We start from the raw sequence: 133,513 nt of genomic DNA on the forward strand, positions 1-133,513 counted from the left end.
GGGTCCCCTCTAAGGACTTGCGCACCAGCTTGGACCATTAGAAATGACTCAGTGCCGACCAGCCACAGGCCCAGGCCTGCATCTACACCTGCCTACCCTTGACCTCCGGGGCCCACCCCTTGGACCCCTGGCCCTTCTGCCTGCTGTCACTGCCGGCTCTGCGGGGAGAAGCCCAGATGTGGCATCCAGGGGACACGGCCTGCCCTGCAGGTGGCTGGCCAAACTGTCGCCTGGCGGTCACTTAGTCCATAACAGAGCGCGCCACGGAGGTCTGGGGACGCGCCACACCCCACCACCGACTGCCCCACAGCTGTGTCCTGATGTGCCGCCCAAGGCTGCCAAATCTGGCGCAGGACGGAGCTGCCAAGGTGAACGCCAGGTCCTGCCCTGCCGGAGCCCAGTGTCCACTCGCTCCACCTCCCCACGGGACTGGCCCCTCCTGCAGAGGCCTCTGGCTGGTGTGGGGCGGGCTGACCACGTGGCCTCCGTCTGGCTTCTTCTCCGGTCCTGCCCTGCAGTGGCTGTGGCCAGGGCGGGAGACGGCTGAGGTTCGCCGCCGCCCGCCGTGGCATGGAGGCGAATCGACAGAGGAAGCGCGGGGCCTCCCGTCCTCCCTAATGGACGGGGCAGAGGCTCGTGGGGGACACGGGCTTGGGCTGGCGCAGAGAGGTCAGGTGCCCGCGACCCGGGTGAAGGGAAAAGCAGGAGTCTGCGATCCATCCCTGGGTGCGAATCTTGCCCGCTCTTCTCCCACAGAAGAGGACAAAGAAACAATGTACCAGATCAAGAGCCTCGCGGCTCTGGAGAAGATCATTGACAGTCTCCGCAGAGCTCTGGGTGAGCGGGCGGCGCAGTCCTTGCGCAGTCCTGGTGCAGCGGGGTACAGCTCCCCCAGGAGCTGGTCCCCGAGCGAGGGCGGCCCCTCGGGCAGGTGGCGCCCCGGGAGGCTGGCCAGGCGCCCCTCGCAGCGTCCTGGCGCTCGTCAGGTCAGGGACACCGAGTCCCGCGACCAAGCTCAAGGCGCCATCGGCCTAGACCCGGGGCCCAAGTGGCCGCAGGCGACCTCGGGCAAGGGGTGGCACCTCCTGGCCCTGGCTTCTTTGTCCTCAAAGTGGGGTGCCCGGAGCGCCTCCCCCGGGCACGGGGCTGAGTGGAGCCTGCTGGGGGGCCGGAGCCCGCACCTGCACACACGCTGGGCCGGGAGGGCCTCGGGCGGCCGGGGACGGCAGCTGGGGGCACGTCTGGCTGCCACGGCCGTCGGTGCCCAAGGGGCTGGGACACGGACTCATAGAATTTCTCAAGAAAATCTCCTTCCAAACAGGAAACAACCTCAAGCAAAAATCAATGAAGTATGAGAGTTGGTTTAAAGGAGCCAAACATCACAGCCTCCCCTAGGAGTCCAGAGGGCCGCGCCACCGCTCGCCCGCCGTGAGGGGAGCAGCAGAGACCTGCCCGCGCCGTGGAGACCGGCCGCTGTGGTCAAGGACTGGCAAATAAAATGAATTTACTTAAATATTAAGTTAGAGGCCATGTGGTTTTTTTCTGCAAACAAAAAGGAACGAAAACTTGGCGAAGCCCGAGTCATGTCTGCCCGAAGGCTGCCGCAGACGGGAAGGGACGCCCGCAGCCCGGGCAGCCAGCGGCGCTCCGCGGAGCCGGCGAGAGGGCGGGTGGGTGGCGCAGGGAAAGCCGTGGTATCAGGCTTCGGCGCAGCAGATGGTGGCGTCCACACGCCCCGAGGCCTGTGGTCAGCAGCCGGGAGCCCCGCGCAGACAGGCCCGCGCCGTGGGTGACGGGAGATGGAGTTCCCGCTTCCTCTCTCTAAGCAGTGGTCATTTTTGTTAGAAACACACAACTTGTGTTTAAGAACTGTGACATGACAGTAATATGGCCAGAGAAATAGCGAAGCAAGTGCTCTCAACTTTAAATCTTTTATTAAATTTTAAACTTTTCCTACATCATTTTTTTTTTAAAGATTTTCTTTATACAAGCACTGGGGTACAGGCCAGAGGCGCGGGAGGGTAAGAGAATCCACCAGACACAGAGCAGGGAGCAGAACAGGCAGAAGGACTGAAATCCACTGCTGAGGGGAGCAGCGGGTGAGACAGCAGAGGTCTGCCGTGCCATGTGGGAATCTCCCTGGCCAGCCGGGAATCAAACCCGTGCTGCAGAGGCTGCGGACAGCCAGCAATTGTGTCCACAAAAAGCCAGCACCAGGAAGTCCTGGCAGCGGCCCTCCGCCCTCTTCCCATGCAGCAGCCCTCATGCAGAAGCACGGGCCTCGTGAGGCACGGAGGACGCACCCTGGGCCGTGGGTGCGGGGCTGGCACAGGGACCTTCCTGCCTGAAGGCGTGATTAGTATTTTGACCATAAACATGTTTCCAATTGGCATCCAAACAGCCTTGCCAACATGCAGCCCCGCAGCTGGACCCCACAGCTGACCCCCCGCAGCTGGCCGAACCTGCTCCTCCAGAGACCCACCAGTTCCCTCAGATGGGGCTGATTTCCCGGCCAGGGAACCACAGGGAGGTGCTTGAAGCCCAGGGCTCCCAGGGACCCTAGAGAGTCGAGGGGCCCGTTTTGCCTGCTCACAGGGGCAGCCACCCACGTGAGCAAGGAGAGGAATCACTCTGGGGGCTCAGAGAATGCTAATCAGTGCAACCTCTCCTGTCTCCCCGCTGCTCCCCTCAGCAGTGGATTTCAGTGGATCCGCCTGTTCTGCTCCCCACTCTGTCTCTGGGGAGTCCTCTCACCCCCTGTCACCCACTGCACCTCTGGCCTGTACCCCAGTTCTATGCAATAAATAAAAATTAAAAAAAGTTCTAAGAGTGTTGTGCAGATCGTCATAAGGCTGGAAATGGATGAAAAAATCCTCGAATCGCACACTTAAAATACCTGTGTTGTGTGGTATGTGAAGTATCTCAGCGACACAGCTCCGACACATCGACAGCTAACACCACACAGAATGGCAGAAGACGCCATCTGTCCTTCCTAACGCGGGGGAAAGTCAATAGTGTCCTCTCTCGTCACTCCAATCTAGCCCCAGACTGGGACGGCCTAGCTGGCGAGGCAGGTCAGGAAGGGACTTGAGGGCATGCGGGTGGGAAGGGGTAAGCAAAGCATCTGTCCATGCAGGAGATCCTGAGGGGTCTTCAAGAAACCCCCCCACTGATAAAGCACACCCAGAGAGGGTCAGGCACTCGGGGCGCAGACCAGCGAGCAGACCAGCTGTTTCCATGCACCGGCAACAAACACACAGAAAGTGAAAATAAACCTAAGAAACCACACTCATAATTTGTAAGCTGGGAATTACAAATTGTTAATGAAAGACGCCAGAGACCAAAATAAATGGAGAGCGAGGGGAAGACCCGGCTTGGTGAGGACGCCAACTCCTCCTCAGTTCATCTACAGGTGGGACGCAGCTCCTGTCGACGTCTACAGGAGTTCCTGTCGACACAGAAGAGAATATTTTAAAATGGATGTGGGAAGGGAGAGGAAGTAGAATTGCTGTGAAAATTGGGGGAAATGGAAGAATTGGTCCACCTGACTTCACGGGCTGCTGCGTCGCTTCCGTCGTCAAGACGCTGGTGTCAGCCCCGGAGAAGCGAACAGGAGCCAGAGACTCCAGAGCAGGGACCCGCGGCGCGAGCTCACAGACCTTTTTGACAAATATGCAAAATCAACTCACGGAGGCAGAGCGTGAGCACCAGGGTGCGGCCCAGCTGGACATTCTAAAGCAAAACTGAAACGAATGAAACCTCACGGGATGGAAACCAGCGTTCACGGCAGGGCACGGGGGTCACTGCGAAACGGGAAGCGACAGACCTTTTAGAAGAAAACAGACTCAGAGCGCAGACCTGAGAGCAGGGCAGAAGCTCTCAAGCATGGCCTCAAAAGCAAAAAAAAAAGAAATCATACTCTTCGAAACTGTGAAAATCAGTGTGATGATGTCAATGTCCAGGAAGAGGACAAGAAAATCCGCAGGCTCGGAGAGAAGACGTGGCAGCGTCACACCTGCCCGACGCGTGCGTGTGCGACGCGAGATACTCTGACACTCGACGACAAAACCCCAAACCAGTGACAAAGTCGGGGAAAGACACGAGCGACGTTTTGTTCAAGAGACACAGAAGCGGACACGAGGCCTTCCAGCGTGACTTCCTGGGGAATGAAAAGGGAATCCCGGGGAAGCGGACTGGGCAGAGCAGCGTACAGCGGGACGCCGCGCTGCCAAGCAGCCCCAGCGACAGCTCGCTCGACGTGGAGGGGGGCAAGTCGGGGCCCCTCTCGGACCAGGCGCCCCCGCAGCATGCGGCGCCCCGAGGCCCTCTCCAGGACACCCTCAGGGGAGCCCCGTCCAGGCCGGGCAGGAAGAGGGCAGCGGTGTGGGAGCCCGTGGGGACTTCCCAGCGGCACAGGGCAGCCGGCTCCAGAGCAGGAAGAAGCTGGTTCTCCAACGCGCCCGAGAGCAGAGAACGGGGACCTCGACGTCAGCAGGACTCCCCCTCCTGTGCCTGGTGGACTTGGCCTGAAGTTCAAGGGCAGCCTCGCTGCAGGTCTGGAGCCAGCGAGATGGGTAGGTTTGTGCCCCTAAAGGCCCCCAGGCCCTAGGGAGCCAGTGTTAGTTGTGATGCAGGCCCCAGGCGGACCACGGGGTTCTCAGATAGTGGGGGTGGGGGTGGGGGTCAAAGCCCGGAGCAGCCCTGCTCTGGCTTAAGCATGCCTCGATGGAATTACTCTGGGGCTTCTGGCCCTGCGGACTCCCCCTGAGGCTGTGTGGTGGAGCAGAGGAAGGCCGCGGGCTGGCTTTAGTCACTTCCCTGACTTCTGAGGAAATGCTCGAGATGAGAAGCCTGGTCCTCCCGCGTCCTCCCTCCTTGTCCCACGTGCTCCTGCGTCCTCCTTGTTTCAATCTTCTGTGGCTCGGAGACCACCAGTGGGTTGAAGAGCTGGCTCGGGCCACAGCAAGGCCCTGCAAGGCCGGGGAGGGCGGTTCCGGAACACTTTACGGTAAGTGCACAGAAGCCTGGTTGGCCGAGCAAGGGGGGTGGGGAGGGGAGGGAGAGGACCCCTGAGCGCCAGGCTGGAGAGGGGTGGTGTCGGCGCCGTTGCCCTGGGGGCTCACCCCAGCCACTGACCCACTGACCGGTCAGGGTCCCTCAGAGACAGAACACCGTGAGGGTAACGGCTGCGGGGCGGCCTGGGAGCGCCCTCTGGGGCCCAGCAGGGGTCCCAATGGAGAGGCCCACTCAGCCTTGCGGTCCTGAGAGGGAGAGGTCAGCAGAGACGTGTGTCCAGGCTGGAGGTCATCACAGAAGTCTCAGGGCTCGTCGAGATGGTTCACATGGGAAGCTTGTCTGCAGGAGAAAGATCTGCCACCCACCCTGGGCCTGGAGACCGGGCAGTTGGGCAGGACGGCCGGAGGGCCCAGGAGTCAGGAGAACCTCATGTCGAAGAAGAGCCACTGCCGCAGGTGCGCCCCTGAAGGTGAGGTGAGTGCAGGCCCTGCGTGGGCAATGAGACAGGGCAAGCTAGGGTTATTAGGCAGTTTTAGGGACAGTGCAGGAGGGACCTCTGAAGAATTTAGGGAGGCTTCAGAGATAAGGACAACCAAAGAAATATAACCCATTCCATTAGGAAAAACAAACATGCCAGGACCAAGGACAACATTGTTAACGCTGGTCCCGGGTTCCTTCAGGTGGTAAAGGGAGGCGGAGATTGGAGAAATGGAGAGTGGTTTCATTTATGGTCCCATTAGAAGGGCAGCTGTTTAGCTTCAATGCAGGGATGCCCATCCGGAGGACTGGGCCATAAATTTAAAGATGCAACAAATGGGGAAAGAGAAAGCTGTTAGATAAGGAACGTGAAGATCCCCACTCAGTAGCAAATGAAGTGAGACAGCCGAGAACTGACCCATCACAGAGAGACGGGTGGAGCTGTAGAATAATGAGGGAAAAAAGGTCTATATTCCCTGAAACACGACTCCACTTTGGCTTCCTTGCCCCTCCCAGGCCTGGTTCCCTGGCCTGGGAGTCCCACTTTATTTCTGCCCTTTTTCTCCTCAATAAACTTTTTCTTCTAAACAAACCTGCCTCTGCTCGCTTGCTGGCCTGAGCGTCTGCGAAGTTCCTGCTGCGGCTTCGTGAGACACCCGCCCATGGGGGTCTAGCGGCTGGGGCTCAGCGCTGCCCCTGCAGCCTGAGATCCGTTCCTGGCTGGGAGACTAGGCCTGACAATTCCGGTATCAGCATGACACCGTGACCTCTGTGGTGACTTCAGCCTCAGCTTCCATGGGTCCCCAAGGGGCTGGGCTGAGGGCTGGGAGTTTGGGGAAGGTGCCCCCTGCTGTGCTCTGGGGGAGTCAGGCAGGCTCCATGCCACATTTGGGATGGCCTGGCCTTCAGGGAGGGCGGGTGCCCAGGGGCCAGCACCTGCCCAGGGCTACACCCAGAGTCTCCCCAGTGCCCACCACCCAGCCGGCGACCCCGCAGCTGGGCTTGTACCTGCTGACCAGGCGCTGAAGTGTGCCCACATTCCTGCTGGCGAGGCCAGCCAGGACCTGACAGGCAGGTCAGGCGCTGCATCTTCACAGCCCACGCGTCGTTCCCACGCCCACCGTGGCATCTCGCCTGCCAGACCCCACGGCCAAGTCAGGGTAACGTTTGTCTTCCTTGCATGAATGGGGAGGCTGCGCCAGAGCAGGGGAGACTCAGCTCCGCCCGCGAGGGACACGCATTGCGGCGCTCCCCAGGCCCCCCCGGGCGCAGACAGAAAGGAGAGGCTGGCACTTGGAGACAGAAGCACCCAGCGAGGGTGCCCTGGCGGCCGCTGCAAAGCAGCATACTCCCCGACTTCTAACTCCCTCCGACTGGCCCCCAAGATCTCCCCGGGGCACCGCAGATGCCGCCCACATCTGAGAGGAGTGGGGAGATCTTCAGTTGGCGCCCTTGCTGGACCCAAGTGACCACACCCCCGCCGCGTGGCCTTGGCGCCCGTCCCACCGCGGCCTCATTCTCAGCTCTCCTGTCCTGTCTCGGTGACGCGAGCCCGGCTTTCCTGGAGGGCAGCTGCTGCCAGTCACCAGAGGGCGAGGGTCCTATCATCCTGGTGACAGAGACTCCTGCCAGGTTACCCACGCCTGTTTCTAGAAACTTCTTAAGGGATAGATTCAGCAGTGGGAATTTCAGGAAGGGTGGGGAGGCGGGGCAAACGTCAGTCATCCGGGCCTGGCCCACACAGCGGTCAGCCGCCTCTCTGGAGGGAAGCCACGCTGAGGTCATCTCCCCACCCGGGACGGCTGGGCATCTGAATAAAGCCGTGACTCACCGGACTTCTTTGTCCAGTAGGGACAGTGAGTAATGAAGGGGCTAGAACTCTTCAAAAAACGGCTGCCTGGCTGCCACATCAAAGGCCAAGGAGTCAGGAGACACCCCAAGGTCGTCCCGCTGGGCTGGGTCCCTGGGAGCAGCAGTGCCGGCTGCCTCTAGTCGGGCCTGCCTGGGACAGGGCTGTCACCCTGGCCCCCAGCGCTCCGCCCTACACGGCTGCTCCTCAGGGGACATGGTCCTTCTGTTCTTTTATTTTAAGGGCATGCGTGCTAATCACTTTTCTTTTTTTTTAAGAAGTGGGGTCCAGGCCAGAGTCATGGGGGGTGAGAAGATTCACCAGAGTGGGGAGCAGAACAGGCGGATCCACTGAAATCCACTGCTGAGGGGAGCAGCGGGGAGACAGGAGAGTCTGCTGCGCCCTGTGGGTAGCTCCCTGGCAGGTCGGGGATCAAACTCGCGCCGCAAAGGCTGAGGACAGCCTCACAGCTCTGCGCTCAGCCCCCTGCGTCACCAGGGAGGCCCCTCATCACTTTTCTGACAAGACAAGAGTAAGGCTTGGGACAGTCAGTAAGACTCCAGAATCCCCCGCTTCCGGGTGACGCAGCCCTGGCCCGGGCCCTGAGTCTCCCCTTCTGCAGAGGAGCTGGCAGCCAGTGGGGGCCTCAGAGGCAGCCGAGGCCACTGTTTGAGCCCAGGCAGCATCTAGGTGCCATGGATCCAGTCATGCCTGGAGGGGGAGGGAGGGGGACGGAGACAGGGATGCGGGCAGGGGAGGGAGAGAAATACGGAGGAGTGGAGCGGAGGAGTGGAGCAAGGAGGTGGAGAGAAAAACGGAGAGAGGAGACAGAGGGAGACAGCAGGGAGGGGTGACCTCACGCAGCAGCAGCACCCCCCCCCCCCAGCAGGGTGACCTCCAGAGGGGCCGGAGCTGCCTGGGGCTGTCTGGAGCAGACACAATGGTCAGCTCACAGGCTGGGGAGGACAGAAGAGGCTTCTGGAGCTTCTAATTGTCAAGAGGCCTACAAAGGCGGGGAGGCAGTCCCGGGACACACCTCTCCACAATCAAGATATTGCGAAAAATTTCTTCTTTCACCATTAAAAATGAGTCTCACTTGCTCATCAGGCTTTCACGAGAGTGCGTTTGGAGGTGATGGAAACGGAACGCCGGGCCTCCTCCCGGGCCTGCCAGGGGAGGGCGGGCTTTGTCAGGAGGACGAGGCCTGGAAGGGAGAGGAGGCGCCATCGGGGATGTAAGGTTTCCAGGGAGGGGAGGAAGAGGAGCCCCAGCCGGGGTGCCCAAGAGCCACCCGGGGGCGGGCAGGAAAGTCCTTTGTGTGCGGGTGCTCTCACCAGGGACTGGTCCCTGCTCCCGGGCTTCTGAGCTGCAGGTGGTGCTGCTTGGTGTCCTTGCTTGTGAAGGGTACCCCCCTGCCCCCCACCATGGCCTCCCGTGCCCCCCACCCTCCCAGACCCTCCTATCAGCACAACCGCCCCAGACCCTCCTATCAGCACAACCGCCCCACGGGCAGGAGCCCCGGCCCGCCCGGGGCAGTCACATCTGCAGGGGACCCACTCTGAGGCCTGGGGGTCAGGACTTCAACCTGTGGACACTGGGGGCAGAGTTCAGCCCACAGGGCAGGGTGTTTTGGGGAGGGGTGTGGAGCCCTCCCACAGGGGTAACTTCAGGGCCCGCAACAGCCCTTGAGGGCGGGAAGTCGGTGCCCCTTTCCTGGGAAGCGGGTCACGAGCCTTAGAGAGATAAGAAAAGAGCTTAAAGCTGCCGGGGGTCGCCGGCCTCGGTGGTGGCGCAGTGTGGCCCCCGGGGAGGCCTGACCTTGCACCCCGGCCCCAGTCAGGGCCACCTCAATTGCAAATACATCTACCTGTAGGAACAAACCCTTTTCTGGAATGTATTTTTAATACGTTTACATATAAAATAATTAAAATCACACGGCGGACGGGCAGCAAACTGCCGGGTGCTGCGCGGGGGTCCACGCGCGGGTCTGCTCTCCCGGCTGACCGCGCCGCCCGACCGGCTGCCCCGCGCCTCTCGCCTCGGGAACAGCTCCCGGTCCTGGGGCAAGACAGACGCCGCGCCCCGCCCGCGCCTCCCGTCCCGCCGCCCGCCCCCGAGCCCCGCGGCGCCCTCCCTCCCCCGCCAGGGCCGCGCGGCCCCCGGGGCGGCGCCGCGGGCTCCCCGGTCCCGCGGGTTCCGGCGAGTTTCGGCCACGAGGCCGCCGCGGCCCTGCCCCCGCCCCCGCCCCTGCCGCCTTCGGCCCCGGGAGAGCCGCGCGCCGGGAGAGCGCGGGACGCGCGGGACACGACGGCCGGGACACGCCCCGCGCCCCGGGGTGCCGGCGCCGGCGACGGGGCGGACGGCCACCTGCGGCCCGAGACAGAAACATCGCCTCCCAACACCGTCCCCGCGGCGCGGCGCCTCCGGGCCCCGGGGCCGAGCCCGGAGCATCCCGGCCCGCCCGCCGCCCGCCGCCGGAGCCGGAGCCGGACTCGGCGCACCTGGAGCCCCACCTGAGCCCCCCCCGCCCACCGCGCAGGCCCCGCCCCCGGCCCCGCCCGACCAATCCGGCCCCGGCCCCGAGGCCCCGCCCCCGGCCCGCCGCGCAGGCCCCGCCCCCAGCCCCGCCCGGCCAATCCGGCCCCGGTCCCGCGGCCCCGCCCCCGGCCCCGCCCCGCCGGCCCCGCCCCGGCCCCGCCCCCGCGCGCCTCGCTCGGCGGCCGGCGGGACGCGGTGGCGGCGCGGCGCTCGCTCCTTTGTGCTCGGGCGGCGGCGGCCTGGCGGGTCTTCCCGGCGCGTCCTCCCGGCTCGCCTGCGCGCGCTCCCGGGGACTGGCCATGTCGGCGGCGGGAGCGGGCGCGAGCGTGGAGGCGGGCTTCTCCAGCGAGGAGCTGCTGTCGCTGCGCTTCCCGCTGCACCGCGCCTGCCGCGACGGGGACCTGGCGGCGCTGTGCTCGCTGCTGCAGCAGGCGCCGCGCGCGCACCTGGCCGCCGAGGACTCCTTCTACGGCTGGACGCCCGTGCACTGGGCCGCGCACTTCGGCAAGGTGGGCGCGGGCGCTTTAAGGCGCCATTTTCCGCGGCCGGGGGGGCAGGTCGGGCGGCGGGGGCGCGGGGCGTGCCGGGAGCGCGGGGCGGAAGCGGGGTCGCCGGCGCCCCGAGGGTCCGCGGCGCATGCGCGGCGGCGGGGGGCGCGGGGCGTGCCGGGAGCGCGGGCGGAAGCGGGGCGGGCGGCGGCGCCGCCACTTTCAAACGGGGGCGGCGGCCCTGAGGGAGCCGCGCGCTCGCGCCCGCCCGCGGGGAGGAGGCGCCGGCGGCGGCCCTGAGGGAGCCGCGAGCGGGGCGGGCGGACCGGAGCGCGGACACCGGCCCGAGTCCCGCGGCGCCGCCCCGGGCGCCGCGTCTGGCCCGCGCTGCCCGGCTGGCGAGCTGGGGCGCCCCGGCCTCGCGCCCGCCCCCCGCTGCCCCCCGCGGGTCCGGGGCCGGGCTCCTGCGGGGCTCCTGCGGGGGCGCGGCCCCCCTCCCCGCGCGCCCCTCAGGCGAGCCGGCCGGCGGGGCTCCCCGGCGCCCGGGTCCTTCCCGGGCCGGGACCTGCGCCCCTTCCCGGAGCGTCGGGCGCGAGCGCGCGGGGGCCCCGGCCGGCCCGGGCCCGCGTCCTGCGTCCGGCCGGGGTCGCGCCCACGGCCTCCCCCGCGGGAGCGGGCGCGCGGGACCTGCCGCGCCGGGGGCGGGGGCGGGGGCGCTGGCCCGCGGGGGGGGGGGTGCGGGGCGTTGCTGGACTGGGCGGCGGGACCGGACCCCTGGGCTGGAAGCCCGGCCCGCGCCCCCGGCCACCGCTCCCCGTGCCGGTGGGGCCCCTCCCGGCCCGCGGCGCCTCCCCGCCGTCCTCGAGATGGAGGCCCGCCCTGGCTCGAGGTGTTTGGGCGCGTCTCCAGCTCTCCCACGTGCACTTTCTGTTGCGGGAACGCAGCGTGAGCGTGTGCTGCGGCTCGGGACGCCTGGGCCTGGGCCGTGCCGGGACGGCGGCGGCGCCCCGGGAGCTGCGCGCTTTGCAGAAGGCCGTGAAGGGGCGCGGGATGGACGCGGCCCCTGCAGGCTCGCTGGTAGCGCTAAGACCCCAGCGGGTCCTGTCAAAACTTTCACCCTATGTAGCCATTGAAATTTCTTTTTTTATCTTATTTATATGTGGTTTCTTTTTAAGATTAATATATTTACACAAGCACTGGGCACAGTCAGCAGCGCGGGAGGGTGAGAGAATCCACCAGAGCCAGAGCGGGGAGCAGAGCAGGCAGAAGGACCGAAGGACACTGCTGAGGGGAGCAGCGGGCGGCAGGAGGGGTCTGCGCGCCTTGTGGGACCCTCCTCTGGTGGCCGGGGAGCAGCCGGGGATCGAACCGGTGCCGCGGAGGCTGCGGGCAGCTTCACAGCCCAGCGCTCAACCACTGTGCCACCAGGGCAGGCCTTTTTTTCATACAAAGTTATTGAAATTTCTTATGGTGAGAACTTTTAAGATCTGTTTGGTCACTTTCCAGTTGACGATGAAATCGGTGCGGCAGGGCGGGAATGACTTTTCCCTCCCACAGAAAACTCGTGGTGGCTGTACAGCGCCACTGCCCTGTCTCCACTGCGGAACGTCCATTACTGAGTGATGTTTACTCCTCTGCTGACCTTCTGCGTGTTTTGTCCCCTGCTGCTGTTTTCAAAGCTGGAGTGCCTGGTCCAGCTGGTGCGAGCCGGAGCCACTCTGGACCTGTCCACCACGCGCTACGCCCAGACCCCAGCCCACATCGCTGCTTTCGGGGGCCACCCCCAGTGTCTCCTCTGGCTGATTCAGGCAGGAGCCAGCATTGACAAACCGGTAAGGGGCCTTCTCTTTTCCCAGTTACACATTCATCGCGCGCCGTTGAAACAGGTGCGGGTGGAGTTTGGTGTCCTTACCTGTGGCTAAGTGGACTTGGGCGTCCCGGGACTGACAGGTTTGCAGAGCGCCCCGCCTGCACTGCGCATGCGTCCCCGTGGCCCCAGGTGACTTGCCCGGGGTTGCAGCTGAGAGGGAGGCGTCCAGCCCGGATCCCCTGCTCAGCTGCCTTAGTTAGCTTCTGTCCACGGAAAACAGGCCCGTGCCCCAGAGGAATGGCCCTTACGTCTTCCCAGGCCGCACTCTGCGGGGATTTACGCCGGCCCTCCGCCGGCCCTCGGTTTATGCGCTTTCTCGGGTGCCAGTGGGGCGGCCGCGCTCGGCTCTCACGGGATTTTGCGTGGAAGGGGTTGGCGCCCGGCATAGGGATTTTCACTTTGCTGTGATGCGCAAGTGACTCACGCAGTAGGAAACGGACCTCCATTTTGAATTTGGGTCTTTTCCCTGCTGGTACGCGCGGCAGCGTCTCCCTGCTCTGGTCGCGCTGGGCGGCGGAGACGGCGGCGTGGGGACGGCTGTGCTCTGCGCCGAGGACCCTCAGCACGCTTTTGGTCAGCCGGCGAGGTCGCCCGCACCGGGGCAGAAGACAGGCATTGTGCCGGGCGGTCTGGCCCAGCTGCAGGCTGAGGGGGGGTTCTGGCACTCTCGCCCTGGTGGCGCAGGCTTTTTTTGCTGAGTGAAGGAACACTTACTCCTCCTTTCTGTCCGGCCTAAGCATCTGTCCTTGACGATGACTCTCTCGGAGATAACGCATCCCCCAGCTGACAGCCTGACGAGCCGCGAGCGCGGCCGGTATCTCTAGAGTGGCTAAAACAAGGGTCTGGGGGAGAGCGCGGGGTGCAGGGTAGCCTGGAGGCTACACGCAGGCCTGTGTGACTGGCGCTCCTCCGGTGCCCTCCAGCCAGCCTCTCGGCTGCTCTGCACCCAACTGCGTCGTCTGCTGCTGCCTTAGGCCTGGTCGAGCCTCCGTGTGGCCTGCGGCTCAGTCTGCCTAGCAGTAAATTACGACTCATCCTCAAATGACTATAGTTACTATTATTATGGGTTTAATTATAGGAAATTTTGTGTGTGACGCGTGTCATGCAAGTGATTGACTCCGTGTACGGCGGCGCGTGTCACTGCTGCTTGTGTGCATTGCTGCATCGCCTCCAGCGGAGGGGTCGCAAGTCATCTAGCGTTGATTTTCAGACCCTTCAAAATGGAGAAACCCCTTCTGAATGGTTTTACAGCAGCTCAGGGGGACGGACAGTCCTCACAGCCTGCCCTCCTCAGCGGGCCCCGGGCCTGTGGCGCAGTGCCACCTGGCTCGGTGCCCGCGTCTTCCCCGCTGCCAGGGTGACCTTGGGATCCCCGGAGGTCGTGGCCCCTCGTGCCGAGCCGAGCTCTAACTAGCAGCCGATGTTTGGCTGTTTGGTCTCCAGGGGACAGCATGGGCACCCAGTGACCCTGCGGTCACGTCGCCCTGTCGGCTCCCAGCAGCAGCTGGTGGTGCAACCGCTCCCCCATCGGCCCTAGAAAACCCACCAAGGGCTGTGGTGCGCATGATTTTTTTTGATCCCATTTTCCTGTCTTTCGGTGTGTTAACTCCTGACTGTTGCAGTGGTTTTCCTCAGGCCCAGAGGGCCTTTCGCATCCGCACTGCCCGAGGGGCTTGAAGCTCAGCTGGGCTGTGGTGACCGGCAGGAGAGGCCAGCTTGCCCGCCCCTGCCCCGCCCTGCTGGCTCGCACTGTGGCTCTGCTTCCTTGGCACCGGACGGCAAGTGAGATTTCTCTGTATTCAAGTTCAAGGTGACTGTGGACTCCTGGCACCTTCCCCACTTTCTCAATGGCCGGCGGTGGTGGAGCCCGCCCGCCGCTGCCCACGCTGGCTGGCTCGAGAGGTGCCCTGGCCATGGCTCCAGGTTTCTGCTGTGGTTTCTTCGGGGTGCAGACGTGGCTGCCCGGCCCAGGGGTCTCTGTTCCCCGGACGGCAGCGGCCGGGGGCTTCTCCCCCAAGTCTGTTACTGTCCACCAGGCTCTTGACGCGCGCAAGCCCCGGCGTGCCCCCTGGTCGCACAGGGCGCCACGGGCACTTGTTCTCGTGACTCTCGCGCCCTGCGGCCTCCTGACTCAGCCCTGCTCTTCCTGGCGCACGCGCGTCCGTCCGCCATCGGGGCCTCGCCGCCCCGCTTTGGGAATAGGAGCCCCCGTGTACACGTGGGTCTGCTTTTCTTCCAGAGCGGGGTGATTCCGTTCAGGGCCCAGTCACTCTCGAGCTCGCGTTACAGTAAGTGTCCGCGCGGCCTCCTCCCAGTTCTTTCGCTGTTTTTTGTAAACGAACCTCTGTTGCTGCCCCTCGGCGAAGCCGCGCCATGCCAGCTGACTTGGGGGACAGGCGCCCGGCCTGCCCGGGAAGCGTGCCGGCCTCAGAGCCTTTGCCGCTCAGCCTTTGGGGTTCCCAGACAACAACATCTGAAATCAGTTTTTCTACAAAAAACGGTCCCTCTTGATCTTGTACCTGCCTCTGCCTCTCCTTTACCCGAGGGTGTGAGTGACGCGGCGTCTTGGGCTCCATGCGGAAGCGGGGCTGGTCGGTCCGGGGCGCGGGCCCTGAGGTGGCGTCTCTGCCTCTTCAGCATCGTTTTCTGCGTGACAGAGATCTGCGCAGCCGCGGCCTTAACACAACCCTGGAACTGAGTTTGCCGTGCCGTCGCAGGCGGCTGCTGGGGTCTGGTGCACGCTCAGCGGCTCTGAGCAGTGGTCCCGGCTGCTGCCCTGGCGAGCGGGCTGGTTCTGGGCCTTGACGGGACCCCACGGGCTGGTGCACAACATGCTTGCACTGAGATGCACGAAATGACTCCAGAACCATCCAGAGAGTGCGTGTGCGTCCCTCAGGGAAGCCCCTGCTTTTGTTTTGTTTGTTTTTTCAAGACTTATTTATTTATGCATACAAGAGCTGGGGTGTAGGCCAGAGGTGGGGGTGGTAAGAGGGTTCCCCAGAGACAGAGTGGGGAGCAGAACGGGCGGATCCACTGAAATCCACTGCTGAGGGGAGCAGCGGGGAGACAGGAGGGGTCTGCTGCGCGATGTGGGTCAGCTCCCTGGCCGGGGATCAAACTCAGCCTGCAGTGGCTGCCAGTAGCTTCATAGTGCTGAGACTTAACCCCTGCACCCCCAGGGAGGCCCGAAACCTCCAATTTTTTGAGCTAAGACTTTCAGAGAACCTGCCCCTTCCCAGGCCTGCTTTTCATTTTCTCTTCCGTCTGCATTTTGTTCTGCTTCGGATTGCACCTCCCGCGCTTCATTTCAGAGAGGGGTGGGGCGCCCCGTCCCAGGCCCGGTCGCAGCTGAACTTTGTCTCTGCTTGTGGTTTCAGGACTGTGAGGGCGAGACCCCCATCCACAAGGCGGCTCGCTCCGGGAGCCTCGACTGCATCAGCGCCCTGGTGGCCAGCGGGGCTCGAGTCGAGTAAGTGTCCTCCTTCGTTCCCCCCGCCGGGCGTGATCGCGGGCTGTGCTTAGGGCCGGCTCTAGAGGAGGCGAGAGTCCTGGAACTGCCCTTTGGGCCGGTGGCTGGCGGGCACAGTGTGTGGGGTGAGGGGAGCGCCAGAGGGGCTTCATGCCCGCAGCGCCGGGCCCCCCCAAGAAGGGCCACGCGCTCTGTAAGTCGGGGGCTCCGTACTCGGGAGCCTGGTCTGTGGCTCTGCCACTCCCGACCCGTGCCACCGCGCGCACGTCTGCAGACTTCTTTGCCACGTTTTAATTTCTAGAGGAGGGCCTTGGATCGGATTTAACTATCCTTGCAGGCTTCTCTGGCTCATTTTATTGCAGACGATTCTTTTTTGAGTTTTGACTTCCTCGTCTGCCAGCAGGCGCCGAGGACGTGGCTCTAGAGCTGCCTGGGCGCCCGCGGTGTCCCGCTCCCTCCGGGCGTCTGGCGCGCGTCTGGCCGCGGTGCTGAGCTTGGGTGCTGCTGGCGTTATTTTTCGATGTTTTTGTTTTAGTCTAGCGTACATTTCCTAGTCTGCTCACGATTTGACGGAGCCCCGTTAGCATTAAATTAACTTTGAAGTGTGCTCTGGTAGGCACCTCGGTAGTTAGCAGTGGCGTTAGACGTTTACTGTAGGTGTGAGATGCCCTGTGTCACGTCCTCTGAAGATTCACGCTATAACTTTCTCTCTGCAGTTCGCAGGCCGCAGCGGAGCGCCCGGGTGTTGGGTGTGCGCGGCAGAGCTGTCGTGGCCCACACGACTGGTTCTGCCAGCTGCTTTGTTTTACCCGGTGTCTCGAATATTTCATAAAAATGAACAACAGACCACTTGATTCTAATTGGAAATGTGAAAATTTAGACTTTGGGAGAGATAAACCCACGGAACTTACTTTAACCCTTTGGTTTCCACCACTGTTTTGACTCTGCTTTATGTTCAATATTGAAACTAGATCCTGGGCAGCAAAACCAGATGGGCTGGCAGAGGCCTGAGGCCAGGCTGCCCCGCGCTGGCGGCGTCTTGGCTTGGCTTCCGTCTCGTTTCCCCGAGCGTCACTGTTAAGACCAGTCCTCCTTTGGGCTTGGGGCCTGCAGCGGTTTAGTTTATAACCATGACCTGTATTAACTGTTACGTTGCAGGGAACCTGAGACTCCACATGTAGTTATGACTCCAGGTAACGTAAAGCGACTGTTCCGCGAACATGGAGTGTGTGGTTTTTAAACATTGAGTTGATTCTCAATGGGTTGCTTTAAAGCAAAGATACAGATGCGATTTTCTCGGCTGTTTTAGATTAAAAAGTCAAATCTTTAATTTTAATAACAAGCTTTGATGATAGAATGCAGTCATAATTAATTGAATTGCTTGATTGTTTTTATTGAAATAATGAATAATTAGAAGTTGATCTTACCGGCTTATCTTTCTAAACAATACTCTAATTGGTCCTGAACATTTTATTGCTAGGATGTTAGCTTTATTCATTTTAATGGATAGCTTAATCTTTTGAGCCAATAAATATCTATCACTATGTCCTTTTTTTTAATAGGTGTAATAGGTGTATTTTGAAGTGAGAGCCTTTGTTCACAACTCTGCCCTTGGTTACAGGACCCTCGAGTGTCTTTTCCACCAAGTGTGACTGAGCATGGCCCCCGTGCCAGTCTGTTTTCCTCCTCAGTATCCCAGCCACCCCCTCGAGACCCTGCTCGGAGACACTCGCTCGGCCGGGCCGCCTGGCACACGCCGTCCTCAGTCTGAGGCCTTGGCCTGGAGGTCGGCACTGCGGCCCCCATTTCTGCAGTCTACATGTGCTTGCTTGGCTATAGCACGTAGGTTGGGTGTCAGCATGCCCGAAGCCCACTGGGCCTCGCCCTTTGATATTTATCCTGCACATTTTGCAGCTCACCCCGCCAGCACGCAGCAGTGCGGCCCCCAGATGCTGGCGCCTCGCGCGCTCGTCCTGCGCGGCGTTCGCGCAGGCACACGTGGAGCTTGGCAGGGAACAGACTTTTCTGTGAGGGACACCAAGGGGCACAGAATTAACATAAAGTCTTTTTCCAGTTCAGAATGGGCGAGCAGACTGGAGTTTAGGAAACGATACCTCTCTCCCGTGCTGTGCGCAGAGCCAGCCCTTCTCCTGTCAGTATGTGGTCACGCTTGGTGGTGATTAATCACTTGTCCTTCATCCCTACTTTGCCTTTTACACCCGCTACGTAAAGTGGCCGGAGTCTGAGGTTGCTGCCCCTGGGCCCCGGGTGGTGGTGGTGAGGCGGGCGGTCCGTGCAGACTCGGGCCAGTGCGGGCCGCTTGTCCGCTGCCGCCGGCCTCACGTCTAGCGCACACGTGAGTATGTTGACGGCGTTTCTCTTTATGTTCTTCTTTCACATTTTGAGTTTTGGTGCCAAGTTTCCTTTTTCACGTGCGGCCTGTCTCTGGCTCACGTGACCATCACTGCGATCGCCTTAGTTTTACCGTCAGAAAATTAAAGTCCACATGATTAAATGTCAGTTCCGCGGCCAAGCTAAGTGTTTGTGTACTTTAAAGGGTCGGCACCTCCAGAGACACAGCCCGGCCCGTCTCCTCCTCAGCCGAGTCCCCGGCGGGGCTTTCTGTCGGACAGTGTGATGTGGATGGCTTTGCTCCCGCGGCGGCCTGGGCCTCGGTGGGCGAGGGCGGTGCTGGCGCAGAGACGCTTCCTCGGGATGGGACGTTAGTAGGGTCGCGGGAGCCCCTGTAAGCTTGCCGCTGCCCCCAACCCCTGCCCCGCCTTCCCACCAGTGTGGGTAGGTGCGGGCTGCGAGCTTGGGCTGCGGGATTATTTTAGTCCTGAGAAGCCCATCGATGGGAGTTACTTTGCCTCTATTTTCTTGAGAGGTAAAGGGGAGAATGTGTTGGGGCCAGCCAGATAGTAGATGGCTTTGCTTGCTGCCTCTGAGGAGAAATAAAGGGATTTGTGACCGCTGCTCAGCGGATTCCCCAGTCCACTGTCCCCCACACACATGGTGCTGGTGTCCCCCGGTCGTGGCGGAGACTCGGCTGTCCACAGCGGGCAGGGCTGCGCGAGCCACTGCTTCCGGGGAAGCCGATCCCCAGCGGCCGCGGGTGGCCCCTGCCCGGTTTCCATCCCAGGGACCTGGCGAGCGTCGCAGGCCGGCCGAGCCCCGCTGCGCCGCGTGGGCAGGTTCGTGACGCACTCGGACGCGGTCTCCTGGCCCGGCTGGCAACACCGTGGCTGTAACGACGGGCATCTCAAGTGGCATCTTACAGACTTAGGCGTTGTGGGAAAGCTCGCTGCGGAGGCCTTGGTGTGGTTCGCTGTCAGCGGCGCCTGTGACCCACCGGGCTGGAAGCCAGGCTCGCCGGGGTAGCCCCCGGGCCAGCGTGCTGCCCGTGCTGAGTCTGCCTCCTTCCATCCTTGGCCTGCTTGTGTCTGCGAACACGGCCCGGCCCAGCCTGTCAGGGCGGAGGCTGCATTTTCTGTTTCCGGCTGTGGCTCCTCGTGGGCCGCCCGTGATTTTTACCCCAGCTAACCTGTGTCACGGCCGCAGCTTCCCAGCCCTGCCAGGGCAGTGTGCGGGAGCAGAGGAGGGGCTGGCAGTCATCTAGAGTCCTGGACCGGTTTTGTTTGGGATTTTGCTTTTTTTGCATGATGGCTTCAATAATGTGTAGGTTTTAACATTTGCTTATTAACTACTGCATTTATTAATAATGCTTTCAAGTAAAACTGGTGATTTCTAAATCCAAGTACCTTTTCCCCTGCTGAATTGCGTTGGGAGCCTGGTAATATCTCATCACACTCATTGAATGAGGCGCTTTTAAAGTATGCAAACTCCGCTGGGGCCGGCGGTGACCTAAACCGTCCTCAGGAATGTTGAACCTGAAATGAAAACTTGGCACCAAATTTTTTCAGGTAGAGACTTTAAAAAATAGTTTCTTCCTGCTTCCTGTTGTTACCTGAAGAATATACTAAGAAAGTCTTAGTGATTATTTAAGAACTTGGATACCAAAGGGTTAAAAATACACGATTTTACTGAAGAAATTTTAGATGTTTGCTAATGTTTTCTCTGTACAAATGGACATTTAGTAATGTTTTTTCTTTCTTTTTTTTTTTTTTTTTTTTTAATGATTCCATGTATTTGCTTATTTCCATCTAGGACTAGTTACTAATGTATTTGAGATACAGCATACCAAATTTTAAAGTAACCAGAATCGTGAGTTAATGGTTTTTAGTCCATACTGTTAAAACTTTTGTTGAAATCCCAAGATACTAAATTGGCCTCGTGCTGGAGCGACGGAGGTGACTGACAAGGCAGTGTCTCCGAGCGGCAGCTCTCGGTCCAGGTGGCCCCGTGCGAGGGCTGTCGCTCAGTAACCGCTTCTGCACCTCGTGTGTGTCTGTTCACTCCAGATGTTGCCTGCGAGTATGTGATCCCTTATTATTTGAGTTTCCTGTTTTATGAACCATTGCCCGCTTGAAATCACACAGAAGATTCTGAATCTGTAAAAACTACACGTGTCAATGTTTTACAGCTACGTAATTCGAATTGACTTGATTTTTTCAAGTAACCCTAGCAAGGGGAGCATTCCATATAGAAACCGCTGAGACTGCCACAGGTGCCTCTCCGAAACCTTACGGTTGTGGCATTGAATGCTCAGTGTGGCTTCCTTTCTCCGCGAGGCATACTGTTGAGGTATTTGTTGCGGTGATTGGTTTTAATGCTAATCTAGGAATTCAGATATAGATTCTTTAGATTTGCATGCTTTGCTTACCCTAATTTATGATATCTACCTTTGTACTTGTAAACTAACAGTAGTTAAGTCGAGATCAGAATTTTAACAGAAATAGCATTTATATAAGAATTATTGTGGTTCTCGTGATTGTCACATGGCATTAACCAAAAGAAAGCCCCCGGCGGACGACGCAGGTGCTCACGTCCGTCCGTTACCTCCTGATCCGTGGTTTCCCAAATTCAGCTGCCCCCATTGGCGTGGCTTGTGCCGCGCCCTGAGCTGGTGACACTCTAAGTGGACAGATTTGGCGGCTAAGCGGGGCGGGGTGTGAAGGCCTGGGCGGGGCACTCTTACCGGTGATGAACTTCAGCATTTCAGAATTCCACAGCAGGAGATAGAGTAGAAGCCTTTTTGGGATTAAAAAAAAATCAGTCCCCAGTAGAACACGGTGAGGGTCTTCCTATGTTTCCCCTGCAGCTTGCGAGAGCAGTGGGAAGGGCCGGGTGAAGATGCACCCAGCGGACAGATGTCTACCCGGGCCTCCCGTCCATGGTAGACGGCAGCAGAGGGCTGTGCCTACAAGGCACCTGTGTCCGTTTCTTGGGAAGGAAATCAGTTCTGAACCAGAGAGTGGGTCAGACCCAAGCACCAGGGGGATACCTGCCCGGCACTTCAGGCCCTAGGCCCAGGCACGAGCTTCTTGGACACGCGAGTCCACTCACGGCCGTGCCACCCCGGGCCTGTGGCCTTCACTGTGGCCCCGTGTCCAGGCGGCAGTTTGAGGTGGTTTCAGGCTCTTCCAGATGCTGCGTCTCCCGGCGTCCACCTGGTCAGCAGCACGTGGTTTGGGCCTCATGCGGCCAGTTGGGATGTGATGTGATCTCCCAGCCTGCCGTGGCCTGCTCCCCCCGACCTTCAGGCAGGTGACAGGATGGTTCGGGTTTAGAGCTGCATGAGCGGGGCTCCCTGGGGCGGGGGTCTGGGCTCGCGACGGTGCTGAAGCAGGATTGTTGTCCCGAATCCTGAAGCCCCACACTTGAGACAGGCTTGACCCGGGAAGCGGAAGAACCAGAGGGAGCGGCCCCTAGCGATTGCTGCTTGGCGCGAGTAACCCCACAACTAGGCTGTTAAAAAGCACTTTGAGGGGTTCAGTTCCCTCCCTACTCATCAAGCGCGCCAGCCTGCCGGAGCCAGAAACTCCCAGAGTGGGGCTGTGCTGCTTCCAGGCGCTCTCCAGGGCTGTTTAACATTCTGATCAAATTGGCTTTTGAGGTATTTTTCTTGGCTATTTAACCTTTTATGATTTGGCAGCTACATTAGCTTTTTAAATTATCTTTTGTTTGAATTGCCTGGCACAGGAAGGTATTAGAAAGATCTTTTCAGGATTCCTGTTGCGAGAGGACTGGCTGCCCCAGCACCCTCTGCTGGTGTCAGTCAGCAGGCCGGGCCGCTGTGGCCTGTTTGGTGCAGCCCATGAACTAAGACTTTCCCTTGAGGTCTGATCTGGAACGTAAGCAGGGTGGTTCTGGGCACCAGCGTCGCCAGGACACAGCTGCGCGTGGCAGCGAGTGGTCCAGGGCCGCTTCTGAGCTCCCCGGCCGGCGTGAGCAAAGGTGCCTGCGCTGCGGAGAGCCGGACTCTGCCCGGCTGCCTGTCGTGCGTGGCCACGCGCAGCCTTTTCGAATGTTGCGCAGAGCAGAATTGGGGGCTCAGCATTCCCCAGAGGCAAGGGGGAGGGCGGGTGCCCGTGAGCGAGCAGGCGTGGCCGGGAAGCAGAGTCGGTGGCGCAGGCCGGTGGGCTGGCTCTGCCCGCACCTGTCAGGCCGTGGCAGGTGCTGCTTTCTGCCCGAGCGGAGCATGAGTGCCACGGTCCCGACTCTGGGCGACGCCTGCAAGTGGCTCAGGGCAGCCGCCGCCCACTCCTGCTCGTCCTGTAGGGACGGCGCCCCAGTCCCCACCTCCCGGCTCTGCCTGGCCCTGCCGCCTGTCGTGTCTCCAAGAACGTCTCCATCTGCGCTCCGGCAGCTCACGGCTCGGGCGGGGGGCAGTAGATGTTTGGTTGGACAGGGGTGGTGCTTCCTCCCAGCTTGCCCCGCGCGGGGATGGTCATGCACGAGTTGGCCACGACCCTTCCGGGTGGGGGTGACACCCACCAGGCTGCCGTGGGTGTCTGAGCACCAAGGCCTTCCCTGGCCCCCCGGCTGGGCCGGGGCAACACCCACTGCCCTGGTCTCCGGGGTGGTCTGGGGGGCTCTGGCTTCTTGCTTGTCTTTCCTTGGGTTATATTTCGTGTAAAATCAGTGAATGTGCTCTTCAGGGAGGGAGCTGACCACGCCTGGGTGTGCTTCCCGACCCGACGCACCCCTCCCCGCCATGGCCCGTGAGTGCCCCCCAGGGCCTGGGTGCTCATCCCGGCCTCCCTCCTCCAGGCGGTGCGCGCCACCGCCAGCTCTGTTCTCCTTTTAAGCAGCACCTTCTCCTCTGTAGCCTCTGAGCCGGGAGGGCACGTCCATGTCCATCTGCGCACGTGGCTGGCGTGCACGCGCGGCTTCTGCTCGGGGCCTTCGTCCTTCCCAGTCTTGAAGACCTCATAGGACTCTTCTCGTGGTGGCTTATTTTTCTGTTCATGTTCTCGGGAAGGTAGACCTCTTTGGACCATCTCGAGGAAGCGAAGTACAGCGCTTCTCACGGCCTTTCAGGGACGTGCCTACTTGAAAGCCATGGGACATGTCAGTAACATGTCCGTGTCGTGTTAAAAGACACCTGCATGATTAGCGTCATTAGCGCAACCTAAACTTCACCGTTGGCTTGCTATGGAACCCACCCAGCAAAGTAAACGCGCAGCTCCAGGGCAGTCCTAGAGCAGGATTCTGCAGCACAAAGGCAAGTAAAGGTACCGGGTTAAAGCCCAGGCGGCGCACCTGCCAAATTTCTTAAGAAAGCCCTCTTGGTTTCGGGCGTCTTGGGTCTAGTCTCTCTTCTGTCTGACTGGATTGAGTTTGGGGCTTTGCCTCTGACGTGTGGGCCCGTCTCTTCACCTCCTGCCTCAGAGCGGAGGTGCTTCCTTCTGTGGTGGACACTGCGGCTCTGGTGGCGGGAGACACGGGCCCAAGACTTCCCACCTTTCCAGCAAGCGCCCTGCTGCCCTGATTCTGTAGTGTCCACTCTGAAAACCGTCTGCCCTTACCGCAGCCTAGGAGACAGCCGGGCCCTGGCTGGTGGTTTCTGCGACAGCTGCCCCATGGGACCCTTCCACTCCTGGCCTGCATGGCCGTGGACATACCCATCCCGCGGAGCAGCGTGTTTTTCCTGCACTCCGGGAACGCCAGCATGGAACTGCTTCTGTCCCGGTTTCACTTGCTTCCTAGTTGGGGTCCGCAGGCTCCGCTGGGTCTTTTTTTAAAAAAAAATTTATGCATACAAGAGCTGGGGTGTGGGCCAGAGGTGTGTGTGAGGCGTAAGAGGATTCACCAGAGACAGTGGGCAGCAGAACAGGCGGATGCACTGAAACCCACTGCTGAGGGGAGCAGCAGGGAGACAAGAGGTCTGCTGCACCCTGCGGGTCGAACTCAGGTGGCAGTGGCTGCAGACAGCTTTACAGTGCTGGGACTTGACCCCTGCGCCACCGGGGAGGCCCTCAGCTGATTCTGTATGCCCCCTCACTCAGACCTTTTGCTTACATTCTGCCATGCCTCCTGCTTGCGCCTGGTCTGGGCCTCGGGGAGACTGACCTTCACTTGCAGTGCGATTAGCCAGGTGGCATGATGTGCTTCTCGGCGCTGAGCTCTGCGGGGCCGCGCTCCTAGGGCCTGTTGAACCTTCGCAGGAGACGCTCACTCGAGAGGCCAAAGCGTCACGCGCCTGCACGTTTCCCCAAGAAGACCCCAAACTCGGCTGCTCAGCTCGTGGTCTGGTGGAGGTGCTCTCCGCCGGGGCCGCCTCTGAACTCCACTTAGAGTGTCACGCTAGCCTGCAGCCTGGCGGCTTGGTAAGCCCGTCCCGCCCGTCCCCGAAGCCGGTTGCTAAGAATGCCATGGACAATTCCAGTATATGTTCGTTATGATTCTGTTGGAGCTAAAGGGATGGATTTTACAGCTCAGTGCAGAGGGCAGCGCAGCCTCAGGTCCAGTCTGAAGTTGGTGTAAATTCAGGCTCTTCAGACTGGCATGACGATGATTTTGACGAGTTAAATAGGAAAATGCCTTTTTTAAAAGTTTAGAATATTGATTTTTAAATTACTGTGTCCCAAACTTTGCCTAGTAATCCAGTAAATGTGCATAAGAGAGCAGTTAGCTGTAGAGCCAGGCTGAGTTAACTCCTCCTTTAGCGAAGACTTGCTGTAAATCTGTTATCTCTTCCTGTCACCTTCAGATAGTTAGTCAGTGCAGCGGGAGCAGCCAGGGAGCGCCTCCCGGCAGGTAATTCAGTGTCTTTGTGTTGTGCAGCCTGAGAAATGCCAGCGGCCTGACAGCAGCAGACATTGCTCAAACCCAGGGTTTCCGGGACTGTACCCAGTTTCTCTTGAATCTCCAGAATTGTCATCTGAACCGTTTCTATAGCAACGGCACCTTGAATGGGGGCCCTCCGAGTATATTTCCCGATCATGTAAGTGTGGGAACACATCGCAAGAGATGCTTGGAAGACGCGGAACCCTTTGGAGTCAAGAAGGCGAGAACCGAAGGTGAGCCGGCCTCGCGGGTGGCGGGCGGGGCTCCCGGGTAGACGCCTGTGGCCGCTGGAGGTGGGTCCTTCACCCCGGGGGGTGTGCGAGGCTGGGATGCAGCCCCTGCGAGCGTTCGCCTGCTGCAGTCAGGTGTTAGATGTCCCGTGTGGGGCCTGTGGGAGCAGGACTGCTCCCGAGCGTGAGCCCGCGCCTGAGCAGGGCGGTGGCGCTGTCCAAGGTGCTGTCGGCCCCGGCCGCTGTCCCAGGAGACGAGGAGGCGTCCGCGCTCAGGAGGCCAATTTTTGGTCCTTGGGTCTTAAGACTTGTTTTGAGGCCGTAAGTGGCAGCTCTGACCTGGCTGCCACTTCCTCTGGGGCGCCCAGCAGCGCACACGGGATGGCGGAGCTGTCTGCGCCCCCAAGGCCTCTTCACGCGCCGTGGCACCGCCCCAAGCCCAGCTGGGTCAGTGACCTGGTGCGGCAGGCACTGCAGAAGGGTCCAGCCGGGCCCCGGGACGGCTCTGAGGAGGGCATGTCTACACCCACACTCCTTTTTCCTACCATGCCCTGTTTGCCACGGACTTGGTGAAGGCGCCTTGCCGGGAGGGATGGGAGAGCCCGGCCCTCGCCGCTCCAGAGCCCGTGGAGGGCTCAGTTGCCCTGACTGGGAGGCGGGGCCTGGGGTGTCACCCAGCTCTGTGGTGCGCCTGGGGCCTCAGGCCTGTGCAGACCTGCCGTTGCCCCTCAGAATGTGGTTTCTGTGGCGCGGCGGGGTGTCTTCTTGGTGTCAGCAGCTCAAGGAATGGTTGGCGAGGGGGTTGCTCGTCCTGTGTGGGCAACTTGGGCCCCACGTCTCTAGCACAAGTTCGCGCAGTGAGAGCTGCAGCTTGGCACGGGGCCAAGAGTTTATTTGGTGCTGAGAGTGGTGCTTATTTTGCCGGATATCCTGGATCAGGGTGTTACCAGGGGCTCCAGGTGCCAGAGGAGGCGGCCCAGACTCCAGTGGGTACAGTGGCTCATTACCCACTTTAAAGGTTGCAGATTTAGTTGGGGTGCCCTCAGCTGTGGATGATGGAAGGTCTCCTGAGAGTGACTCCTGGGGTCAACTTTTATAAAAATACACCAGTAACACACCCACCCACCCCCGTCCCCGGGAGGCGGCTTTCTGCAGAGAGTATGGCCCTGGGGGACTTCAGGGGGACCATGAGCTTTTCTCTGGATGTGGGGGGGAGGGGGAAGTGTGGGTGGTCACTTGACCTCTCTCGAGCCAGTGTTAAGTCTCCCCGCAGGCGCCCCCGCCAGCACTGACCTTAATTTGAGGGTAGTTTTATGGGTTTTTATGTTACTCAGGAGTCCTTTATGAAGACAGCCAGATGCTGATGGGGGAAGGGACCCCTCCAGCGGGCAGGACCGAGCGTGCAGGCCACGGTCTGCAGCCCCCTGGCATCTGTGGGAATCTAAAGGCGCCTTTGTTTTCCCCACAGCGCCCCGCTCAGCCGGCGCCCTGCCCCCCGCCCCCGGTGCTGCGGACGACGACTCGGACGGCATGGACGGCATGCACGTGGACAGGGAGCTCGCCAGCCTAACAGGTGGGCGCCGGCTGTTCCCCGTTAGCCTCGAGGGCGGTGCCCTGGTCGAAGACACCGCGCGGCAGGAGGGGGGCTCGGTCCGCCCGGCGGAGATAGAGATCTATACGGTGTCGGCCATGCAGACCCCCTGCCGCTGCCAGAACCAGTACGCCTGCTACTTCTGACCGCGCGTTCGTAGACTGTTCACTTGGCGTCCCTGGGCGTTGGCAGAGGGGGCGGAGTGGTGCGTTCCCCGCACTTCAGTGCAGTCTCCCCAGGTTTCATTTGGAGCTTTCGCGTAATACGTGCCTTGCTTAGTTTTAATGAGGTTTGGCATTTTTAATTTTCGGACATGGGAGCTGTGGGGGAACATCTATTGCTAGGAATGTCAAAGCAATAAATGTTGTGGTTCTGAGTTGTAACCAGCCCTCCAGAGTGGGGTGTTAATCGACACTCGGGGGGCTTCGCGCTCTGCGGCGCTCACGCAGTGTAGTTTAGACCGCTGGCCACGCCCAAGGCTACGTCAGCAGCGGACAGTCATATTTTCAGTTTTAAGAGGCAAACCTCAGTTAGCATGAGCGCTTGGGCTTACTGGTGGTCGCTTTCCACCAGCACCTTGGCTCTGCTCTTAACGTTTAAATATATTTACACAGGGGTTACTAATTTTTAAAAAGTTTGTAACTTTATGCTAAATTCTTTCTGGGGGATAAAAGATTCCGTATCTCCTGAACTCCGTTTACTAAAATGAAAGGCAAATGCGTTCATCTTTCTGGAAGCTGCAGAATTGGTATGTTTGGACTCACCTTCTGCCAAGTAATGAAACAGGTAGACGCTCCAAGGGGGATTCTGATTGGCTGAGCCATTTAAAGACCCCGGCAGAGAAAGACTAAACTCAAAGCCAGTGTTTTAAAACCACACGTTGCTACGTGGTTTTCAAAAGGCAGAAATAATCACGCTTTATTCTTCGAACATTAATCCCCTGGGTTTTCATATTTAAAGTCCATCTTATCCCATATTTTCCGTCATTATAACATTGACTAAACACCAGATTGCTGGCAGCACCCTGGAGGGGCAGGCCGCGGCGGCTGCGGCTCTCCTGCTGCTGCACCCCGTCGCCCTGTGGCCTGCTGGCCTGGCCCGGCCCTGCAGGGGGGCCGTGTGCCCCCGCGATGACAGAGGCATCTGAGTCAACCAGATTTCTGATCAGTGTTGATTTTTTAGGCCTAACCACCTGAAAATATGACTTCCTTGTCTGTCGTGGTCGCCATGACACCCAGCTGCCAGGATGGCCACGCTCGCGGGTCGCTCCGCCCAGGGAAATTGTTCATTCTTAAAACACACATAAAAATATCCTGAGTCTAATTTATATTTATTTTATTTTTGGTTTTTGAAATACTTGTTCTTTAGCCTTGAGTTTTAATTTGAAGGGGGTAAACCATTACCCTGAGTTTATAGCAGCCGCTGAACACGGACAATCCCTGTCACTGCCAGGAGGCTGACGACAGATGGGATGTCTAGAAGACGTTTCTGCTCGCTGGAGCAGCGTGGGTTGGTGGGCAGGAGAGCCGCGGGTGGCCGAGCCCGGGGCGGGTGCCGTGGCGGAGGGAGGCTGGCGTGGCCGGCACCCCGACCGTGTTCGGAGGACCGTCGTGCAGAGGCGCCTTTAGAGCGTGCTCTGCGCCCTGCTCCGAATTCTGCGAACGTGACGCCTCTGTGTTGGGCTCCAGCACATTGGGCAGCCTGGAGTGCTTTTTCCTGTAGGATAGCCGCCTCTGGTGCCACCCACATGTGCAGATTAGACGGTCGACATTTTTCAAGCCAAGTGGTTTTGGCAAGCAGCGGCCGCAAGCGGGCCCTGGTCGGCACGGTGTTCCTCCCGCGCCCGGAGGAGGCGTCGCGCCCGCTGCCGCCCGCCGGGGTCCTGTGTCCTGTTCCTCTTGACAATCTCGCCCTCCGCCGAGTGCCTGGAGCCGGCCCTGGCCTGGGAGGGCAGCTTCTCAGAAGCAGCGTCTGATGCTGGCGCCGCCGGCCAGAGGAGCCGCCTCGTCCACCTGCTGCGCCGCCGCCCTTGTCCTTGAGGGCTGGCGACTCGGCCCGTAGCCTCTGCGGGCAGCCGGCGTTCAGTTCTGACGGACCTTTCCGGGTGCTGCTGCAGCTGCTCTCCGAACGTAGTCTTAACAGGAAAGCAGCTCTTTGCCGCCTTTCAGAGCTGTTGGTATTTTTCACGCAGCCAGTTTTACGCGTGGCTGCCCCGGGCTCCTGGGACTCACACGTTTCCTCTTTCCAGGCCAGGCTGCTGTCTGTCTTTCACAGCTGCCGACACAGCTCTTTACTTTGTGAAAGGAACTGGTTCGTTTGAAAGAAAGCTAACAAGGTGTGGTAGCAGTGAAGCGTTTTGCAGTTTCTCCTCCCTCTGGTTCGGGATTTTGGTGACAGGTGTATTTCTTAATGCAGATGTGACAGACAGTAGCTCCGCGGCGAGTCCACTGACAAACGGATGTCCCATCAGTGGACACGTGGCCTGCCCCTCCACGACCCAGCCCGGTGGGATGGCGAGCAGGAGCGCCCCGTGCCCAGCGGGGCCTGGCGCCGGCAGCGGTGGGCTGGCCCCGGGCCGGCCGACGGTCAACGGCCAGGGCCCGCTCTGTGCGGTCGGGGGCGAGGAGCCGGACAGGGCGCCGGGCGTCAACCCCGAGATGTGCGGCTCGCTGCACCTCAACGGCAGCCCCAGCAGCTGCGTGGCCAGCAGGCCCTCCTGGGCGGAGGACGCCGGGGAGCACCTGCACTACGGTCACTACCACGGCTTTGGGGACACGGCCGAGAGCATCCCTGAGCTGAGCAGCGTCCTGGAGCACTCGCGCTCCGTGAAGGTGGAGGAGCGCTACGCCAGCGCCGTCCTGGGCACCATGCACCTCTACCACGGCTCCTGAGGCTGCCCGCCCAGGCGCACCTGGGCCTCAGCGCCCGACTTTCACAAGGCGGCCCTGGCGCCAGGGTCCTGCCCCCGCAGGGCTTGTCGCCTCCGGGCCTCGTGCCCCCACCACCGCGCACCAGTCCTGACGTCCCTTCAGAGCGGTCCCGTGCGTCGCCGCCCGCCCCTGCCTGGTCACTGCCGGGGTGGGGCCGGCGCGGGGCTCTTTCTCAACGCCCGGCGGTGAGGCTTTGCCCGGGACACCGGGGCCAGGCCCAAGGGGCTCCTTAGCCGGCACAGCCTCGGTTTCGGGAACAGCTTAGCCTGGGGCCTGCCTGGCCCTAGTCCCAGTGCCACCGCCCTCCTGACCGTCACCGCGGCAGTTGCTGTCTGTAGGACCGTCACGTCCAAATACCGGACTCTTTGGACTTCTGTTTCCTTAGTCCTTCCTTTTTGGGGTTTCCTGCTTTACAGCATATACCACTTAGGACTCTCCAGTTAGCCGAGGGCGCTTGGACTCTTCCTAAAGCCGCGTTGAGCTCGTGGTTTTCTAGAACCCGGCTTTGTAGGCGACGGGTGGCTCCACTGTGCGGGTGTTGTGATGACTTTTTACTTTTCTGACTTTTGTAATAAAAATTGGTGTAGAGAAACGTCAGGTGACAAACAGTGCTCTCCAGGTGTCGCTCGTCCTGTTTCTAAACTCTCCTTTACACGTTGAATAAAAAGCTCACAGGCTGCCGGCTCTGGGGTGTGCTTTCTTGGGGGTGCGGCAGGGGCTCACCTGGGGTGCGGCAGGCGGGGTACGGGCGGGGTTGTCGGTGCTAACCCCGCGGGTTTTCTCTGCTGCTCCCCCACCTTCGGCTTGGCGCCTGTGCGCGGGCGGGTGGTGCCAGGCGCGCGCTCCCCGCGGCCCCCTGGGGCGGGCAGCGAGCGGGCGGGGCTCCAGGCAGCAGAGGTTGAGGATTCTCAGCCCTTTAAAGACTCTCAGTGGTAGTGATGGAAGAACCCCCGGTGGCCAGCACGCGGGCGCCAGGGCTGCCCTTGCACTGTGAGGCGAGGCCCGCCGGGCACTGGGCACGGCGCGCATGCTGTCACCCTGTGGGCGGCGGCAAGACACGCTGCTCTGCACGTGCTCCCTGTGCTCCGAGCAGGGCCCACTCGGGGCTCCCCTGCGCACAGGGTTTTGGGTCCCGACCCTTCAGCTTTGGTTTTCAGCTGTCTAAGCTCATGTGGGGCCAGGCTGGGGAGAGAGGGTGCCCCTGTGGAAGACACGGCGAGAGCTACAACGGTCCCCGGCAGCCCAGGGAAGCTGGCCTGGACCAGAGTCTGCGCTTCCATGAGGACCGCAGGGCCCTGCCTGCAGCAGGTGTCCTCCAGGCAGGGCCAGGCCGCGGCACCCACGGTCCGGACACCAGAACTGCCACCCGGGGAGGCTCTTCTCCAACACTGCGCCCATCGAGAGCAGAGACGGGCGGGGGCCAGGGCGACGGCTTTGTCTCCACCTGCCGGCCTGAGCGCAGCACAGACGCACCTGTCAGCCGCCTGGACTGGCCCACGGGTGATGAGGGGGCACCGGGACAGGCAGAGCCCCGCTGCGCGATGCCCAGTCCCTGGAGGAGCACGAGACCACCCTGAGGGCTGCAGGCCGGGACCAGGCACAGGCGGGGGGAGCCATGAATTTGGGGGTGTTCAGGCTTTCTTATGCCTTGACCATGTGTATCAAACAGAACTGTGTTCTCCCCGAGTTCTCCGGACCCCAGGCTCATTTCTGTGAGGTGCCATATCCATTGCCTTTAAGGGACTGAAAGCGACAGGTGTCACCAGAAGCTGGCTGCCATGCACCCCAGCACAGGGGAGATGGGGGCGGCACCTCAGTGGGCAAACTGCTGCAGAAATTGAGGTGAAGGGCCAGAGCGGAGTCCAGTGGGGGTGCAGGAACACGGGGCAGACGGGGTTCAGGCCTCCTGCCCCCTGGAGCGCCATCAGAACCCCGCTTGCATCAGAAGTGACTCGCAAGTGTCCTCTGGTGGCACAGCCACTCCCAGCCCTGCCGCATTCAGAGGCCACCCCTCGCTGGCCCCAGGACGTGGGCCTCCTGCGCTGTAAGGACGCGCAGGCGTGGCCCAGGGCCTGCTCTCGCTCAGACCCCAGCCCTGGGCCCAGGTGCACCCAGGTTCCCGCTCCTGTGGGAAGGGTGGCCCTGGGGCTGGGCCTGCGCCTTCAAGTCCAGCTGTCCAGGGCGGAGGGCCGAGGCCCCTGCTCCCAGCTTTTCTGCGGGAAAATGCCTAGCTGACCATGAATAATGACTCCGGAAGGTCCCAGAGCTACACAGATCTAGGGCTGTCCGGTTCTCGCAACGCGGGTGGGTGGGGTGGGTGGGAGCACAGCAGGGCGGGCGGGAGGCCGGTGCCACGTGGAGTTGGGGTGCGCATTGGGTGGCGCAGCAGGGAGGGCAGGCTGGGGAGCAGGCAGGAGAGGTCGCGAGGTTAGGCAGCTTCCAGAGGTCTGAAGGGAACACGGACTGGGGCCAGAAAGGATCACGTGGCAGTGGGTGAGGGGCAACACAGGCGGGGGTGTGCTTCGAGGGGGGGCACAGTGGGGGAAGGAACTGCCTCCTTCATTTCTAGGACAAAAGTGTAATTCCACTTCCATGAATTACAGGGTTATGGATAATTTAAACTTTCTAAGTTCATTTGGAAAATCTACACCGAGATTTTCAGTGTTTTTTTGTTTTAAGATTTATTTATACAAGCACTGGGTACAGTCAGAAACGCGGGAGGGTGAGAGAATTCACCAGAGCCAGAACGGGGAGCAGAGCAGGCAGAAGGACCGAAGGACACTGCTGAGGGGAGCAGCGGGCGGCAGGAGGGGTCTGCGCGCCATGCGGGACCCTCCTCTGGTGGCCGGGGAGCAGCCGGGGATCGAACCGGTGCCGCGGAGGCTGCGGGCAGCTTCACAGCCCAGCGCTCAACCGCTGCACCACCGGGGAGGCCCTTCAATGTTTTCTTAAAGACAGCTAGCAAAGTAACAAAAGATTACCTTTTTTAAAAAAAAAAAAAATCCTGGCGGGCACAGCAATCTACAGACAGACCACGTGCCCACACCGCTGCTCCAGGGCACACGCAGAGTGCGGGTGTCCAGGGCTGCCGGGCAAAGCTGGGGCCCCGGGCCTCTTAACCAGCCCCGCTCCACAGTGTGAGCTGTAGTCACAAAGGACTTCATCCTCACGTGTGGGCACAAAATGAGACAGCCCTGGTGCATTCCCGTTCCGGTGGCCCCAAAACCTCAATTCTGCAGACGCTTGATAGCAGAACTCTGGCTTGCCTGTGCGCACAGGCACCTGGCGGGAGTCGGCAGGAGTCTTCTCTGGACAAAATGTCACATGGGATGCCACATCCTAGTGCTGCTGGACACAGGATGTTACTAGGCCCAGAGAGTCTGGTAACTGTGTGCCTGGCACGTTGGCAGAGCTGCCCGGGCCTGCATGGAGACAAGGCAACGGGGACCAACAAAAATAAGAATAGACAAAGCCCACAGAAACTCTGCAGTTAAATAACTTCCTGCATTCAAGATGATAGAAGACAGGGCTTAAATCATAACCAGAAAATCAAAGTATAGGGCCTCCCCAGCGGGGCAGCGGGTTGAGCCCAGCGCTCTGAAGCGGTCCGCGGCCTCTGCAGCGGCAGTTTGATCCCGGCCGGCCGGCGAGGGTCCCCCATGGCGCGGCAGACCTCTCCTGCCGCCCGCTGCTCCCCTCAGCAGTGGACTTCATCAGTCTGCCTGTTCTGCTCCCCGCTCTGTCTCTGGTGAATCCTCTCAACCCCCCTACCACTCCCCCCCACACACACACATCTCTGGTCCACACCCAGCTCTTGTATGCATAAATAAATAAATCTTTTAAAGAAATAACCCTTTAGGCAACAAAAACAAGGAAAAAGTTAATAGAATTAGAAATGAGAGCAGAGAAACCATTGCAGATACCGTAGAATCACAAAGGGTCAAGGGAGATGACTGTGAACAGCCACATGCCCACACACTGGACAGTCTTGAAGAAGTGGATACATTTTTAGAACAACAGTTTAACCAGGGAAGAAACAAAACTTGAACAAACAGTAATCAAACCTCCCAAACACAAAAGCCCAAACCACATGGCTTTTCCCGTGGATTTCATCAAATCTTTAAAGAACTTACGTACGTTTTTCTCAGCATATTCCCAAAAGCCCAAGAGGAGAGGATCCTTCTAATCCATTCTGCGGTGCCACCGTTACCCAGACGAGGCCGTCACACAACACTACAGACCAGCATCGCTGATAAACACGCAAACATTCTGAACAAAATCCTAACCAGTTGGGTTCAACGCCGCAATGCAGGGACCAGCCGCGGCAGCGGGTGGGTCTACTCAGAGGTGCCGGGGTGGCTGGACGGACACACTGGAGCCCAGCGTCTCAGTGGGCGGGCCAGTGGGGCAGCAGATGCAGAGAGAGCGGTTGACAGGAAGCGACCATCGCAGCAGAGTGGCGGGAGCTCGGGGGGGTGTCCAGAGAGAAGTAAAGCAGAGAGAGAGCCAGGCGGGCCGAGGTCACCCAGGAGTAACGAGAGGGAACGAGGCAGAGGAACTGACGAAGCAAAATAACTAGCGGACACTGAGGCTCGGGGGAGGGAGCAGGGGCAAAGGGCATGAGGGGTGGTTGTGGGGAACCAGCAGTGACCGCGGGGTGGACACGGCGGGACTGGGCAGGGCGCGTCTGGCAGCACGACTGCGCGCGGGCCCTCGAGGTGCCGTGCAGAGATGTTGCCGCCTGAGCCGTGAGAGCAGGTGCAAGGCAAAGCACGTTTGGGCCCAGGAAAAAGGTGAGATGAATTAAAATGTGTGGATAAAATGATGGATAAAAATTAACCCAGCCAAGCCAGCTGGTGGGTCAACGGGAAAAGGTGATTGTATTTCTGTGTATGACCAACAAACAATTTTTAAAGATGCTATTTTTTTTAAAGATTGATTTATTTATACAAGAATCAGGGTACAGGCCAGAGGCGCGGGAGGGTGAGAGGATTCACCAGAGACAGAGTGGGGAGCAGAACAGGCACTGATGAAACACACTGCTGAGGGGAGCAGCGGGGAGACAGGAGAGGTCCGATGTGCCCTGTGGGCTGCTCCCTGGCCGGCCGGGATCGAACCCACGCTCCAGAGGCTGCGGACAGCTTCACAATGCGGCGCTCAACCACCTCCGCCACCAGGGAGGCCCTGAAGATGCTATTTTTAATAGCTTCAAAAACATGCAATAAACCCACCAAAAGGTACAAGGCCTCTCTAGACTAAAAGCTACACCCTTCGTGAAGGTAAATGAAAGACTTAAATGCGTGGGGAGCTGTGACATATATATGATTAGAGGAATCTAATCCAACAGGGTCATAATCCACAACTTCAATATTGAAATAAAACACTCAATTCTCCCCAAAATTGATTTAAAAAAAAATCAGTGCCCTCCTTATCAAAAGCACAGCATGTCTCTAGCTTTGTAGAGATGGAGGAACTGATTCTGAAACTAGTTTAAAAGTGCAGGGTTACAACACTAATGATAAAGGACTGATCACAAAAATCTGCAAAGAGCTGATGAGACTCAACAACAAAGAAAATAACCCAGTGAAAAAACGGGCAGAAGAGCTAAAAAGAAACTTCTCTGAAGAGGAAATGCGAATGGCCAACAGGCATATGAAAAAATGTTCAACATCACTTGTCATCAGGGAAATGCAAATCAAAACTACCATGAGATACCATCTCACACCAGTGAGAATGGCACATATTAAAAAAACTAGCAACAACAAATGTTGGCGAGGGTGTGGAGAAAAAGGAACTCTTCTGCACTGTTGGTGGGAGTGCAAACTGGTCCAACCACTGTGGAGAGCTGTGTGGAGATTTCTGGACCTACTAAACATAGAGCTTCCATAGGATCCAGCAATTCCACTCCTAGGTATTTACCCAAAGGACACAGAAACATCCATTCCAAAGAACACCTGCACCCCTATGTTTATAGCAGCACTGTTTACAATAGCTAAGCTTTGGAAACAGCCCAAATGCCCAAAAATAGATGACTGGATCAAGGAGATGTGGTCCATAGACACCATGGAATATTACTCAGAATTCAAAAAAGATAAACACATGCATTTTGCAGCAACATGGATGGCGCTGGAAGGGATCATGCTCAGTGAAATAAGCCAAAAAGAAAAAGAAAAATACCGGATGGTCTCACTCATAGCAGGAATCTAGAAAACTTGAATAAGCGACCAGGAAAATGAATAACTATAAGAAAGTGAAAATCAAAATCAACAAACAACTATGAACCAGAGACACTCTATGGGGGGTGGGGGGAGGGGAAAGGAGGGATTGGGGTCAAAATAAGGGGGTTGCAATTGTATGGGGAATACAAAAATAAAAATTAAATAAAAAAAAAAAAGCGCAGTGTTAAACTAGAGCCGTCTGAAGGGCGACAAAGTCCTAAACCTTCGGGTGTTGAGCAGCCCAGCGTAAGCTCCAGTAGCTCCCACTGGAAGTGCCCCCCGATGAGCAGAACAGCCCGGCCCGGCCGCAGGTCTGAGCACGGCTGGAGCACGGAGTGGGGCGCGGACATCTGGCTGTCTCTCTGGGGAAAATACGTTTTGATCCCACTTCACACCTTGATTGTGCAGGAACCAGGGGTTTTGTAGATTGAGAGAAAAAGGTCAAGCAAAGTGTCTGGCACGTGGGGAGTGTAGCCACGGCCTGGCCTTGAGGCAGGTAACTATTTGTTAAGTGGCGCCAAACACAGCGCCCCACAGGCTGCCGACGCCCCGTTACCAACTAAGGCGTTGCTCAGGTGACCCCCTTAAAGAAGAAGATCCTCTCCACAAGGAATGAAAACCTGGCAAAAATGGCCACATGGACTGTGTCAGAGCTCCGGCTGCCGCGGCCTGGGGAGGGCCCCTGCGAAGAGCAGCTGGATTTACTAAGAAGGGCGCGCCCGGCGCCGCATGCCCAGCACCGCGTGCCCAGCGCAGGCGTCCTGGCTCCGGCTCTGCTGCGGCCACGGCGGGGACAGGGACGCCACAGTGAGTCCCTCACAGTGTGTCTCACAGTGTGTCTGAACGAGTGTCTCACAGTGTGTCCCTCACAGTGTCCCTCACAGTGTGTCCCTCACAGTGTCCCTCACAGTGTGTCCCTCACAGTGTCCCTCACAGTGTGTCCCTCACAGTGTCCCTCACAGTGTGTCCCTCACAGTGTCCCTCACAGTGTGTCCCTCACAGTGTGTTCACAGTGTGTCCCTCACAGTGTGTCTCACAGTGTGTCTGAACGAGTGTCTCACAGTGAGTCCCTCACAGTGTCCCTCACAGTGTGTCCCTCACAGTGTGTCTCACAGTGTGTCCCTCACAGTGTGTCTCACAGTGTGTCCCTCACAGTGTGTCTCACAGTGTGTCCCTCACAGTGTGTCTCACAGTGTGTCTGAACGAGTGTGTGCATGTGCCTGTACGTGTGAACATGTGTGCGCGCGTGTCTGAGAACATGTTTGCAGTTGTGTGTGCGTGTGTCTGTGCGCGTGTCTGTGAACATGTGCGCGTGCACATGCACACGGGTATATGAGGGGACACGTCTGAGAAAGGGTGGCAGGGACGGGCGTGGCACCCCGTGAGCCGCTGCAGCGGACCCAAGGATCGGGGCTCGCAGGGCCCTGCGGCCCAGCGCGCCCGTGGGAGGGGCTGAGGGGGACACGGCGGGGCGCCGGGGCAGCTCCAGGCGGAGAGGGCCGCCTCTTTGGCCGGTGGTGCCAGATGACTCGGCTCCCACGTGCCAAAGGGTGGCCTCGGTGCCCAGCACACGCCACGCGACAGGAACCGGCCGGGGCTGCAGCGTCACACCCAGAACAGGCGCGCGGGGGGAGCGCAGGCGTCCTCCGGCCAGCGGGCCCGCAGCCGGGCGTCAGGGGCTTCAGGCCGCCGCCCTGCAGACGCCGCGCTCGCCGGCGCCGGGTCTCCAGCCCGGGCTTCTGGAGACGACCCCGGCCCGGCAGACGCGCGGCCAGTGGGTGGTGACGTTTGGCCAAAGGCGCTGAGTCCAACGAGCGATGTCGCCAGGACGCCTTGACAACGCGGGAGGGGGACCCCACCCGCAGAAGGGGGGGCGGCCCCGAGTGTGACCCCGGGACCCGCAGAAGCGGGGGCGGCCCCGAGTGTGACCCCGGGACCCGCGAGAGGCGGGCAGGGCGGAGCCGGGGCGGGGCGGCCGCGGTGACCCGGGCAAGAGCGCGGGGAGCCTAACGCCGCTCTCGACGCTTCAAGTCCAAAACGACGCCGACATCTAAACGGAATCACCGGCGCCCTCGCCCGCCCCGCCCTCCGCCCTCCCGGGCGCCCTCGTGACGCGGCTCCCGTCTCGCAAAAGAACGTCGAAGTCATCACCTTGGAAGACGGTGACGTCATACACACGTCATACAGCTGTCACGTCACACGGTGCCTAGTGCCGGGGGCGCGCGCCGACAGGCTCCGTCCAATCCGGCCCCGCCGGCGCCCGCAGCGCCCCTGCCCGTGGCCCCGCGAGGTCCCTCCCGGCCCGACGCCAGCGCGGCCCCGCCGGAGCCTGCCAGGCCCGCGGGTGCCCGTGGCCGCCCCGAGGGGCTCGCTCGCTCGGGGGGCCGCGCCGTCCGGGGCTGGCGCGGGGATCTCTCCGCCGAAGCCAGCGGGGTTCCAGGACTCGCGGCGGCACGAGCCCCGCGCCCTGCCCTGCCGCTGGCCCCGGGCTCCCCGCGCGAGCCTGGGCTGGTCGCCCTGGTCTCCAGGGAAGGGCGGGAGCCGGAACACCAGCGCAGACCCCGCGGGCAGATCTGGGGGGCACCTCCAGAGAGAGGGGGAGCAGCGGGGGGTGCTGTCGGGTAGGCCCCCAGGTTTGCCACACCCGGGCGCCCCGGCTCGCATCGGGCACCCCCCCCCCCCCCCCCCGCCCGCCGGAGGGTCGGGCGGGCGGGCGAAGCGGCGGGGCCGGCGCAGCGCGGGGCGGCCAGCAGGGGGCGCCCGCCGGGGAGGCCGCGCTCTTGGCCCGCGGCGCCCCCGCCCCCCCCGGCCCCCCCAGCCGCGCGCGGTGCTGCGAGGGCCCCGCCCCCGCCGGCGCGCCCGGGAGCCCCGTTTCGGGACGGGAGCCGGGCCGACGCCGCCTGGCCCCAGGACACACGGGGGGCGCGGAGCCGGGCCGGGCCTCCCCGGGTCCCTCGTCCGCGCGCCTCGGCCGGCTCTGCGCCTCCGCCGGGCCCCGCACGCGCCCCCGGACGGCGCCGGGCACCCCGCCCCGACAGGCCCGGCGCCCCCACACACTGGGGCGGCGCCCGGAGCCCCGCGCCCGCCGCCCCCGCGGCCGGTCAGCCGAGCGCGCCCGCCCGCCACAGACGGCCCTCAGGGCCACGCGGGGTGCGCACAGGCCCCCCGGCGCGTGACGAGCGCGTGTCCGGCGCAGCCCCCCACCACCCCCCGCCCCGCCCCGCGCCCGCCTCTGGGGCCGTCCGGCCCCCCCCCCGCTGCTCCCCCAGGGCGCCTCCGAGCCAGCGGGGTCCCTTCCCCCGAGTCCTGGGCGGCGCAGCGGCGGGGGGGGGGGGGGCTCCGGCTCCCCGGGGGCAGCAGCTGCCCCGCCGCGGCCTGCCCTGGAGGCCGCGCCCGGCCGAGGCGTCCCGCGGACACGCCCTCACCTCTCCCGCCGGTCCGCTCCGGGTCCTCGCCGGCCGGGAAAGGCTCCCCAGGAGGCTGCGGCCACCCCGCTCGTGCGCTCCCGGCCGGCCGTCCCTCCCGACGCCAGACCAGCGGCCCGGTCACGTGGGCGGCGCAGGTGAGGCCCGTTCAGGGCCCGGCGCGCAGGTGAGGCCCGTTCAGGGCCCCGCGAGCGCCCAGCTCATCCCACAGCCTCTCCTGCCCGAGCCCGAGAAGGTCCCCCGCAGGCCTCCCCGGGGGCGCAGGGCCGAGCCTCAGCGCCATCAGCTGTCCCCAGACACCGCGGCCTCGGTCCATCCCCGGCCGGGGAGCTGCCCACACGGCGCGGCAGACCCCCCCCCCTCCCCCCCCGCCTCCCGCCGCCCCTCAGCAGTGGGTGTCAGTGGATCCGCCTGTTCTGCTCCCCGCTGTCTCTGGGGAGTCCTCTCACCCCCGCATCTCTGGCCTGTACCCCAGTTCTTGTGTGCATAAATAAATAAAAAAATCTTTATTTATTTATTTATTTATTTATTTATTTATTTCTTTCTTTATTTATTTATTTATTTATGTATTTACACAAGCACTGGGCACAGTCAGAAGCGCGGGAGGGTGAGAGAATCCACCAGAGCCAGAGCGGGGAGCAGAGCAGGCAGAAGGACCGAAGGACACTGCTGAGGGGAGCAGCGGGCGGCAGGAGAGGTCTGCGCACCATGTGGGACCCTCCTCCGGTGGCCGGGGAGCAGCCGGGGATCGAACTGGCTCTGCAGAGGCCGCGGGCAGCTTCGCAACCCAGCGCTCAACCTCTGCGCCCCCGGGGAGGCCCATAAAAATCTTTTTTAAAAAGTGTCCGCTGAGTACCTGACACATACCTGAGGAGGACACCCCGGAGCCCTGGCTTCCGAGCTAGGCACCGAAACAAAACCTCTATTTCAGGCTCCAAGTAGGAGCAAGTGGAGGAGCCTGTTTGGGGGCCCAGTCAGAGCCACCCCCTCACCTCGCCGGCCCAGTAACAGCCAGTCGAGACCCCCAAATGGGAAGGAACAAGGGCAGGAGAGTACAGGGGCAGGACGGACCACGCGCCCCTCCCCCACAGCCTGCCGGGAGGCGCCTGCTAGGTCCTCTGCCCCACTCGGGCATGGTGGGTGCTCACACAGACACCCTCAGTTGCAGGCCCCGAGCCCCACGTTTCTTCTCAAAAAGCAGCTTTTGTTTCCATCTGGTCCGGGGGGCTGTGTCTCCAAGCATCAAACCAGGGGTCTTCAGACCAGAGAAACAGCCAGACCTCCAGGCCCCTGGCAATATCCAGGACATTTGAGGCATTTGAGACCTGCTCTGCCCCCACGGGGACATCGCTGTGGGCACCCCGTCCCGAGGGCACCCCTTCCTGCAGAGCTCCCGGTGCAGCGGCCTGCGGGGACTCGCGTCTCGGATGCTTGCTGTCCCCAGGCCCGCGGGACTAGCCAGGTGCGGGAGGAGCCGGGTGCGGTGAGCGCCCTGTGCCAGCGGCCGGGACCTGTGCATTTCTGGGGAACAGGCAGATCCCGCATCACACAAACTGCTGCCCTGCAGGACACCCGGTCTCAGTGGGAGAAGACAGGAGAAATCGGGTACATTTCATAGAGAAAACGTGTCTTTCTAGAAATTGGTGCAAACTGATGCAAAATGAACATGCTTAAATGTGTCCTTTATGTGGCAGCCACGGCACGCCGGGCCCAACTGTGCACTCGGAAGGGAAAAGCGCGGGCAGGTCAGACGGTCCCCGAGGCCGTGCGGCCCCTGCACCTGCCGGCCAGGGGAGAGAGGCAGCGGGAGGTGAGGTCCCGGGACGCGGGTCCCTACAGGCGGAGCCGGGCCCCGCATGGCGTGGCCTCCGGGGTGGTGCCCGTGCGCGCCCACCAGCAGGGGACAGCAGCCCTGCCCTCGACCCGGAGCTGAGGCTGGCCACGGACACGCTGGCCTTGGAGGGAGCGGCCCACGGGCGCCACAGCCATTCGGGAGAGGCGGCGGCTGCGCCCAGCGCTGTCCGGACACCGAGAGCGCGCCCTGCGCTGCTCAGAAAGGCCGTCTCCGCGCGGCCCAGGCGCTTATAGAGCTCACGGGTTTGGACAATTAGCCGAGACTTCTTTGCACTGCCAAGTCCAGTCTGTCGTCCACGCCCCTCCCCACCCTGGGGTACGCGCCTGAGACGGGCCCCCAGGCCGGACAGGGCGAGGGCGGCAGCTCAGGACCCGAGGGGCTCCCGCCCCACCCTATGGCCCCCCAGCACCGCCTGGAAGCGGTCAGGCCGGCGCGAAGGGGCAGGGCAGCAGCGGTCAGGCCTGCGGCTCCGGAGACACAGAGGGACACTGGGCAGGGGCTGCAGACATACGGGGAGCGGCCCGCGGCGGGAGGCACAGGGGGCGCGGGGGACACGCAGCGCCCAAGCGCAGGGCTGGCAGCTCCTCACTGAAGGTGGGGCGGGGTCCATCTCCTCCCGGTCTTCTACATGAAGTTTGATTTTTTTTTTAGTAAAAGTTAAAGAAAATAACAATTAAAAAGTATAAACACATCCTTGTGCCGAGACAAGCCCTGCACCCCCGGGAGGCCCGCGGAAGCGCTCCCCTTCACACAGTTCCCCCGGGCCGCCACGGGAAGGTGAGACACGAGGCTGGTCTGAGCACTCGCTCCTCCCGAGGTCCCCCAGGTAACAAGACGCTGCATTTGATCGTCGTGCTCGTGCTGGGCCGGGCGCTGCCTCCGCCCCTCCGGAGGGCTCAGCCCACACCAGGCCAAGGCTGTCCAGGCACCACAGAACTGGCGACCCGGCTTCCCCGGTCCAGCTGCAAACACCAAGCGTGATGTGCTGACGGAAACGCCTTATCTGACTAGTGACTTGGTCGTCGCTCCACACACCTGTCATGCCTGGACGCGACAGGCCGTTCTGCGGCAGGGAGCTCTTCACCGGCCAGCCAGCCCCCTGGACCTCTCCAGGGGTCTCACCCTGACTGTTCTCGGCACTCGCCGGTGCTTTTCCTGTGTCCTGGGCAAAAATGGTTTTAGTTGGCCAGATCCAGCCGAGTCTCTCTGCAACGCTGCATCTTTGCAAGAAAAAACACCCAGCTTTTTGCTTTTCTTGGGCATTTCATGAAAGACCGGGGGGTGGGGATCCAGGCCATGACTGACTGCCCAGGCCGGCCCCTTGCTCGAGGAGCCTCCTCATGCCCGAGAAGCAGCCTACGAGGAACAGGCACTTTGAAGGTGACGAGCACGCGCTGAGTGAAGACCCCAACTCAGGGCAAGCAACCGCTGGAACTAAGATGGGGCCCCACACTGCCGTGGCTCCACTAGAGCTGTGAACCCCCCACAGAGCAGACACAAGGAGACGGGGTGTGCGCAGGTGTGTTCTAGCCATCTTCACTCATAAATCCAGAAGCCTTAAAAAAGTGAAAAACCAGCAAATACAATTTTATATAATACTTTTTACTTTTATTGCCACTGATTTGTCAAGTATCCCAAACCTTTTGTTCATTATTTGTGTTGGCGAATCTTGTCAAATTCAATCAAGGTTCTTAAATGTTGGGGTTTTGCCAGAAAGTAAAAGTTTATTTTTGATCTGAAAAAGTTCACATTTTAATGGAGGAGCAACTATAATTTGCATGTTTTTATCAAATAGCCCTCTACAATGGAAATTCACTATAAAAGTCAGGAGTTCTGTCTAACGCAAATAAAAGTTGTCAATAATTGCTTATCCACAAAGCAAAGAAACAGAAATCAGCTTGTTTTCCGATCATCGACACGCGCCGCGTCGACCAGACGCAACAGCAAGGCCGATGGGTTCTTCCTGCGGTAGCTTCGCGGGACAACGCAGCAGGCCAGACAGACAGGACTCGGAGGAGACGCGACCGCTTCTTATTTCGAAATGAAAACGCCGCGGCACCGCCTCAGGACCGACGGCCGGGCTCCGTCAGCCGGACCGAGGGGAGCTCACCCCCTCCAGCACCCGGCGCCAGCGGCTGCGTGGGCGTGGCGGGTGCCAGGGAGGCTTCTTCACCCACAACAGCCTCCCTTCAGGTAATGTTCACGTGCCACAGGATTCTTTTATTTTTAACCATTTAACAACCAACAGGCCATTAACTCACAGGCCACGCACCGGGCAGCGTGGCCGGCGGTGCGGCCGCGGGGTCGCTTCCCAGCACCGGTCCCTGCGGTGGGGCTGACGCTCATTTCCGCGCTCGGGTGACTTCTCCATCGCCCTCGAGAGAGCGCGTTGTACCACATTCGCTTAAGGCTTTGGCAGAGCTGCTGGTGTACAGACTGTGAAGACAAAGGTTTTTTTTTGAGCGGCCACGTCAGGAGGCGCTGCTAGCGACACACCGGCCAAGCCTGGTCACTTCTCGCCACGTCTGTGCGGCGCGCACAAAGCAGGTCGCGTGTGGCTGGTGCATGTCCAGCAACTGGGCGCGCCGTCCCCTGGCCCGGGGCACAGCCGGGAGCCGGACAGCGCTGGGCGCGGCAGGACGCCTCGCTGCCTTCCTTCCCGAGCTGCTTCTGTTTGGTTCAATACAAAAACGTGCCCAATCATGTAAAAATGGCCGCCTGGGGAACAGGCCAGCGTAAAAAATGTTCATCATGTAAAATTTAACCATTTACCTTTTTAAAAAATAATCTTCACGCTTTAAACCTTTTTATTGAGTTGTGACACGGATGCACATCGTTAGAGCAAGACACGCCTCTGCCGTGGACTGCGTTCTTAGCAACCTGACATTAAAAATTCTTTCTCGTAAAGGAATAACATTATTTTATTAAAATAAAATAGTAGCTGAATGAAATCTTTTCTTTTACAGTTAACGTGTTAGGCTGCTTCCAGGTCGCCGCCCGCAACCCCAGGCTCCGGCCGAGGCTCGCCCGCCCGTGCAGTCCGCGCCCGAGCCTGCTGTCCCTGGGACGCCGGCCGCCGGCCATCCCCACACGCGCGCGTGCGACGGGGGTGGAGACCCGCCGCCGCCGGGGGGACGGCCTGTCCGACACTCACTGAGACTCCGCGCCCGGCCTGCCCGCCGGCCGGCTACCTGCTGTAGGCCCTGTCCTTCTTGGACTTCTCCAGGGCCTTGTCCAGGGTCTTCTCGCTGTCCCCGCGGCACTTGGGGCAGTACCACTTGCCCTTGGGCTTGTGGTTCAGGCCCACGCAGGAGAAGTGGAACCACTCGATGGGGCACTCGTCGTTGTCGCAGCCGATCATCTCCCCGTAGGAGACCTGGTCGCACAGGCAGTAGGTGGGCTCATTGGGGTCGATGGGGAGGTCGGCGGGGGACGCGGCGCGCTCGGCCTTGGCCTTGGCGCGCTTCTTCTTCTTGGAGGCCTTGGCCTTCTTCTCCCGCGGCGCGCCCGCCGGGGGCTCGTCGTGCTCGTGGTTGCCCGCCGCGTTCTCCCGGTTCTCGCTGTTGCGCTGCCGGCGCGCGCGCTTGCTGTGGGGCCGGTCGGCGGGCGCGGCGTCCCCCCGGGCGCGCTCCTGGCCGGGCCGGCCGCCGTTGCCCGCGGGCTCGCCCGGCTCGGGGGGCGCCTCGAAGAGCTCGGCGTGGCTGTCCACCTGGCGCGCGCGGTTCTCCACGAGCTCCAGCATCTGGCCCACGATCTGGATCTTCTCGTCGCCGAGCTCCTGGCTGCGGATGAGCGCGCGCTGGATGCCGTGCAGCAGCCGCCGCTTCAGGCCGCCGTCCGCCTCGCGCCGGAACTTCTCGTAGTGCTCGTCCAGCTCCTTCAGCACCTCTGCAAGACAGGGCCGTCAGCGCCGGCTCGCGGGGCCGGGGGCTGGGGGGCACCCGCTTCCCGCGCACGAGCCGCCGGCCCCTTGAGGGGCGCATTTACATGCACCGGAGCCGGGGCGGGGCGGGGGGGTGGGGGGGTCCCCGGGGCGGGGCGGGGACCCCCGCTCAGGGCGGCGGGGCCGGGAGGGGCGGCGCCCCGACCCGCGGCGGGCTGGAGCCCCAAGGCCTCTCCGGCCCCGCCGCGCGGCGGAGCGGGCGACCGCCGAGCCCCGGGCCGGTGGCCGCTCCCCCGGAGGGGCGTCGGGGGTCAGCGGCGGCCCCGGAGCGCACGGGCCCAGCCCCGCGGCGCGGCGGGACAGGGGCGCTCGGGCCGGCGCGGGGCGGCGGCGGCGGCCCCGGGCCCCGCGGGCCGGGGGGAAGCCCCAGCGCCCCGGCCTCTCCCGCAGGCCCCGCAGCCGCCGCGACTCCGAGGCCGGAAGCGCCCGGCGGCCCGCGGCGCGGGGGGCGGGGACGCCAGCCAGTGAGGGGCGGCCAGCGGCGCCTCGCCCCGCCCCGGGAGCCGCCGCCTATGGGAAGGAGCGGCCCGGAGGGCGGCGGCCAGCCCGGGCACCTATCCCAGCGCAGGGCTCGCGAACACGGCCCGCCCCCGAAGTGCCCGCGGCCAATCAGAGGCCGAAGGCCGGGCGACCCAGAGACATTCAAATCAACCGGACAAGCTCCCGCCCCGCCCCACTCCAGGAGAGGAAAAAAGAAAGCAGCGGAAACACAGCAGTGCCAGTCACCGAGTAGGGCCCGCCCCCATCCGGCCCAGCAACCAATGGCTCGGCGTCGGGCTGATAAGGACATGCCATGGGGGACACTCCGGCCAATCAGAAGCTGGCCGAGGCGGGCGCTTCGCGGTATGCTAATGAGCCTTCTATAAAAGAGGCTGCGAAGCGGCTCCTGGGGCACAGGCGCAGGGCGCCGCCGCGGAGGGTGGCCCCGGCCCCGGCCGGGCGCGAGCGCCGCTCCCCGCCTCCCCCCGCGCTTCCGCTTCCCCGCGGCGCAGCCTTGTAAACACGGGCGCCCGGAGCCACGACCCGCTCCCGCCGGCCCCAGCGCCGAGCCCGGCCGGGCGGCCAAGTGCCCCGCCAGCCGGCGATGCCGGCGGCCGCGCCCGCCCCCCGCACCCCGGCCGGGCCGCGGGGACGCCGCGCAGGTCCGCCCGCCGGCCCCGCCGGCCCCCCGCGGCCGCGCGTCTCGGCGCCCCCCGGGCCGGCACAGATGGGCGACTTCCGCGCCCGCCCGCGCCGGCCCCGCGCCCCGGCCCGGCCGGCCCGGCCCAGCGGAGCCGCGGGGCGACCCCGCACTTTATGTAACACCCGGGGGCGCGGGCGGCCGGGGAGGGGCCGGGACCCTCGCCCGCCACGCGCGCCCCGGCGGCCCCCCGCGCGCCCGCCCGCGCGCCCGCCCCCCGCGCCGCCCCCCGCGCCGCCACAAAGGGCGCAGCGCCCGCGCCCGGCGCCGGGACGCCCGTGCCCGCTCCGCGCCGCGCCCCGCGCCAGGCCCCGCGCAGCAGCGCTCGGACCTTTGTTCCGCGGGGCGCGGGCGGGGCGGGGGGCCCGGGGCGCGGGCGGGGGGCGCGGGCGGGGGCCCGGCGCGGGCGCACCTTGGTACTTGGCGTCGATCTCCCGCATCAGCGACACGCTCCGCTGCAGGTCGCACGGCAGCGACTCCACCGAGTCCAGGTAGTCCTCCACGTAGCTGGCCAGGTGCAGCTGCTCCCCGGGGGCCGGGCTCAACATGGCTCGCCGCGGCCGCGCTCCCCGCCCCCGCGCCCCGCCGGGCGAGCCCGCGCCTCCCGCCCGCGCCCTCCGCCGCTACATCTGCGCGCCGCGCCGCGGGGCCCGGGGGCCGGCGCGGGCGGGCCGGGCCGGCGCGGGCGGCCTCGGGCGCGGGCCGGGCGCGAGCGGGCGCGCGCGCCGGCGGCGGGCGGCCGGGCCGGGCCGAGCGAGCGGCGGGAAGGGGCGCGCGCCGCCCGCCCGCCGCACTTGTCCAACGTGGAACCCAAATACCAGTTTCAAACACTTGGGAAACATTCGGGCCCGCACGGCGCATGCGCCCGGCCCGCCGCCCCCCCCCCGCCCCGCCCCCGCCGCACGCCCCTCGCCGGCCGGGGGGCGTGGCCTCGCCGGCAGGGGCGCCGGGGGGCGCGGGCCCGGGCGGGGCGCGGGCCCGCTGGGGCTTTCGCGGCGGAGGCCGCGCGCGCCGGGCAGCGCCGGGGCGCGGGGCCCCGGCCGTGGGGCCGCCGCCTCCGAGGCCGCCGCGCACCCCGGCGGCCCCTTTTCGCTCGGCCTCTCCGGGGCCCGCCGCGCAGGAGTATAAGTAGGGCCCGGAGTAGATTGGCAACCGCGAAGGCCAGTCCCGTTGCCGCCCTCACCTCGCTGGCCCAATCACCACGCAGAGGAGGCGGAGCGAGCGCGGAGAGCACCGCCCCCCGCTCGTACTACTAGAAACCCGCGTCCCGCGGGGAAGCGGGCGGGCCCAGACAGGGCGGAAGTGGTGGCGCATGCGCCCTGGCAGGGACGGGCGGGCCTGGCCCGCGCGGGGGGCAGCCCCTTCGGCCGCCGGACTACCACTCCCGGCAGCCTCGGCGGCTCGCGACTGCGCTGTCCCCTCCGCCCGCGCTTTGTGTCGCCGGCCGGAGCGCGGCCCGAGCCTTCGGAGGACAAAGGGCCCGGGAGGGAGGCGGCCCCGGGCGGGTGGCCGCGGCCTCGCCCCGCCGGCCCCGGGGGCGCGCTCGGGCCGCCCCCCACCCGTAGGCCACCCAAACCGGGCGCGGTCGGCGCCGGGCCCGCTCCCCCGCCCGGCCCCCGCGCCGCCCCCCGTTCCGGGATTGGGGCTTCCGGAGGCGCCGCCGCGCGGAGCCCCGCTGCCATGACGACGCGCGCCGAGGCCCCGCCCCCTGCCATGACGACCCGCGCCGAAGCCCCGCCCCGCCCCGCCGACCCGCGCCGAGGCCCCGCCCCCGCCGCGCCGCGCCCCCGGGCGCCCCCCCCCCCCCGGGCCGGCCCCTGTGGTCTCTCCCGCGGCTGCGGGGCCGCCCGGGCCGGGGCCGTCCCTGAGGAACCCGCCTCGGGGAGCCAGTCCCGCCGGGGGGAAGGCGGCCGCGGGGCGCCCTGGGCGGGTCGGGGGCGCCGTCTCCGGCCCGGCCCCCGCCCGAGACCGCGCGGTCTGCTGCCGGGGCGCGGCGGGACCCCAGGCCCCGGCTCGGGTCCTTCACCCCGGCGCAGGGGCGGCTGCGGGGCGCAGGGGCGGCTGCGGGGCGCAGGGGCGGCTGCGGGGCGCAGGGGCGGCGTGGGGCGCAGGGGCGGCTGCGGGGCGCAGGGGCGGCTGCGGGGCGCAGGGGCGGCGTGGGGCGCAGGGGCGGCTGCGGGGCGCAGGGGCGGCGTGGGGCGCAGGGGCGGCTGCGGGGCGCAGGGGCGGCGTGGGGGGCGCAGACGCGCCTCAGCCCGCGTGGAGCCCGCTGCGGCCCGGCTGCACCGTGTCGGGGCGCGGACCTGCCGCGCGTGCCGGGTGTTGGGGCGCGGGCGCGGCCGGCGCAGTACGGGGGCCCCGCCCCCCGCGCCCCCTCGCCGCCGCCTCTTCCGGGCGGGGCCGGGCCTTCCGCGGCGGGGCGGGGTTCCGGGGCGGGGTTCCGGGGCGGGCGCGGGCGCGGGGACGGGGCCGGCCATGCTGCGGGCGCGCGGGCTGGCGCGGCTGCGGGCGGCGCCGGGCGCGGGGCGGCGCGGGGCGCGGGGCTGGCTGCGGCCCGCGGGCCACGACACGGGCGCGCGCGTGCACAACAGCCGCTCGCGGAGGAAGGAGCCGCTGGTCGTGGGCAGCGCGGACGCCGCGTCCTGGTAGCCCCGGCGGGCGGGCGGGCGGGCGGGCGGGCGGGGGGACCCGCGGGGGGACCCGCCCACGAGCCTCTCGCCCCCAGGTACAGCTGCGGCCCCACCGTCTACGACCACGCGCACCTGGGCCACGCGTGGTGAGTGTCCCGGGCCCGGGGGCGCCGATCACCCCCGCGGCCCCGCCGCGACCCGGCTCCCCCTCGGCAGGGCCCGGCCGGGCGCGGGGCGCTGAGGCCCCCGAGGGCGGCGGGGGGGCCGGGTCCTGCCCCCCACCTCACCCCGCGCTGGCGGCCGCCCCTGGGGCCCCGGCGCGTCTCCACACTCGCTGCCCGCGCGGGGCCGGGGGCCGAGGCCGCACCCGGGCCCCACGGGACCCCCGCAGCCCCCGGGCCGACGCGCTGCACCCCCGGGGGTGCCGGCCGCGAGCGCCCTCGGCCTCCGCGCGGGGCGCTGGGGACAGGGACGCCGGGCCGGGCCGGGCGGCCGCCTCCCCGCTGGGCCCGCCGAGAGGCAGCTCGGGCGGGAGGGGAGCGGCCGCGGTGACCCGGCTGCGCCCGCAGTGCAGAGGGGGCGCCTGCACAGGGGGAGCCCGTAGAGGGGGCGCCCGCGCGGGGGACGCTTCAGACACGCGGGTGATCCCGTTAATTCAGCCGCCGGGCCCGGGCTACGGGGCTGCCAGGCTCGGCCTCTCCCCGACATCGTGGGGCACGGGGGAGGAAAGCCCCCTCAGCCCCCTCAGCCCCCTCAGCCCCCTCAGCCCCCTCAGCCGCGGCCCAGGCCCCGGCGTCCCGGGCGGGGTCAGCTCTCAGGACCCTCAGCCCCTCCACGTCAGTGAGCGCTGGGGGGGGGGGGAACGGGGTTCGGGGCTCAGCAGCGCCCACCTCACCTGCTCCTGGGCCCCAGGGGCTCTCAGGAGGTGCCTGTGCCCTTCATTTGCTATTTGCTTGTTTAGTCTCAGTGAGACACTAACATTTCCAGAACTTGAGCAAGGAGGGGGCGACTGTCCCCCACTAAGCAGCTGGAGCCTCCGGGGGCCGCATGGCGGTCACTGCCAGGCCCGGCCTCTCCTCGCTGCGCTCGACAGCGCCCACCCCCTACTCGGACCCGCGGGGGACTCGCGACCGGCCCCCCAGACCCCGGGTGCCTGGGTCTGCACGCCCTCACCTGTGTCTCCTCCTAGCTCCTACGTCCGGTTCGACATCATCCGAAGGATCCTCACCAGGGTGTTTGGGTGCAGCGTCGTCATGGTGATGGGCATCACCGACGTGGACGACAAGATCATCCAGAGAGCCGGCGAGGTGAGCGTCTGCGGTGCACCTGCGCTCCGTGCTCGGACCCCCGGGAGCCGCTCCTCCTCGTGGGGCCTCGGGCTTGCCGTCCACACGGGCCGCTCCGAGGGCTGGCGCGGCATTTGTCCTGGCGGGGGACAGGCAGGCGCGTCCACTTGTGGACCCCGGGGCCTTCTGTGTCTCCTGTGCCCCAGCTGCGCCTGAGCTCCAGCCCCAGAGGGCCGGCCGGGGTCCTGAGAGGAAGGGCCAGAGTGCAGCGTCCGGGCGGGCAGCCCCAGGAGGCCCGGGGGGTGTTGGGAGGAGGGCAGCAGCCAGAAGCTGGGAAGGGGGAGCTGTTCAGGGGCTTCACGGTGCTGCCGGGACTAATGGTTTCGCTTTGAGCATTTCTCCGCCCTTTTAAAGATTCATTTATGCGCGCAAGAGCCGGGGTGCAGGCCAGAGGTGCGGGGGCGAGAGGACTCCCCAGAGACAGCTGGGAGCAGAACAGGCGGATCCACTGACACACACCGCTGAGGAGGCAGCGGGGAGACAGGAGAGGGCTGCGCGTCCTGGGGGTAGCTCCCTGGCTGGGGATTGAACTTGTGCCGCATCGGTGACAGCCTGAGACTCGGGGAGGCCCCACTTCGAGCATTTCTATGATGCCTAGACTGTGACAGGTCGGTAGAGTTGGCGCAACGACCCTAAATGTAGCGTTTAGCGCGTGACACCTGGAAATTTCCGTACTCGGTGCCCAGCGAGACGCTTTCACGGTGTCGAACGGGTTTTGTTCTCAAAGTCGTGTCCCGCTGCAGCGTCGTGAAGCGCACGTCGGGGTCGCAGCCGTGAAAACACCTGTTTGTTTCTCGGTGCCCAGCAGGAGGACTTTTCTTTTGTCCAAGGCGGGCTTTCTCAGGGTGGCGAGGCCCTTCCCGCCAGCTGTGCCCGCGCTCGCCCCGGATATCCTGAGTTGTCACCCCCGGGTGCCGTGGTTCAGCCTGTCACAGGGAGGACAACCAGGGCAGGGCTCCCGGGGTACAGTGGGGAGGCCGCGGCGGCGTTTGTGCGCGGAGATGGCGACGGCCTCAGGGTGACTCGGGCGGAGTCGCGGGCTCCACTCTCCGCCAAGAAGGGGGTGCCGGGCCGCGCTCAGGACTGACGGTGGGGCTGGGGCCTGCCGGGCAGCGGCCAGCGCGGGGGATGGGGAGAGCTAGAAGACCCCCGAAATAGCAGGGGGAGGACCCCCTTGTGACTGCCCCCGGCGGCATGTCCCGCGGGGGGCGTGTCACCCCGACAGGTGGTGAGGGTCATACAGGACAGGCAGCAGGGGTGGACTGTGGGGCGGGGCCGGTGTGGACCCACACCCCTAAATCACATGCAGCCTTGCCAGCCAGTGTCACCTCGATAAGGAATGTGCAGTCAAACAAGCGATGCTGATGCAGGAAGCCAGAGGAGGGCGCGGCCCGGAGAGCCTGAGGGCGCACAGCTGGGCCAGCCCCGGGCACGAGCTTCTCCACCCGCCCCCAGGACTCCCAGCTCGCCTGCCCTCCCGAGGCGTGTCTGCGGGGGCCGGAAGGACAGGTGGCGGGGCGCGCCCACCCAGAAACAGGCCGCGAGAGGGTGTGCTCTGCGCTGAGAGTGGACAGGGCGCTGCTGGCCAGCCGGGCGCCTTACTCCGCGCAAAGTGCTGCCGGCGGTGCCACCGTATGGGGGAACAGCCCGAGCTGCGCGCTCAGGGCCTGCTTGAGCTGCCAGGGCTGGGGGGCGGCGTGGACTCCCCCGGAGCTTGGGCGCCTCCCGGGGAATGGGGAGGCTTTTCCCACGCCGGTCTCCAAATCCAGAAGCCAGCCGGGACGAGGTGGGGCGCTAGGAGAGGTCGCTGCCCGGGAAGGCGAGGCCTCTGGGAGCCACGGGACAGCCGTGAGGGGGCGAGCTGGCTTCCTGCGGGTAACACGTACTGGAGACAGGACAGGCCGCGTGTCGGCAGCGGGGCCAGCTCCGGGGCCGGGCGAGCCCCGTCACGCAGCAGCCCATGTCCACGGCTGGAGGCCCCAGGGGTCCTGCCCGCGGTGTCTCCACCGGGTCTGTGGCTCGGGGACCAACTGGAGCCTGGTGGCAGGGGCAGGGCCGAGGTCGTTGCCGCCCCCGCTGTGGGGTGCGGGCAGCCTGGAGAGGTGGCGGCAGCTCCGGGAATCCCATGAAGGGCTGGGCCCCCAGGCTGCGTGCAGGGCGGGAGTGGGATGTACGTGGACCCCAAGGTGGGGGACACAGCCTGGTCCCCATATGCTCCCCAGCTGCCTCGGGCCCCTCCCCGCGCACACTGACCTCTGGGAGGGGTGGGGGGGGGTGCTCTGAGTTGCCAAGAAAGCCGAGGCCCAAGGCCACACAGCCAGGCCCCACTCCAGCTGTTTCTACGTCCGTGGCCCTTGGTGGAAGCTTCTAGGACGGCCTCTGTGCTGGGTGCCAGCTGGGAGGGCGACGGCGCCTGGTTCACCCCACTGCACGATGGGCTGGGGAGGCCCAGAGGTGCCCTCGGCCACGCAGCTGGCAAGGTGCTAGTGGGCCTGGTTTGGCGAGCTGCCCCCCTGGGGATTGGGGTGCATCCCCAGATGGCCCTGTCCCCACCAGCCGGGCCACAGCCCCGGGACTGAGCTCCCCCACCCCGCATTCAGGGCTGCAGAGCCCCCGCGCACTCCTTGGGCTTGCTTGTGGTTTTGATGTGCCTCCTGCCCTGGGCAGAGGCGCAGTGGGCGGGTGGGCTCCTGGCGACAGTGGGCTGTGCTGGGGCTGGCTTGTGCCGGGGCTCAGGCAGCGGCTCACTGTTTGCCCCTCCCCCCCAGGCCCTCAGATGCCCCAAGGGAGCAGGAGGCCCGGGCGGTGGCAGGCCCTGGGGGAAGGGCTGGTGGATTTGAGGGGGGTGTGCATCCATGCCAGCCCGCCCGGTGCACAGCCTCAGCTCTCCCTGTCACCCCATCTTCTGGCTGCTCCTCTCCTGTGCTCAGCTCGCGTCACCTCCAGGGAGTCCCTGAATGCACTATGGGGTCAGGCCCGGGTGAACTCGGAGCTTAGGGGCCTCCGGGGCAGCGCGGGGGTTAAGCACGGCACTATGAAGCTGCCCGCAGCCTCTGCAGCACGAGTTCCATCCCCGGGCAGGGAGCTCCCCACAGGGCGCGCAGACTCTCCTGCCGCCCGCTGCTCCCCTCAGCAGTGTCCTTCGGTCCTTCTGCCTGTTCTGCTCCCCGCTCTGGCTCTGGTGAATTCTCTCACCCTCCCGCGCTTCTGACTGTGCCCAGTGCTTGTAGAAATAAATAAATAAATCTTTAAAAAAAAAAAAAGGCTGATTTAAAAAAAACAAATAAGTAAATAAACTTGACACCTAAAAGCAAGCCCCCGGCAGGGCCCTGTGGGGGTGGGGGGTGCTTGCTGACGCCGCCCCGTCTCCGCAGATGCAGGTCTCGCCTGCATCCCTCGCCCGCCTGTACGAGGAGGAGTTCAAGCAGGACATGGCGGCCTTGAAGGTGGGCGGCCTGGGCGCACCTGCGGGCGGCGAGGGCCGGGCCTGGGGCGCCGGGGCCGAGCGCTGAGCGTCCCCCCGCAGGTCCTCCCGCCCACGGCGTACATGAGGGTGACGGACAACATCCCTCAGATCATCGCCTTCATCGAGGGCCTCGTGGCGCGGGGGCACGCGTACCCCACGGTGAGAGGTAGGCAGGGCGGGGCGGTGCTGGGCGCCAACGGGCAGCCAGCAGGGTGCGGGCTGTGGGTCGTGGATGCTCCCGGCTCCCGCGGCTGCCAGGGCAGGTGTCTGGGCTGGGGCAGGCGCCAAAGGGGCCCGCCGGCTTCTCAGCGTCACTTCAAGTCTTGTCACGAGCTCGTCTCAGACCAGCCCAGAGTGTTCGCGGGGAGGGAGGGCTTGGGGGAACCAGGACCCCAGCATGGCGCGTGCGGCTCTGGGCAGTGGGCACCGACCAATGCACCCGTGTGCCCAGCAGCCCGGACGCAGGTCCCCAGGCGCGAGGGCCGCAGCGTCCAGCCCCTCCCTGGGACTGCCCCACCCGGCCCTCTGGCAATGCGCCCCCCCCCCCCCCCCCCCCCCGCTGCTTCTCAGTGGAGGTGACCCGCGTGTCCCCTGGCCAAGGCCACCCCACGCCCTCAGGTGAAGGGACACCACCCCTGCCCTCCCCGGGCACCTCCTCTTGACCCCCCAGGGCTGCTCCCCGCATCCCTCGCGCCTCAGGACGCTCATGGGGTGTCCACAGCGGCTGCCCTCCCAGCCACAAGCTCCAGAGCCGGGCCGAGGGTGGCACCGGCCGTGGTGCAGCCGCTGCCTGGGGCGGCCGGACCAGCGTGACGCGCCCTCCCTTGCCCAACAGGCAATGTCTACTTCGACCTGCAGTCGAGAGGGGACAAGTACGGCCAGCTGGGCACCCCGGGCCCTGGGCCGGCCGGAGAGCCAGGTGGGTGCCGCTCCCCTCCCGCAGGCCTGGGGCGCCCGTGCTGTGGTCTGCTTCCGGCGGGGGAGGGTGCCCGGGGAGAGGATGGCTGGCTGCCCCCAGCCTCCCCCGCCCCCCCCCCCCCCCCCGCGTCTGTGGACACGTGCACCTGACGCCCCCAGGCGCCGCCTCCGCTCAGCCCTGTGCCCGTCACGGCCGCGCTGTGGTCAGTACGTGTCGGCGCAGGGTCATTCTCTGTGGCGCCTGATAGCCATGTGAGCTCCGCTGGGAACCACCTCGAGCGGGCGTTAGTCAGGGAGCCCCGAAGACCGGCCTGCCTCCCCCGGGGTGGCCTGTGGAGACCGGCCGCGCCCTGCCCCGCCCCCCCAAGGCAGGACACCCCGCGGCACTCGGGGAGCACATGGGGGGCCGCCCCCCCACGACGTTCCGCACCAGCCACGTCTCCTGCTGAATGGCCTTTTAGAGCTTCCAGCCCTCGGCGCGTGGCGTAGGAGCCGCGGAGTCTCCCCGAGTGCCCGCGCAGCCCCGCGCGGAGCTCTGGCCGGGAGGAGCTCCCACCAGGGTGGCCCGAGCGCCGCTCGTCCCGCGGCCGGACATGGAGCTGGGCTCGCGCGCCGTCGTGTCCTGCCCGCTCCCTCCCTCTCCAGAGCCCCGATCCCGCCCTGCCCCCCGTGTAGCCTTTTCCAAGGCCCGCGGTGGGTGTCAGGCAGCTCGGGGCGCTGTCCCACGGCGAGGGCCACGGCAGGCCCCGGCCTCACGCGGCTGGACCAGACTCGCTTGTCGCTGCTGGTGGCGGATGGCGCGGCGTGGGGGGGGCGACCTGCTGCCGCGGGCCTCGGGGGCCAACCTGCCGAAGGGCCGTGTGCAGCTTGTGTGGCCCGCCCGGCCCCTCCGGCGGGGACGTGAGGCCAGGCGTGGTGGCGAGGGCGGGGCCTGTCACGGGAGCCGCGGAGCGCGTTCCCGCCACCCCGGCGATACGTTTAAACACGAGGAAAACGTCAGCCAAGAAACAGTCCGAGGCGCGTGTGCGGGGGGCCCACGGGGGAGCCCGGCCCCCGGGGCAGCTCAGAAGCAGGTTTTCTGACTCGGGGGCCCCCCCGAGCTGGCCTCCCAGGGGCCGGCCCCTCAAGCCCGCGGGCGCCCACTTTGGGAGCGCACCCGGGAGCCGGCGCAGAGGGGTCGCGTCCCGGGGCACGGGCCCTGGGGGGCCTCCTGCGGCCGCCGCCCGCGCTCACCGGCAGCCGTCCCCGGCAGCGGACTCCGACAAGCGGCACGCTGGCGACTTCGCCCTGTGGAAGGCGGCGAAGCCCCGGGAGGTGTGGTGGGCCTCGCCCTGGGGCCCCGGCAGACCGGGCTGGCACATCGAGTGCTCGGCCATGTGCAGGTGAGCGGCCTGGGCGGAGGGCCGGGGTGTGGGGGGGACCGCCAGGCCGGCCGCTGCTCCGGGGAAGCAGTGCCCGCGGGCCCGGGGGTGGGCGCCGGCCCAGCATCCCTTCTCGGCACACAGGCCGGGTGACCACCCGGGGTCTCCGTGAACCCTCGTGCTGGTCTGCTGGCGTCGGGTCTCTCCCGCGGACCGGCCGCCCGTGCCGCAGCTTGCCCGGGGGCCGCTGTCTCCTGGCCGACGCCCCCCGCCCGCCGGTGGCAGGGCCCCTGCTCTCCCCTGGAAGCGGAGCAGCGCCGCTTCCTCTTACCTCGCGGTGGGCCTGGCCCGGGGCCAGCTGGGCGCGCCCTGACCACGGCGTCCCGGGACGGTTTCCGCACGCGGCCTGAGCCGAGGCTCCGGTCCGCCCAGAGGAGCCGCTGAGTGGGGCTCGGCGAACCGGGAGCAGTTCCCGTCTGCGCGGAGCTGCGCCGGGGGACCCCTGGTGACCCCCGTCCTGTCTTGCAGCTCGGTGTTTGGGAGTCGGCTGGACATCCACTCCGGGGGCGTGGACTTGGCTTTCCCGCACCACGAGAACGAGATCGCGCAGTGCGAGGCCTTCCACCAGTGCGAGCAGTGGGGGAACTACTTCCTGCACGCGGGTGAGCGGGGCAGGCGCGGCCCCGGGGAGGCCTCCGCTGGCTGCCCGGGCCAGCAGGCTGTGCGCCCTTGGCTGGAATGACGAGTGTCCCTGACCCGGGAGCTGGCGAGAACCCGGGACGCGGTCGCAGCCCGTGCACGCTCCTTTCAGGCCAAGCTCCCGAGGAACCCCCGGCCGCGCGGGGTGTCGGCGCTGCGGGGGCGCCTTCAGCAGCCAGCCTGCGACCCCCTCCCGCTCACACCCTGCTGCTGCTGGACGGGGCGGGCGTGCGGGGGCCGTCCAGGCCCGTCTGAAGACCAGCTGCGGGGCCACACGCCGGCGCCCGCTGGCCTGCCCGCGGCCGGGCATCCGCTGGGGAAGCGCCCACCAGGGACGGGCGCCCCTTGCTCCCAGCTTGAGAATGAGGGGCTCTGCTTTTTTTTTCAGGACATTTGCACGTAAAAGGCAAAGAAAAAATGTCCAAATCTCTGAAAAACTACGTCACCATCAAGGTAACCGTCTCCGCGCGGCCCCTGGCTCCAAGGCTGAGGTCACCAGGACCCCTGGTCTCCCTGTGTCCTCAGCCCGCCCTGGGCCCTGACCTGCACGTCTGCACTGTGACCCCGTGACCCCTGCCGAGGCACAGCCAGGGTCACGCGGGGCAGAGGGCGCCTCCGGGAGGCCCCGGGCCACCCCGTCCTCTGCTGGGGTCGGGCCCGGTCCCTCCCTGTCCCCCCAGGGAGGGTTGGCCTTGGCGTGTCGGCTGTTGCCACTTCAGCCCAGTGAGCCCAGTGGGGTCAGGTTCCGGGGGCTGGGCCCTCGCCCGCGCGCCCAGGGCTCCAGGCAGACGAGCTTCCCAGACAGCCGCCCGGGAGACAGCAGGGGCGTGAGGGTGGCGCTGGGCGTGAGCCTCAGACGACGACGTGCTCCGAGAGGCCCGCGAAGGCCCGTCCAGCCCAGGCCACGGCCACGTCAGCTGGGCATGTCCCCCGCAGGACTTCCTCAGGACCTCCTCCCCCGACGCCTTCCGGCTCTTCTGCCTGCGCAGCAGGTACCGGTCAGGTGAGCACGGGCGCCGCCGGCACGGAAACGCCGAAACCCAGGCTGAGCGAGGCAGCCGCCTCCCGCCTCCAGTCTGGGTTCTGGAGGGGCCCGAGGGTGCAGTTAGGGAGCGGCTGCGGCCCAGAAGCCATGGGCCCTGGTCAGCCCTCCGCCCCACCCCCTCGTGGCATCTGGAAGCGTCCAGGAGCCCGCAGCATCTCGGCTTCCCGCTGGTGACCTGGGGACCACAGGACTGCCTGGCTCCCGGCGCCTGGGCCCAGAGTCCCCCAGCCGAGTCCCTGCTGGGGGACCGTGCGGTGGGCAGGCTGCGGGGCCCCGGCCAGAGGCGGGGTCGTGGTCATGCAGGGAGGGGCCCTGGCCTGAGGGCCCCCAGAGGGGGAGAGGCAGGAAGGACCCAGGTCTGCGCTCACCGCCCTCTGACCCGTGGACAGCGAGCTGCTGTCGTGAGCCTGCCCAGCCCAAGTCGGGTGGCACAGGACGCCTGCCTGGCCCCTGCTGCCCCAGGGCCTCAGGCTGGAGGGATCCTGCCACCGGCCGTCACCTGGTCCGCCCGCCTCAGCCAGGTGCAGCGAGGCTGTCCTACCCCCTGACCACCAGACCCAGGGCAGCAGGCGGCAGGTGGCTTGCGCGGCCACAGGGCCCCTGGAGAGAAGCAGGGGCCGGGAGTGGGCAGCCCGAAGCCCATCACGCCCGTCCCTGCAGGCATCGACTACAGCGATGGCAGCTTGCTGGACGCCGAGCGCCTCCTGCGGGCCCTGGCCGCCTTCGTAGAGGACGCCCGGGCCTACGTGCGGGGCCAGCTGGCCTGCGGCTCCATCAGCGAGGACGTGCTGTGGGAGAGGTGGGTGCCAGCCGGCTGTGTGGGCGTGGGTGCTGGGCGCGGGGGAGGCTGGGACGCAGGGTCCTGCGCAGGGGTGTGGACGTGGTGCCGACCCACTGAGCCCTCACAAGGCACCACGGGAGGCAGCCGATGACTGTGAGGGTGAGAAGGCCCTGCGCGCGCCCCAGCGCCCAGGCCACGGGCACCCCAAGGCAGGCATCTGGCCGCTCCTCCCCCCGGCCCCCGGGTGATTGCTCCCTTCTCCCCAGGCTCAGCCACACCAAGGGGGTTGTGCGGGCTGCCTTGGCCGACGATTTCGACACCCCCAGAGCAGTGGACGCCATCATGGACCTCGTTCACCACGGGAACCGGCAGCTGAGGGCGGCCACCGAGGAGGTCTCCGGGGTGGGGGCTGGGGGCGGGCGCTTGTGGTGTGTGGTTTTCCCGCCAAAGGAGCAGATGCCACCGTGCCAAGCTCCTGGTGGGGGACCTCATGTCCCGCTGCTGGTGGCAGCCAGGCAGAGGGAGGGGCAGGTGGGCAGCCTGCCCACTCGGAGGGACTCGGCAGATTTGGTTTGCTGCTGAGACAAAACAGGCGGCTCGTGGCTGGGACCTCCTCCCGCCCCAGCCTGGCCCCTCAGGTGGCCTCCCACCGGGTGAGGTGCCAGCGGGTGGCTCTGGGGTCCCCCAGGTCAAAGCTTGGCTGCAGGGCTGCAGGGTGGGTCTCCCGCCAGAGCTGGGCCCTGGCCGGGTGGGGAGCTGACCTTGCCAGTGTCTGCTGGTGAAGAGCCTCTGGGCCTTGTTCCAGGAGCCCGGAGGCCCCAGGAGTCCCATCGTCTTCGGCTCGGTCATCTCGTATGTGGAGCAGTTTTTTGACACGGTCGGCGTCTCGCTGGCCGGCCAGCAGGTGCGCCCTTCCTGCCCAGCCCGCCGCTGTGGGGGCAGCTACGGGCCAGCGCCGCCACCGGCTTTCCCTTCAGAGCCTCTGCCTCGGCACGTAACTGTCACGCCGGCGCGTGGGCTGACGGTGTGTCAAAGGGAACACAGCGACCCACCTGCAGCCGGCAGGCCCGTGGCTCGCCACCCCCTGGCCGCGAGGGTACTGCGCCAGGCCTGTCCAGGCGCCCTCGGCTGCCCCCCCCCCCCACCTCGATCTTCTTGCCTTGACGCTGACACCTACCAGCGGGCCCCGTCCCGGGAAGCGGGCAGGACACCGTGTCCCCGCACAGCCCCTCGGGCACCCAGGGCCGTGTCCCCGCGGGTGACACCCACTGTCCGGGTGGTGGGACTGAGGCTGCTCTCCCAGCTGCCCCCTTCGCTCTGGACTTGGGCATCAGAGTGGACGCGAGGCTGCATCCCGTGCCGGTGCCGTTCACGCCGCCCGCCCGGCAGTCTGTTGCAGGGGACGGCAGCCTGGCCACGCTGCGCAGCGTCCTGGAGGAGCTGGTCCGCTTCCGGCTCAGAGTCCGGCAGTTCGCCCTGGCCCCGGGGGAGCCCCTGGGGGAGGCGCGGCAGCGGCAGCTGCAGGAGAGGCGGCCCCTGTTGGAGGCGTGTGATGCCCTGCGCCAGGACCTGGCCGCCCATGGCGTCAGCATCAAGGTAGCTGCTGCCGCAGGCTGGAGGGCGGACTGCCACGTGGGGGCCTGGCGCAGACCCCAGGCCAGTGCTGCTTGCGGGCAGAGCAAGCTCGTGAGGGGTGGGGGCCTGGCTGGGTCGTGGCTCCCCCCCGCCCACACGGGCAGACGGGCTGGGGGACCTGCGCTGCTTCTCTGAACCCGCCCCCCACACTAGGACAGAGCCAGCACCTCTACATGGGAACTGCGGGGTCCGAAGCCAGAAGACCAGACACCAGGCCACTGAGAACACGCGGGCGCAGGCAGGACGAGCCCTGTCCCGCTGTGTCACCATAAAGCCGCGCATTAGTGCGCCCGAGCTGCTGGTGAGCGAGCGGGCGCCGCACCCCGCTGTCCTGGCCTCCGTCACTGCGCCTGCGCACGGGTCCTTCCCGCCCAGGCCCTGAGCTGTCAGGCCTCAGGGGCAGGGGCCCCCCATGAAGGGGGTCAGGAAGAGGGTCACAAGGCAGCTTCCGGGCTGCCTTACCCAGGGCCAGGGTGGAGAGCCCCCCACTGGCCAAGCAACTGCCACACGGCACAGAGAGCACGAGGCGGCGGCTGCAGCGCCCTGCGTGCTGCCCATCATGCGCCTCTGCACGCCGAAGACCTGAGCAGACCAGGAGGAGACGACAGAGCTGCAGGCCTGTCCTCGAGCCCCACGTGCTACCAGCGCACTGAGATGCGCCACGGAGAGGCAGGCGGCTCGAGTGTCCCCCTGGCTGTTTAAGGAAATAAACACACCAGGCCTGCCCGTGGCGCAGCAGGTTGAGCGCCGCACTGGGAAGCTGCCCGCAGCCTCTGCAGCGTGGGTTCAATCCTGGCCGGCCGGCCAGCGAGGATCCCACAGGGCGCAGCAGACCTCTCCTGCCGCCAGCTGCTCCCCTCAGCAGTGTGCTTCGGTCCTTCTGCCTGCTCTGCTCCCCGCTCTGGCTCTGGCGCATCCTCTCACCCCCGCATATCTTGCCTGTATCCTGGTTCTTGTATAAATAAATCTTTAAAATAATAATAAAAAAGAAAATAAGCACAAAACTACAGGAAAATAAACCACATCTGCCTTTTTTTTTTTTTTTTAAAGATTTATTTATTTATCCAAGCACTGGGTACAGTCAGAAGCGCGGGAGGGTGAGAGAACTCACCAGAGCCAGAGCGGGGAGCAGAACAGGCAGAAGGACCGAAGGACACTGCTGAGGGGAGCAGCGGGCGGCAGGAGAGGTCTGCGCGCCATGTGGGACCCTCCTCCGGTGGCCGGGGAGCAGCTGGGGACCGAACCGGCACTGCAGAGGCTGCGGGCAGCTTCGCAATCCAGCGCTCAACCGCTGCGCCACCGGGGAGGCCCCACACCTGCCTTTTAATAGTTGTGGGGACAGACGTGAAGACCCGGGGGAGAAATGCCCCGCCGCGCTGTGGGGAGGCCCAGCAACCGCCTCCAGTCGGCCGGGAATCAGCAGAGGCGATTTTTTTAAAAACCCGCACAAACTGATTCACAGGAGGAAGGGCCTGGCCCGCTGGGCGGGGGTCAGGACCACAGTGTCATGGGGCAGGGGCAGGGGCTGGAGGCGTGGACGGGCCCGGCCCTGGGCAGACTGGACATGTGTGAGCAGACATGCGCTGTGAACCAGCCACCGCCCCTCGACGGCCGTTCCCGGTGACCGGCCACAGCCTCCCCAGCAGCCCCAGCACCCAAGTCCCTGAACCCCCGCCGGGACCCCTCTCCCGGGCACATGCCACCCTGTGCTGGGCTCTCTGGACACGAGCCACACCCGCGTCACCAGGCCCCCGCGGGTTTCCCCGCGGTGCCTCCTGACTGACAGCGGCGCCCACCGGCCTTCGTGACTGGGCACTTCCGACCTCTTCCTCATAGGGCAAGGGTGAGCCGCCTCTGCCTCAGTTCAGGCAAACCCGGCCTTGGACAGCCCCGAGGGGTCTCCTGGACATGGGGGGAGGGGAGGGGGTGACGCGCCGCTGAGGCGCTGCGCAAACACCAGGCCCAGGGTCGCCAGGACACCCCACCGCATGCGTTTGGCCCGAGTGGTCGTGTCCTGCGTGCTGGCGGCGCAGCGGGCTCAGAGACTCAGACACATGGGGAAGGGACTCCGGCAGGCCCCTGCCCCGGCGGGCACCACCGCCCGGCTCAGCTCTCAAAGAGCGTGTGGAAGGCAGCGCCGATCTCGGCCACCATGTCGGTGGTGGTGCTGGAGCGGCCGTGCTTCTGGAAGGCCTGGCGGTTGCACTGGCGGGTGAGGGTGCAGGCGCCGAGGGCAGCAACGAGCAGGGGGCTGGAGCTGCAGGAGAGGGTTGTCAGCAGGCACCTGGCTGGGCTCCTCCCATGGCCACCCGAACCCCCAACTGGCCGCTCCAGCCTGACAGGACGAGCCTCCAAGGCAGAGCATGGCTCTGCTATCACAGCTGGCACAAGGATCCCCACCCCCGGCGAGGGGTGTGCTCCTCGCGCGCCTCTACCCCCACACGGAGTGTCCCTGGTCTCCCGGGGTGAGGAACACCCAAGCCTGTGCCCACGGGCGGGCCCGTCAGAGCGGAGACAGCAGCACGCCTGGGCCTCCTCCCCGCAGGTGCACCCCAGCACTGCCTCGCGGGCCAGGCTCCGCCGTCACCATCATGGGGCGAGTGCAGAGGAAGAGGCTCACAGGGCCCTGCCCACCCCACGCCCGCCAGGTTCCCGTCACCTCACTGGGAAAACCCCCATCTGGCGCCCGGGAGCCCTGCTAGGACCATCCCCTCGACGTGGCTGCAGCTTCCCAAGCCCCACACCCAAGCCCCACGGGCATCTACTGAGGCAGAGGCCTGGCAGTCTGGCCCAGCTGCACCCACGTGGTGCCAGGGTTTCTCTGGAACGTTTCCAGCCACTGTCCGTTCCGCGTGCTCGTGCTAAAGGAGCGCCAGAGCGCCGAGTCCCTGCGGGAGGAAGGGGTGCGGCCATACCCTCGTGTCTTCTCGGGTCCAGCGAGGAGAGCCCAGTGCACCAGGACGCCCAGGGAGCCCGACAGGAGGTCGCCCTGCCCACCGCACCTGCGGCCGCTGCCCTCCTGGTCACACGTGAGCACTGTGCAGAGCGGACGGCGCCTAAGGCTGGCCGTAGGCACACCCGCGCCAGCCAGCGCTCCGCCCTACCGGGGCCCCTTGCCGGGAGAGCCGCGAGCGTGCAGGCTGGCCTGAGCCCAGGGGTGTGCAGACCTGTGACTCACAGACACACACAGGGGTTCCCAGGGAACACCCCTTGTCTCTGGGGGTGTGAGGTGTGAGTGTGGTGTGTGCAATATGCCCAAGCGGGCCTGACCGCCTCGGGGACCCTGATCCCCAAGTGCTGGTGGGCAACACACCCCCAGGGGATGCCCGCACTGACTGCCACACACGGAGAAGCCCCGCCACACTGGGGGCTGTGGCGTCCAGGCGCGACCCCCACGCACCCGCCTTGCCCTCCGGCCATGGCCCCTGAGAAGGTGGGACTGGAACGTGCCCCCCATGGTGCCGGGCACTCAGCCCACGAGTGCTGACCCGGGAACTGGGCAGTACCTGTGGCACCATCACCAAGCCCCGGGGCCGCGGCAGAGCCCCGCGCCCCACAGCCAGGCCCAGGCCCAGCACGGCTGCCAAGGAGAAATGCAACGGGCGGGGCGGGGGAGGACGTGTGCCCTGAGCTGCCACGGGGCGTGTGCCCTGCGTCAGGGTCCCGCCCACACCCCGGGAGCCCCCACTGTCCGCGCCGCGAGCCGGCACTCACCCTGCTGGCCGTCAGAGATCAGGTCCTGCTCCCCTTTCTGCACCACCGTCACGTTCCCCAGGGCCTGGCTGAGTCTCAGCACAGCCGCGTGGCGACTGCTGCCGTCCGCCCGCGCGCCCAGCTGTGCCCGGGACACACACGCCGGGGCATGAGGCGCCTGCAGGGCTGCCCGCCAGCCAGTGCCCCCGGGCCTCGTGTCCAGGGACCTGGGCCAGCCGCCCTGAGCTCCAGCCCCGTGCAGACCGGCTCGCCCCGCAGGGAAGGAGGCCCGGGAAGGCGCCCGCGGCGTGAACGCGACAGCAGGCTCGGCAGAGACCCCCCCCCACCCCTCTGGGCCCAGGGAGAGGCCCTGCCCTCGCAGCCCTGGGCAGGCCACGCGGGGCGGGGTGCAGCCTGTCTGGAGCCTGCCACCCCACTTTCACCCGTGGAGGGCGCACCGACAGGTAGAGGCGCCACCAAGAAGGGACCTGCTCACGCGCGAACGGCCACGGTGGAAAGACGGGTCTGCTGCCCTGTGCCCCTCACCCTCGGCGGGGCGGGGCAGGCGCCGGGCGCTCGCCCCACTCACCACGGCCTCGCAGAGCCTGCCGAACTCCACGTGGTTGGGCGTGAGGACGGCCTTCGGGTAGCCCTGGACGAGGGCCGGCCGCTGAGCCACCAGCCACAGCCCGTCCTGCAGGGAAGGACGGAGGCAGCGTCACCAAACGGCCCTGGGGAACCAGCCTGGGGGGGGGGCCCACACTCCACACTCACCGCATCCACCACAACGGGGATGCCCAGGGCCCTCGATGCTTCCAGGATGCCCTGCGGGGAGGGAGCAGCCCTGAGACGAAGCCCCCACCCCACGGGCGAGGCACCAGCAGCGACTTCATGACTGGGCGGGGAGACACGGAGACACAAAGCAAGCAGGAGACCCGGATCCGACAGCCCGGGAGCCCCCAGGGCGCTGCTGGCATCAGAGTAGCGAGCACAGGCGCTGCCCTCGGAGGGGCCGCCCGACAGCTGGGGCTCTCCTCTTTAAAAACAATTCAACATTCGTTTCCTCCACGGGAACCACGTGTTGCACTTTCCTTCACGTGTTCCCACTGTTGCACTTTCACAAGCTCACGCGTGTCGCGGCAGCACGGAATCTGCCCCCGCAAGCAGGCGCTCCGCAACGCACAACACAAAAACAACCGAAACAAAAAGCGCGCTAGGCGGAAGCGACGGCCAACGGCCAGGGAGAAACGCGCAGCCCCACGGCCCCTCCTTCAGGCCGCGGCGTCGCGCGGGGCTTACTGTTAACATCAAACAGCTCTTGGGGCTCACAGTTCCTGAGCCTCACACACGGCTCCCTCGCTGCGCTCGCCCCCCAGGCTCTGACAGTGCGGCCCGAGCGAGGCCGCGGACAGGGTCTGAACTGGGCCCCCGACGTCTGAGCCCAGCAGCTGACGGCGCGCCAAGGGCTGGCTCGCTCGGGCCGGGGGGTGAGAGGGCTGTGCCCGACGCCCGGCCGCCCGCCCCGGGCTCACTGGCTGGCGGGGGACGTCAGGGCCACCAGCTCCGTGAGGGTCGAGAGCCCCGGTGAGACCGGCTGGCCACTGACCACGCTCCCCGGAACACATTTCCCGAGCCGGGCGCTCGGCGGCTCTGCGTCACCCACGCGAGGCCCGGAGACTACTCCGGCGGGCAGATGTCGCCCGCCCCATCTCGGGGGGCCCAGACCCGCTCCAGTGGAGGACACGGAGGGGTCTAGGTCAGGCCGAGGGCCCGCGCCACCCGCCTCCTGGCCGCGCTGGTCTCATCCGGGGACAGCGGAGAACAAAGCGGAGGACAAGGCCACACACCCACTGCCCAGCGAGGCCCCAAGGAGGGAGAAGCAGCAGCCGTGGGGGCAGGCGGGGGCTCTGCGAACCACTGCCACCGGCCGGGAAGGCCACCTGGGTTTAGCCCCGCGCGCGGCCAGCAGGATGGTCAGAGTCCCTCCCAGAAACGACCCCCAGGAGGGTTGCCTGCGGCAGATGCAACATAGGGCCGGAGGGTCCCGCCTGATGGGGGCTGAGCCTCCCGGGCACTCTTTAAAGTGGGGTTCAGGAACCGAAGACGCCATCACCCCTGACAGCGAAGACCAAGGCTGAGGGGTTGAGCCAGCGGCCAGGGCCCCGGCAGGAGAGGGTCATGCCTTGAGATGAACCCCAGCCAGACCCCAAGCCCTGTCCACGGGACCGGGCGGGATCCTTTCCGGCGCGCGGAGCCCCACGTGTAGACGCCACAGCGCCCGAGCGACCCAGCTGCCGCGCCCGCTCCGGAGCAGCCACGCCTCAGCTGACAGCCCCTCCGCCCGCCTCGGTCACGGCCGTCCCGGGGGCGGCGCGCGGACACTGAGCGGGAGGCCGCGGCTGCCCCGACGAGCGGCGGCCCGCGACCCATGTTACCTGCACGTTTTTGAGCAGGGCCTCGTCTCTCCCCAAGCCAGGCCCCACGACCAGGGCGTGCAGGCGGGGCAGCCACTCCTCCACGGCTCGCACGGCTCCGGGGCTGTCTCTGGGCGGGGAGAAGGCAGGTGGTGAGGCCGCCCCGCGCCGGCCCCGCGCCCCTCGCTCTTTCCCGCAGACCCGCTCCTTGCGCAGCGAGCGGACGGGGTGCCTTTGGGGTCAGTCAGCGCCCCCCAGAGCCAGCCGACAGGCCCGCCGCCCACACGCAGCGGCCCGACCCTCGCCGGCCGGCACGTCGTGGCAAGGCGCGGCGGGACACGAGCCTCCGCCCCCAGCTCGCTGCTCCAGGCCCAGCTCCGCTGTGTTCCCGCGTCCGCACTACCCGTCCGCAGGGCTACGGCCCTTCCAGAGCCGTCCGCAAAGCTCTGCTCTGCACCCCGGGACGCGCTCCCAGCCTCGCCCGCCGCCCCGGCCCACAGGCACGCCCGGGCTCACGTCCTGGTCCACGTGCCGGCACGCGGTGGCCGCCGCGCCTGTGCCCCCGACAGCCGCTCCCCGAGGCCCATCGGCCGCGTCTGCCCGGATGCTAAGCAGCACCCAAACCCCCGAGCCGCACCCGCCGGAGCACGCGCTACACGCCTGCGCTGGGGCCCCCAGAATCCGCGCCATCCCTGACCCGCCACCTGGTCCTCACGAGGCCTCCTGGGGGGACCCCGCTTCTACCCCGGGCCCAGGGCCCGTCCTCGACACAGGAGCCAGCTGACCCATGGAACCGAAGCTGGGCCCCGCCCTCCCCTGCAGCCCTCGCCCAGCGACACGCCCGCCGGACCCCGGGGCCCACTGCCCGCGGGGCTTGGCCTGAGCACAGGTCACCCCATCCCAGCACCCCAGCTCTTCCGGGTGTGGGGGCCCCCCAGGCCCGTGGTGCTCACGCCCTCGCCGCATCAGGCCTCTCTCGCGTGCCACCGTAGGCGTCTCTCTCGCACACGCACACACCACACGCGCGCACACGGCATGGGTGACCCGCGGCGCTCGCGACACGCGCCCCACAGGCCACGCCGCCATGCCCGTGCCCCCTCCCCCAGTGCGACGCGGCGGCCACGCTGCCCGGCAGCAGACACCACCCCAGCTCCAGTCAGCTGAAGGCCTCGCCACGGGGGACACGCTCGGCAGCCACGAGCCTTCCCGCCACCCTCGTGGTGCCCAGACCTGGACCGAGGCCCCCAGATCGCCGGGCCACGAGGGGCAGCGCCCCACCGCGGCGCTTGGGGTGTCTGCCGCCCACCCACCAGGGTGCCGTCCTTCCCTCCCGCGACAGCCCTGCCGCGGGCCGCAGCTCCCCCGGGGGCACCCAGGACCCCACTCACAGAACCGGGTGCACGATCAGCTCGGGGCTGTACGCCTTGATGACGGGGGCGGCCTCCCGGGTGCAGAACACGTGGGACAAGTCGGCGCCCTGAGGAAGGAGCACGGGGGCTGAGGCGGCCTCGCTGGCGGACACCACGGGGGCTCGCGAAGCCGCCGCCCTGGGCTTGGGTCTGCGGCCGGCTGCCCACCCCGCCCGGCGGAGAAAGGGCCCTGCCGCAGTGGCTACTGACCGCGGGGGCGGGGGGCGGGTAGGGGGGCCCCTTTGTGGGCCCAGGGAGGCCCGGGGGCGGCCGCCCGGTGCAGCCAGCCGGGAGGCGGGACCTAGACTGCGCTGGCGGCCGTCAGGAAGCTCCTGAAGAGCGGAGGGTGACGCTGCCGGCCGCTGGGCAGGACAGGAAGGGCACCGGGGCCACGCTCGCAGGCGCCGTGGACTCCAGCGCCCGACGCCCAGTGGGGCTGCGCGGGCCCTGCCGCCGCGGGCTGGAGAGGCCGCCTCGTCGCCCCACAGACCCGGCAGCCGCGCCCAGCCACGTACCACTTTGAGGGCGGAGATGGCCGCGAAGTAGGGGGCGCCGGTGTACCTGGAAGGAGGCACCCCGCTCAGGACCGCCGCAGCCCTGACCCCGCCGCCGGCCTGGGGGCGGCAACCGCCGTCTCCCCCCACCCCGGAGCCCACAGAGCCGGGGAGGGGCGGGGTGCAGGCGGCACACGGGGACGGCGGGGCGGCCGCAGAGAAGGACGGAGGCCCACGCGGGGCCGGGGCAGGGGCGGCAGGGCCCGCTGCCCGAGCGCGCGAGCCCCACGGAGGACGGCCCGGCCCAGCCCCTCCCTCCAGGGCACCCTGGGCCGCAGAGCGCCCCGGCTCACGCACTCGCGGCAGCCGCCCACGACGCCGATGCGGCCGTCCTGGCCTTTGTACTTCCTGGCGCCCAGAGGCGGCACGATGCTCCTCACCAGCGCCGCGGCCTGCTCCATGCTCCTCGGCGGGCGGGCTTCCTGCAGCGACAGCGCTCCTCCCAGAACTAGCAGGCGGGAGAGGGAGGTGTTCGGAGGCGCCCAAATCCGCCCGTTCCCGCACAGAACAGAGACCCGGGCAGAGCGTGGCGGCCAAAGCCCTTCGCAGAGCGGACCTGACGGGAAGGCCGAGTCTCCCCCGCGGCCTCGCCGCCCACCGGAGCAGGGCTAAGGGGCGGCGCGAAGCCTGCTCTGCTCTGGGGGGGGCGTCCCGCAGCGCATTGAGAGCCAGCAGTGCGCTGTCACCCAGGGAAGCACCTCGGGGTCCCATCTGCCAGCTCGAAGGGTCCCAGAGCCCCTTCCCAGCGCCTCCCCCCATCACACACTCTGCGAGAGAACTAGGACGGCCTCCCGAGCACAGGACCCACTTACACTGGGCGCAGAGGCATTTCACGAATCATTCCATCCCTTTGACTGCCTCAAGGCTGAGACAACCAGCTGAGAGACACTGTCTTTTTTTTTGTTTTTTGAACATTTCTTTACGTATGCATAGAAGAGCTGGGGTGCAGGCCAGAGGTGGGGGAGTGAGAGGATCCACCAGAGACAGAGCGGGGAGCAGAACAGGTGGATCCACTGAAACACACTGCTGAGGGGAGCAGCGGGGAGACAGGAGAGGTCTGCTGCGCCCTGTGGGTTTCTTCCTGCCCGGGGATCGAACTTGTGCTGCAGAGGCTGCAGGTAACTTCACAGTGCCGTGCTTAACCCCGTGCGCCCCCAGGGCGGCCTGGGATGCTGTGTTCTGCCCCGATGGACGGGGTGCGCAAAGCTTTATTTTCTCCAGAATTACAGGACCTGTGCAGACACGGGCCACCCCGCTTACACAGGCCCCAGCCAGCTCATTCCTCCATCACCTCAGCACAGAGAAAGCTGGACTCACGCCTGGAGTCCCAGGAGGGTGGAGAGCCGCCCGGTCCACGCAGTCAGCCAGCCTCCACCTTGCTGGCACCCCCGCCACCTCTGGTTCAACAAGACCAGGCCATTTCTTTAACAGATTGACATAAGGCCTCCAGAGCTGCCACATCAGACGCCTGGACCCACGCCGGAAGGAGACCCCGTGACAGCCACCCCCCCCCACCCTTGGCAAGCCAGGCCGTCACCATGACACCGGCAACAAGTGGCACCATTGGGCTTGGCACCCACCAGCCCCCTGCCTAGTTTTTCCTCGCGCGCCTGCCTGTTCTGCTCCGGGCACATCCACGGAGACCGCACCCCGATGAGGACCAGGCGCTGCGCTAAGAAGGGCACGCTCTCTCCCCGCTCACTCGGCATCCCAAGGCCCAGCTCTGCCCAGCTTCTCACCAGGCGCATTTACAGCTCAGGGCTCTGCCCAGCCCAGCGCCGACAAGCCTTCCTCCCAGCGCTGTGACTTCCCGCACCGATGCGCACCACAGCTCCGTCGGGGCCCCAGGAGGCCCCCCAGCCCAAGAGCCACCTTCGACTCTAGACACTGCCACCGGAACCCAGCCTCCGCAGTCACTCCGGTCGTCCTGGGCTCCTGGCAGCACTGTGGGGTTGTCAAGGTGCCGCACCGAGCCACACCCAGTGTCGCCCACGACCCACTCCCCTCTGCCTGCACAGAATGGGCCGCAGCTCGCGTGCCTCCAGGTTGCACCCCCGCCCTCAATCACCTCACAAATGGTCAGTACAGGACAAGACCCTTGAATATCTGGTGAGTGAAAGGCATCTTGACTCTCAGCAGACAGGGAGCAGCAGACGTTGCTAACAGGGAGACCAAGGCCAGAGAGACAGAGCAGAAGACCCCTCGGGCCGAGGAGAGGAGGCCATTCCGCTTTCGCAGCGACTGCGCTCTGGCGGCTACTGAGCACTGCCTCCGCAGAACCACACACGACATCGTTCTGAGGGACAGAAGGGCCTTCCCAAGGGGCAGCGTGAATGGGTCCTACTAAGTGCCTCTGCCTTCAGGACAAATTCTGAGCGGGAAAGAACAGGTGGAACCGGTCTGGTTTTCCTTTTAACCATGTGTGGCTGAGGAAGACCGCAGAACTGAAGCGATGTCTTAAGGCTGCGCTCCTTTCCGGAATTCCTCGTCACTCTCCGCTTTCTGTGATGCCAGAGCTTCTTTGTGCCAAGCTCGCCTACGGTTCACGTGACTCATAACTAATCCGGAGCACATGATGGTGTCCTTGTTCCCGGAACACCCCCTAAAACTAGGATGGGGACCCCAGACCTGGCATCCACTGTTTACTGTTGGCGGGTGGAAGCAGCACCGCGAGCCCAGCTGACTCACCGGGCAGAGAAGGCGCCACCCCCCAAAACCCAGGCAACAGTCTCTGAACAAACTGGCTCCAGAGCCCCTGGCTGGTGTGACGCGCAGTGCCAAGGGGCCCCGCAGCGTCCAGAAGCACAAAGCCCAAACCCCCTGGGCGTCCACGGGGGCCACCTTCCTGCGGACCTCGGCGCCGGCCTCACTCACTTTCTGGGAGCCTCCAGGGTCGCCCGGGAAAGGTGGACGCAGCGGCCCCGCCACCTGTGGGGCGTGAGATCGCAGGACACAGCCGCGGCGCCCCACGGGGCACAGGGAGCGGGGAGGGCAGACGAGCGGGGGCACCCCCGGGGGCCCGGGGCCCGGGGGCCTCGGGCGAGCCCCTCCCCGGGTGACCCCGCGCCCGCTCCCAGCCCCGGCCGCGGACGCCGCAGCGCTCGGACCCCGGCGCCCCGCCGCGCCTCCCGCCCGAGCAGCGGCCCGCGGCCGGGTACCTGCGTCCAGCGGCGGCCCGTAGAGCACCAGCGCGGCCGCCAGAAGCACGAAGGCGGCCGCCACCGCGCCGGCCCCCGCGGGGCCCGCCATGCCGCCGGCCGGGAGCGCGCTTACCTCGCCGGAAGGCCCGGGCGGCCGCCCAGCCGGAACCCACAGCCATGGGCCGGCTTCCGGGCTCCCGGCCGCCCCCGCGGCGCCCCGGAACCACAACTGTCGGGCCGCTTCCGGCGTCCCGACAGCCCCCGCGCTACCACCGGAAGCTGACTTGCGCTCGGCCGGGGATAGCCCCACCCCCAGGTCAGTCTCCACCAGTCATGTACGGGGCTGGATGATGGACAGGGGCAAAACCCAATAGACCTGGCTCTCAGCCGGGCGTTGTGCCGGAAGTCCAGTCTAAGCCGTCAAGATGTGTCCCTCTGGCTTGGGGCCGCCGCGCCTGCTCTGCAGAGGCGGACGCGGACGCGGGCGCGGCCCAGCCTGTGAGCAGCCGGGGCTCCTGCGCGCTGGCGTTCGGAGGCTCGGGCTCCGGCCGCACGCCGCTGCCTAGTAGGGGCCTGAGGCTCGGGACTGTCCTTGCCGCTCGGGGGTCCCGCGCGACGCGGAGGCCGTAGTCGGGGAGACGCCTGCCGGCGGCCCGCGGGGCGCTGTCTCCGGGGCCGGCCTTGCTCCCTCCCTGGCTCCAGCTGAGGAGCGAACCGTGCGGAGGAGCCGCGGCGTCCCTGGCGGGGTCGGTGGCAGCCCCGGAGTCCCGGGTGCCCCGAGAGCTGCTGAGGTCGGCAGAGACGGCGGCCCCCGGCACCCCACTATGTCCCCACAGGCGCTTGGCCTGTCAAGCTTATTTTTTACAAAGATTTGTTTATGCATACAGGAGCTGGGGTACAGGCCAGAAGTGTGGGGGGTGAGAGGACTCACCAGAGACAGAGTGGGGAGCAGAACAGGTGGATCCACTGAAATCCACTGCTGAGGGGAGCAACGGGGAGACAGGAGAGGTCTGCCGCGCCATGTGGGCTGCTCCCTGGCCGGCCGGGGATCGAACCTGTGCTGCAGAGGTTGAGGACAGCTTCATAGTGCAGTGCTTCACCCCTTGCCCCCCGGGGGGGCCCTGCCTTTAAAGTTTGCATGCCCCTTCCGGCCCCGCGCCCGCGGTGACCAAGTCCTAAGAACCAACTTCGGAACCAGCTCAAACCACACGCAGCTGTGCCCAGAGGAGGCTTTCAGAGCTGGACTTGCAGCCGGGACTCAGCTGCCCACGCGGTGACTCCGACTCACTCACAATGTGCAAACCCTTCCTAAGGACCTAATGTTCTGTCCAGATTCACCTTGAGATTCTAAATCGCACAGCATTTGGGGGAAACCTTTTGAAGACACGTTGACATCTTCCTCATGTTAAAAATGAGATGCGGGTTTGGCAGGTGATGACATAGCTCCTGTTGTCTGGAGCCAGATCCTACCCAGGCTCTGCTCCCGCTCCCTTCCCGCCTTTCCTTTTCACATAGATCTGCCCGGATCCATGCGTGTGCACAACAGAGCTCACCTTCTGTTACTTGGAATTGGTTTTCAAAAGTATAACGAGTTTATTCTTAAGTTACACTCTACAGCTTGACAAGTGTATATTGTGATTAAATTTGCACAGGGCTAATAAAGTATGTGTGACATGGTTGTTATTCTGCACCCATAATTGGGCATTGGAGTAATTGTTTCGTAAACTCAAAAAAAAAATCAAGGCCCTCCCCGGTGGCGCAGCGGTTGAGTGCTGGGTTGCGAAGCTGCCCGCAGCCTCTGCAGTGCAGGTTCGATCCCCGGCTGCTCCCCGGCCACCGGAGGAGGGTCCCGCATGGCGCGCAGACCTCTCCTGCCGCCCGCGGCTCCCCTCAGCAGTGTCCTTCGGTCCTTCTGCCTGCTCTGCTCCCCGCTCTGGCTCTGGTGAATTCTCTCACCCTCCCGTGCTTCTGACTGTACCCAGTGCTTGTATAAATAAACAAACAAACAAATAAATAAATAAAAATAAAACTTTGTCTCCCACTTTAAAAAAAAAAAATCTACACCATCATTTAATGACCAGTTTAAGCAGCCGCATTCTCGGTAGTGTGAGCCAAAGCATCACAAAGTACATGATGCCAGAGCCTGTCACCAAGACTCCAAAAATGAAGATTCTTTTAAAAAAAAAATAATTTATGCATACAAGAAATGGGTACAGGCCAGAGGTGCAGGAGGTGAGGGGATTCACCAGAGACAGAGTGGGGAGCAGAACGGGCAGATGTACTGAAACACACTGCTGAGGGGAGCAGCGGGCGAATCAGGAGAGGTCTGCTGTGCCACGTGGGCGGGTAAGTTCCCTGGCCAGCCAGGGAATCGAACTCATGCTGCAGAGGCTGCGCACAGCTTCATAGGTTGCGTCTTAACTCCTTGCGCCACCAGGGGGCCCCCAAAAATAAAGATTCTTGAGCCACTCAGTGCCGCTTCTTGCCCATCACGCTTCCCCTAGGCGCCATCGCTGTGTGCCCGTCCTGTCCCCGCTGTCAGGCGCGCGCTCGGCAGGACAGCAGAACTCGAGGCTGTGGTCAGGAGACGCAGGTTTTCATTCTCTTCGATTCCCACGGTTCTTAACTTTGTCTCATCTTCCAAATACTCTTTATGTGTCTTCATTTTTCTAATGATCTAAGGGGTTCCACATGAAACGTTTCTCTGGTTATCTTAGCACCGCCGCTGTCTCCTGGTGGCACTGAATAACGTTCTTTCCCTGCTGTTGTCACCTCCACTGCCTCTTCTGTTTCCACACACCCTGTCCCGGTGTGTTCCTGCCTTCCGCTTGACTCCGGCTGGTGGTGGGAGGTGTCGCTCTCTGTGACCGACTGACGGGCATCAGGCATCGTGGGGGCACCGCCGTGTCTTCACAGGTCTGGCGGTGCTGACGGCACTTGCGCTCCACCAGCACCCTTAGCTATGTTTTCACCTTTCCGGAGGGGACTCCGTGGCTTCTAGGCTCACTCTCCCTTTTTACACTGGGAACCACTAAAGTGGGGTGAGCCAATGACACTCTCCCTTCAGTGCCTGTGTTCCGGCTTCACGGTCCCCACGCACTGGCGCCGTCGGGCGTGTGGCTCTGGTGGATTCTCTCACCCTCCCGCGCTTCTGACTGTACCCAGTGCTTGTATAAACAAACAAACAAACAAACAAACAAATAAAATACATGCCTCTAATAAAAAAAAAAAAATGACTTAAAAAAAAAAAAGAGCCCTCTTACCTGCACCAGTCGACAGTCTGCACGCAGAGAAACAGCTTTGATGTCTTTTTTTAGTATGTCATGACTTTTAGCGTGTTCTCCTTGTCGCGTTCCCCGGCCCTTTGCTTCCACCCGCAGTTGCTTCCGTTACGCGCCGCGTCCTGCTTCGCCTGCTGTGCTGCGCGCCATCGCTGGTGACAGAGCTGCCCTAACGCGGTGTTGAAGTGCGATGGTTGGCTGCAGGGCCTTTAAACCTACTGTGATCTGACCAGTTGGGAACCGAGGAGAAGCTGCTGCTGCTGCCCCTCAGCCTGCCCGGCGTCCACAAGGACCTTCGCATGGCCTTCCTCTCGGCTCCGCTGGCGGGGGTGGTGGGTGAAGATGGATGAACCGGGCCCAGGCTGGCTCTGCCTGGCGTGAAAGTCTCCGGGTTAAGCTTCAAGGGAGAGACTGTGCTGTGGGCTCCAGCAGCCCCGGGGCAGGTTTGTCAGCGAAGGTTCTTGTAGCCTGGGGCGTGACCACAGCCTCAAGCCTGAGCTGTGCCTCCAGGGGTGACGCTGTACTAGCCGTTTCCTCCCGGCTCAGGCTACCTCGCGTCCAGTGGCTGTAAGTCACCACGCGCACTGTCCACCCAGGTCCACGCTGTGAGGGGCCTGCAGGGGGGGTGGGCGGCCAGGCGTCCCTGCCTCTGGATAGGAGAGTACCGCGCCCCACCCGCAGGGGGCGCAAGAAGCTGCAGTGGGCACCACATTCCTGGAGTTGGGCAAACATTGGTGGCTCCTCCAGCAGGCCCCTTAGTCATCAGGGACCTTTAAAAGCTGCCGCCAGCCACTGTGGCATGAGTTCGATCCCTGGCCAGGGAGCTAACCCAGAGGGCGCAGCAGACCCTCCTTCCTGTCTCCCTTCTGCTCCCCTTGGTAGTGGACCTCAGTGGATCCTCCTGTTCCACTCCACACTCTGTCTCTGGTGAATCCTCTCACCCGCCCCACCTCTGGCCTGTACCCCAGCTCTTGTGTGCGTAAATAAATCTTAAAATAAATAAATAAATAAATAAAAGTGCTGCTTCTTGTGCGAAGATAATGACCCTTCATCAAAGAGGATTCCGGATGGCAAATAGGCATCTGAAAAGTTTTTAAAGAAATGCAAAGCAAAACCAGGGTAAGACACTACTGTAAACCTGCTAGAATGGGTAAAGGTAAAAAGATCCACGTCCTGGGCCTCCCTGGTAGTCCAGGGGTTGAGTCTCAGGTTGTCACTGCTGCAGCCTGAGTGTGACCCCTGCCAGGGAGCGACCCACATGGCGCAGCTGACCTCTCCTGCCTCTCCGCTGCACCCCTCATTAGTGGATTTCAGTGGATCCGCCTGTTCTGCTCCCCACTCTGTCTCTGGTGAGTCCTCTCACCCCCTGCACCTCTGGCCTGCACCCTAGTCCTTCTACACAGAAAAAAAAAGACCCACACCCCAAAAGTCGGCAGGGATGTGGAGCCATCATGGGCACGGTACATAGCGGCAGCCACGTCTCAGGAACGGGCACTCTGAACAGCAGCCGAGTTTCCTTAAAAGCTAAACACCACGCGACCGGCCCTCCCGCTCCTCGGCACACAGGGACATGAACGCGCATGCCCAGCGCAGCCTTGCCGCGGGAGGTCGTGGCCGTGCTGACTTGTGGTCACCAAACCAGGAGTCACAGTGGCTGCACGAACCAGCGTGGCAGGTCCTGGCAACGGCGAGCTCTTCGGCCTGGAGGAAACCCAGGACTCAGGGGGGCCGTGCGGCCACCCCAGCTGACCGACAGCAGCGCACAGTCCTGTGCCAGGCATGCGTGCACGTGGGGGAGCGGCCTCCCCTGGGGTGACAGGAGATCCATGGTGGTGTTATAGGACAGGGAGAGGGGCAGCCCAAACCCCGCAAACCTGCCTATTCTACATGGGTTCTGCCATCCGCCGCATCAACACAAAACATAGGACACTTTAATGGGAAGGAACTTTAATAAAAACTAGGAAACAATACAGGTGAGGCAAAGAATCTAGTTTCTAAATGAAGCACCCAAAGTTACCCGTCCCCTCGTGGGTAAAAGTCCATCCATATGGGAATGGCGCAGAGCAAAGCCCCAAAGCCTGCTACAAGTCTAAAGCATCTTCCAGTGGGGACCCACAGAAAAGGGTCACAAACAACCGGACAAGTCCGGAAGGAAAAGAGCAAAATCAACATCAAGATAAAAGCTGCCATGGTCACCTCCCCACGGGTCTCACCCACATCTGTGTCACCCCGTCCACGACCAAAAGACAAGCGCAGTTTCTTCACGTGTCTCTAGGCTCCATGCGCCTCCTCCAGGTCTCCTTGCTCCATCCTGCTTCTTCCTCAGTCTCTTCTGCAGCTTCTCCTCTTCCTGCTCAGCTCCACCCTCCCTTGGGTGGGGCAGGGAACCTCCCCCTTTCCTGGGGACCACCCTGTTACAGTGGCTGCAGGGTCAGGAGATCCGGGGGGGCAGCAGGCAGGTGATAAGTGGCACAGGAGACTTTTGGGGTAACAGACACGTTCATCTTGCGGGTTGTGGGATGTCCCCACACGTGAGCGCGTGGGCAGATGCCACTGAGTGTGTGGAAGTGCACAGCGCAGCTCGTCAGTCACAGCTCCAGGAAGGTGCTTGGGAGAGAACTGCTGCCCGGCCGGGGGGCCCAGCTCTGATGTCATTGGTCCGGATGGGACAGCGGGAGTAAGATTCTGAATAAACTGCTGGGGAGGCTGTTTTCAAGGGGGTGGGAGGGTGGGGTGGGGCAATAGACAAGGCGGTGGATGGATATAGAAGAACACAAGGAAAAAACATCTGAAGTAAGAAGAGAGGAGCCGCCCCGAGAGTGCGGCGGTGGGCATCCCCGGCCCGGTGGGCATCTGCGGCCCGGCGGCCCCGCCGGCATGTGGGGGACAGAGAGCCGGCCAGGCCAAGCACCGGCTCTTAGTTTCCTTGTTGGAGAAAACAATCCACGGACGCCAACCAGCAGACGTCATCGAGGAAGCATTTGTGTTCACCAAGTTTTAGGTGGAACCCCATCGAGTCCCCATTTTTAGGTCATAAAAGCTCAAATATGGGCAGTTTTGTATTGCTCAACCCATGTTTTCATTTTCACCCGTATTGACCAATAGCTGCTCAGCAGTGTCAGTAAGCGGCCCGCGGTCCCTTGTGCGCGCTGCAGCTGGGATGCGGTGACCGGAGCGCCCCAGGACCCCGCTCTTCTCCCCTCCCCCCAGCCTGGGAGCCTTCTGAGTGGTGCCAGGAAATAGAATTTCAATGAAAAATTACACGACACCTGTAATTTAAGCTTCTCACGTGATCTTTTTTTAAAAATTTTTTTAAAGATTTATTTATTTATACATACAAGAGCCGGGGTACAGGCCAGAGATGTGTGGCGATGAGAGAATCCACCAGAGACAGAGTGGGGAGCAGAACAGGCAGACTGACTGAAATCCACTGCTGAGGGGAGCAGCGGACGAGTCAGGACAGGTCTGCCAAGCCATGCGGGTTGCTCCCTGGCCGGATGGGATCGAACTCATGCTGCAGAGGCTTCGGATTGCCTCATAGTGCGCTGCTTAACCCCTTGCGCCACCAGGGAGGCCCTCACGTGCTCTTTCCTGTAAACTTCCATCACAATTTCCAAGTTCAAATTTAATTTTAGACCTGCCTTTTCTCTTTCTAGAAATAATGTGTATTCATTATAGAAAATGTGAAAAATACAGAGAAACACAAAACAATCAAAATTAAGCATAACCCTGGGCCTTCCTGTTGGCATAGGGGTTAAAGACACAGCGCTATCAAGTTATCTCCAGCCACTGCAGCCTGAGTGCGATCCCCCGCCAGGGAGCAGCCCACAGGGTGCAGCAGACCTCTCCTGTCTCCCCGCTGCTCCCCTCAGCAGTGGATTTCAGTAGATCCACCTGCTCTGCTCCCCACTCTGTCTCTGGTGGGTCCTCTCACCTCCTGCACTTCTGGCCTACACCCCAGAAATAATTTTTTTTTCAATAAATAAATCTTAAAAAAAAAAATTAAGCCTAACCCCACTGTGGTGACCAACTTCTTCTGCAAACCTAGGATTCAGCCCAGTGACTGGCAAGTTTTGAAAATTCAGGTGATAAACAGTTCAAAGTTTCCCAAAATCATTTGGGACTCTGGCTCCACCATTTACTCGAGCACCTTGAGTTTCTTTCTGAATCTCCAGGACTGGGTCTCCCCTCCAAGCTGGCCCTGGGTGTGACGGAAGCCCCGGGGCCCAGAGGATGGCAAGGGGCTTGAAGGCGCAAGGGAGTGTGTCTGCGGCTCCTGCTGTGGCGGGCGGCACTGGGGGACTGCCCTGTTTCTGTTCTCCTGACGCAGCGGGGCTCTGGAAGCAGCCATGGCGTCCAATGAGAGGCAGGTGCTGGGGCAGGCGGGCAGCCCAGGGGGACCCAAGTCTGATGAGCTGATTCTGGAAATCTCCTGAAACCAGGCAGGGAGGAACCCACGCACATGGAGGATGAAAACCCTACACAGGCATCAGTGGCACGGTGCCTGCCTTGAAAGACAGGCCGGTCTCGGTGGCAGTGACGGTTACTCAGGGACCCCAGCCCTGCCTTCAAGCTCCATCTGTTCACGCTGACTCAAAGGTGACAGCCTTCCAGCCCCTCCCCCAGCTTCCTGCCCTGGAAGGACACTGTCGAGAAACCGCATCATCACACGGTCACACCCTCCACTTGTTCCCCTGAAAGGTCCTTGCTCTCCCCCAGAGGCCCTTCCCAGCCTCCCTTCCCCTGGGAGGTCGGGCACAGTCAGCGGGGCCCTCGGCTGGGACCGGCTGACTCCTTCCTCCTCGCACTCTGTAGAGTCCCGGCGCCAGCCAGACTCCCCCGCCCCGGCCAAGTGTCCAGGTGGGGGCCCTGCGCCTGGCGCACACCCCACGTGGCGCGAGAAGCTGTCTGCTGCCCTCTGCCCACCCATATGTGGGCGTCTGATAGTCTCTTCCCCACAAGGCCCCCAAATCTCACAGTGATGCAATTTGTGAAATTTCCAGTCGGGCTGACAGCTCGAGCCCGGGCGGGAAGTCCCGGTGCGTGCTCGATGGAGCGCGCCGAACAGCGGGCTATTGTTTCTCGTTTATTTCCTAGAGTCTTCCAGGAGTCTGCAGGCAGGATTTAGGTTTCCCTCTGACGGGTTCAAGAGCATCCAGCCACGCTCTACGGGGTGCAAGTGTCTACGCGCAGCGGGAGAATCTCAGCGGGCCCCGGGAGGCAGGGACCGGGCAGGAAGCCAGGGCCGGGGAGGCTGCGGGGCTAGAGCTCCCACGAAGGAAGTGGGTTTCCAAGGCCCGTGTGCAGGCGGGTCAGGGCCCGGGCGCCGGCTGGCCCGGCAGCAGGCTCCAGGAGGAGTGACCCGCGGGGCAGAGGACTCCAGGAGCATCTTGGAGAGAGCTGACAGCTGTCCATGGGCGAGCATCCCCCATGCCTAAGCCTGAGGCACCCCCATGCCACCTGGCCCCATTGGCCCCCTCGTGAGCCCTTGCTTCTGGAGGACCTTCTCGTGAAACTGGAGAAGCGAGTCTGCTCCGGACTCGCCGAGCTCTGACCCCGGCCCTGGTCACTCTGTAGCTCCATGGCGGCCTCTCCAGGGGCTCTCACCTCTCCAGGGTCAACGCCTTTCCACGCCTCCCGCCTGGCCTGCAGGCCGCAGGCACATGCTGTGGGGAGGGGAGCAGGAGCAGGAGGGGAGGCCCCTCCCTGGGTGGGTGCTGCGGACCCTGGCCTGGCGGGGGGTGCAGGCCTCGGGTTCATGGAAAGGACCACACACGAGGCTGTCTAGAACCTCCAGATCTGCTGTCACCGAAAACCCGAAAGTGCTGACTCGGAGTTCGTTCCCATCTCCTGCGGGGAGGACCAATGCCTCACAAGAGGATGTCACGCTGCTTAGGGCAATGCCAAAAGGGTCTCCCTGGTGGCGCAGGGGGTTAAGCACCGCACTATGAAGCAATCCACAGCCTCTGCAGCACAAATTCTATTCCTGGCCAGGGAGCAACCCGCAGGGCGCAGCAGACCTCTCCTGACTCCCCGCTGCTCCCCTCAGCAGTGGATTTCATCAGTCTGCCTGTTCTGCTCCCCACTCTGTCTCTGGTGGATCCTCTCACCCTCCCCGCATCTCTGGCCTGCACCCCAGCTCTTGGGTGCATAATAAATAAATCTTAAAAAAATAAATAAATAAATGCCAAAGCCCAGATTGTGGGCTCCAGGGAGGAGTGGAGGAGAATGGCCTGCATTGGGGGGAGGTGAAGGATCCCATTAAAAAAGCAAAAGAGTTTAAAAGGGGAGAAACAAGGTTAGCAACATTCTCAGGCTGGTTCCTGTGACTCTTTCAGATGAGGCTTCACACGAAGAAAAGCAGAGGACAGGCCCCGGGTCTGGGGGGTGTCTCAGGTGGCCCTGTCCTGCCTGGGTATGGGAGGGGTGGCCTTCCCTAGCCGTGATGGGCTTGGTGCCCATGGTGATGAGGACGTGAGGAGGTGTCTGGAAGGGCTGCGGAGGCCCCGAGCCGCTCAGGTTGGTGGTGGTGGCAGCAGGAACGTGCCTGGATGCCCTGCGGTGTCTCACCCACCACCCAGGGAGCAAGTGGGGCTGAGGCAGAGGGAGCTCGGGTTTTTGAACCAAGGGGGAGGATTCCCTCTCCCTCTTCTCATAGAGAATTTTTATTTTGGTATGTGATGACCCAGTCTAAAGACCACATTGCCCAGCCCTCCGTGCAGTTGAGTCTAGCCATGCGATTAACCTCTGGCCAATGGGATATGAGTAAACATATCACCTGACAGTTATTTTGGCCCTGCCTCCCTTACTCGGATGCTTGGGTAGTGGGTGTGATGGCTGGTGCACTGTCTAGCACCAGGAGGGTGAGAGTTACTTCTGTTTGCACAGCTGTGAGTTAGAAGGAGTCCTGGGTATTTCCTAGAACAGACTGCAGGCCTTTCTCAGAAGATTTTTGTGAGAGACATACTATCCTTGACCCAGTAATTTTGCCAGAAGGTTAAAGAAATGACCAGACAAGTGTGCAAAAACTCTCATCCCCGGGCTACAGTGCTCAGCCTGATCCATCTAAGGACAGCAGCTGACACAGGGATCGTTTTTGCTCTTAAATAGATGTGGGTCCTGCTGATGTGAACCAAAGAAGAATCAATATTTTGTGGATGTAAACGTGGGGTCTCTGTTCAGATTAGGGGGGATGTGACTCAGCTCTGAGACTAGACACCTCCTGCCACAAGCACACGTGATTCCCTCCTTCCCCTGCTCCATTTTCCTTCACCCGACATGTAATCAGCATCCAGGACACTATGTTTTTGGCATGTTCATGTTGCTGGCTGTCTTTCTCACTGATCACCTGCCCTGATCACCTGCCCTCGGCTCCTCCCTCTCTCTTGACCTACCCATTCTTTTAGTATCACACCCAATCCTGTAAAATATGCCCTGAATGTAAATAGCTCTGAACACTCATGCTGGGCTCCAAGCCCCCATCCTTTTTCCCTGATGACCCTGTGTTAGCCTGGTCACCTCAACACAGCGGGCAGGTGACCTCTGATCAGAATCCTCCAGCACCTCCTGTCTGCAGAGTATAAGCCATAGCCCCTAGTGTGCAAACAGGCCCTAATGACCTTCTCCGCCCTGTCTAGCCTCCTTTTCAGGACCAGAACCTGACTTCTCTCCCCCACTCAGACCTTCACCCTCTGTGATCTCCTGCAGCCCTGAGTCTCAGGCAGGCTTCCACCGCAGGGTGGAACCGTGCCCAGCTAGAACTGTGCTCCTTCCAGATACTGTTAGGGGGAAAAGGATGTCCTAAGGCTAATTCCCTACAGGCTTTGTGGACTCCGCAACCCGTTCAATATGGGGGCTGTCCTATTGTTACAGGACAGGGAGAGGGGCAGCCCAAACCCCGCAAACCTGCCTATTCTACATGGGTTCTGCCATCCGCCGCATCAACACAAAACATAGGAGACTTTAATGGGAAGGAACTTTAATAAAACTAGGAAACAATACAGGTAAGGCAAAGAGTCTAGTTTCTAAATGAAGCACCCAAAGTTACCCGTCAATTTGTGTTTTACATCAGTTGAACCATTTTAAGATTTTTTTTTCCTGTGATTTTTACATATCTGCTGTCTTGTTTTGGCTAATGCCTCCAGATGGTTTTTTTTTTTTTTTTTTTTTTGGCTTAAACTGATGAACTATTTCTCCTGGAGTGGAGGACTCTTGCTTTCCACAATGGACAAATACCTGGAGAGACTGGTTTTCTTTCACACTGGAACCTGACAAAATGTTCATCTGAGACTGCATCCCAACCTCCATATATTCGATCTTCATCACCATGGAAATGGTGGCAAAAAGTGAAAGGGGGGACTTGTTAGGGGAAAAGGCTGTCCCAAAGCAAATTCCATACAGGCTTCGTGGACTCCACCCCCACCCCAGGCCAAAGCCAAAGACACTGGGAACTCCACATCCCATCCCCACCCAAGGGAAGGTGGCTGGGACCTGAGGGTGGGGTGCAGCAGCCAGGTGGATAGAAAAGGCAGACACGTGGGCTTTGGGGGGACCACCCTGTTACACTATAACAATACCAGCATGTCAAATCCTCACTCACTTTACGCTTTCCTGGACGCGGCACTCGTGTGGATGGACGTCCTATTTCAAGTCAAACCCCCTTTGCTCGGTGTCAGGCCTTGTTCTCTCCCTCCCTCCCCTGCTCCGTTTTCCTTCACCCAACATTTAATCAGCAACCAGGACACTATGTTTTTGGCATGTTCATGTTGCTGGCTGTCTTTCTCACTGCTGTAGCCCTGAGTCAGGGCTCAGTGATTTAATTCTAGTTGCTTAATGAATACATGATAGATGTTTGGATTGTTACGGGGCAGCCTCGATATAAAACGGGTTGCCCCCTAACAGGATTGTTTTTTAAGAAAGGGGAAACTAGTTTAAAATGTGGAATTGTTCCATGACAAAGCACCTAGAAACACTCCCAAAGCACTTTGCAAAAGGCAACAGAAGCCAACACAGCGTCTTACTTCTACCGTAACTGCAGGCAGTCTCAGGCTTGCTCGGTGTGTGTCTCTTTAAAGAGGGGACTGCCTCGTTTTCTTGGCCTCAGGCACACTTCCTCTAAGCAAGGGAGAAAGGATGACCCTGTTAGGCCATTGGTTTAAATCCAGGCCAAATAAACACAGGACCGGGCCTGCAGGTTAGCAAGTTTAAACAGAGCTTAACCCCATCCCCCCTCGGGCCCTGCCACTTCCTGAATATGAATGAGCCGATTGGCAGTCTGCAAGGAATTTTTCTAGGAGAGGCTGAAATTTGACACACAGACATTCTTCTGGTTAAATTTAGTCTTTCAAAGTGCTGGGCAATTTTAACTTTTTATTTATTTATTTATTTATTTATTTATTGCATAAATCTCTCTTTTTTAAAGATTTATTTATTTTTATACAAGAGCTGGGGGACGGGGCAGAAGTGCGGGAGGGTGAGAGGATTCACCAGAGACAGAGAGGGGAGCAGAACAGGCAGAAGTGTTGCAGGGCCTGGCTGTGGGTCCTCACCCGCGGAGAGGTCACCTGGTCTGAGGAGGTGCACGTGCGGACAGATGGGGGTAGCGCACTGTGGCCCAGAACTGCCGATCAAGCGATCCTCTGTGCCTCAGCCTCCCAAGTAGCTGGGATTACAGGCGCGAGCAACCTTCCCTTCGGTGGTGGTGATGGGATCTGTCTTTCCCAGTGTCCTGATGGCTTTGGTCTGGAGTGGGGGTGGAGTCCACACAGCCTGTATGGGATTAGCTCAGGACATCCTTTTTCGCCTAACAGAAGGATCAAAAACACTGCTGAGGGGAGCAGCCGGGAGGCAGGAGAGGGCTGCCTCCGCATGTGGGAATCTCCCTGGCTGGCCCGATATCGACCTGCGCTGCAGAGGCTGTGGACAGCTTCACAGCGCTGCGCTCAACCCGCTGCGCCTCCGGGGAGGCCCCAATTTTAACTTTTTAAATAAGCTTGCTAATGGGCCTCCCCGGGGGCGCAGCGGTTGAGCGCTGGGTTGCGAAGCTGCCCGCAGCCTCTGCAGCGCCGGTTCAATTCCCGGCCACTGGCGAGGGTCCCCCATGGCGCGCAGACCTCTCCTGCCGCCCGTGGCTCCCCTCAGCAGTGTACTTCGGTCCTTCTGCCTGCTCTGCTCCCCGCTCTGGCTCTGGTGAATTCTCTCACCCTCCCGCGCTTCTGACTGTACCCAGTGCTTGTATGAATAAATACATAAATCTTAAAAAAAAAAAAAAGCTTGCTAAGTGAATTCTACATGCCTGGCACTGGGCTGGGGGCTGTGACAGTCCTTATGTTCCCCACCCCACAAACCTGCTTAACCCCAGGAGTTTTCAAATGGAAATGTTCAGTTAACCAATACATTTATCAAAATGTGCAGTGATTGTTCCATGTTACAGACACTTGGCAGGGACTAGAGAAATCGAAACAAGAAAGAAGATGGACGAGGCGTTTATTTAGAAGGTCAGCCGACCGGGTTGGTGATTACGTGGACACGGCATAAAGAGCGTGGAGGAGTGCATGACAGTACATTAGAGGAAGGGCAGACGAATGACACGGGTTGGGGGAGAGAGCGCCCCCATCGTGAGGGTCTGTGGATAAGGTTTAGGGGTGAGTAGAGACAAGGGCAAATGCGAGATAGGGCTTGGAGGGTCATCAAGCATACTGCAGGAAGAGATGCATTTCCTCAGGGGAAGGGTAGAGAGAAGCGTGGCACTCCAGGCGCGCCTGGAACGCACAGTGAGTAACGGAGAGGGGTACCGAGCTCTCGAACGGGAAACTTGAATGGAACGAACATATCAGTTCTCACCGAACTTAACCACGTATTTCACTGACGCATGGTGCAAGCTGATAAACATCCTGAAATTCCTACGGAACAGTGAGAGTCCAGGTGGCGCCAAGGCAGCCCTGCCCGAGAAGAAGGAGAGGGTCGTGTCCCACGGGAGCTAAGGCAGTGCAGGGGGCTCAGGTTACAGAAATCAGCGGGGGATTTAGAGAAGGTCCAGAAAGGGACCCGTGTGTGAGTAGGGTTTTGGTATTTGGTAGAGGCAGGATCGACCAGAAAGAGGGGCTATTGCTAACATGGTATTGGGGAAACTTGTTTTCTGTATGGAAAGTAAAGTTAGCTCACTCGCTCCCTTGACCTGTGTGCAGAGATGATGCTGAGTGATCTCAAAGACGCTATGTCTCCTCCACCTGCATCTCTCTGAACTGCTCTTGGGAGCCCTGCCCCTTCTTAGAACAGGACCTTGGAGTCCCACCTGGACCCTGTGGCTTCTTAAGCAAAATCCAGTGGTTCCCAGGTTGGCCGAACCTCTGGGGCGCTCATGCTTGTACCTCCCGATCTAGCGCTATAGCTGCACACAGAGGCACTCTATAAATGCTGGTGACTGGGGCCTCCCTGGTGGCACAAGGGGCTAAGACGCAACCTATGAAGATGTCCACAGCCACTGCAGCACGAGTTCGATCCCACAGGGCGCAGCAGACCTCTCCTGTCTCCCCGCTGCTCCCCTCAGCAGTGGATTTCAGTGGCTCCACCTGTTCTGCTCCCCACTCTGTCTCTGGTGAGTCCTCTCACCCCCTGCATTTCCGGCCTGCACCCCGTTCTTGTTCTTGTGTGCATAAATAAATAAATCTTAAATAAACAAATAAATAGGGCCTCCCTGGGGGTGCAGAGGGTTGAGCACTGCACTATGAAGCAATCCACAGCCTCTGCAATACGATTTTGATCCCTGGCGGCCAGGGAGCAACCCCCATGGCACAGCAGAGCCCTCCTGTCTCCCCGCTGCTCCCCTCAGCAGTGCATTGCGTCAATCTGCCTGTTCTGCTCCCCACTCTGTCTCTGGTGGATCCTCCCGCCCCCTGCACCCCAACCCTTGTATGCATAAATAAATAAATCTTTAAAAAACTAAACAAATAAATAAATGTTGGAGACTGAAATTGTTCTGGAAGGGGCTGTGGCTGTGGAAAAGGGACCCACAGCCCAGAGAAAATAACCCTCCATGCCCGGAATGCCCAGCTTCAAGGAGCCCGTGGGTGCTGGGGTGACCTCCCCCGTCTGAGCGGGTGAGCCTGAGCGCCCACGGCCCCTCCCTTGACGGGGAGCCCAGAGCACACGCGGCACCTCAGCAAGCTCCGCGGTGCGCTCCGGCCGCTGCGGCCCAGGGCCCGCGCCCAGCGCCCAGCACCCAGGCCCGTGCCCAGCGCCCGCGCCCAGCGGCCTCTACAACGCCGGCCGGCGCCGCCCCAGCGATCCCGGGGCTGACGGGGAGGTCCCCGCTGCGTCCGCAGACGCCAGAGTGAAACTTTCACCCCGAAGCCTCACATGCGACGGCGGCACAGACGGCCCAGAGGTGCCCGCGGGAGTGGACGGGGCGCACGGCCCGCGCCCCCCACGCTGTGGCCCCCGGGGGGCTCCGGGCGCCAAGTCCGGGGGGGGGTGGCCCCCCGCCGGGCCCGCATCTGCCCACGCGCCGTCCCGTCCCGCGGGCGCCCCGCGCGGAGCCGCGTCCGAGTGGGGCGGGGGCGGGTCCGGGCCGGCTGGGGCGCCCGGGGCGGGGCCCACGGCGGCGGGGCGGGGCGGGGCGGGGCCAGGGGCGCCCGCGGGGTGCGGGCGGCGGGGCGGGGCGGGGCCCGGAGGGGCGGGGCGGGGCGGGCGGCCGGGGCAGAACCGGGGGCCGGAGGCGGGGCCGGGGCGAGGCCGGAGGCAGGTGGGCGGCGCGGGGCGGGCGGGGCGCCCCGGCGGGACGCGGACCCGGCGCCCCAGACTCCGCAGCCGGCGGCTCTCGGCCTGCGCGCGGCCCGCGTCGGGGGCGTCGGGGGCGTCGGGGGCGTCGGGGGCGCGCGGGCGGCGCGGGCGTCGGGGGCGCGCGGGCGGCGCGGGCAGGTGCGGGCAGGTGCGGCGCGCGGGCGGCGCGGGCGCGGGGATGCGCAGGCCGGACGGCAAGATCGTGCTCCTGGGCGACGTGAGCGTGGGCAAGACGTCGCTGCTGCGGCGCTACATGGAGCGGCGCTTCGCGGACGCGGCCAGCACGGTGGGCGGCGCCTTCTACCTGAAGCAGTGGCGCTCGCACCACATCTCGCTCTGGGACACGGCAGGTGAGCCCGCCCCGCGGGGCCCCCCCCCCGTCCCCTGCCCCGCGGGCCCCCCCTGCTGCGGACGCCCCGGCCCGGCGCTGCCCGGCTGGGACGTGCCCCCGAGCTCCCGCCCGTCGCGGCGCCTCCTGGGGGCGCGACTCGCGGCAGACCCGCCCCGGGGCGCGGAACGGTGGCCCCTGTCCGTGGCGGCCGAGAGGACACGAGGCCGGGACCCCCCCCCGGCCCCCCGCCCCCCCCCGCCCGCGGGGCGCCCGCGCCCGCCGCTGCCGCCGTCCAGGCCCCTCTGCACCTGCCTGGCCGCGGGTCACGCGTTCGGGAGTTTGGGGCGTTTCAGGGTGGGTGACCGCGCGCCGCACCCCTGCGGGCCTTGGCCGGGAGGCCCAGCGCCCGGCGCCCCGGCCCGCGGCGTGCTGTCCTGCTGTCCTGCTGTCCTGCTGTCCTGCTGTCCTGCTGTCCTGCTGTCCTGCCGGCCGCCGGCCTCGCGCACAGGGCGGGCGCACCGGGCGGGACGCCGCCTGCCCCGGGCCCGCAGCCCGGGCTCCAACCCTGGCTCTTGCGTGTGTGCGCCCCGAGGTCTAGGCCTGGAATTCTTAAAATCGCAACTTGGGGTGCTCGTCTGCAAAACAGCCAGACGGTCGCTGTCCTCTGCCTGGGCCACCGGACTGCACTGGCCACCTCCCGCCAGCCCTGCTGCCTTGGGGCCTCGTTCTCCCGGCTGCCCCGCGAGTGCCGCCGCCAGCGCTTCCCCGGGTCCGGGAGAAAGAGCCTCCCGGGTGCAAAGGGCCCCTCCGCGCCCTCCCCCAGCCCAGGCTGCCCCCAGCTGAGAGTGCCCCTCCCCGCTCACCCCCAGGCAGGCACTTGGCGGGGGTGGAGCCCAGGCCCAGTAGGAGGTGGAGCCCAGTGGCCACACCTGCCTTGCCAGCCGGGCTGCCGGCCACCTGTGCTGGCGCTGGACTTCACCGTTGACCTTGGTGCAGAGAGCGTGTTGCAGGGGTGGCAGCGGGGCCGGGGCGAGCCCTGCTGGGGCCAGCTGCCACCTCACGAGGTTTCTGGGGCCGGAGCTGACCCCCAGTTCGGGTGCAGGTGGCCCTGGCACTGAGCATGAAGCAGCACGTGCTGTTGACCGGCCCGCTCCCCCTCGGGGCCGAGGTGGGATTGCGCCAGGCGGCTCATGGGATCGCGGTCATCTTGTGGGCTGTGGGGGCGGCTCACTTCCTGGCCGCCAGGCAGCACCTCCTTCCTGGAGCCCTGAGTGTGGCCCAGCCACGCTTCCGGGCGGCCCTTCTCCATCTGCTGACCTCTCGGGTGCAATGCAGGCCGGCGCCGGCTCCCGGGGCGGCGGGGTGCGTGCTGCTCCGAGGGGAGGTGTGCTAGGTGCCTTTTCCGGGATGTTAGCTGTGGGCCTCTCCTGCCTTAGCTTTCTGTTCACTGCAGGCAGTGCCTTCCAAGCTGTGCTCACTTCAGTGCCCATAACCTGCAGAGGAGCAGGGCCCGCTGGGGGTCCTGACGGGGCTGGGGCTCGGGTGGGCGTGTGGGTGTGGCGCGCATGGGATGTTTAAGAGTCACTGGACAGCGGCAGGGGGTCAGGCTCTGTCTTACTCTGGGCTTCCTCTTTCCAAGGGCAAAGTCCCTGGGGCTCGGAGCCCGTGCAGTGGAGCCAGGCAGGCTGGAGGGGGGACCTGCTGGGCTCGCCGTGGGTTCCCCTCAGCCAGCCCCGGACCCAGTCAGCGGGGGAGACCCAGTCCCGCACTGGAGATGGGAGTCGCTGCAGAAGCTGACTGGGCCCGGACCTGGTGGGTCCAGGGGCGGCCACCCCCTTCAGGGTGCCCTCGTGGCTCCCCACCCTCATCTCGTGGGGCGGATGGACTTGGGGTGGTCAGTGCCCCAGAGGAGACCGTGTCCTGAGGGAACATGCCCAAACCTCCGGTCCATCTTGCCTGCCTGCGGCCCACCTCGCCCGCCTCCGGTGCACTGGAACAGTCTGGAAAGATGTTGCCCCTCCCCCAGGAGACATAAACCAGACCTGCCGTGTGCGGGAGCAGGTAGCTCAGCGGCGCAGGTGGATTTGCACAGGCCCCCAGGGGAGGGGCCCTGAGGTCGGTGCCACTGCGCTTTGCCAGCTCAAGTTCTCCTGAAAGAAGCTGGAAGCGATGGGGAGACTTGGGTGGGGGACGTGCTGACCAACCGGGGCGGTCGTCACCGAGACACCATGTCCGAGCCTGCGCCTGGCCACACCGGCCGCGGCACCCACCAGGGCGGGCCTGCATGTGTCTGGGAAACGCTCTTCGGAGATGTGTCCCCTTCGCTGTTGACCTCATGCCTGACAGGTGGGGCCAGCGGCACTGGGGGCTCTGCTTGGGGCCAGTCTTCCCCACCTGCCCGCCAGAAGGTGTCCCGTCCTAGCACTCGCAGGAGGAGCCCGCATGGTGGGGAGGCGGGACGGGCTCGGCCACCCAGGGCCACAGTGGGCCCCACGGGCTCTGCCTCCTGTGCCCCAGGCTCAGGCTGGAGAAGCCAGAAATTCGGGACGACCAAGGGCTCAGATAGAACAAAGTGAAAAGGAGAACGGGGGGCTGTCCAAGGGAGGCGCCTAGTGAGGCGGGAGCAGGACAGCGAGGAGGGGCCCAGCCAAGCACCGGCGCCGCCCCCCCCCACCCCACCCCCCCCAGCAGGGAAGCCAGGGCCCCCACCCCTACCGGTGGCCGAGGGTCAGTGACTGGCACCCCGCCAGGTGGAGAGGAGCCCCCACCTCAGGTGCCCGGTGGCCTCGGGGCCTCTGGCTGGGCAAAGCGGTGGAGCGGGCGCCTGGAGTTGGGGGCTGCAGGGACCCGGCCTCACGTCGCCCCACAAAAATGCCCAGCCCGACACCATCACTGCCTTGCAAGGCTCGCCCACAGGGGCCGGGGAGATCGTGGGAGTCAGAAGAGACCCCGGAGCGACCCCAGCGGAGGGGCCGGGGCCGGCCAGGCGGACAGAGCGAGCGCAGCCCCTAGAGCAGCCTCGAGGCCGATTTAAACAAGAGCCACGTGGACGCTGGGCGCGAGCACAGTGATCCAATGGAAGTCAGGGGGCGGCTGCGGGGGCCGGGCGGGGAGCAGCGGGGAGCGCAGAGAAAACCCAGCGGGGAGGGGGCAGGCCCGGGGACCAGACACCACAGGCAAGTCCTGGACGCAGCAGAGAAGGAGGGGCCGGCGGGTGCTAGAAGAGTGGCCGGCAGCGCCCAAATTCGGCAACACACCTAACCCTGCAGGCTCCGAAGCGGAGAGAATCCCAGAGAAACCCGCGCCGGAGCCAGCGTCGCGGGACTCACCCGAGGGGGAGCAGCAGTGTCCTTCCCCGGGAGCGGCGTGGCCCGGCCCTGGAGGAGGCAGCCGGCCCCGCGCGGAGGTGGCACCGCGCCGTGTCCTCTTCCCGCCTGGATGGCGACTCCGGAAAGACGTGGCGTGGCGTGAGGCTCGGCCTGGTCTGGGCCTTGGCGCTGCTCTGTCTCAGGTCCCCGGGGTGGACGCCGCGTCATGCGCTGTTGGGCGCACCTGGCGCTTCCTCCCGCTTGGATTTTAAAAGCTTTTGTTTTGGGCCTCCCGGGGGCCCTGGGGCGAAGTCTCAGGCCTCACCGCTGCGGCCTGAGTCCATCCCGGGCCAGGGAGCTGCCCACACGGCGCAGCAGCCCTCTCCTCCCCGCGCTGCGCCCCTCAGCAGTGGATTTCAGTGGATCTGCCTGTTGGGCTCCCCGCTCTGTCTCTGGGGAGTCCTCTCACCCCCACCTCTGGCCTGTACCCCAGTTTCTATGCAAAATAAATAAAAAAAATTTTGTTTTTATGGTTCAAAAATTGGCAACAAATTTTAGGTAGAAATAGTTGTGTTTTGGTAAAATTGGCTTGGTTTTGTTTTTGACCAAGGTTTACTTATTGAGGTTTCTTTACATACAATTAAATCCACTCGCCCCCCCCATGGAGCCGAGAAAGTGGACCCCATCTGGTTCTGGTTCTGCGGGACCACGCCAGGCTCTGAGCCCACCACAACTGCCTGTGGGGGACACGCGACTTGGGGTGCCTGCCGTGAGACCGAAGTCGGGGCCCTCCCGTGCTGAGTGGCAGTTTTTACCTTGGCCAGACAACCTCGTCTTTGCCTGAGGTCACAGCCAAGCTCGCTCGGCCCACACCCACCTGGGCGTGCTCTTGTGCCAAGGCCGGTGATCATGTCAGTGACCTGGACACTGTCCGCGCCGACCCACCACAGGGGTGTTCCTGGTGCCCGGGAGATTCCTAACAGGGAAAGTGGACACCCCAAAACAAACCGGGGAGGAGGCTGGGGCGAGGACAGGCCCAAGCTGCCTGTGTCCTGCTGCTGCACCTGACGTTCTCCTGACTCAACCTTTTTCTTTCATGTTAAATAATTCAAGGCGGAAGGAGAGATCAGCTAACACCAGAATCTAATCTCTGGGCGTTACTTACCACACTGTCCTCTCTGCGGACTCCCCAGGTGAGGGTCCAGCAGAGGTGTTGCTTGCAGAGTAGCTCCGCTCCCCTCGCCCTCCCTGCGGCCAGGCAGCCAATCTGTGCACATCTCAGCTTTGTGACCCACACGCCCTGCAGGCGCGGCCACAGGCCGGGGCTCTGGGAGGGTCACCAGCTGCAGCTGCACCCCTGGGCTCGCCATGCACGTTCTCCAGCACTTGCAGAAGCACATTCCAGACCTGAGGAATTTCCAGTCCAGTTAACCCTGCTGAGCCACCGAGCATCCGCAGCCCCCTCCCCCATGGAAGCTTCTAGCACCTGGCAAGTGTGGCCCTGGCACATGGCCAAGCAGTCTGCAGCCTCTCTGCACCTTTGCTGGGTGCAGGGAACCAAGAAGGAGGCGGGAGCGGGTGTGCACCACCCAGCCAGCTTGCGGGGCCCCGAGGAGTGTCGTGTTCACGCCGGATCTCATCCTGGGCTGATGAGAGCTGCCTGCACGGCTCAGGGCTCCCAGCATTGCCCTCAAGGCCAGGTGTGAAGACCAGGAGCAGAAAACCCACCCCCACCAGACCTCCAGCGTTGGAATCTGCATTTTTTTTAAACTTTTTTTTAAGGATTTATTTATTTATGCATGCAAGAGCTGGGGTACAGGCCAGAGATGCTGGGGGGTGAGAGGATTCACCAGAGACAGAGTGGGGAACAGAACAGGAGGACTGACTGAAATCCACTGCTGAGGGGAGCAGCGGGGAGACAGGAGAGGTCTGCTTTGCCATGTGGGTTGCTCCCTGGCCGTTTGGGGATCGAACTCATGCTGCAAAGGCTGCGGTTTGCTTCATGGTGCGGTGCTCAACCCCTTGCGCCACCAGGGAGGCCCTGGAATCTGCATTTAAGCCAGATGGCAGGGTGACTCCTCCGGGCTGGCCAGATGCTGCTTTGGATTTGGGCAGAAATGAGCTGTGAGGGTAGAGAAGGGCAGGGACAGGCCAGTCAGGTGTTCCCACGTCCCTAGTCGGCACTATTCACACGCAGGTCTCTCCTTCCATCATCCACCATCATCCATCCGTCCACCCTTCCATCCATCCATCCTTCCATCATCCATCCATCATCCTCCATCCAGCCATCATCCTCCATCATCCAGATGAAGCTCAGTAAACATTCACCCCTCCCCCCAGCCCTGCTGGCTGCTGTTCTGCTTTCTGTTTTTGTGAACTTGACTAGTCTAGGTAACAGTTTTTTAGTTTTATTTTTATGTATGGCGTGATATTGTTAAACTTAAACCTGATAGACTTAGTTTTTTTTTTTTTTAAAGATTTATTTATTTATTTATACATGCACTGGGCACAGTCAGAAGCGCGGGAGGGGGAGAGGATCCCCCAGAGCCAGAGCGGGGCGCAGAGCAGGCAGAAGGACCAAAGGACACTGCTGAGGGGAGCAGCGGGCGGCAGGAGAGGTCTGCGCGCCATGGGGGACCCTCTCTCCGGTGGCCGGGGAGCAGCCGGGGATCGAACCGGCGCTGCAGTGGCTGCGGGCAGCTTCGCCACCCAGCGCTCAACCGCTGCGCCCCCGGGGAGACCCCCTAGACTTAGTTTTAACTGATTGGCTTAAAAGGCTTCCCACGGGTGAGCTGATAAAGTCCCAGTTTTGTCTCCCACACCTCCGAAGGCTTTCCTGATTTTTATCAGACCTGTTAATGGATAATGTATTTTTCAGGGAATTTATTAGATCAAATTCGGTCTGTTAAGCAAGAGGTGCCCAGACAGTGTAAACATCGATGAAGCCCTTTGTTTCCTTAGGATTTTTCAGGAGGGTTTTCTGTTTCCCTTGGGGTGGAATGAACAGCAAGGCGGCTGCTCCCGGCCTGGTGTTTTTCGGAGGCTGCCCTCGCACGACAAAAAGCAGCTCCTGGGGTAGCTCCTGGGAACACCGGCTGAGCGGCAGAGGCTCGCCCCCGCGGGCTGTTCTGAGAAAGCGGCCGGAGAGTTAGACGTTTTCTCAGCGTGGCGTTTGCACTTCGATCTTGACTTTGAAACAAGTTAAATGTGATTTAAAAAATCTGCAGTAGTTACAGCTTCCTGCTTAATACATTTAGAAAATGTACCAAATAGTTGAATTTTTCTTCCATACTCTTGGTGTAAGAATGAATCGGCCCCGGATGTCTGCTGAGGGCGGGGGCAGCGGGCTCGCCTCCTGGGTGGGCTTCGTCTTTGGTGCCGCTTTTCCTCAATATTAGGGTGTTAACGCGCATTCCTTGTTTTTTTTGGTCTTGATATTGAGTTATTTTTAGTAAACTCTTGTGTGAAGAGGGAAGTAATTTGAGATTTCGTTCTGGCTGTTGTTATAGCCCCCGGGTGATTATTTGAGCACACCCCATCAGCCAGGCCCAGGAACGGGATTAATTGATGTGCAGTTGATGATCTGGCCTGTCTCTGGGATTGTCAGGGAGAAGCAACGGAAGGACACGGGTGCGGCGCGCTGAAGTCAGGGGTGTGCATTTCAGCGTGGACAAGCCTTCCCTGCCCCGACTCTTCCTGCCCCTGGTCGCGGCTTCCTGCTGGGAGTCTGTTGTGCGCAGTTCCTTTATTTGCAGAAGGACGGCCTGGGGCAGGCCTGGGCCTGGCTCTGAGCGGGTCTGAGCAGCTACTTTCACTTCTAAGCCAGGGTGCTGGGCTGGGCCAGGGCCGAGCCTGTGCCGCCTGAGTAGGCGGCTGAAGGTCCTGATTGCCTTTTAGTGGCCACGGATTATTAAGAACAAAATGAAAGCAGGTGTAAACGCAAGCAAATGCTGTTTAAAGCATTCACCTGTCATCTCCTTTGTGAATGTACTTCATTAAAAGTCGTTGAAAACCCTTTGCCACACGCTGGTTATCTGGGGTCTTGTCTCCCCGGAGCAGGGGCAGAGCTGGCCCCAGGGCCTTGACCCGAGTGTCAAGGTGAGGCCAGGGTGAGGCTGAGTCAGGTGCAGCGGTGCCCTGCACTGCCCCTGGGGTTGTGTGCCTCTGGCTGTTCTGGGCTTCCCAGCGGCACTGACACTGACGGTAGAGGCAGAGAGAAACCATAGAAAGTCCATTGTTGGCTTCTTCCAGGCCTCGAGCCCCCGCGGGCCTGTTTCTCCAAGTCATCGGCCCCTCCCCCAGGGTAGCTGGTGCTTGGAAAGGACTCCGGACTCTGACCCCTGCTCGGGTCCTGCTGCGGGGCCCGGGCTCCCCGCCAGGTGGGCAGCAGTGAGTGAGACCCCCGCCCCAGCGGGGAGGGCCTTGCATGGCTGATGTCAGGGGTGTGGGCAGTGCCTGGACGACGAGCCCTGGCAGGTGCCAGCTGTGGGGCTGGGCCTGCTGGCTGGAGGGTGAGCTTGGACCCCAGTGCAGGGGGGCTGCTGGGGGGCGTGGCCCTGAAGTGTGTTGCCCCTGCCTGCCTGCCCCACAGAGGTCCGCGCAGTGTCCCTCCACCTGCAGACAGTCCCCCTCGCTGGACAGTCCACTGCTGTCTGTCCCCTCCAGAGCTGGCACCCCTGGTTCCTGGCATTTCTCCGGCGACAGCGATGTGGCTGGGATGTCACGTCTCCCTGTGGGAATCAGGTCAGAGGGAAGGTCGCTCTGGCACAGCGCCGGGTCCAGCTGGGAAGGGGGCGGTGCCGGCCGCTGCCCGAGGCCTCGCGGCGCGGGGGGGCCTGTTTCTGGGAATCCAGCAGATTTGCTGACGCTGGCTCAGGAGTGGGCGTGTGACCTTCCCTTGAGGGCCCGTGGCCGAGGCCGCTGGTGTGGGTGGCCTTGTCAGCCCTCGTGCGGGCACCGCAGCCCCTTGTCCGCCCTCCTGTGCCAGGGGCAGGAGTGGATTCAGCCTGACCCTTCACTGGCGCGTGGCTCGGGCCCCGGGCCTGCAGCCCCCTTGGGGGAGCATCCTGGGCTTTGTGACCGGGTCCCGCGGCCCGGGGCCTAGGAGGACTCACAGACGGCCCAGGCCGCCCGCTCCAGCCCGTCTCCCTCGCGCCGCCTGCCCTCCGTGTCTGGTCCCTCTTCCAGACGCCCCCTCGTCGCTCGGTCACCTGCCTGGACCCCACTTCCTGCTAAGGGCGCCGCGCCGCCACCGCAAGGGGCAGGGACTGAAGGAATTTCCTCTTTTTAGGACAGAAACAGGAATAAATGAAAGAGAAAGAGGAGGAAACTTCAACTCCAAGTGAAAGAGCCCCAGTTAGTTACTGCTGCAGCCCTCCCTGGGCCTCGCCCTCTGGGAAGGCGGGTGTCCCCTGCTTCCTGCTTGGCTGCGGGGACCCGCGAGGGCTGGCCCGGCCCCACCTCGGCCTTGGAAGGCTGGGAAGCCCCAGGAGCTGGGAACGCGGAGCGAAGCCGGCGGCTGAGGCCGGCAGGTTGCAGTTGGACAAAAAGCCCCTTCGTGGTCACTTCCTCCTCTGCCGTGGACGGAGGGGGCGGCCTCCCGCGGGCTGGGGTGAGAGCGCTGCCCAGGGGCATGCGGGGCCAGGCCGGTGACTGTGTCCGTGGAGGGGACCAGGGCCCCTGTGGACAGGCCAGGGAAGGGGAGCCTGGGGGAAGGCCCCCCCAACCCCCTGCCAAAGCTGCACCAGCAGCCCCGCCGAGCCGTGGGGAGACGCAGCTCTGCACCTGCCGGCCAGGGCCCTCACTCGAGGCACCAGCCGATCTCGGGTGAAGCCCTCAGTTTCCCCAGCCCGAGGGGCTGCGCCGGGCCTGGAAGCTCGGGCTCCTTTCCTCCTGTGGGGAAGAGCCCCAAGCTCCTGTTCTTCGTGAACTGTCTGAGGTTGTGCTCCAGCTGCGCGTCCTTCAGTGTAGAAACACACGCTTGCACATGGAATGTTCTAGGCCCTGCCTGTGACTGTCAGCCGTCGTCAAAACCCACCGGCCGTGGAGGAAATGATTTCAGCGCTTGTAGAGCTGGGGGTGGAACGTGAAAGCAGGGAAGGGATTTTAGTGTATTTAAAACAAATCCTGGAAGGGAAGTTCGTCGGCCGAGCCGCGGGGCTGCGGGCAGGGGTCCTGTTTCTGTACCCCGAGATTTTCTGTCTGACTTGGGTTCCGCTCGCCAGGTTCTCCTCGTTCATGTTGTCACATCCGTGTTTTCCCGGCCCCCCGGTGGGCTTTGCAAAGTTCCTCTTTCTTCCAGCCACTGTGTTTGTGCTTCCTGGGAGATTTTACTTTTGAATGTCTTGAAACCAGGACCTCCCCCCTGACTGGCCGTGATGCCCCCGATGGGGTGCCTCCCGGGGCCCAGCCCGGCCCACCCCTCCAGCGGGCCACGGGTCGTGGCACCAACGTCCGGCAGTGTCCAGCAGCATCCAGCCCCGAGAACCCTGGCTTGGGCCCGCTCTCGCCAGGTGGGGCTGCGGGCGCCTGCGCGGGTGGCAGCCCGTCCACGAGGCAGTGCCACCGCTGAGGGCCACTGGGATGTGCGTGGGGCCCGTTGTGTTTCTTGACCGTTTGGTTAAAGCTGGCTCCCTGGCAGTGGACACCGCTTCGTCGGCGTGTAGGAGTCCAGCCTTTGTCGTTGCACAGGGCCCGTGGCCGCGGGCTCTGCGTGTCTCTGTGCTGACTCATCCTGAATGTCGTGTGTACACACGTAGCCGCGTGTGAGGCTTACCGGGAACCAGGTGTGTCACAGTTGCCAGGAAATCCTGAAACGTGTGGCTGACGCGTGTGTCGGCACGTGCCTGGGGACACCGTGACAGCGGGAACGTGACCTGAAGGACGTGGGCACCGCTGTGCTGACCACCTCCGCGGCTGTGGTCAGTCTGTTCCGTGGGCAGGGCTGGATTCCAGCGGCAGGAATGTGAAGACAAGGGTGACATTCTTTCCCACTCAAGGTCATGGGCCTCCGGGCTCTGTTCCCACGTTGTCAAGGGGCGGGGGAGGGGTGGGGAGCGGGGGAGGGGGTGTCTGTAGCCCGAAGGAACAAGTGCAGGCAGAGTCAGGAATTCCAGCAGGTCAGGCTGAGATGGCCTAGCTTGGGGGCCAGTGTGGGGGCGCTGCTGGACTGGACAGAGGGTGCTCCGCTGTACCTGGGGGCCTGGGCGGGGGCTGTGCTGGGGAGGCTGTGCCTGGGGGGTTGTGGGAAGTCTATGCCTGGGGGGCTGTGCCTGGGGGGGCTGTGCCTGGGGGGGCTGTGCCTGGGGGTGTGTGCCTGGGGTCTGTGCCTGGAGGGGCCAACCACCTGTCTCTCCTCCCCCTGCAGGGCGGGAGCAGTTCCATGGCCTGGGCTCCATGTACTGCCGGGGGGCGGCCGCCATCATCCTCACCTATGACGTGAACCACCTGCAGAGCCTGCGGGAACTGGAGGACAGGTTCCTGGGCCTGACCGACACGGCCAGCACCGACTGCCTCTTTGCCATCGTGGGCAACAAGGTGGACCTCAGTGAGGAGGGGCCGGCGGGCCAGGAGAGGGATGGGCAGGGCCCTGGGTCGGCCTGTGGCGGTGGCGCCTCGCCCAGGGTGGCCAGGCAGGTGCAGCCGGAGGACGCGCTGGCGTTGTACAGAAAGATCCTCAAGTACAGGATGCTGGACGAGAAGGATGTGCCGGCCGCCGAGCAGATGTGCTTTGAGACCAGCGCCAAGACCGGCCACAACGTGGACCTCCTGTTTGAGACCTTGTTCGACCTGGTGGAGCCGGTGATCCTGCAGCACCGGGCAGAGCAGCCGCCGCAGACCGTGGAGCTCAGCAATCACAAGCCCCCCGGACGGACCAAGTCGGGGTGCTGTGCCTGACCTGCGCCCCTGGCCGGCCCGGGCGCTGCGGCAGGAAGGCCTGGGGGGTGGGGGCTCCTCCCACTGCAGGAGACCCCGGGCGAGGACGCTGGGTGTGGGCTAGCCATGGTGTGCAGGGAAGCGGTGGCTGCGAATCATCAGGAAACCCCCGCAGAAGCAGTCCCGGCACATGCCCCCCAGTCGATGTTACCCGACCCCTGCGGGCTGACAGGTGTGCCTGCCCCTGCACAGGGGTGCCTGTGCCCCAAAGTGTTTCTCTTCACTGTGATTTACCTTTGGCCCCAGTCCAGTCCTTGATGCTGAGGTGCCATTGAGGGCGGGTGTTCAATGTATACAAAATCAGAATTCTGTGCTTACGTGGGCTGCAGCGCCGTGAGTCAGAGAATTAAACACGACTTGGGAGCCAACGTGTGGAGACTGTGATTTATAGCCCTGGACGGCCGGGCCTGCTGCAGCCGTTGCTGGGGAACCGGCTGTGTCCCGGCTCTGACTCCCCACCTGAGAGGCCGCAGGGCCCTACAGCATGACCCCCTGGAAGGAAGAGGGACCCCCTGGGCACCCTGACACCGGGCAGGAGCCTCCATGCGGACCCCCTGTGGCTTCTGTGTTGCTTCTTGGGGCCCAGTTCGGGGCCTCCTGGCTGCCTTGCCGGCCCCGCCCCTGTACCCTGGAGTCATGTCCCACTAGCCTCTGCCAGAGCCCTGGGCTGGCTCGCTTCAGGGGAGCCATGCTGTGGTCTGCACGGTCACGGGGGATGCTTATGTCATTCGTGGAAACCCCAGAACGCTGGTTTAACACGAGCTTGGAAAGAAACTCCTGGAGCTGGGTTCCCAGGGTCAGCCAGGCTCCAGGAGGCCAGAGCCAGGAGGTCCGGGCAGCTCTGGCCTGGAAACACTGACCAGCGATTTGGGAAGTTACGTGGGAGCAGCTGGAGCGGTTCTGGGAAGACCCTGGCAGGGGCGCCCCGGCCCCTGGGCGCAGCTCCCAACGTGGAGGGCAGCAGCCTGCGCGGCCCTGTGGGCGCCGGCAGAGACCCTGGCTGCGGGGCCGAGCTCAACCGCGCCCCAGACTGGAGGAATGACGCAGTCGACAGGCTGGGTTAAAAATGTTAGAAACAAACTTTTATTGGTGGTGGGGACACCCGACAGGCGGGCACAGCTCCCCACAGGGAACGGCGGCCCGGGACCCAGCACTGGGGGGGGGGCCCATTCCCACTGCCCCGTGCCGCCTGGGCCTCCGCCTCCCCGGCTTTGCCAGCCCCAGCCCGGGCGGATGCGGGACGGGTCAGGGAAGGCACAGAGTGGTCCTTTCGGGGGCCAGGAGGACACGCAGGGACTGGGCGTGGAGACAGCAGTGCCAGGCCCGGATCGAGACCCTCCGTGGGGAGGGGACCCGCTGGCACAGCTCCCCCGCTGTCCTGCCCACCGAGCGCATGGCATGTCTGGCAGCCGTGATGATGCGGGTGCTGTCGGGCTAGGGCACCGGCGCCTGCAGCATGGGCGGCCTGAGGGGTGCTGGGCGGGTTAGTAGCTCTGGGGGGTCAGCGTGGCCGGGGCTGTGGTGACGAGTGGCTATGGGGACAGCTGCGCCGAGTCCCGTGGCCGCCGTCCACCATCGGGGGCAGCAAGGCGGTTTCGGGCCGGCGCCTGAGGTAATGAGTTCTGAGCTAGCACCAGGGGCGGGGCCCCTCACAGGTTCTTCATGCACACCTGGCAGCGGCTGATGTGGGTGCGGATGAGCCCGGCCTTGAGCGTGTCGGCGGCGGGCGAGCCCTGGAAGCTCGGCTCGGGGATGGTGGTCAGCCAGAAGCTGTACTTGTTGGCGTAGTAGTGGCAGGTCCCGCGGCCGCCGTTGCACTCGATGAAGGGCGTGGCCCGGAAGTCCTCCAGGCAGCTGCCCGGTGACACCAGCGACTGGCCGCCTCCCTCGTCGCCTGCGGCCGTGTGCTGCGGAGGGGATGGGGCCGTGAGCGCGCTGGCGGGTGCGCTCGCGCCTGACTCTGTTGTCAGCGAGCAACAAACTGCACCCCCTGCACCCCTGCAGCCCCCGGGCTCGCGCTTGGCAGGGTGGCTGGTAAGGGGGTACCCGGGGGAGGAAGCCCGGCCACACGCAGCGAGGACAGTGGGCAAAGCCGTGGGTGTGGCTGGTTATCGGGCGCGTGGAGGAACCGGGGAGCGCCCGCCTCGTCGGAGCTTGCGGGGGACAGCACTTTGGGGGACATTGTCTCCCATTCCCCCCAAGTGAAGTGCTCGCTGGGCAGAAGAGATACCAGGATGCTGACTTTTTTTTTAAGAAAAAATAAAATCAACATGTGGGTCTGTCTCTGACATTAAGTTAAAAATAAGCAGCGAAAGTGGACCCCCAGCCCCCCTGTGCTGCCGGAGGGAGCGAGCAGGCGCCACCTCCGTAACTGTGCTTTCAGAGCCGGCCCCTGCCCGACACTCTCGGGCGTCGCCAGTGAGGCGGCCTCTGAGCATGGGAGGCTACGGGTAGCTGGGTGTACCCCAGCTTCTCCCCTTCCAGGCTCGGGGGGCCAAGAGCATGTGGCTCAAGCAGAAGTGCAGGTGGCTTCCCAGCTCCCTGGCCCGGGCCGCCCCGGTCCAGCGCGCAACCCCAGCAGCTGCCCAGAGAGGCGCGGCTGCTGCCCGGCTGGGGCGTGACCGGGGGTGCTGGAGGTCCTGGCTCCGCGGGCGCAGCCACGTACCATGAGGAAGGAGTACCCGATCCACAGGCTGCGCCACCCAGCTGGGCAGTGGGGGATGGACACGTCCTGGCTGTGCACGGCGATGGCCACGGCCGGGGCCTCGCACACGGAGCAGCGGCTGATGTAGGGCCTGATCTCCTCCTCGGCCACAGGCATCATGGGCAGCGGGGCGGTGGTGGACAGCCAGTAGGATTTGTCGTTGCGGCTGGCGTAGTAGCAGATGTCGCCCGGGTTGCAGTACAGGAAGGGCATGGTGCTGAAGCGCGCCAGGCAGGAGCCGGCCAGCCCTGTGCGGTGGGGGGGGGGGGGGCGGGGGCAGTGGGGGACCCGTGAGCACGCAGGGAGGGCGCTGGGGCGGTGGCTTCGCCAGCCCAACCAGCCCCCACCTCCTGGCCCTGCCCTGGGGCCTGCGGGCTCAGCATGGAGAGAACAGAGCCGGGTCCTTCCCAGGGACAGCGGGGTCTGCCGGCCCGGCCCGGCTCTCCCACCGCCTGCACCGAGCCAGCTCTCGGGCTGCGTCCTGTGGGCTACGCCTTTGGGTGAGGCCTGTTCAAGGTCTCCAAGCCCAGCCCCTGACTCATCCCCCCACGGGGCCTCCCAGTGAACATTTAGACGGGAAGGTGTGCGATCCTCGGGCTCAGCCGGATACTGGGCCCAAGTTGTTTCCCCCAAGGCAGCTGCTGCCCCAGGCCCCAGGCTGAGGGCCCTGGCGCCCCACTTTGAATGAGCTCCTGCTGCATTTTCTGGGGTTTTTAAGTCTCGTTGGCTCCCTCTGGCACGGGATCTACTTGAATCAACACAAGCCCCTCCTGGTCTCTGTTCTGGGGGTCGCCTGGCTCCCAGCCCCTCGAGGCTCTGCTTACAGAGTTTGGGGCAAAGAGTCTGGAAGGGGGGAGGTAGCCTGGCTGCTGGGCAGAGCCGGGCCGGCAGGGACTGGACCTCATGGGAGCCTGGATGTCTCTGCTGGCTCAGGGACAGGCCGCCTGGGCCTGGGCTGTGGTCTAGGGGCTTCGAAGGCCATGGTCGTCATTTCTGGACCCCCGGGGAGGTGGGAAACCCGGCCTCGGGCGCCCGGTGGCAGGCAGCACCTACCCAAGTCCTGGTTGTGGGCTTTCTCCTGGCCTTCGAAGTACAGCAGACTGTAGCCGCTCCACAGCCTGTTCATGCCCACCGGGCACATGGGCTCCTGGTCCGTCTGGCTGTGCTTCACCAGCAGGTAGCCGATGCTGACGCTGCGGCCGGGCATGCCAGGCAGGCCAGGGCTGCCGGGGCGGCCGGGCTCCCCTGAGGCGGGGACAGTGGCCTTTCAGCATCACCGCACTTCTGAGGTCACCCGGCCACACCACGGCTGCACTCTGCCCCCAAGTCAGGGTCCTGTGACTGTCCACCCGGAGCCTCCCAGGCGGGCTGGATCTATGTCCACGCTCAGTGAGCGGGGCTGGCAGCTGTGACAGGAGGTGTGGGACTCGGACGCCCTGAAGGCACGTCCCCTCGAGCAGGAGCCAGACGCCCGGGAGCAGAGTTGTCCCTGCCCCTCACCGGGCCCAGCAGCTGCCCCTCTGCTGGGCCTTCTCTGCGGTGGGTGGTCACCCCGATGACCAGCCAGGCCTGGGTCCTGCCCCAGAGGCCTGAGCATCCAGTCTGTCAGTGGGACAGCCCTGCCGGGTTTGAGATCGACCTCCCAGGACATCCTGGTGTCCCCTGGCCCAGAGGCCCGGTCCATGGGGCATGCGCAGCCTCTCAGTTGGCCCCAGGCCAGTCCTGGGGGGATGGTGGCTGCTGACACCTGCTCACTCACGGCCTCGCCTTGATCTTCTGGCCCTGCTCTGTGCTGTGGGCCCAGAGTGAGTGCTGGGGTCACACAGCTCTGGAGCAGTGTCCTGGTGAGGACCACGGCTTCTGCCCACCCGCTCTGCGACATGCCAAGGCCGGGCCCTCCAGCTCGGGCTGTGGTCTCTAGGCCCGCGCATCCTGGGGGGTGAAGGGCTCCCTCTCCCGGGGCCAGGAAGCCAGGCAGGTTGTGGGGCAGCTGGGGTGGCGGCCTCTGCCCCCTCGTGCCCGGCCTGTCAGCTCCTCCTGCACGCGCTGCCCCCGTCACACCCCCAGGCGGACGGTCCGGAAGACCCTCTGCCCCTCCCGTGCCACTTACCTTCCTGGCCAACTGGGCCCTGGTTTCCCATGGGCCCTGGGTCCCCACGAAATCCGGGAATAGCAGACACGCCGCCCCGTCCCTGGGGTCCCACCTTTCCTGGATCCCCGCGGAAGCCTGTGAACCCCAAACAGGCGTGGTGAGGGGGAGACTGGCGGGTGCTGGCCCTGGTCGCGGCGAGGACGGGAGCCCCCAGCACCCGCGAGCACGCCCACCTGGATCTCCTGGGGGACCGCGGGGCCCCATCTCTCCCTGCGCCCCCGGGGGGCCTCTCCGTCCCTGGGGCCCTGCTGGGCCAGGCAGGGCTGCGATCCTCTGGGGGACCCCTGCGATGCCGGGGGCTCCCACAGTGCCGGGAGCACCTGGAGAGGAGAGAAGGGCGCGGGCGGGTGAGCGCCGCCTCGGTTTCCGGCCTTGTCCCCCCAGGCTCCCGCCCATCGAAGCAAATCTTAAGAGTTTCTGGAACAATCTCGCTCTGCAGACACGCCCTGGGTCAGCACCGCTGAGGCCCCCTGCCGGCCTGTGGGCGCTGCCTGCTGGGCTGCTGTCCTCAGGGACACTCACCGGGGCGCCCTCGGTCTCCCTTGGGGCCCTTGGGGCCTCGGTCGCCCACGCTGCCGCTGGCGCCCGTGTTTCCCATGAACCCTTGTTCCCCTCTGGGTCCTGCAAGGCAAATGGCACAGTGAGGATGTGCCCGTGGGGACCCCCGGGGACGGGTCCCTGTACACACCCCATTACCTTTTTCTCCTGGGAGGCCGAACACGCCGGGCCGGCCCTGGGGGCCAGGGTCCCCGCCCCATCCTTTGGACCCTGGGTTCCCTGGAGCTCCTGGGTTCCCCTCATCTCCTTTGCTTCCAGGAAAAGCAGGAGGCCCCGGTGGCCCTGGGGGACCCCGATAACCTGCCGGCACAAGAGATGTGGGTTTGAACAGGAGAAAGTCTGGTCCTGGCCACGGTGCTGACCCCCGGGGGTGCCCAAAGCCCAGGCGCGGCTGTCACCGAAGGGACCGTCCTGGGAGACTTAATATGCGCAGCACGTCACCACTTCCGCCACGCTCGGGAGTCCGGCGCGGCATCAAAGCCCCGCGCTGCAGTGCAGCCATTCCCTACCTCCCAATTCTCACCCCAAGCCCTCCCGGGATGCCTCCTCTGCCTGCTCCTGAACCCCACAAGCAGCCCCACAGCCTCTGTCCTGTGCGTGGCTGCCCTCGGCGTCACGTCTCTGTGCCGACAGTGGCCTCGCCGGCCGGGTCCCCAGGCCATGCACAGGTGCGTGAGCCCTGCTTACCTTCCGGGCCAAATATCCCGGGCATCCCTACGTCTCCAGGTAACCCCGAGATGTTGGAAGGAGGGGTGATGCCTGGAAACCCCCGAAGTCCTGGACTCCCGACAGGGCCTCGCTGCCCTGAGGAGGGAAACAGAAGAAGCTGTTAGGGAATCTGCCCCTCTGGCTGCTCGAGGGTCCCAAGGTCCCACTGGAATCTGTGCGTGGCTGTGGGCAGCTGCGTGGTGATTACGGGGATGCTGCCCCCCCTCCCGGGCCTGCGGGACACATGGGCTGTCTGGCCAGCTGGCACTGGCAGGGAGACTCTGGTGTCAGGAGAGGCCGCGGCCTCATGGACGCTGTGGTCCTCCCCGGGCACTAGTCCTTCCTGCTTTGGTGCTTTAGGGGCCAGCTCTGGGTGGCGCCTGCCCAGCACACACAGATCCTGCATCCACCAACGCACCAGCTCGCTGAGGATCATCGGTGACCCCCATGTCAATCCTGGGAGCCTGGGAGGTGGCGTGCTTGAGGCCAGCTGAGGCCCCGCGCAGCCCACTCAGTGGAGTTGGGGGTGGGGGGACATGCGCTTCCTGCCCAGAGCCCAGCTGCCATCCGGGCCCCCCGCCCCGGGCGTGCCTCTGCGCCCCACCCCCGCCCGGGGGCTCTGACGCCACGCCACGGCTCCACCCAGCGTCTCGCGGTGCGGGGCCAGCGGGCGGCGGCCAGGTGGCCGCTTGGCCGGAGTCCCATGAGACAGATGAACTTGGGGACAGAGCTGGGGCCCGTGTTAAGGCGCGCTCGGGGCCAGCTGAGCGTTGCTGGACTCTCCATCAGGCAACTCGCTTCCTCAGCCTCCCCGTCTCCCGCAGCCTGACGTGAAACGTGAGCAGAGCCCAGACACCAGCCGTGGCGATGCCGCCGCTGCCCGCGGAGCCTCCGGCTGGGTGGAGGCGACTCCGGGAAGAGGAGAGGGTCCGTCCCCGGCCTCGGAGGTGGGCGCTCATGGCCAGTCGTTGTGACGTCACTGCTGAAGGTCCGCTCCCCTTGCCCTAGTGGGGACGCCCGAGGGTGGACCCCAGACCCCGGCCCCAGCCTTTCAGCTTGCTTATGTGACATGACACCGCGGGGGCAGGCCTCACCTGGCACGCCTCGCTCCCCCTGGGATCCCGGGGCTCCGGCTGGGCCTGGAAGGGTGTTGGCCGCTCCTGGCTCGCCCCTGTCCCCAGTGGGGCCTGGGAAGCCCGGGTCTCCGTGGAGGTCCGCACCTACGGCGGGGCGAAAACAGCAGCCGGTCAGCCGCAAAAACCAGTTTCCCTAAGCAAAGAGCCGGCGTGGTCCGGGGGGAGGCCAGAGCGGGGGGAGGCGGCCTGCAGTCAGCCGCCCCACGCAGCCCGCGCCCGGACCGGAGAGTTGACCCCTGAGGTCACAGCTGAGCCTCGTGCTCCGCACGAGGACCCGGGCTCCTCCAAGGCTGGGCGCCGAGGCCCCTTAATCTGTGGGAGTGAAAACTCTTTAAGCCCTTCCCTGCTCACACACAGGGCTGCAGAGTCTCCCTTTCAACATAAGACACGTCCAGTAATAAAGCGACTCCCCTCCCTGCCCTACGTCCTTCGCCAGTCAGCGACAGGAAAACCAAGTGACAAGCAGGGACACTAAGACCTAAGATGAAAGGAACGAGGGTGAGACCAGAAGCTCCAGGCAGGCCCCACGCCCTGCGGGGCGGGTCACGGCCAGGGGCCGGGCCACTGCGGGACGCGCTGGTGCCCCTTTGGGGATAAAGCGGCAGCTCTGCTGTGACGTCTCAGGAAGCCGTAGGCTTTGGGAAATAGAGTCGTGGTATCTCGTTCAGGAAAAAATTGTGCCACGAGGGTTTCTAGAAGCAGCAAAATGCTGTGCAGGTGCCAGTTTAGATTCAATGGCGTAAACCCTGGGCCTCCACTGCTGGAACCGAGCTCCCCGGAACTCACAAGATGGGGCCTCCCCCGCCACTGTGGTGCTGGGGAGGAGAGGGGTCACGAGGCAGGTGGGCCCCATGGGGCAGTGCCTGGATAGAAGAGGTCCGTGGAGCTCGTCCCTGCTGCTCACGGTGACCAGGTGACGCTCTGAAGCCAGCAAGAGGCCACCCCAGAACCCCACTGTACCCCGCCCCCAGCTCGTGCCTCCTCTGACGGCAAGGGCCCGCCCTGGGCCTGAAATTCAGTGGCTCTGGGAAAAGAGGATCTTTCCGACAGCTAAGGGGCACAGAGCATCCCCACCATGGGGCCAGGAAGGCAAAACAGTTGCTTTTTCTCCGTTAAAGCCTATTTGGTCCCTTCCTCCCGGGACAGGGCGGATGGACGCCGAGGCCACACCCAGGCAACCACAGGGTCCAGGCCATGTGGCCAAGGCTGTCCTGCTCTGGAGTCCCCTGGCGGGGCGCCCCCGCGAGCCCCGGAGGTGACGGGGCGGAGCCGGTACCTGGCGATCCCGGGAAGCCTCTGGTGCCCGGCAGGCCGTGGAGTCCGCCGATGCCGCGGGAGCCCGGAGAACCTGTGTGGGGTCACGTGCACGTCAGGCAGGAGCTCGGAGGGCACAGGACGGGCCCTGACTTCTCAGCTCTAGGGTGCAGCGGACGGGGAACCGGCCAATGGGGCCCGGCGCGGTGGGCACCCCTGCTTCAGCCCGGACGCGTGACCCCATCGCCTCGTCCTGTCCCTCCAGCCCCTCGGCGTGCCCATGCATCCCCCCAGCGGCGGCTCTGCACAACCACGCTGGGGCTTACCTGGGGAGCCGGGGGTCCCCGGCCAACCATAATCTCCTTTGCGGCCCGGCAGCCCGACCCGTCCCGGGTCCCCCTGCGGCCCCTGCAGCCCCGTCTGTCCTGGAAAGCCTGGGAGGAAATGCAGCCTCGGATCAGCCTGGGAACCCGGGGCCTGGAGGCCTGCCCTCGGCCCCGGGCGTGCAGGCGGCCTTGCCCGGCGAGAGGAGCCGCGTCTTCTCGTCTGGAGCGACTGCCCAGCGCAGCGGGAGAGGCGGGAGGGCGAGGGCTGGCCGCGGTCCCGGGCTTGCCAGCGGAGCGAAGCAGGACGCCAGGCCTCTGCTGTCCCCTCCACCTGGGTGCGCGGCAGCGCGCGGGCATGCGTGGCGGGCCCTGGACGCGTCTCTCGGACCCCTGCGCACGCTGGCCCCGGCCCCCGCCCCCCGGTGCGTCTCCCAGCTGCTCCGTGAGCCGCGGCAGAGCCAGGGTGTCCGGGGGTGTGAGGGCATTGACGGGGGAGCAGCGAGGGCTGCCCTGGCCCCCGGAGCTCGGCAGTGGGGTCCCTGCGCCCAGCTGGCCGCTGTCCAGCCTGCCCGCGCCCTTGGGGTGTGTGTGAGTGAGGAGAGCCGAAGCGCGGACGTCACCTGTTTGGCCTTTGAGCCCGGGGGGGCCTTGGGCGCCCGTCATGCCCGTGATGCCTGGGAAGCCGACCTCACCCTGCGTCCCCTTCTCTCCGGAGAAGCCCTTCAGACCTAAAACACGTCGCGGGGGCGGGGTTGCGCATGCGGGCCAAGGGGTGCACGGGAAGGGGCTGCACCCCACCTGTGTGCTTCCCGCCCAGGGGGAGGACCTCCCCGCGCTGCCCCTCGGCCCCCGTTTCACCCGGTTCCCCCTGGGCCCTGCCCCGCAGCCCCTGCTGGGCCATCTCCTGGGGTTCTGGCCCCACGTCCTGCTCCCCGACACAACCGGGGCTGCCGCGCAGCCCTCTGGCCCTTTCCAGCTCAGCCGGGCACAGGCCCTCCCCTTGTCAGTGCCCTGGGGGGGCAGCAGGCCTCTGCGGCTCCCACTCACGGGGGCCCATCTGGCCGCTTCCCTTCTGGGGGAGCCAGAGAGGGTGCCCCGAGTGTCCGTAGGTGGGCCCTGACAGAGAGCCCCAGGGCCCTCTCGCCTCCCGGACCTGACGCCTGCCCCCTGCCTCCCTGCGCCGCGCGGGACGCGCCATCGCTGCTGGGGAGCGGTACCTGGCACTCCAGAGATGCCCCGCTCCCCCTTCAGGCCTGGGCTTCCTGGGAGATCGATGGTGTCGCCAATGTCACCTGGTTCGGGCAAAAGCAAGGCTCAGCGCGGGGCTCCCGGCCAGCCGCGGCTTCTCCTGCGACATCTCAGCTGCCAGCAGCCCCGCGGCCCGGCCCCCAGGCTGCCCACTCACCGAAGTCGCCCGTGGGGCCGCTCTCGCCGTACAGGCCGGCCCGGCCCGGAGCACCCTTGTCGCCCTAGAGCAGAGCCAGACACGGGGTGTCAGGGGCATTGCCGGGGCCCAGCTCCCGAGGCCAGCGCCGGCACCCGGAGCGGCCAGCAGCAGCGCTGAAGCGTGACTCCGCCGCGTCGAGGAAAGTCCCCCCGCCCGCCCCCAGCACAGCCTCGCGGGTGGCCGCTCGCTGTCCCGTGTGCAGAGCACGAGGCGGGCTTGCTGCTGGGGCCGGCAGCCGCGAGGCACCCTGAGGGGAGCCGTGGCCACCCCCACTGACCAGTCCTGACCTTCTGTCGGGCTCCCCAAGGCTCATCTGAGCCTCACGACCCCCGTCCCCGCCGGGTAGCGCCATCGTGGCCCACGAGACAGAAGGGAACAGAGGCGCAGGGGCCAGTGAGTCGCCCGCGGCCACCCTGCCGGCCAGCGGCAGCTCTGGGCATCAGTGGGCTGAGGCTCCGCGCCGGGTCTCAGGACAGCAAGGGCTCTCCAAGACGTGCCCCGGCCCAGAGACTGTGGCCCCCGCCCGGGGGTGCTTCCTCGCGGGCCTCTGTCCACTGCCCCGCCCCCCGCCCTGCCAGGGACCCACATGTGGCCCTTCCCGCGGCCTCAGCTGCGTCCCTAAATCATCGAGGGCGCATCCTCGTTCAGAAGCTGCCCGGGGCCTGGTGGGAAGGGTCACTGTGTGGGTCCCCATGCCTACTGGGGAACCCCTGGGCCTGCCCCCCCGCCTGATAACTGCACTCGAGGCTGGTGGGGCCATGACCCGTCGCACAGTGAGGAACCATGGGGAGCCCAAGCCCGCAGTCGTGCACCCCACACCACACAGCCTAGGCGGTCCACAGGTGGCGCGGGCGAACGGGGAGCAGTCGGTTGGCAGGCGTGGCCCCAACCTGGCGGTCTCCCCGCGTCGCCGGCACTCAGCCTGAGCTCAGATGCTGGATATGCGGGTTCTGCTCCCTCGAGTCTCCCGTGAATGACGTGGACCCCAATCTTCACCCACTGGAGCGACACCCTGATTGCCCCGGGACCCTGGGAGGTGCGTGAAGGGACACGGAAGGGAAGGCGCCCACTCACCCTGCTTCCTGTGAACCCCGGGAAGCCTATGATTCCGGGGGGGCCGGGCACCCCGGGGAAGCCTGGTAAGCCAGGCACGCCAGGCACGCCGATGTCGCCTTTGACACCCTTGATGTAACCGGGCCTCCCGGGCAGCCCTGGGGATCCCGAGGTCCCGGGGATCCCCGGCATTCCTGGAACACCTGCAGGAAGACAGGGCCACGCAGTGAGGACGTGGCTCCCCACACTGTGGTCCTGGAGCCACTGGGCCAGATGCCAGGGTCGGAGGGCGGCGCTCCTCACAGTTTAGGGGTGCTGGGGTGGGGACCCCCAGCTCAGATGTCTGGACACCTCACCTTTTAAGCCCAGGTACCCTTTCAGTCCCATGGGGCCTTCGTCTCCTTTCTCCCCTTTGATGTCTTTCATTCCAGGCAGGATGATGGGAGGTGGTCCTGGGGGGCCGGGGTCTCCACGGCTGCCTGGAAGGGGGCACAGTGCAGTCTGTAGTCTGGCCCCTGGACTGGGACACGGGGGAGGCTCCTGGAGGCCCAGAGCTGGCTGTGGCTCCGGCAGGGACGAAGCTTCCTGCCCACCCGGAGCAAGGGTGCGGAGCAGGGGTGTCGGCACAGGGCCCCGGGCAGTGGCAGGACCCGCTCCTCAGTGTCCGGCGAAGCTGGGGGAGGGGGAGCCTGGGGCCTGAGACACCCCTAGCCGCCGAGGCAGGAGGCCCCACGCTGGACGGACCGTGGCCGAGGCCTGAGGTTTGGGCCGAGTGTGTTCCCGACGTGCTCGAGGCTGGAGAGGCGGCGGGTCCCTCCCACGCATGGCGAGCGTCTCACCCACCCGCTGAACGTGGGCCCGCGAGGCCAGGCACCCGGGGGGCCCAGACGCTCCCGACCTTGGCCAGGAGGCTGGGGAGGTGCAGGGTACCCCAGAGGAAGTGGCTAGAATCTGGGGTGCGGCCCGGAGCTTCCAGGCTTCGGGAAGATGCCTAAAGGCCCGCGTGAGCAGGGAGCTGGGGCTGTGCCCTGCCGTGGAATTTCTGTTTTACAAAAATGCTAACAAGGGTGAAGTCTCTGGGGAGGAATGAAGATTTCCAGCAAAGCACCGTGGGGAGGGAGAGCGTGCGTGCCCCGCTCCGGAGCTGGAGGAGGGCGGAGGGGGTGTGGTCGCACCACCCCACAGAACGCCAGCGCCCCCCAGCCCTGCCCTGGCCGCGTCCTGCACGTCTGCTCAGGCCCGGCCACTGCCCTGCCCCTGCCGGACAGGCCAGCAGGAGCGCGCCTACCTTTAACCCCTGGCTCGCCCGCCAGGCCCTTCTGCCCCGGGACGCCAAAAAATCCAGCTTCGCCTTTGATACCCGGGAAACCAGGCCGTCCTTGGAGTCCGAGCATGCCTTGGAAGCCGTCCATGCCGGGGGAGCCCCTGCCCCCTTGGGGGAGAGAGGGTGGGGTCAGACACAGGAACCAGCCCGTCCGCGGCAGCGCCCAGGAGCTGATGGGACGCCGTGCGGGTCTAGCCCGCCCGGGGCCCCGCACGCCACCCCAGGGCCTGTCCAGCTGGGGGAGGCAGCTGGGGGTGGCGCTGCAGCCCGCCCGTTGCTGGCCCTGGTGGACGAGACGTAAGGCAATGCCCAGCGGGCAGCAGAGGGATGGCAGAGCCGGAAGGTGGCTGCTGCTGGCCACCGAGAAGTGAGAACAGGCACAGGCGGCCGCACGCGCCCACATGCCCGGCGCCGCACGGACGGTGGACAGGAAGCAGGGGCGGCTCGAGCAGCCACCGGGCCAGAGGCCCCGCTGCTGGAGCACTGGCCCTGCCTGGGCAATGGCTCCTGGGTGAGCTGCCAGACCAGGCTCCCACATCCCTGCAGGTGGCCAGTCCTGTTCTCAGGTCCTCTCTGCGGGCTCACCCCCGCCTTAGAGCCACAGGCACGTCCCTCGGGCTGGGGCTCCCAGGGAGGGGAGCCCCCAGCTGCCCCTAGTCCAGTGTGACCCACCCAGCGCCCCCAGCCGACGCCCCCAGCCGACACCCATCTTGCCCCCTGGTTACCTTTCAGCCCGGGGGTGCCGGGCATCCCGACCATGCCTTTAAATCCGGGGTTTCCAGGTTGACCCCTCTCGCCCAGCAAACCCGGGTCTCCTCTGTCGCCGGAGAGCCCCTTCATGCCCACAGGTCCGGGGGCGCCCACGTCCCCCGGGTCCCCTCTGTCTCCGGGCAGGCCTGTCAGAGCGGGGCAGGAGAGTCAGGAGGGCGATGGCCTCGGAGAGGCCTCGGGACGAGGCTGGCGGCATCAGGACAACCCCTGCCCTGAGCTTGGCTCTGTGGGGGAGCTGGGGACGCGGCCAGGCAGGTGAGTGGACAGGTGGGTGGAGTGTGGGGCCCGCACGGTCAGCCTTCCTGGGGGCCGGAGGCCTGACGCGGCTGAGCGGGACCCCACCCAGTCCTGGCTCCGCATTGGGGAGGGCAGAGGGTGAGCAGGCGGGTTGTGGGGTCCTGTGGGCTTCCCCCCTCCAGCCCAGGGTAAGTTCCAGGGGGCGTCACCTGGCCCAGCTGCTTCCCACATGGTGGCTTCCGGCCTCCCCCGAGTTTCTCCCCGTGGGGACAGCTCTCAGGAAGCGCCTCCAAAGAGGAGGGCGGGGGTTGGCCCAGTGGGGCCACCCACGGGACCCTGAGGCCCGCGGGCAGGGGAGCCTCTTGCCCCACCCCCACGAAGGAGGGTCCCTGTCACTGTCACTGTCACTGTCAGGGTCCCTATCACTGTCAGGAAACGAAGAGCCATGGCTGCCCGCAGTGTGGGTGGGCTTGCGCTCGGGGGAGTCTGCTCCCCGAGAACCCCGCGTGCAGCAGGTGAAGGGGCCTCCTCGCTGGCTGAGCGCGCCCTGTTTCTGGACACCGCCGTGGCCGGCCCCGTGTCTGCGACGCCCCCGCCCCAGCGCCCGGAGGCCGACTTGCCCGGACACAGGCCCTCGGCGAGGCTACGGCTCAGCGGGGACCTCGGGGCGCGCACCGTCAGCACGGCTGAGGCCTCGTTAGGGGCACACGCCACGGGGCGCAGACGCGCGGGCAGGGAGCAGAGGCCCCCGGCACATGGTGTTCCTTCCTGCGGGTTCACCCACAGCGGTGGGGGGCCCGGGGAGCACAGCAGGCCCCACCGAGTGGGAGGGGGATCCTACCTCCAAAGCCTGGGGCCCCTGGCAGCCCCAAGGGCCCCTCCCGGCCGGGAGCTCCAGGGAAGCCGTGCAGTCCTGGCGGCCCGGGCAGTCCTGGCTGGCCCGCGGGGCCCGGGAAGCCGTAGTGCCCCTTCAGCCCTGGCATCCCGGGCATGCCCTGGCTCCCTGCAGAGGCGGGAGGTGAGCGTGAGCCCCGCCCCTCACGACCCTGGGACAGCAGCTGCCTCGAGACAGGACGGCGGTTCCCTGGCGTGAAGGAGATGGGGGGACGGGCGGCCTCCCTCCCGGCGGCCTCCCTCTGGCCTCGTCCGCTCGTACAGACACGCCGGAGGCAGGCGTTCGTGTGGCCAGCCCCGGCCCTGGCGTGAGTGCAGTCCAGTCCCCTTTCTACTGGGCGTTTTATTTTCGTGCACTTGGCTGCACTGAAAAACGTGCCCTGGGGCCACATGCCGCCGTCCCCGCACCCACCCCACGAGCAGGTGGAGCGGGCGCATGGACGCCCGTCGCTGGGCACCCCACCCGGCGTGCGAACGCCTGTCTCCGAGCCCGCGACCAGGTCTGTTCTGCAGTGTCTGGGGCCTCCCACCCCTGCAGGAGCCACGTACCGGTGAATCCAGGCGGGCCTCTCTCTCCCGGCTGGCCTTTCAGTCCAGGGTGTCCAGGCAGCCCAGCGTCGCCCCGGGGCCCTGGCTGTGCTCCCAGGGCCTCTCCGGGGAGGCCCCTATCTCCAGGGGGCCCGACCGGGCCTGGCAGGCCACTGGGACCCGGCTGTCCATCCAGGCCGGGGCGGCCCACTGCGCCTTTGGATCCTCGGGGTCCCACAAAGCCTAGAGGACACAGGGCGGTCAGCACCACACCCTGTGAGGGGAGCCCCGAGAGTGGCGGGCGGCACTGGGCTCCATCCAGACCCTGCCTCCCCCTGGCTGGGCCCACATGCAGCGAAGGGGGGACCTTCAGACCCAGCCGCTCCTGGATAAGGTCTTCGAGTCCCTGGGCCCATGTGTTGTGCAAATGGCTCCTGAGGGACCTTCTGTGCCAGGCATGTGCCAGCCAGGGACAGAGCAGGGAGGCGAAGCCCAGGGGGGCCACCAGCCTCAGGGCCCAGACGGCCTGGACGCGCTCTTTGCTGGGGGCCCTGGCTGTTGGCCAGCCTGAGAGCCTGCGGGACGACGCCCTCCCTCTGCTGAGAGCCATGGCTGCCGAGCCAGGCGGGGGCGGCTGTCACGTGCAGGGGCCGCGGGCCTTTGCGGGGGGCCAGAGTGACTTCTGAGGGCAGCGGTCCCGGGGGTGTTCAGAAGGAAAGCTTCCCGAGCCACTCCTGCCTCTGGCGGCCATGGGAGCCCCGCCCCCCATCCCCTGCCAGCCGTAGGGCTGCCTTGTGGGCGATGGAGCCACATCTGGGATCTGGGCTGAGCCCGAGGGTGACAGCGTGAATGATGGGGCCTGCTCACGCCAAGAGGCGGCCCCACGGAGGTTTGACGAGCCTGGCCGGCCCCGGCCTGGCTGCACCGTGGACTGAGCTGATATGTGCGTCCTCCTGGAGCCCAGGCAGAGAGCTGGGGCACCCCTCACCCACACACAGCCATTACTCAAGCTGAAGGGTGGAGAAAGACCTGACCCGACGTACCTGGGGGTCCTGGAAACCCCTCGCGACCTGGTTCTCCCGGGAGGCCCTTGGGTCCTGGGGCTCCGTCAGCACCTGAGAATCCTGGTGTCCCTCGGAGGCCTTTGGCACCTGCATACCCCAAGAAACCACGACTCGTCAGGACACCCCATGGTAAGGACAGGAGGTGGCAGGCTCAGTGCCTGACTTACTGTGCCCCCAAGAGCTGGGGAGCTTTGGGGCTGGGGGTCCACCCTTGCATGGCCCCCTGATCTGGAGGTAGGCACCCCCCCACAGCGCATGGCCTGCCCGGAAGCCCAGGCCAGCTGCTGGGGGAGGTCCTGCCTGCCGAGCCAGCCCAGAGTGGCCAGATGAGCCCGCTCCAGTGCAGCCCCCACACAAGGACACGCCACAGCCCCGCCTGGACAGGGAGCTGTGGAGCTTCCTGCGGGAGCTCAGTGAGCACGGGTGTGCGCAGACCCCTGGATGCGGGCAGGAGGGCCTGCATGGTTGGGCCAGGGGCCGCTGGCCGCATGGGGCCTGGAGCTGAGGGCCGCACGGCTGAGGCAGGCCCTGGGGCCTCTGTGTGTAAAAGCCGCGCTTGGGGCGCGAGCCACCGTCAGGGCCGACATCAGAGTTCCGGGGCACTGAGACCCGAGGCCTGGGGCTCGCGGCCCTGCTGCTCCTTGCCGTGTGGCCTGGACACTGTCTGGACCTCCCTGTGCCTCCGCCTTCCCATCGGCAAGTGGGAGGAGATGCCAGCCTCGCCCTTGGAGGGCAGCTGCACTGCGTCCACCTCGCCCCTGGGATTGGAAGACGGGCACCCCACTGTCTCGTCCACGCCTCCTCTTCTCTGGGAGGGGCTGCCTTGCCTGACCCTGCCGTCCACCGGAAACCCACCCCGCCCGTCCAGTGGAGCACGGGGCCCAGGACGCCCCGCCCACGCCGGCTCCAGGCCGGCCGACGGGCACGCACGGCACCGGGTGGTCTCACTGGAACACGCCACGGGTGGGCGAGGGGCGGCCCCGACACCGGGCTGCGTTTGGGGGCCCCCTTCTCACAGGCTCTTTAGTTGGGGTGACTGGCCTGAGCCAGGAGACAAAACCCCTTTACTCCTGGGGCTGCAGGAGACAAGACACCCCTGACCCCTGGGGGTAAAGAGATTCTGAGCCTCGTTTCTCTCTATTTCCCCCACATTCCAGACCACAGGAACAGCCCGTCCCGGGGCCTCCCTCAGACCCCGAGACGCAAGGGCTAAGAGGAGACTGCAGGGAGACAAGCTTCCTTTCTGCCTAAGGCGGCAGCCCCCCTCTGGCATGGGAGGCTGAGCCCCAGCTCTGCTGCCTCGGCCGGCGAGGGGCACCCACTGTCCCTTCCAGGGCCAGGAGGGTGCCGGGCAGCCGCGGCAGCCTGCGGAGGGCTGAGAGGGGGACGTGGCTCGTGCGGGGCCCAGCAGGGGGAGCAGGGGGTGAGACGCCGTGGAGAGGCGGAGGTCCCTCCGGGGAGCAGTTACCTGTGGGGCCGGGGGGTCCTGGCTGGCCTGGCGACCCCTTGGGCCCTCCGACGCAGCCTGGAAGAGAGAGGAGGGGTGAGCGGAGCCGCCTCCGGCAGGACGAGGGTGCCGGGGGGACGCGGCCGCAGGCGCACCAGCTCCGTCAGGCAGCCTGGGGCCCTGGGGGGGAGACGCGGCTCAGAGTCGTGTTCCACCGTGGGAGCGGGAGAGACGAGCCCGCAGGCCGCGAGTCCACGGAGACAGCGCTGGCCGCTGCCCCAGGACTGGGGCCGGGGAGGCGGAGCCCACGAGCGCCCCCTGCCGGCCCGTCGCGGGGACGCCGCTTTTGTCTGTGGTCTGGGAGGGGCGCCCCGACTTCTGAGATGCGCTTTGAGAACCGTCCCGCCCCGTGGCAGGCGGCGGAGCGGCTGCTGGCGTCCGGCCAGGCTCCCGTCTTGGCCCCGCAGCCAAGGTGCGCCGTGGCGGGCTCTGCCACCCCGGGGCGGGTGCCAGCTGGCAGCGCAGGTCGTGAAAGAAAGGACCGATGGCCTCGGGGGCCCACAGAGCCCCCGCCCGGCCGCCCCTGGGAGCCTGCTTGCCCCCACCTCCCCCGGAGCTCCCCCCTGTGGCCGCCCCACCCACCCACCCGGCCCGGGGCAGACTCGGCCCCAGCCTTCCTCTGAGCGTTCACCCCCAGACCCTCACGGCGCTGCGGCCGGCACCACTGCCCCGGCCACTCCGCGCGGCTACGGCCTCCTCAGCCCCGGAGCCTGGCCGGGCGCGGCCGTTCCTGCGGCCTCGGATTCTTCTCTGCGCCCCCCTGGGTTCCTGTGTCTGCCTCGGACCCCAGCCCTGCGCGCCCCACGGAGCCCCTCCGCTCCCCTCCACGCGCCGGCGCCGCCTCCTGGGCCCGCCCGTGCCGTCAGAGGGCTGGTCTGCGGCTGAGGCTCCCGGAGCTGGCCGAGGCCCGGGGGCCGTGCTGCTGCCGCCCGTGGGTGGGGAGCGGCCCCCCGGCCTCGCCTGTTTCTGGTCTCGCTGGGGCGCAGCGCGGGCGCGGGGGTCCCTGAGTACCTGGCCGGACGATCTCCTGCCCGATGGGCCTCTTCACGCCGTCCTCGCAATCTGGAGAGACACGAGCGAGGCTGTCACTGGCCCCGTGAGCGTGCGGGGCGGGGAGGGCGTCCTGCGGGGCTGGGGCTGGGCTGAGCCCGCACAGGCTCCTTGGCTTCCGCTCTTGGGGGGCCCCTTCTGCGGCTGGGGGTGCTGGAGGCGGGCGCCCTCCCACGGGCACGCAGCCCTGCGTTCTCCTGGGGCCCCGGAGCCTCGCTCCTGGCCCAGAAGAGGGCGCGGGGCGCGGCGGCGGGCGCACAGCTGAGAGGAAGACCCCTCCTCACCGATTGGTCCTGGGGGGCCGGGAGGGCCGGGGGGGCCGGGGAAGCCTGGTGGTCCAGGTAAGCCGGCGTCTCCGGGGAATCCACGCTCGCCTTTGGGGCCCGGCAAGCCGAATCCGGGGGGTCCCCTTTCTCCTGGGATGCCCTTGGTGCCCGGAACTCCGGGGAGACCCGGGTCCCCAAGGGGGCCTTTGATGCCGTCGCCCTAGTGAAGATGGTTCCCTCTCACCACACAGGCAGCCGCAGGGCCGCCTCCCCGTCCTGGCGTCTGCGCCGCGGGCCGGGCGGGCAGATGGCGGAGCCAGTGAGCCCCTCGGTGGGTGAAGCGACCGCACGTTCACTTCAGCCGCAAGCAGCACCGCGGCAGGCGCCCTCTGCCCACGCCCAGCGCCCTGCGTGGGGCGCCTGAGCCCCAGGGGAGCTGCGGTGAGAGCGGCGGCTCCGGGTAGCGGGGGGCGTTTTCTCCCATGACACCACGTGCGCGGCCGAGCGCGGGGCGCAGGGCTGAGGCGCCGCTGAGGGGTGGAGGCTCGCGTTGGGACGAGCCAGGGGCGCGTCCGAGGCGGAGGCCAAGCATGGCCTGTGACCACGCCGGGTGGGGAGGGGCGCAGGGTCCGGAGCCAGGTGGCTGGTGCCCCGACCGTCAGCCCCGGGTCCGGCAGCCACAGAAACCACCCGACCCTGCCTGACTTGTGGTCTGGGCTTGCGGCCGGCGCCCCCTCTCTCACCGCGGGGGATTTCTGCTCGCTCGCGCAGAGCCCCAGAACCCGGGGGGACTCACCGGGGGCCCCGGCATGCCCGGGAAGCCGTCGAGCCCGGCACGCCCCGGGAAGCCGTCGTCTCCCTTCAGGCCCGGCACGCCCGGGATCCCCGGCTGTCCACGCTCACCTGGGGGGGTCGGCAGTGTGAGCCCGGGCGGCCGTGGCGGGCTCCCCATCCACACGCCGCTCTGCCACGGGGCACTGACCTTTGGTGGTGATTGTTCTGGAGTCTCCCTTCGCGCCTTTGGGCCCCGGAGGGCCGCTCGCCCCAGGAGCTCCCTGCGGAAGCAAACACGAGCGTCCTCACCTGCACGCGGGCCCGGGAGAGCCGTTTGCCGGCTGTTGGAACCGAGGGCCGTGGGCTCGGCAAGCCTGGCGTCCAGGGACCTTTCTGTGGTTCCGGCCAGGCCCAGTCGGGACCGTCCATGCTACTGAGCACTTGGATGTGGCCGGAGAGGCGGAGGAGCCGGGTGTTTAATGCTGAAGAATTCAGCGGGTGTGGAGGTGGCCGCGTGAGGCTGGGCGGGGAACGCAGGCGTCTCCTGCTCAGATCCTGGGCCCCGACCCAGCAGCAGGAGCCGCCCCAGAGCTCACTGCAGAGGCTGCACCGTCCTGGGCAGTCGAGCCAGAGTCGGTCTCAAGAAAGCCCGGGGAGGAAGCCCTAACCTTGCGAGGCTGACACAGCTTGGGAGCTGCAGCGACTGCTCTGGCCAGCGGGTGACAGAGGCAGCCCCGTCACCGCCCCCTGCGCGTACTCGGGACAGGCTGTCTCGCGGCTGGAAAACCAGACTCTGAAGGGCATGTGCGCAGGGACGCTCACACTTGGGCTGTGAGGTCTGCTGAGGTCACGTCCCGGACGAGCAGAGCAGCGAGTGAATGAGCCCGAATGTACTTGGAGGTGTGAGATCAGCTTTGGGCAGAGCTTGGGGGTTGCTATTCGCGAGAGTTAGGGAGTTTTTTTTTTTTTTTTTTTAAAGATTTATTTTTATTTTATTTATTTATACAAGCACTGGGTACAGTCAGAAGCGCGGGAGGGTGAGAGAATTCACCAGAGCGGGGAGCAGAGCAGGCAGAAGGACCGAAGCACACTGCTGAGGGGAGCAGCGGGCGGCAGGAGAGGTCTGTGCGCCATGTGGGACCCTCCTCCGGTGGCCGGGGAGCAGCCGGGAATCGAACCGGCGTCGCAGAGGCTGCGGGCAGCTTCGCAACCCAGCGCTCAACCGTTGCGCCACCGGGGAGGCCCGAGTTAGGGAGTTTTTAAGTTGACTAAGTAAACGGAATGCCAGGCGTGATGGCGGGCGCCATCCCCCCGGGACATTCCACAGAGGCTTGATTTATTGATCCAGCTCTTCGCAGGGAGGGTGACATTCTCCAGGCCCAGGCCAGCGTCCCCTGCGGCCGGTCAGCGACAGCCCAGCCCGGCGGGGGCTTGGGGGGTCCTGCCCTCGGGGTCCAGCGGCTGGGGGACGCTGGCACGGGGTGCGCACCGCTGCCATCTCAGCCCCGGGAGGGACTGGTCCTCGGCCACTGCTCACTCACCTTGAACCCGGGGAACCCAGGGATGCCGTGCTGGCCGGGGTCTCCGTGGCCTCCTTTCCTCCCCGGCTCGCCGTTGAAGCCTGGAAAGCCCTTGGGTCCGGGCAGCCCCGGGAGCCCCCTGACGTCCCCGTCCTCGCACTTGCAGTCCCCGGATTCGCCTGCGAGGGGGAGGGCCGGGGAGGGGCGCTGGTTAGTCCTGAGTGTCGCTCACCCTCTGACCGGGGCCACGCCCGCCCAGGCCGCCCACGCTGGTCTCAACCTGGCCTAGGGGGCCCTCATTGCTAAGACAAGGTGTGTGAGTCGCTGCACCCCGGCACCCCTGGGACACGGGATCTCCTGGGACAAGCTGGCACTGGTCCGGTTGCAGTGGGGGTGCGGGCGGGCCCGAGGGGCATGCAGGGATGTTGAGGGGTTGGTGCAGGTGCCGCAGGGTCCCCACTCAGGGCCCAGGGAGGAGCTGGGGAGGGGAGCTGGGGCCCAGAGGCTGGGGAGGGGAGCTGCGGGGGTGGCCTGGCAAGAGCTGGGAGGCCAAGGTCACGGTGGGCAGGGAAGAAGCAGGCCCCTCCTCTCTGTCTGCCGTGGCTGGGCCAGGGAGCCCGGCGCTGGGGGTGGGTGGGGTCCCCAGGGCACAGGTGACACTGATGCTTGGGGAGATGGGCGGTCTAGCTGCCCAGTGCCTGACCCTGCCGAGGCCCATCCACAGAGGGTGCCTGGGGGCGTGGAAGCGCCTCAGCACCCACGCACACCGGGAGGGCAGGGGCTGGTAAGCACTGGGAAGTGCTGCCCACACTGGCCAGGAGCAGGGCCATCACGGCGGAGAGGGATAGCCGCGCCTGGCATCCCATGGGCGGCTGGCCCGCATGCAGGGAGTTGAGCCTGGGATTTCTGGGGTGACGGCCCGACAAGCACTCAGGGGAGGGCCCTTGGCCACCCTGGGGTTCAGGCTGAGGAGTCGCATCGCCTCCTCTGTCCCCACCCCTGCTCTGCGCCCAGGAAGGAGGCGGTGGTGGCGCGACCAGGGGCTCCGAGAGCGGAGCTGGGGCTGCCGTCTCAGCTGCAGGGAAGCAGTGCGGGCGGGGTGCTGGCCGCGGACAGGCCTCTCATTTCAGAGGGAGCGGAGCCGGCGCAGCTCACCTTTCCAGCCCTTCTGTCCGCGGGCGCCGGGGAATCCAGAGGCACCGGGGTAGCCCACCCGCCCCGTCGATCCTTTAAGGCCAAACAGGTAGCCTGGAGAGGGAAGCACAGGGTGGTCAGTGCCCATGGACCTGCCCAGCCGCGGCGGTGGGTTGAGGCCACCCCTCCTGCCTGGGGTCACGCCCCAGCTCGCTCCCAAACCACTTCCCAGAGAAGCACGTGCTGTTGGCGCCCCCAGACCCGTGGCCCAGTTTCCTCAGAATCCAGGGCCACGTCTTCTCTTTTGAGGAACACGGACTCCGAAGACGGGTTTCAATCTTCACCCATAACTGACTTCTGCGCTGAGGCCCGTCCCCGGCAGGCCGGGAGAAACCAAGCCCCAGACGGAACCATGAACGATGTGAAGACCAGCTCGGCTCCCTGTGCTGCCCCCGCCGCATCCCCTCGCATGAGGACGCCAGCCCCTGTGAGCCGCGGGGTCACGGTCCACCCTGGCTGCCGCCCGCTCACCTCCCGCCCCCTCAGGGTACTCCGGGCTCCCCATCCCGCCAGGGAGAGCGCCGCCTTGTGGCAGGGCTGGGCGTGCCTTTCTGGACACACCCACGTGCCGTGGGGGCGGCAGGTCCCGCTCCTCGACCTTCCTGCTGCACCCGGGACAGCCCCACGGGACAGCCCCCAACATACATGTTGCCACCCAATTTAAAAGGCTTTTGTTCTCTGTGTGGAAAACGGCTCTGGGGCCTGAATGTCGGGGGCCCCGGGGAGCTCCCTGCCTTTAGGGGAGGCAGCGAGCCTGTGCCGGGGATGTGGCCACCCCATGGTCACTGGGACTGTGCTCATGTGTTCATGGCGCTGGGCGCTGTTTGCCGTGGTAACGGCGTCTTAGATGCAGACCCAGGGCAAGCGTGGGTCGATCGGTGACCGTGGCGGCCATCAGAGAGTGCAGGAGAGACCCGCTTACAGCTGGGGCCGTGAGGGTCCCCAAGGAGGCCGTGCAGAAGTGAAGATCTCAAGAACAAGAGAGCCAACCAGTGGACGGGGGGGGGGGGCTCCAGAGAGGGGGAGCCAGAGTCTCCGGGTAGGACGGAAGCCAGTGACTCGGGAGGGGTGCCAAGGGGACTAGGGTGCACGGTGGGGTGGCAGTGAAGGGGTGGGGCACCAGGCCACAGGTGCAGGAACCGGGTCGCCTTCCGGGAGGGAAGTTACGATGTGATTACAGGTAAAGGACGTTCGCCCTGCCGGTGTAGACCCTGCGGTGTAGGCAGGGGCTTGGGGGAAGTATGCAGACCGGCTGTGAGGGCTGGCGGGAGAACGTGGGGGTGCTGTGAGGATTGGGGGCGTGGGGCTGTGGACAAGCAGAGGCTCGGATGGTGCACTGGGCGGGGCGCGGTGATGGGGGTCCGCGTGGGCCCTCCCTGGACACTTGGCCCGAGTGGGGAGCTCAGGACCCAGAACCAGGCAGCGCAGCGAGGGCAGGTCGGCAAGTGACTCGTCCTCAACTTCACGAGGAGGGACGCGCGCCCCCAGTGAGACGGGCCCACGCCCCAACACGCCCAGCTGGATGGGCGGAAGGGGAGCCAGCAGCAGAGGAGTCTCTAAAAGAACGGCCTCAGCACCCAAGGCGGGCAGGACAGCAGGGCTCCGGGCAGCGGGGTGGGGTGAGGGGGCGCTGCTGCACCCAGGCCCGGGAGGCCGGGGACTCCAGCGTCAGTGGTGACCGGCGGGGCATGTCCACCCTGGGCTGGGCCGTGCGGCCCTGTGGGTGGCTGTTGACCACAGAGGTCAAGATGGCAGAGTTTTCAATCGGAGGGGCTGTGGGCTCCTCAGCGTCCCCAGACGCCGCCATGAGAGATGGCGTGGCTGCCCCCACCCCGGCTGCTTCTTTATCGAATGAATTCATGATTTCAAACGACGGGGAACGCAGCTCACTGCTGGACACGCCTTTCCTGCCAGCGGCCGCGGCAGCAGGCACCATTCTGGCTTGTTCCAGGCCACGGCACTGCCGCGCTGGGGCGGGGCGGGCGGAGCGCAAGTGCGCGGAGAACACGGGCTTCGCGGGTGGATTCTGCGGGGACTGCAGAGACTAAACATTCTGGGTTTTATCAGCAGAAACGTCTAGAACAGACGAGCTGCAGTTAACAAGGAAAGAATCCAACAAGTTCGTTCCAGGAGAAAAGTCCAACTCCGTGGGCTCAGGGTCACTGATGAGCGCTCCTGATTACTCACAAACATGTTTTTAAAGGCCCTTATGTTGGCTGTTTTCTCCTGGCAGAGATTGTTTTCAAAAATAGGTGGTTTGGAAACAGTGTGTCTCCTGGGGTAAGATAAATATTTCCAGGAGAACTTAAGTTGCAGGCACTAACATTTTTGCTGATAAATTTATGGGCCACCATGCCAGGCCTGCCATAAATCTCCCCTCGTCCACTCCGGGGACAGGCATCCGCGCGTCTGTGCAGACACCTGTTAGGCCGTCACACAGTCATGAGCAGGTCAGGCTCCGTGTCCGCGGACAGGACGTGGTGGCAGGACAGCAGCGACGATGGCCTCCTAGCAGCGGCCTTCGAAGAGGTCTGCTTTTGGGCCTTTACTTTTAACACTTCGTATTCTGTTGCCACGAAACTCCAACAGATCTTACTTACTTGGGAAACACAACATTCTGGAAACTTAGCACCCATTCCAGATGACCCCGTAATAAATGTTACTTCCAGGATAATAGAGAATAGTCACGATAACACCCTCCAGCTATTTGGCAAACTCCAGGGAAACAGCTGCACCTAAAGTTCCCCCCGAGAATGCGAGATCCTGTTTTTGCCAACTGAGAACTGGGAAGCAGCGCGGCCGCAGACAGACGGAGTGGGAGCAGACACGGCCGCGTTTTCATGGAAGACGCTCCCCGGGGACAGAGCGGGCTCCCGCAGGAACTCCGGCCCGAGGCTCTGACATTCAGCAGAAACCAAACAGCGCCCGCCGGCAAACACGACCCTCTCGCCCGAATGAGGGGCTGTCAGAGATTCTTGGGAGGATGTCGGGGATTTTAAAGTCAGTGTTTTGAAAAGGGGCTGCCCAATGTGGCCCAGGAGGGCTCACGGCCTCTTTTTCTTCCAGTGCCGCAACCGTCCAGCCTCCGCCAGGAGGCCGCTGTTTAAAGCGGAAGCTGCCCAGAGTGTCCGTCTCTGACGCAGGCTCCCGGGCGGGTGCGGGCTGGGGCTGCGGCCTGGAGCGTGGGGTGGGGTGGGGGGTCCGACTGGAGTGGGCCCGGCTGCCCAGTGTCCCTCAGCCCTGGCCAGTGGCTGCTACTTCCTTCCAGACAGCACAGCCACCTGTCTGTCGTGGCTGCTGCCACCCTCAGGCGGCACCTGCCCAGTCTGGCCAGGACGCCGTGGAGCACGGCTGCGAGGGCCACTGGGAGCGTGGAGCTCTCTGCACGGACCTGGCTGGGCGCCGCTCGCCAGCCTGGTGTGTCTGCAGGGACCACAGGGACACTGCTTTGCCTGTCGCCAGCCTAACCTGTTGGCACCCCGGCACCCACCACATTTGTGCCCGGGTTAAGTGGTGGGAAACCCAAGTCAGATTCTGATCCAGACCCAGGCACCCCGCCTGGTGGCTCCTCACTCACCATCTGGCCCGGGGTCGCCAGCGGGGCCGGGTGGGCCTTGGAATCCGGGTCGTCCGTCCGTCCCTGGTGGGCCGGGGTACAGTGCAGGGATGCCTGGTTCTCCTATGAAGCCTTTGGGTCCCATTTCGCCCGGGAAGCCTCTCTTGTCATCTGTGGGTCCAAGAGCAAACACTGCAGGATGAAACTTGGGCTCCTGGCGGGTGGCGGCTGCATCCCCACCCAAGGGGGACATGGCAGGGCCGGCCGGCCTGGGAGGGCTCCGTCGGCAAGTTTTACCACCATCTGTTGACTTTAGAAACCACCTCCCCCCCATAACAGCTGAGAGTTGCTGTCAGCAAGACGACCTGAGGATTGCTGGGCTCTCTGCGCCCCCAAGCTGCTTCCCAGTCACTGGGGCCTAACCCCGGGGGCCAACACTGTTGGGGGGCCAAGGACACCCATGTGAGACCCCGACAGCCGCCGGCCTTAGGTTGGGCAAGAACTGCACCAGGAGCCGGGCCTACAAGGGGCTGGAGGCCGGGTCTGTGGGGGCCGGGCCACCCTCGCTCTTAGCTCCTCCCACACAACCACATTACCTTCGAGGCTGATGGGTGTGCCGGGGAGTCCTGGTGGACCGGGGTCTCCTGGCTGACCCTGACTCCCTGGCTCCCCATAGACCCCTGGAAATCCTGGGTCTCCTCTGGCACCTGGAACCGAGACAGATGCCACCGTCAGCACGAGACCCTTGTCTGGTGCCCGTCACGACAGCGTGGGAGGCGTGCGTGGCTGTGAACATTGACCCAGGCAGGTGTCTGAGGAGCTGGTGTCAGTCGAGTGGGGGGACACGGGTCCTGGGGATGTTATGAAACCACAGGCAGGCGCAGGTGCACGCAGCTGTGGGAGCTTCCAAAGGGTGGGTGGTCACTGGGGAGCCCGACGCGGAGGAGGCGTGGGAGCGGGGCAGAGAGGGCGGGCCGGCGCTGATCACACGCTGGGGTGCGGACGGAGGCCTCACGGGGAAGGTGGCCCGAGGCTGGACGTCAGGCAGGGGTGGCGTCTGGGAGACAGGGAGCAGGGCGCAGGGGCGGGGACGGGCCAGCTGAAGGCCGGGAGCAGGGGCCAGGGCCGGCGGGGTCTGGGCTGGAGGGCCAGGGAGCAGGTGAGCCAGGTCAGGCTGCAGAGGAGCCTGAGTGGGTGGCTTGGTGGGGGCTGCGCCGGGGCGGTGTGAATGCTTCCCTGTGCCACCCATGTTTCCGGGATATGTGGGAGGGACGAGGGGCGACGCTGGGCCCATGGGGTTGCGATGGCCGGAAGCCACCACTGCTATAGGGAGGGTCTGTGGGTGTTGCTTCACTGTGTACCCCGGTGTGCCTAGGCTGGCTGCCCCCGGCAGGGCGGGCAGCTGATCTTAGTGTGGCCCCCACCCTCCAGCGGCCCAGTGGGGCCGGCATCTCAAAGGTGGACAGGGTCAGGCAGTCAGCAAGGGCGGTCAGAACCACACACATGGCAGCCCGGCCCGCGGCGCACCCCCCGCCAGCCAGGGGCACTCCCGCCAGCCACGCTCGGTGGATGAGGAGGCAAGAGGCAGACCCGCCTGCCTGGGGGCTGCCTGCTCCAAGGTAACTTGCAAGCCTTTGTTTAAAGCCAGAGTTCCCCTCCCTCGCCTGCAGGCCAGCTCCCACGCAGGACTCCGGAGAGAGGCTTGCTTTCCTTTCCTGCCCGTCACCCTCCCACTCGAAGGCCTGGAAAGTGCTGGGCGAGCCACCCAGCTCTCCTGCAACCGGCTCGACGGCCTCGGCATTGCTAACCTGCCTTGGGGATGTGAATTTCTGAGCCACCCACCTTCTTGGTGTGGTTTTCAGGAGTACAGGGAGGAGAAAGTAAAGAATTCCAGGCTCACAGTCAGTGACACTTTCAAAAAACATCAGAGATGCCTCCAGGATTAATTATGTTCCGAAAGTCTTAAAAGCAGCATTTCTGATCCCCAAACCCACTCATGCTAAGCTGCTGTGCTGCGGCCTCGGATGGCGGGGGGCCCAGGGCTGCTCCCCGGCGGGGCATGGGGGGCACAGCTGCCCTGGGAGCACTAGTGGCCTGGACCCTTGACAGCCAGTGCCCATCACAAGCTGTGACTCGCCCGCCGACACGCGAGCTGGGCAAGCATGAGCCTCTGTGCAGGAAGCAGGGGAGACTCTACTTGCAGAAAAAAAAAAAATCCCTTTTTAAAAAAATCCCACCTGTCCTGAGTGCTAGCCCGGACATCGCTGCTGTGCAGGCGGGCACCCACTGGGCACCGTGGCCTGCACTCTAGTCCCTGGGGGCCAGCAGAGACCACAGCGGAGCGCCCGGCCCTCCCAGAGTCTCCTCTAACCTGGCGCCATAAACAAACACAGGGGCGCTCAGAGCAGGGGCGCAGATGCTGTTGTTGCTCAAACCCTGACTATGCAAACATTCAAGGAGGTCAGAGACTGTCGCTGTGGACCCCGCGCCTGCCAGCCGGCCCTCGCACACTGGACGCGGGCTGAAAGCCAGTGGGGCATTAGCCGCAGCCACGGAAACCCTTCGTCAGGGTCCGCTGTGGGAGGGGGGCCTCCCCGTGGAGGCTCAGGTGTAAATACTGGGCTTCCGCTGCCTGGACCTGTACCTGGGCCTGGATGTGTCCAGACCACCTTCGCCGTCAGGCCCCTCAGCTGGCCCCAGGGGGCATCAGCCTGGAGGAGCCTTTGAGAAGAATGAGCAAGGGGCCTGGGAAGGGAGCGGGGGCCGAAGACGGGGTTTCCTCGGTGACAGACGGCAGCCCCGAACCCACTTGGGGTACGTGGGGTGGAAGCACGCCCGGGGAGCTGTGCCCTTGTGTGCCCACTTGGAGAGCCGTCCTCGCAAGCTCATGCCCCTGTGTCCCTAGCAGAAGCCTGTCCTGGGCCCCGCGGGGAGAGCCGCACACCAACCTTTGACCAGGGACGGGTGGGGCAAGAAGGAGGGTGGGCCCGGGGGGCCGCGGTCGCCCGCTTCTCCCTGGAGAAAGAGGAGGAAACAGGTGGATGGTGAGGCCTTTCCAGCCCTGACAGTAACATGGGCCGTGACCTGAGCTGCCCGCTCTGGGGCCAGGCTGGGCCTCTGCGCTGCAGCCCTGAGTCCAGGCCCCACCGTGGCCAGGAGGTACCTCCTGCCCCTCTGACGACCTGCCCCAGGCCCTGCCACTCAGCAGCAGGGACCCCCTGAGAGGACTGGCCACTGCGCTGAGCCCCATTTTCAGGTGAGCCTCACGAGGGCTGACCATGGCCCCCCAAGCTGCGCCCCACCCAGCAGGCAGGGCCTGTCTGGCCGGCCAACTGCACCCCCCTCTCCCCCCCAGCCTCTTGGGCCTCTTGGCCCCTCGGCCGTGTCACCAGGCAAGGTGGTCTTGGCCTCCTCCGCCGGGCCCTGCCTGCCCCCATGCACTTCCCTGCCCCAGGAGCAGGCTGGGAATTGCGCCGCCACCGGCCCTGTGCACGTCACCCGGCATCCAGCGCGGGCGGGCAGGGGCGACTGCCCGGGGCTGCCTCACCTTGGGTCCAGGCAGTCCGTCAGGCCCTTGGTAGCCATCCGGTCCTCTGCTTCCCTGCAAGGAAGACGCTCGGTGTTGAGTCACTTATCTCCATCGTGCCATGTAAGACGTGCCCACAGTTCCACCCTCTGCCCCTTCACGGGTGAGTCCTCGAGCGCCCCACCCGCCCCGCCCCGTCCGCCGCCCCGGCCGGGGGTGGCTTCTGCAGAGCGGCTCCGAGGAGTCGGCGTCGGCGTCGGCGAAGCACACGTGTGACGCGTGGCTGACGGCGCTCAGCTCGATTTTAACTCCTAGCTTTCCCTTCCTTTCTGCTTTTCCAGCGGCTTTGCCGCTGCCGCTGCAGAGACCAGGCCCCACGTCTCGTGCGCGTCTCCCTGTTCTCCCCAGTTGGCGCCTGTGGCTCTTGCTGTCCACCCTCGCCCCGGGGGCCGCGCCGCACCTCAGGGGACCCCGGGCCGAGCATCGCAACCCTACTTAGAACTCATTTCCCCTCATTAAAGAAATAATCTCTCATGCTAACTACTGCTTTTGAACCCCCACATGTTTACAGAGCCAGCGGCTTTACCTCTGAGCCGCACCATCCCTGGAGAGACCCCCCGAAGCCTGAAAGGGTCTGTCCCCCCGACCCCCCACGAGGACCGGCGGGAAGGGCTGTGGGCGCGGGCAGGCGCAGCAGCAGAAAGGATCCAACATACCTTTTGTCCTGGGAGGCCTCTTTCGCCGTCAAAGCCAGGGGCGCCCTGGATGGGACAGAAGACAGAGGCGGTGACAACTGGGCAAGAGCGAGGGGGGAAGGTCTGGGCCGGCAGAGCCGTCCGGGCCGTTTGGAAGGACAGGGCGGAGCATGGCCAGGACAGCGTTCTCCCTTTGGAGGGGCCACGGATAAGCCAGGGGATGGGGCACGCCAGGAGGCAGACCCCGGCCGAGCAGAGCCCCCCCCCGCTGCGGAAGGCCCAGGCCATGGCGGGCGCCCTCCCGCGAGGAGACGGGTCTGCTCACCCGCACGCCGCACCCCGAGTCAGAGACACCGGGAAATTCAGGAAGATGCGCCCGTGGGGAGGGGAGCGGCCCGCAGGCAGGCGCTGCTCCCACAGCTGAGCTCTTGCGTCAGAGGTTGTGACCTGGCCCGTCAGGGGTGGCGGCTGCCGCACGGTCAGCATGGCCTCCCCGCCCGTGTGTCTCTGGCCAGGTGGACTGGCTGACCCGGGGCCGGCTGACCTGGGGCCGGGCCGGGAGGCCTCGGCTCTGGGCCGGGAGGTGGCAGGACGGCGGGCAGGAGGCTGGGCCTCTGTGGGTGGAGCCGCCCCGCCCACACCCCCCGCACATTCGCTGGACTCAGGGCAGGGAGAAGCCAGCGCCGCGGGCTGCAGTCGGCCTGCAGGTTTGTTCGGGAGATGAGCGTGCGACGGTGAGCTCCGTGCCGTCCGCGCGCTGCCGGGGTTCGCATCGCCGCCCGGTCACAGCGGGGCACTGCGAGGCCAGCTGGCCCTGGACCATCGCCCCCTTGGGGTGCTGGGGGCGGTGGGGGATGTGTGCGCGAGCAGGGAAATCTCTGCCCTTTGGATGTTTTTCATTACAAGTTCTGTTTGTCGCTTAGATCATATTTTCAGGTGATGCTTTTAAGTCACCTTTTAAATGCGAAGGAACGGGGGAGAGGACAGCGCGTGAGGTGCTGGGTGCAGGCGGCGTCTGCCGTGACCGTTCCCTGCCAGGCCACCCGGGCGGCCAGCCGCACCAGCCGCTGGCTCTGCGGTGCCCTCGCGCGCTCTGGGAAGCGACGCCTGCCCGGCCAGGCCGGGGGACTCACCCTCGGTCCGGGGAAGCCCACGATGCCTTCTTCTCCCTTCAGGTCCAGGCCCTGCGGGGACGAGAGGCTGAGGCGGCGCCGGGCCTGGTTCTCCGCGCGGGGCGGCTCTGGGGCCGGGCCGTGACCCACCCCGGCATCATGGGACACATGGGAAGGGGCGCAGGGGCCCGGGCATGACAAGGAGAGTGGAGACCGGCGCCCCAGCCCCCACCGCCTCTTCCAGGGATTTGGGTTCATTCTGGGAACTTCAGAAGCTGTTATTTCGCGAAGAGGAAGCCGGGACCACGCGCCCCGGCCGGCCCCGCCCACCCGCAGGGGCCTTGAGCCGGGCTGGGGGGGGCCGTCCCCGCGCGTGACTTACTATTCTCCCCGGGTCCCCCTCGCTGCCTTTCTCGCCCTGGGAAGCAAACGAGAAGAGAAACACGTCCATTCGAGAACATGCAAACGTGCCAAGGGCCTGGGCCTGAGGCGGAGACGCGGCCTGTTCTGCGGTCGGTCTTGAAGTTGTTTGTGACACTGTTTGATTTGGGGCGTAGAGTGACCCCCTCCAGCGGTGCGTCCCCCACCTCCAAGGCCCAGGCGCTTCCCTCCCCTGCCCCCTCTGGCAGCCTCAGTTCTGCAGTCAGATTTCGAGGGTTCATAAGACTTTAAACCCTCCTTATAAATCAATGTAACAAAGTTGTCTGTATCTGATGCCTTCAAAATTCAAAGGGAAAAACGGGCGATTTCTTCTGGATTTTCTCAGTCTCAGTGACACGGTGCTGTCTGTGATGCTGCCAGGCTGTCTCTCTGCTCCCCAGGCTCCCCTCGCCACGGGGAGAGCACCGCCCCTGTGGCGGGCAGAGCCAGCGGGGCCCGGAGCAGCGTCTGAGCCGACACGCCTGGGGGGAACGGCGCATCTGGAGGGTTAACCCTGCGCACGCGGCCTCAGAGAGCAGCGCCAGCTTCCGCGTCTAAACCGGTGAGGGCGTGGCTGTGGCGGTGTGCCCTCTGTCCCCCCGGCTAGGACACCGCCTGAGCCGAGACCCTCCAGGCCCTCCCACCGGGGCCCGCCCATCTACGTGGCAGCAGCAAAGAGGGGGAGCTGACTCAGGAGTGGGGGCATCTCAGCCCTGCCCAGGCCCCCGCCTGCCCCAAACCTGGGCAGTCAGGTCACCCCCAGCAGCTGGAGTTGCGCCGGACTGCCCCGGAGACTCAGGAGCGTGTCCCCTCCTGCCCGGGGCCTCCTGTGGACACTCAGACTGGACAACAGCTGCTCCTGGTGGCTGCTGTGCGGCTTCTCCTCTCTCAGCTGCTGCCCAGGGCCCCAGCCGATGGCAGAGGCTGCCCGCAATGATGCCCAGCCTGGGCCCTGGCCCTGCCTGCTGCCTGCCACCCGGGCACCGAGCCCATGTGGACAGATCCCTGCGCACCTGACGACAGTCCACATTGGGTACTATTTTGCTCCCCATGGATGGCACCGGCCCCCTCCCGGCATCTCAGATGCTCTCCAGGGTTAATGCAACCCTCTCAGTGGACACAGAGCTGGAGGCGGGGGGCTGGGGCTGTGTGAGGGCAGGTGGGCTCCCATCCGTGCCCAGTCGAACCCTCAGGGCTCATCAAATGCGACACACTGCTGTGCATGCAGCCTGCACCTGCTCTGGGCGCCGGGGACAGGGGTGTCAGGACTGGCTCGGGCCCTCGTGTGGTCTAGCCGCCGCGCTGAGTAAGGGCGGCCGACACACCCGCTGACCGCAGAGCAGTGCCTGCCCTTTGCCACCCTGATGGAGGTGTGTCCACGGGATGGGTTGAGCGGGCAGCAGTCCCCCCCGCCCGTGCACCTGGGGCGCCTGCGGCCTCACCTTGTACTGCTCCAGGTCAAATGTCTCCTTCTCGGGCCCGCTGATGGCGTCTTGATCCATGTCCGAGGGGACCCCGTTGGGCCCCGGCAGGCCCATATCACCCTGAGGAGGGTTTAGCAAAAGGAGGGTCTTAAAAAAGGGAAAGGCACTGCCCAGCGCAGATCACAGCACCCCGGATGGCCACTTTGTTTCTGCCTTTGCTCATCACGCGTCATCAGAATATAACCCCCCTGTGGAAAGCAGGTGGCCTGGTGTGGAACTGTCTGCACAACACTCGCTTGGGATTCACGCCTCCAGGCTGCTGAGGCTGTTAGGTTGGGGCGACACCTGCTTCTGGAGTCATCTCCTTGGGATGAGCCTCCGTGCCAGGACGCAGGGCTCGGGGGCCAGGTCTGCGCGGGTGCCCTGCGTTACGCCGCCACTCCCCGGGACGGGCGCCCACACAGCCGTGTCCACAGGACGCCGCTGCCCGCGCCTCGCCAGGAGGGTGGGTCGTGTATGCAAAGCAGCATCTTGGGAGACACGCGCGCGCGAGGCTGCTCCACCCACATTTTATCCTCGGCAAGAAGCACTCGGGGGCCTGACGCGAAGCCTGTGGGCCTGCCACCCCCGACAGCCGCCTTCAGTGCCGCCCCGCGCCCGGGAGCCGCCAGGGAGCCGCCGACACCGGAGACAGCGCCGCCTTTTTCAAATGCTATTTCCACACGTGAACAAGCTGCAAACGAGCGTGAGCCCAGATTTCACACCACACGGACAGAAGCGGGGCCGGGCTATCGGCCTGTTACCTTTTCACCCTTTCCTCCGTAAAAACCAAGTCCTCTGTTGCCCTGAAAAGATAAATGATTTTTATAAGTTTTGAAAAGTCAATAATCACCGTCAAATAAAACTCTTGTTATATTGCTTTAGACGCCTGCTCTTTCAAGGGCTCCAGGTTTGGGGGCCCAGCCAGCCCTTCCGTCTTCCCTAAGGGGTGAAGCCAGCCCCGTGACTCCTGAGTCTGTGACAGTTTTGTGGGGGCAGCCGGGTGCCTGGCTCAGGCCTGATGCCAAACTCGAGCCGTGGGAGACCCCAGGCCCGCGGCCACGCAGGTCACATTAGCCGGCTGGGCCTGCCTGCGGGCGGGGGCTGCTCCCGCCACCCCAGCGTGCTCAGGGCCGCGTCTGCCCTCCCTCCGTAGCACACCCTCGCCCCGTCCCAGCCGGTCCCGCCTGGAAATGAAAACACGGCCCTGGACTGAAAAAGGCTTTTTTGCCTCGTCCCGACTGGCTGGGAGCTGAAATCAAAGCCGGGCGGGCCCA

General features: G+C 64.8%; 6 protein-coding genes across 9 annotated transcripts in view; 3 read left to right on the plus strand and 3 right to left on the minus strand.

Annotated features, from left to right (window-relative positions):
* The first annotated feature begins 10,179 nt into the window (after positions 1–10,179).
* ANKRD10 (ankyrin repeat domain 10) lies at positions 10,180–30,353 on the plus strand. Its single transcript, XM_037528686.2, has 6 exons — positions 10,180–10,389; positions 12,048–12,200; positions 15,616–15,707; positions 24,897–25,132; positions 26,598–26,702; positions 29,136–30,353. Exons 1-6 carry the CDS (start codon positions 10,180–10,182, stop codon positions 29,609–29,611), a joined length of 1,272 nt encoding a protein of 423 aa, XP_037384583.1. The 3' UTR covers positions 29,612–30,353.
* Positions 30,354–41,747: 11,394 nt separating this feature from the next.
* Positions 41,748–46,835, minus strand: ING1 (inhibitor of growth family member 1). The gene is made up of 2 exons (XM_037528689.2): positions 46,684–46,835; positions 41,748–45,036 (listed from the first exon to the last, which is right to left on the minus strand). Exons 1-2 carry the CDS (start codon positions 46,817–46,819, stop codon positions 44,336–44,338), a joined length of 837 nt encoding a protein of 278 aa, XP_037384586.1. The 5' UTR covers positions 46,820–46,835; the 3' UTR covers positions 41,748–44,335.
* A 1,911-nt stretch (positions 46,836–48,746) lies between these two features.
* Positions 48,747–61,176, plus strand: CARS2 (cysteinyl-tRNA synthetase 2, mitochondrial). Its single transcript, XM_037528687.2, has 15 exons — positions 48,747–48,916; positions 48,997–49,047; positions 50,091–50,208; positions 53,622–53,693; positions 53,774–53,879; positions 54,549–54,632; positions 55,884–56,013; positions 56,521–56,654; positions 57,080–57,144; positions 57,628–57,694; positions 58,397–58,535; positions 58,784–58,910; positions 59,323–59,421; positions 59,907–60,113; positions 60,306–61,176. Exons 1-15 carry the CDS (start codon positions 48,747–48,749, stop codon positions 60,372–60,374), a joined length of 1,638 nt encoding a protein of 545 aa, XP_037384584.1. The 3' UTR covers positions 60,375–61,176.
* Positions 61,177–61,341: 165 nt separating this feature from the next.
* Positions 61,342–71,471, minus strand: NAXD (NAD(P)HX dehydratase). Of its 3 annotated transcripts, XM_037528691.2 has the most exons (10): positions 71,381–71,471; positions 68,520–68,670; positions 68,184–68,229; positions 67,648–67,736; positions 66,281–66,389; positions 64,620–64,670; positions 64,435–64,539; positions 63,867–63,987; positions 63,068–63,188; positions 61,342–62,409 (listed from the first exon to the last, which is right to left on the minus strand). In XM_037528691.2, the coding sequence occupies exons 1-10, from the start codon at positions 71,469–71,471 to the stop codon at positions 62,259–62,261; spliced, it is 1,035 nt and encodes a 344-aa protein (XP_037384588.1). In that variant the 3' UTR covers positions 61,342–62,258. The 3 variants fall into 3 exon arrangements, with proteins under 3 accessions (XP_037384588.1, XP_037384587.1, XP_054557436.1); XM_037528690.1 differs by lacking the exon at positions 61,342–62,409 and having other exon boundaries at positions 62,421–63,188; XM_054701461.1 differs by lacking the exons at positions 61,342–62,409; positions 64,620–64,670; positions 71,381–71,471 and having other exon boundaries at positions 62,421–63,188; positions 68,520–71,081.
* A 16,130-nt stretch (positions 71,472–87,601) lies between these two features.
* RAB20 (RAB20, member RAS oncogene family) lies at positions 87,602–99,385 on the plus strand. Of its 2 annotated transcripts, none has more exons than XM_037528693.1 (2): positions 87,602–87,773; positions 98,429–99,385. In XM_037528693.1, exons 1-2 carry the CDS (start codon positions 87,602–87,604, stop codon positions 98,956–98,958), a joined length of 702 nt encoding a protein of 233 aa, XP_037384590.1. In that variant the 3' UTR covers positions 98,959–99,385. The 2 variants fall into 2 exon arrangements, with proteins under 2 accessions (XP_037384590.1, XP_037384591.1); XM_037528694.2 differs by lacking the exon at positions 87,602–87,773 and adding an exon at positions 95,750–95,805.
* A 676-nt stretch (positions 99,386–100,061) lies between these two features.
* The window catches only part of COL4A2 (collagen type IV alpha 2 chain), a 208,914-nt gene continuing 175,462 nt past the window's right edge, over positions 100,062–133,513 (minus strand). Inside the window, exons 11-47 of the mRNA XM_054701485.1 lie at positions 133,001–133,042; positions 132,216–132,317; positions 130,736–130,771; positions 130,375–130,425; positions 129,263–129,307; positions 128,568–128,621; positions 127,969–128,035; positions 125,617–125,727; positions 125,042–125,191; positions 121,426–121,518; positions 120,292–120,449; positions 118,959–119,031; positions 118,773–118,879; positions 117,995–118,196; positions 117,672–117,722; positions 116,622–116,678; positions 115,133–115,240; positions 114,111–114,332; positions 113,509–113,670; positions 112,385–112,555; positions 111,624–111,767; positions 110,692–110,814; positions 110,357–110,538; positions 109,241–109,304; positions 109,053–109,127; positions 108,456–108,563; positions 107,836–107,943; positions 107,532–107,603; positions 106,214–106,339; positions 105,099–105,215; positions 104,550–104,711; positions 104,376–104,474; positions 104,027–104,173; positions 103,812–103,928; positions 102,755–102,946; positions 101,663–101,949; positions 100,062–100,904 (exon numbers count right to left, since the gene is read on the minus strand). Of these exons, the coding sequence (XP_054557460.1) occupies positions 100,647–100,904; positions 101,663–101,949; positions 102,755–102,946; positions 103,812–103,928; positions 104,027–104,173; positions 104,376–104,474; positions 104,550–104,711; positions 105,099–105,215; positions 106,214–106,339; positions 107,532–107,603; positions 107,836–107,943; positions 108,456–108,563; positions 109,053–109,127; positions 109,241–109,304; positions 110,357–110,538; positions 110,692–110,814; positions 111,624–111,767; positions 112,385–112,555; positions 113,509–113,670; positions 114,111–114,332; positions 115,133–115,240; positions 116,622–116,678; positions 117,672–117,722; positions 117,995–118,196; positions 118,773–118,879; positions 118,959–119,031; positions 120,292–120,449; positions 121,426–121,518; positions 125,042–125,191; positions 125,617–125,727; positions 127,969–128,035; positions 128,568–128,621; positions 129,263–129,307; positions 130,375–130,425; positions 130,736–130,771; positions 132,216–132,317; positions 133,001–133,042 (4,443 nt within the window). The 3' untranslated portion in view covers positions 100,062–100,646. The remainder of the gene's footprint in view (positions 100,905–101,662; positions 101,950–102,754; positions 102,947–103,811; positions 103,929–104,026; positions 104,174–104,375; positions 104,475–104,549; positions 104,712–105,098; positions 105,216–106,213; positions 106,340–107,531; positions 107,604–107,835; positions 107,944–108,455; positions 108,564–109,052; positions 109,128–109,240; positions 109,305–110,356; positions 110,539–110,691; positions 110,815–111,623; positions 111,768–112,384; positions 112,556–113,508; positions 113,671–114,110; positions 114,333–115,132; positions 115,241–116,621; positions 116,679–117,671; positions 117,723–117,994; positions 118,197–118,772; positions 118,880–118,958; positions 119,032–120,291; positions 120,450–121,425; positions 121,519–125,041; positions 125,192–125,616; positions 125,728–127,968; positions 128,036–128,567; positions 128,622–129,262; positions 129,308–130,374; positions 130,426–130,735; positions 130,772–132,215; positions 132,318–133,000; positions 133,043–133,513) is intronic.

This window comes from Talpa occidentalis, unplaced genomic scaffold, assembly GCF_014898055.3.
Source record: "Talpa occidentalis isolate TD23 unplaced genomic scaffold, MPIMG_talOcc4v2.1 talOcc4.5, whole genome shotgun sequence".
In the NCBI taxonomy this organism is placed as follows: Eukaryota; Metazoa; Chordata; class Mammalia; order Eulipotyphla; family Talpidae; genus Talpa; species Talpa occidentalis.

Bases quoted from the DNA above. Each gene is read 5' to 3' on its own strand.
- ANKRD10 (XM_037528686.2), top strand. From the start codon at position 10,180: ATGTCGGCGGCGGGAGCGGGCGCGAGCGTGGAGGCGGGCTTCTCCAGC. The intron at 12,201-15,615 runs GTAAGGGGCCTT...TTGTGGTTTCAG, and splicing joins GAGCCAGCATTGACAAACCG to GACTGTGAGGGCGAGACCCC. The intron at 25,133-26,597 runs GTGAGCCGGCCT...TTTTCCCCACAG, and splicing joins CAAGAAGGCGAGAACCGAAG to CGCCCCGCTCAGCCGGCGCC.
- ING1 (XM_037528689.2), bottom strand. From the start codon at position 46,819: ATGTTGAGCCCGGCCCCCGGGGAGCAGCTGCACCTGGCCAGCTACGTG. The intron at 45,037-46,683 runs GTGCGCCCGCGC...CCTGTCTTGCAG, and splicing joins GATCGACGCCAAGTACCAAG to AGGTGCTGAAGGAGCTGGAC.
- CARS2 (XM_037528687.2), top strand. From the start codon at position 48,747: ATGCTGCGGGCGCGCGGGCTGGCGCGGCTGCGGGCGGCGCCGGGCGCG. The intron at 50,209-53,621 runs GTGAGCGTCTGC...CCGTCTCCGCAG, and splicing joins TCATCCAGAGAGCCGGCGAG to ATGCAGGTCTCGCCTGCATC. The intron at 56,014-56,520 runs GTGAGCGGCCTG...CCTGTCTTGCAG, and splicing joins GAGTGCTCGGCCATGTGCAG to CTCGGTGTTTGGGAGTCGGC.
- NAXD (XM_037528690.1), bottom strand. From the start codon at position 71,471: ATGGCGGGCCCCGCGGGGGCCGGCGCGGTGGCGGCCGCCTTCGTGCTT. The intron at 64,671-66,280 runs GTAACATGGGTC...CCCTCCCCGCAG, and splicing joins CCCTGCTCAAAAACGTGCAG to GGCATCCTGGAAGCATCGAG. The intron at 63,988-64,434 runs GTGAGTGGGGCG...TCCCGGGCACAG, and splicing joins GCAGGCTCTGCGAGGCCGTG to CTGGGCGCGCGGGCGGACGG.
- RAB20 (XM_037528693.1), top strand. From the start codon at position 87,602: ATGCGCAGGCCGGACGGCAAGATCGTGCTCCTGGGCGACGTGAGCGTG. The intron at 87,774-98,428 runs GTGAGCCCGCCC...CTCCCCCTGCAG, and splicing joins CTCGCTCTGGGACACGGCAG to GGCGGGAGCAGTTCCATGGC.